Below are 106,687 nucleotides of genomic sequence, written 5' to 3'. Positions count from 1 at the left end.
AAATAAATGGGATAAAAATCATAGTCCCAATGTAGAAGCAAGTAGAACAGTCCGATTTAATTTGGATTTGTTAGCAGTGTACCATGTGGATTAGAGCAACTCGGCTTGGGATCTTATCACATGGCATAGCATGGATCTGCAAATTTTGGATAATGGTGAATAGAAAGCCTAAGTAGGTTAGGTTGATTGACAAGTAGTTAGAAATGAATTTTAAATGGTTTGAAATTCATTAAATGGGATCAAGATGTATGGATGAGTGATAGAATTATGACAAGAAAAGAAAGCCTATCTAGGCTAGGTTTTTAATTATGATGGGATAAGTCAAGATGGGCTTTTATCTTGTTTAGAAAGCCAACCATTTGGATGAAAGGTTTCAGACTTTAGTGGAACATGGAAATAGTGACGTGATGCAGCAGGAGGTTTACCATGCATGAAGAGATAAAAGATTATGATGGTAGGACCGACTATCCTTGGCAGGATGCTAAGAGTTTTAGTCAGATGACAACACTTGCTAGACTTGGAGATAAAATCACAGTATATCAGGTTGCTGCAAATGAACACGTGGCTTCAGTTTGCGTGAGATGGTATGACTAAAGCATGGGCTTTGGCATGCGTAACGTAAATTGCTTTATGAGTTTGAAAACGATTGGATTCTGTAACAGGTATCCAACAAGTGTCAGCCGCCAAAGCCAATATAGCAATACTATAAATAAAAGGCAACGTGCATCATTCAAGGGACTTCCAATTCAACACACAACTGCCCTGCGCAAAACCTCTCAAACATATTGAGATTTTTTTATTTTCTTTTTCCGCCGACACATCTTTAGTTTGGATAAACAGCACCGTGAAGGCAACCGGCAAACATCTTCAGTTTGGATAAACAGCACTGTTGCCGTAGAATCAGCCGTTCCTGAAGCACCTTCAATTTGGATAAACAGCACTGCGTCGAGGCCGACTGGTTATCTATCCAAGTCTTTATCAAGAAGGATTTTCAAATCCTTATTGGCAGAGGTCATCTCATTAGCCTTCTCGGCGAAGTGAGGTGTTACCAGGTTACTACATTCGGCACCCTGAGAGCCAAATTTGATATTGAACTTCGTAGAACTAGCAACCTTGTCTTCAGGCTCGAAAATCCAAAGGCCGAGATTTGTTCCTTCCTCGGTCGCAGTCACAAAATAAAGAAGTCAGCAACGCGCTCAACGCAACATCAACAAATTTTACTCTTCGGCCGAGCTCGGCCGACGAGTTGGCACGCCCCGCATTCAACCGAAGGACGTAGTTAGCTTATTAGTTACTTGGCCTACGCGCCACGTAGGCTTTGTAATTTTTAGGGTCAACACAGTTATATACATCTTCGTCAATACCAAAAATATATTTGTTCAACTGACACATTACAATATAATATATACTAATGTCATTATAATATAATAGTTACATTGATGATGTTTGCTTATGTTTAATCTCTCCCATAAGCACCATTGGATTCTCATTGGTTTTATTCAAAACTTTTGAACATTCTCACAAAATGCAACTTTTGTAATTCTCAAGGTAATGGGTTTGGTGAATATATATATTATTCGGGTCGGATTCGGGGATAGATATGAATCGGGGACCTCTATAACCATATCTGAAACCATAACCGAATAATATTTTTGGTTTTTCCCCATAATCGAATTTTCATTCCTAAATGTATTTCATTCAGCCGGTTATCCACGGTTATCGAGTTTCACGGTTTGAATTGCCATCCCTAATGGAGAGATGCTTTGGGCATATATATAATCCTTCACTGAAATGAATAAGTTTCACATTGAAAAATTATGTTCTAGGAGTGTATTACAATTTCAGGTTTCAACTAGGAACCTTGCGTCATACCATGTGAGTGTATTTCCCTGTATTACAAATGTCCATATGTCACCTTCTGGGTTCAACACCATTTGGTCCATTTTTCCACGTTCTTACTAAATTGTAATGGAATTGCCTTTCTCCATTTTGACCAATTTCAGAATTTTGATGTAAAAAGATCTCGGCTCGGAATCAAACATCGTTGGCATCCTCCACTTTATTGTTCGGCCACTTTTATTTTTGTTTGCTAAAATATATATATATATATATAATGAATAAATTATTTTCTTACCTATTCGGCCTTTCAGGCCGATGCATGAGAAAATAAAGGGGACAACAGGGACCTCAAAACCTGACCTCATACAAAAAATAAAATAAAATAAAATAAAATAAATGAGGCAACTCTCGGCTGTCTAGGCCGAGGCCGAGAAAATCAAAAAGATGCTAACCATAGCGTTGGCAGCCAAAAAAAAATCGATATTGAAGTCTCGGCCAAAAGGTTATCAGGCCAAGCCATTTAATGTTTGCAGCTTGATGGGCATAGTCATGATGCGGGGCACGTCATGATGTTTTGTTAAGCCAAAAGGTGATGTTGAGTTGGCCACTTGGCCATTAATTCAACACTGATTTGATTTGAGATAACAAGCATTTGATGGTAGGATTTGATTAATGACATTCAGTCAAGGAATGGTGTTTAATGGTGAAGTGCTGGCATTTTCCCAAAAACCCACTCGTCATTGTTGTCAGCATCAATTTTTATTTTTTATTTTTTAGTCAAGCGTGCCGAGTCGAGACAACTTTGGTTGAAGGAACGGAATTTTAATGCCGAATGCATTTTTATTCGGTGATGGTTTCTCAGTAGTTCTCAGACTAGTTTTCTCGACTGTCCTATTTTTTCTCGGCCCCATGTGCACCAGATAGTCGGCATTTGTTTGAAATTTCAAGTTAGACAACATCATTTCAAGCCTTGGTTCTGACATCATTGGAAAGATAAGTTTTTTTTAGGCCGAGCTCGGCCAATTCGTCGAGGCTATGAAGTGGATGCACCACGGGGGAGAATTCAGAATAACATTCTGCCGAGTGGATACGAAGGGTTCTTCGACTGCGCTAATTTCCTTAACCATTCGACTTAGAGGCCGAAGCTCAAGGAAACTGGGGGGCAATGTTTGGGCCCAAATTTACACCATCGGCTCGAGCAATCGAGACCGTTGAATAAGCAGATTTTAGACCGTTAGATGATAAGGTGGTTGAAATGATTTTTAGTTATTATTGAGAAGTAATATTTTGATTTTAATCATAATATTATCTCTTAATATTAGCTAGGATAGTTAAAACCTAATTTTTGATATATCCAGTTAGTTGTTTTGGAAAAAATGATCTGATCCGTCTTCAAAGGATTGCGTGGAGACATTCGAATTGGCTCATTATATCAGACTCCAAGTGTATGCAGTCTCTTATGTGGCTAATTATGACCAAAACGTAAGTCCTATTTCTGATATAGAAGTGGGTGGTGCAGTTCAAATTGACTTGGAATTCATGGATGGGATTGGTACACATGATCTTATCTAGGAATTGGTGAAGGAGTCATGCATGCATGTGGTATTCGGCAGAAGATTATGATAATGGATAAAGGTTATGATAATGATGGATAAAGGTTGTTAGTCAAAACAGGATTGCATCAGGTTACAAGATGACAGCAAGTTTGATAAGACGTGGGTCTAGCAACCAACAAAGACTTAGAGTCATAATGCAATTGGGATTGGTTTTCGTGACTTGAGCTTGCAGATCTCTATAAATACCAAGCGGCAGACAACATTCATAAGACCTCCAATTCAACACACAACTGCCATGCGCAAAACCTCTCAAACATCTTGATAATTTTTTTATTTTCTTTTTCCCGCCGACACATCTTCAGTTTGGATAAATAGTACTGTGAAGGCAACCGGCGAACACCTTTAGTTTGGATAAACAGCACTGTTGCCGTAGAATCAGCCAACCGAGGAGCACCTTCAGTTTGGATAAACAGTATTGCGTCGAGGCCGACTGGTTACCTATCCAAGTCTCGGTTGAGAAGGGTTTCCGAATCCTTATTGGCAGAGGTCATCTTATTAGCCTTTTTGGCGAAGTAAGGTGTTACGAGTTACGACATTCGGCACATTAAATGTCGAGTGGTTTTATGATTGGATACTCCCAAGTGAGTTTCAGAGTTCGGCATTTGATGGCTGAACCACATTTACCATCAAGACACATATTACCTTTGAATACTTGTGTCCATATAGTTTGGTGTTGATTCGACATGCTTATACTCTCACGAACATAATCACCGTGACCAAATCTGACGCCGACTATTTGTGAACTTCGCAGAACTAGCAGCCTTGTCTTCAGGCTCGAGAATCCAAATGCCGAGATTTGTTCCTTCCTCGGCTGCAATCGTAAGATAAAGAAGTCAGCAACGCGCTCAACGCAACATCAACAAATTTTACTCCTCAGCCGACGAGTTGGCATGCCCCGCATTCAACCGAATGACGTATTTAACTTATTAGTTACTCGGCCTATGCACCACGTAGGATTTGTAATTTTTAAGGTCAACAATAATATATCATATCTCACTCCTCCATCATCTGTGTCCTATGGCCATGGACAATACCCGTGGTGTGCGGATGTGCCATATGATAACCCACTAGATAAGTACTAAAAACATACCTCAAAATCTTAAGCCAAATCACCGAAACTCAAGGGTTCGAAATCTCATTTCATAAATCGTATATAAAACATATTTGTAAATTCAAGGAGTTTCATATATGCAATTCCAATAATTCATATCCGCTTGTAAAAACGTAATTTCAATAAATCATAATATTTCGCAAAGCAACTTAATATAAATCATGAATTCTATATAAACCATAATTATAGAATCTGGAAAACATAATATAAAACGCATTAAATGCAAGAAATATGAAATGCATGCTAGGCTAATATTTTATAAAAATATATAAGTTATGAAGGGGTCCACTCACTAGTTTTTCCATTGCCGGAAGTCGCTCGAATTATCGAGGATGAAATCATTTCCCGCTAATGCGCCTAAACACAAATAGTGACCTTTTAATAAAACTCTACTAAAACATTATAATTTTGGAAAACGGATGGAGGATTCGGATTCGGCACGTTAAGGAACCTCAGGTTTTTCCTCCACGCACCATTGCGCGTGGCGGTCAACCGCCCCAACTCGCCAGAAAATCCAACAACTCCAAAAATTCCCAAATTTTACAAGAATGAATATCTCGATGAGAGGAACAACTTCCATACATGCGGCCAAGGCCAATTTTACCAGGAAAACCCCCAATTTCACTAGAACTCGTAGGAAACCTTAAAAATTGGGTGTTCTTGATTCGACTCCAAACAAGCTCCGACGCCCCAACCATTTGGGCTTTGTTCCTAGGGTTGAAGAGAGTCTATTAATGGTGGTGGTTGATGGAGTTAGCTTCACGATCATCGAATTTCTGCCGTGGCACCCCCGGAACCAACGAGTTCCATTCTTCACAAAATCAAGGCTAAATCTAGTGAAATTTGATTGGAAATGGAAGATGGGAGATCATGGAATGTTTTCCAGGTGGTGGACAGCGGCAATTTGACCGAAAATCATGACAGAATAGTGCGGAAAGGTCGAGTCGACAAGGAGGAACCGGGTCAGGGGTGATCCGGTGCTCCTCCACTCTCTCTTTTGCATTCCTTTCCTGTTCTCCCTATTGGTCACTCTCTTTTCTCTTCTTTCTGATTGGGTATCCCGCCCCTCCTTTCTCCCCTTTATCACTTCTCCCAACCATCTGTTTCTCCTTTCCTTCAATATGGGCCACACACGTGGCTTTCCAGATTTTGCTCTAGAAATCTGGAGCCTTCTAGAAATTAATCAATTTACTATTTTTTCCCCTTCTTTGTTTGTTAATAACTCCTTCCTTATAACTCCAAATTGCGTTCCGTTTGCACCCACATGTTCGTAATGACGAGTACTATGAGGATACGCCAAGAAAAGGAATCTTACTGACACGACAAGGCAGTCAACAAAAATCAACATATTTGCCTCGAAGGGCATTTTCATAAATTCACAAATCAAAATTCACTATGTTGTCTTATGTAATCAGTGAAACAGATTATTGTCATGAAGAAAGTTAAGGTTCCACTATAAAACCAATTAACAATATCAGGGGTAACCTAACCTCTTATAAGCCCATGCAAGATCTCTCCTCCCATCAATGTGGGACAAATTCTCAACACGCCTCCTCATGTGTGACGAATTTTCAAGTACAAATTTTCAAGCCTAATATGTTGACAACACAATGGGATGATGTGGAGCGCGTGTGGCCACAACACAACAAGGTGACGCGGAGCGCATGTGGCGTTTGGCTTCACGCGTGAGACAATTTGCTTTGATACCATGAAAAAAATTGAGGTTCCATCATAAAACAAATTGGCAATATAAGGAGTAGCCTAACATCTTATAAGCTCATGCAAGGTCCCTCCTCCCATCTATGTGGGACTAAACCTCAACAGTTACTGTATATAGTTGAAATTAAAAAATAATCTTATTAGTTACTATATATGGTTGAAAATTAAACATAATCTCATTATTTTAAAATTCCTTATTTTGAAATGTAAATTGCATTATTTAAGCATAGAGCAGCCACTAACACTGATGTCAAATGAACACATGTTATTGTTATTGACCTAATTGTTATTTAAGTATAAAACGGTCACTAACTCCTCTGTAATCTAAACCAAGTTTTTAAGCCGTCTAGGAAATTAATTGTCTCTGCACTAACTCACACCATTAATGTGAATCTAACAGTATTGTGAGAGAGATTGCATAAAAAAATTTCATCATGCATGTGGCATGTATCATGTGTCAATGTTACTGTTCCGCGCTAAATTTAATCACTTTATAAGCGAAGCTAGAGAGAATCAGAAACACATTATTTCATCCAAACTAGCATCGACCCTAATGAAGATGAAACTTTGCCAAACCTGCATTTCCATTTTCTTCTTCTTGCTTATCGGTCTTCTGACGAGCCAATCCGCCCTAGATTATAAGGCATTCGAGAAGATTCGGGTGCATATCGTCAACGGCTTCCAAAGCGAGACATTGCAAGTTCATTGTAAATCCAAGGAAAATGATTTAGGGGATCGAAATATCCCAGTGAACCAGGAGTTCAGTTGGAAGTTTCACATAAACATTTGGAGAAGTACTCTCTTCTTTTGCGACACACGATGGAGTCGAGGACATAAAAGATTTGATGCCTTTGCTGTTAGATACGCTTTAATGGATTACTGCAACGGGAATTGTGTGTGGAAAGCAAATGAAACCGCGATTTTCTTGCTTGATAATCGCAATCAAACATATATCGAGCTGCATAATTGGGAATGATGGTAACGACGTGAAATATATATATATATATACACACACACGCATACAGTGATCATATTTTAGAAGTGATGATAATCTGAAACCAATTAAAGATTGTTATATATTTTAATCTTTATTCCTCTATAAATCCTCCGTTTCAGAAATTCCAAAGCGTTTTCCCAAATCATTATATAACTTCCATGCATGGTATAATATAATCTTATTCATGAATCCAAATATCAAATTTGAGTTTCATGTCTTATATATGCAGTACTGTCAACGGGGCAAATCAGGGCCGGATTAGGATTTAGGGTTACACAATAATGCTATTTACCTAATTATATTGTTCAGTTTTAGCTAATTAAGAGATCAACACATTTGAAAACTTCTTGAGTTGTAAAGAAACTCGAAGTAAACTTTAGACATAAAAAAATCGGGCAAGAAATTTTGTAATTTCCACGTATTAAGGATTCAGATTACATCATGACCTTTTACACCAGGATTTCTGTATAGAATAACCAATGCTAGAAACACTTGAAGTGGATTAAGCCAATCCTTGCTATGTCCATGTTGGCTAAACTTGCGATGTTTCCATTGCTTAGACCACAAGGATTTGACAGAGGTAGAGATCGACTTCTTGTAGATTAAGGTTGTGTGAGCTGCTCAAACATAATTAATGAATTTGCTTATTTGGAATCTAGTCAATGGGTTACTTGAGTAAAAAACTTATGTCAGATTTTAAGTGGAGAAAATTGAGTTGCAGGGACTAAAGTCATATTTTCAGTTTATTTAATTAGCGTTAATACCTTGCAACATCATTTCCACATGTTTTAGAAACCAAGATTAGTAATTTTGCATACATACGTACGTGCACATATATTATTTTGCTTTACGCATCCATGTGACGTCACGTGCCAATTAAATAAGGATGTGTGCATAAATATTGACACAAATTTTTACTTTATTGATATCATGTGGCGTTATACCCATGTCATTAAGTCACCAAATTTTAACTGCGATATCCCATGTTCACTGTTTTTACATTTGTATACATGATCGAGAAAACTAGGTATATAAAAGGAAATATTTTATCACATAAACATTCATTTCATATTGTCTTTTGTATTCAACGATGCAGATAAATTATGGTTAAACTGAACGTGATCTTATTATTATGTTAATTACATAACCATACAAATTGCCTTCGTAAACAAAGCGCGTGCCTGCTGCTATGAAGCCCAACGAGTACTCCAGCTCGCACACACATTAAAAATATTGATAAAAAATTCTGCCAGGTGAATTCTCTTCACCCGTCCACGGGTGCCTGACAATGGAGTTTTCGTCGACGATGGATAATAACTCGTGGACGAAGAGCGCAGCTAATCGCATGAAGGGAGAAACAGGAGTTGGGACCAAAAAGAATGGAAAAATATGTTGTGAACATTGCTGCCATTGTGGAATGTGATGATGCTATGTCGATCTCTAGCTAGCTGGCTAGCTTGAACTTCGTTACAGTACTGGGAAGTAAGTGCTGTTGTTTCTTGATGGCTTATACTGATATTGATCGTATAGAGGATAGAACAGTGACATAAACAACTTAAGTGTGTTTAAATAGTGACTTATATATCTCTAACCGATTAGGAAAGTGTAAATTCAGATAGTAACTGGGAGAAAAGTATGAAGCTTACCTACCTAAAAAAGGATAACTAAACTCGCAAGGAATACAAAAAGGGAAATATAAACTGGCTTTCTGCCAACTTGGACATTTTTATTTCTGATGTTTTCTTCCTCCCAACCATTGCATGAATTGAACAGCTGCTTTCGTCCCTGTACATGTGCAGTACATAAAGTGAAGTGGTCAGCTCAGCTCTGCTGACTTGTAATCTGAGTTGGCATCTGGTCGAGTACACGTCTTAACTCGATGGTAGGAACGGTGACATTATTTATTTATCATGGATGAAGCTGATATAACTTTTAAATTAAATTCATCCAAAAAATAATAATAATTAAAGTGGTTACTTCAAGAAAATAGATCGATAGTCACTAATATAGTGGTACAAGATGAGCTGATTTAAAGTACTATGTGTTTTGAATCCCACATCGGTCAGAGGGAAATGAGAAAAGCAATTTAAATAGGATTACTCTACTCTAACTACCACCGAGGTATTTTGTGATAAAATCTCATACTTGACGAATTGGACAAGTAGTAATTACTAAGTTGGAGACAATATTGGTGTTATTGGAGTGGACCATTAGTCCATCAACCTGAAAAATTCAACACTATGGGTGCCTAATAATATACAAGTACGGTTATTATTTAGCCAGTTTGACCACATGGTGTGTTGTGAAAGGTGATAGATTTGATCATATTTTGTTTGTTGAAGCTTAAGCTGCGAGGTGTTAATTAAAGGTGTACGTAGTAGTTACTAGTTATAAACACTGATAAGCAATAGCTCTTAATTAATTTTCTTTTCTTCTGCATACAAAATCCTTAATTATTATGTTTAATTAACCGGGGAATTTGAGGCAAGGTGGATTTGAACTAAATTTTTTTTTGACAATATGCATGAGGCGTAATATATGACACAAGTTCATAGTTCTACGCGAAATACATGAAATTTATAAATGAAGAGACTGGGTACATACAAAGAAATTAAAGACACTAATTAAGCTGATTTAACTATAAACATTAATTAATAATATCTTGTACAGCAATACAGAATGTAAATACTTTTAAAATTGCAGCTGCTGGAAGCATGGAACGCTAATAATATTGATCCAAACCGGAGGGAGGAATCTCGCCTGGCCACGGCCACGGGCACTCAAGGAAGGGGTTTTCGTCGAATGTGGATAACGTCTCGTGGGTGAGGAAAGCCGTTAAAAGGAAGGAGAAGCAGGAGTGCAGACCAAAAATAATGGAGAGACAGGCGGTGATCATGGGTGCGATTGCCATAGATAATGATATCTCTGAAGCTTAGAAGCTTAGCTAGCTAGTTAGATCTTCGTTGCTGCAGACTGAGCTGTAATTTTGTACGTTTAGAACGATTTTTGTTTGAGTTTGATCAAATATAAAGATGGATCCCAAAAACAAGTCACACAAGTGTTTTTAAATAGTGAGTATAAAAGTACCCTAATTGACTAGGAAAATATAAGGTACCTTAATCGTTTAGGACAAATTAAAGACTTCCTAAAACGGGTAACTAAAATAAGGTGGTGATTAGGAAATATTTGTTTATTTTAAAGTACTTTCTAGTCTATTTTGAACTAGCCTAGGTATTTGTGGTTCAAGTAATTAAGAATGCTTATCAGTGCACATGAAATGCTCCATTCAAACCTCTCCTTCCCCAATATAACTTGTATTTACCGGAGTTAGAAGGAATGATCAGGTTTTGAGATTTGGTTGCAGAAATGATCAGCTTTAGTAACGACGACATATTAATTATATATTGATAACTCAACAATAACATAACAACCACGTAAGGATGATATAATAATAACATAATAGACATTGATCTTTTCTGCAACAAAATATCAAAAACTAATCTCCCATACTAATTGCCTTGGTATTTATTTGGTTTAATTGGATTAATAGGTACCGTGGGGATATGATAGTTGGAAGATGGCCCCTGTGGTGAAGACTGTTAGGATTTAGACCCAAAATTGAAAATTTCGTCAACTCTTCATTAATTTTTAGCACATGAGGCTCACAAGAGACTAAAAAGATGAAGTTAGCTTCACATGTAATCCCCACGTGCTAACAATTAACGGAAAGTTCTATGTTAGCCTAATATGTGCGGTCACATGCTAATAATTAACAGAGAGTTGATGGAATTTTCATTTTGGGTATAAATCCTAACAAACTTTACCACAAGGCTTAAATCGTTTTTTACCACATGAGCTATCTTCTAACTATCCTATTACCACACGGGGACTAATAATCCAATTGGGCCTATTTATTTAACTAGTCTAGCTTGTTTCTTAACTTGTTTCCCTCCCAATTATTGGATTAATATTACTAACACGAATCTCCCACCCCATTTTTTTTTTTCAAAAAAGCTTGTATTATGCGAATGCAGTTTGTGGGTTAGGCTCAGTTAGTTAGGCCGTCCTCCTGTATCCAAACAGAAACCAAAAATACTTGAAGCATCTTGCATCCTTCCTCTCAGAAACAAGTTCTCAGATTTGAATCATTTAATTTTTCATCATGCCAAAGCAAAGCATGCCCAGCTTTCCATGATTTTTTTTTTTTCAGTTAACATATGTAAAGAATATACACAAAAAGGGACCAAACCAAACTCGAAACCACATCAAGCCAAACATTTTTGTATTGGAATTATTCTGATTCCTGACTTTCACTATGTTTATTAAGAGCATATCCAAGAGAGTCTACAAAACTAAATTTATAGTGCCACGTATGATTTTTTTGTGCTACAACAAAGTTGTAAAATGAGTCTTTAAATTTGAAAAAATGTCCTATACTTTCTAAAAATAAAATACTAAAAGAAGGTCACACGTAGCTCCCACACTATAATCCGTAATGAGATACCTATAAACCATGAATTTGTTTGACTAGAAATTCGCCGCCATCAATAATTAAGATTGGTGTAAAAACCCACATTCCTACCCTAATTGAGTTACAAGCCCCTGCAGCCTTAAAGCGCTTTAAAAATAAAATAAAAAACTTAAAGCGGCTCCAGTGAGGAAAAAAAAAAAAAAAAAAAAACCCTTACTAGTGTTTTGGTATTATCAAAACAATTTAAGTGTTTGTCCAAGAAGCGCTTGCATTTCAAATAAAAAAATTGTTTTTAATAAAAGCGCTTAGAAGGAGAAGTTCTTCTCGTAAAAGAATTTCAAAGGGGTCATCCCCCGTCAGTGGCTTGTTTGCCCAACACGATATGAGTGTACATGAAAGGACCACTTCCAAACGAGCCTAAGCCCTACAACTGCCATGGTCACTTCAAATAACTCTTCGACCAAGAAAACCCAATTCCATATTCTTCTGGGTTAACAAACTTCAACTCCTAATCTCTCAATCCATAGGTTGATCAACAGTTTTATCAGCCTCGCAATTCTCTTGGTCTAAAACTTGATCACCTGCCTACCAGTAACTTTGACATTAAACAAGAAATTTTAACGCGGGACATTGACTTTAACCAAGAAATTTTAATGCAGGCCGTAAGCACAAAATGGCGATACAACGTTCTTGCTTCCCAAGCAATTGATCAATCAACGCGACGTGTAACATACGTTGGATGACCGGCTAAATCTTCCGGATTTGTAGTAGAGTAAACAAGTTTCCAAACCCTCTCCAAGCTCAACAAGGAGTTGGTTGAAAATTGAAATGGTTAGGTTTGGCAAGCGTAGCTATCAGCAATAGATTAGCTGCTTATAAATACAGAGTTTTGAAAACACATTAACTGTAATCAGTTTATCTTGCTGTAATTAGTTCTTAATCTTCATCTCAAAGTTTTCTTTCTCCGTAACTGCAATTTTAACAGAACAAAAAAGAGAAGTGAAAATGCAGATGAAGATTGAGAGAGTCTCTGAAGATCAATGCAAACCATCATCTCCGATTCCAGACAACCTTAAGAGCTACAAACTCTCTTTGCTAGATCAGATAGCTCCCATGTTTTATGTGCCAGTCATTCTTTTCTACTCAGCTCCTGCAAACATTGACGATACCACCATTGTTGATAAGCTGAAGAAATCTTTATCAGAAACCTTGACCAGTTTCTACCCTTTGGCCGGAAGGATTGAGGGCAATGCATCTGTGGATTGTGAAGACGGAGCTGTTGTCTTCACAAGAGCTAGAGCTAACATTTAGCTCTCTGAGATACTAAAAAGTCCGGAAATGGATTTAGTGCAACAACTTCTTCCACTTGATCCCTACAATATTAGAATGGACAAGGCAGTTGCAGCGATGGCCGTTCAATTGAACTTCTTTCACTGCGGTGGCATGGGCATTGGAATCTGCCTTTCCCACAAGATCGCAGATGGTGCAACATTGTCTTCGTTCCTTGATGCTTGGGCTACAAGGTCACGTGGTGTTTTTGAAAACATCACTCCCTCCCTAAATTCAGCCACCATCTTTCCACCTAGGGACAAACAAATCTTCATGCCATCCAATTTGATCAAGAGAGAAAAGTTCGTGACAAAGAGGTTTGTGTTTGATGCATCCAGCTTGGCCAAGCTGAAAGTCAAAGCATCCAAGGGTTTGTGCACGGACAGCCATGCTCCTACTCGTGTGGAAGCTCTGACAGCCCTTATATGCAAGTCTAGCATGAACGCAAAGATTGGTACATTGGGTAGGGGCAGGCCATCAATGGCGATATCCCATGTGGTGAATTTAAGGGAACGAATGGCTCCACCTTTGCCAGAGCATTCTTTTGGTAATATCTGGCGGGTTGCTGTTGCATCCATAATGAAAGATGAAAGCAAACCAGAGTTGCATGACTTCGTGGTTCGATTAAGAAAAGTAATAAGGAAGATCGATGATGATTGTGTGAGGAAACTGCAAGGTGAAGATGGGTTTTCACATGCTTGTGAGCCTCTAAAAGAAACGAGTGAATTGGTCTGCGATGGAGAGGTTGAGTTTTTCAGGTTCAGCAGTTGGATTAGGTTTTCCCTGTACAACACTGATTTCGGATGGGGAAAACCCACCTGGGCATGCATTAGTAATGTGCCCATCAAGAATGTTGTCATACTGTTGAGTAGTAGCTCGGGTGACGGAATAGAAGCATGGGTGACCTTGGACAAAGAAGACATGGTTAAATTTGAACATGATCACGAGCTTCTAGAATTTGCTTCTGTGGCACCAAGCTCTTAAACCTATGTAACTAGGTTTATGTCTTCCAGCCAGTCCTATGGTTCAACTAATTGATGTACATAGTTTACACATTTGTAAATTACCATCATTTGCTCAGGAACATGTAGCCGAAAGTACAAGTCCAGTAAATGCATTTTAATGATGAGTTAGGGCCCAAGAACATTCATCACAACTAAAGCCAATCAGATATATCAATATATTAGAAAAAAGCACACGCAAACAGATTCTTTCTGAGATCCATGGATAGTTATTATACATATACAGAAACGAGACTAAGTAGTTAAGTACTTCAAACCAATTAAATCAACTCCAAGTGAATAAAATTACCTGTATTTTGTAGCTTCTTTCATGTTAACCCTTATCAACTATACCTCTATGTTCACCGTGCTGAATACATAATGCAGCTTCTAACTCCTGTTTTGTTGTTTCGTGCAAATGGTATCTGTGAAAATCCCAGAATCACGAACTTCAATGCTGTGGAACGTTTCTCCAAACGTTAGGGGTGAAAAGAGCTGAAAATAGAGGGAAAAACAGACAAGGCTATGGACAACTATCAATTAGTGTTCAACCTTTCATAGCACACGGGCATGCAATGCTCCCACCCAATGATCCAAAAAAGCAACAAAACAGAAATATGAGAACTTCTAACTTCATAAGTATATCCCTCTACCATTAGCTTGGAGATGTCTGGGTTGGGTCCAAGCAGCTAACAACTGCTTCACTGCTAACAGCGTTAGAAGCAGCAATCTCTTCCAAGTGCTTCCAGGTGGCTGCATGTTTTGCTTTAACCTCCTCCTCTTTTGCTTCATCTTCTTGAAATTTGAGCAAACACTCCTCAAATAGCTCAGGATCAATGTCAGAGTAGATTTTACGGATGTTTAATGTCAACCTCCGTGCCACTTGGTTCCAGTGGTTGCGGCCATTCTTCTCCAAAGCAGGAAAGATAATGGGCAATATGACTTTACGGTTTTGTCTGATCAAGTCCTCGATGTGGTCATTGTTCCACAAGTACAAGGCCCTCTCTGCCACCTGTAAAAGCACACATCAGTCAGCTCAAGGTTCTTGGTCAGGATATACATGGAAAGTGAGCTTTACCTCCCTAAAACGATAACATTGTCAAAAGCAAATATTTCAGAAGAACTTACCTTAAAGTAGAATATGGAAGGAAATACAATGATAATGATCAAAGATATAAACAAGAGTAAAAACAAAACAAATAGCAGAAAATACTTATCAGAATCAATAAAAGGTGACACGCAAAACTTTTGGGAGTGCAATGGGAAGAGAGAGATGGGTTTCTTCAAACAGACCAAATATTTATAAGCACAAAGAAATAATAAATTAAATGAAGACCCAGCTCAATACCTGAAAGTGTGAACTGCTCAAGCAACGAGATATTTGGCGGAAGAGTGGTACCATACATGTTTGAAATTCTGCTGGCTGAGTTGCCTCTAAAGTTTCCTCGAGCTCACTTAGGAACATGACTTCCTTTGAACTATTTGTGATTGGCCAGTACTTTAACAGCCCTCTTATAACAGTATCTGCAAGCTTGCAATCTTTCTCGACAAACTGTGAAATGCAGTAGGACAACTGCTGATGGTACATTTGTAAGCATCTTGGTTTGTGAAGGGGGATCAGAGCCTGAACTAGGAAAAGTTTGTGTTCTTCTTTAAGCGGAAGAGCAAATCCATTGATTATACTGCCCAAAACCTCTAAAAACTCAGCAATCCCATTGTGCTTTTCTGTTTCAAAAATAAATCGGAAAAATATATTGTTGATCGCCTTCCTAATGAATGGGCGATGCACCATAAACTTTCCATAGACACGATGCAGAATTGTTTTTAAGTACTCCCTTTCCCTAGGATCCTCAGAATCAAAGAGATCCAATAATTTGAGAACAAAAGACTGATCAATGTACTTCTTAGCGACCTTTGCATCTGTCTCGGGCGATGCAACAAACCTCAGAAAAAGTTCGTACACAATCTGTAAGTGTGACCATGCAGGGTCCATCAAAGGCTCCTCCTCCTCCACATCAAATCCTTCTAAAACCTTATTCTCACGGGGCTGTGGAGAGAATGACCTGAACAAATTCACAGTCACGACCTTTACAACTTCTTGCACTATGATTTCAGTGAACTTTCCATTTGCAGAAGTAACATAATCTACAAGCTCTAGCAACGTCTGCCGCTTGATGTCTTTTTCTCTCAGATTTTTCGTTGGGTCAGTGAAGTCAAACAGCACACAACATAAGTTCAGCTTCTTCACAAACAAGTTATGCTTCTCAGAGTTTGGTACATCTCTAAACGCTGGAAACGCTTCATAAGAAGTGGTAACAGAATTCAGACTTGAGTTGACAAGTTGAGGGAGCTTACTTCCATGGCCATATCCTAAATTTGAATCAGAATCAAGGCCCGAAAGAGGTACGCTATTTGAATTAATTGGCCTATTCCCTACATCACCGCTTCTTGAACCTATAGAGGAAGCATTCAATGCAGGGGCAGAAGAACCCCCAAATTCACGATTCTCGGCTGACTTAGACGGCTTCCTAGGAAGCTTACCAATTAAATTCTTGATCATGACTTCAAAAACAAAAGACCCCAACCACAAATCGTGTCAAACCCTCAAAGCAGAACTGAACCGAAAATTTGATACCTCAGATAGAAGAATCAAACCAGATACACACTCAATGAGCAACAATCGGCACTATAAGAAATTGAAAACCCAGATAGAGACACCCATTTCCATAGGAAGATTAAACTACTCCCAGGAGCAAATAATCAAAGCAAGCAAGTTCCCATGTTTTCATGTATCATTCTCTTCTAGTGATCTTCAATTTCTCTACATCTCTAACAGTATAGTAGAAACATTTGACACCTTCTAAGGTCAAATTCAGTAACCCACAAGCAGAAACTGATTTAAGCCAAAGTCCAATAACGACTTCCCAAATTAAGAAAAGCTCGTCTTTAATCTACTTCCAGGTAAGGACAGCTTGAAGACTACATATATATAGATATATTTACCAAATCATCAGCTAAACCCAGTTAGCTCTGCAGCTGACACGATCTGGGTGCGATCTGAAACACAGAGATAGCATTCCACAGATATCATTAACAATGAAATAATCCAAGGGAAAGTGATGCCTAAAAGAAAAATCTAAAAGGGTGCGAGCCAAAAAGTAAAAGGTTACCAAACTCGAGTGTAAAAAGATGAAATTTTTATACTTACAGAATCAGCAGGAGTCTAAGCAGTGCAAGAAAGCAAGGAGCTTTTCTTCTATTAAATTTTGGGTCACAGAGAGAGAGAGAGACGAAGAAGAAAAGGTGACCAGGAGAACAGAAAATTCAACAATTTCAGTCCCTATAAAATCCAACCTTTGAGAGAGAGTGTTGAAAGAAGGTAAAAGTTGGGAAAAGAGAAAAGGTCGAGGAACCAAAGCTCTCTAACAAAAACTCTCTGTCTAACTTGGACTTGGAGGGAGGGAGGGAGAGCACTATGGATTGACACATTCAATAGAAATAAGCGTCGACAAATTTTTACAAGTCGTACTTAACAGAAGTAATGAAAAATTATATTTTTTAAGTTAGTAACTTTTTAACACATATATCTTATTATTTATATAATAACATATGACGTACCACTTCGTACACCGGTCAGATTAAAAAATCTATCCACCTCCACATCATTAGAGCGAGAAAAGTGAACATTAATCCCACCACGAGTGACTGAGTGAGAGCAACATGAAGGAAAAGTCAGCCAACTGAACTCACTGCCAACTCATCGAACCAGAATCTCTCCTTTGTGTTTTTTCCTTTTTTCTGGATATTCTTAAATCGTATCCATTCATTATACATTGTGCGGCTAGAAATTATTTTAAATATTTTATTTAAAATTAAATATGAACAGTAACTGACAATAACTGAACGTAAAATATATGATGAACATATTTAAGAATTCCCAAGATTCTCATAAAAATGATCGGGAGAGAATCCCCGTTCCTTTTGTTGGGATGTTTCCTGCTTGTTATTCGACTAACTTTTTTTATTGTTTTTTAAGAGATTCCAAAAAAGACCAATATCTTTAGTGGAGTTTATGATCATTATTACTCAATGTTTTAAAAGACGAAGGCCTTGAGGCATGAGGCTTTGCAATTAAAAGTTTTGAAACTTGACCTAAATTTTTATGTTTCAGATTTCGACAACTTTTAAACAAAAATGACGCCCCCAAATGTCCTGAGACGTGTCCCGACGAAACCTAGATGAGTTTTTCGCCGACTCTCCACAAAACAAAGGCAATTTTTCTCCCAACCAACCTCCAAAGCCACCTAGGCGCACCTTGGGGTGATTTTTTTAAAACATTGTTTTCGCTCAAGTAAGAGTTCTTATTTCACACATTACGATTTAGCGGTGGTTATATTTTTATATTTGATGAGGCAAAAAATTCTTAGAGGTAAAAGCATCTCTCAGCACACTTTGTATTTCGGCTGAGTCTTCGGCCACACAGTCAAGTTATGAGGCCGCCTTGACTGAAGAACTGTCCTGGGAGAATAAGTGAGCCCATCATGTCAAATGGATGAAAAAGTTGACATACACCATACATTGTACTTGTCTTCGGGTGCCAGTCGAGCTCAAGATGCACCGACGTTTAGTTGCACTACAAAGCCAACAAGTTACAAAGACGGAATGAGTGCCACTTTCCTCAAGATAAAAATAATGGTACTTGACCAAATTTGTTATGTTCTTCTCTTCAAGCCTCTGATTTGCTGATTGAATAATCATATTTTGTATCATGTAAAATATTTTAACCAAAAGAAGAGCTAGAAAATTAACTTTTAAACAAAACAATCAATGAGGCAGAATGTTTTCTTGGACTGTGGTTATCTGCCAGAACCATTTCCTAGCTACAACTACAACATACACAATGATCTCTGAAAACAAGCACCCGAACCACGTCACAGTGCTACAAATCCCGTTTTCGATTAACAGAATTTGATGTCATTGTGTTGTCAGCAAGTCTCTTGCTTCGGCTAAAGTGAGGTAGTGCTGGGAGGTGCTTTGCCGAAAACAAGCACAGGTTCGTTGCTCGCAGCTTTCTTTGCAGCAACTTCTTCCAAGCGTTTCCAAGTGGATTCACGCCGTGCTGCAACCTCGCCCTCCTTTGACTCGTCTTCCTGAAACTGGAGTAAGCATTCCTTGAAAAGCTCAGGATCAAGCTCATTGAAAATTTTTCGGACATTTAGGGTCAAGCTATGGACAGCCTGATTCCAGTGATTTTCAGCATTTTTCTCCAATGCAGGTAAGATAATGGGCAGTATAACTTTACGATTCTGTCTGATTAAGTTCTCAATGTGATCGTTGTTCCACAAAAATAAAGCTCGCTCTGCCACCTGACAAAACAAGGATTGCTTGCATCAGATTCAAGAATCAAAAGCTGCAACGAGAATAAGCTATTTTCTCACAACGAAAACATGACATAAAACAGAAGTAGGATTAATTACGCAGATACTAATGTCAAAGTTCTATATAATTGGCTAGTATAAAACTTCCTGAGAAGATACGATCGGGAATTCATTTCACATTTACTCGTCCACTGTGAAGAGAACTCATATGCATAACCTTAAGTTTACTTCAGCTCTATTTCATGCTGAATACTTGGTTAAACATTTTCCCAATTCATGTAGCAGTTCTTTAATTGATGAGTCATAATTTGTTTAATACATAATCATATCCTCAAGCCAACAACCCAAAGAAATGGTTGGGAGTTTGAGTTCAAGATTTATACCATATGGGATTGACAGTGACACTACGTTTTAAGTAAGAGCATCATAATACTAGTTTTAATGTTCTTGACTGACTTGCGGAACAGAAAAACAGAACTCCAAAGAGATTCAAAATGCTCTTCAAACATCTGAGACTCCTCCTTTTAAAGTCTAAAAATCCTATGTAACCAAAATGGAACATCCAACAAACACCCAAATTTTGTTGATGGAAAAACATGAAGCACCAAAATTTCCTGGGACATTATCTAGATCCTCTCAACAGCCAACACTTACAGAAATCAATCAAGCATTGTAGGACGACTTCTTTGACCCATGGGATCTATAAGAAACTACCAAGATTGAGCTTTAACTCTTGTGATATTCTATTTCTTCCTAATTTTGTACAGGCCTAATTAGAATCTCCAATACATGCAAAGCCATCGACTATCAGTCATGAAGTTCGCTGAGCATGGAATATTACTTCATTATTTTATGTTAGCTTATTTCAATCTTTATCTACTGCTCTGAGGTGGACCACCAAAATTGCGTCCTCACCTTAAAACGCCACTTGTTAGACCTGAGAAAGTATTCATGCATTCTCCTCCAAACATGAAATTACTGAAGAGAACTCAACAAATATGAATCTTCTTGACAAAAGTCCTAAAATAAAAATGACAATAAAGCAAAGGGCTAACAAAGTGAAATCCAACTAAAAAAAAATTAAGGGTTTTTCTTTGGCTGACAAAAAGGATACAAGGTTTTTTTTTTTTTGAGAAGAAACGGTAGTGGAAAGGATGCAAGGTTTAGATGGCTTAATTAGTACATTGACGATTAACAAAGAAAAACATAGTAAAAAAATCCCTCAATTAAAAAACAACATGCACGGAAAGGCAAGTACAACTTGATCACCCACAATATGGGAACCTAAGATATAGCTGCAGAACAATTTGGATTAATGAGGTGTCTAAATTTACCAGCCAGAGATGGAGAGAGAAGAAAATTTACACAAGCAAAACACTTAAAATTAAATGTATCACATTTAACATGGACAAGAAAGATAACAATGCAGAGAAGTCTTCCTGCTTGGAACAAAATAAGTGCACAACTTGAGTATCATGCATGTGGCAGACTAAACAAGTTATAAAGAGAAAAGGTGCACTAAACAGCTTATAGGAAAAACTGAAAGCAGAGAAAGAACCCGCTACCTGAAAGTGAGAACTGTTCAAACAATGAGCAATCTGGCGAAAGAGGGGAACCATGCACCGCTGGAATTCAGATGGCTGAGTTGCTTCCAACACTTCTTCCAACTCACTTAGGAACAATACTTCCTTTGAACTATTAGTGATCGGCCAGTACTTCAGTAAACCCCTAATGACAGTATCAGCAAGCTTGCAATCTTTCTCTACAAACTGCGTAATGCAGTAAGATAACTGCTGATGGTACATAGCTAAACATTTTGGCTTATGCAGGGGAATTAGAGCCCGAACAAGGAACAATTTATGCTCTTCTTTCAGTGGTAGAGCAAATCCATTTATAATACTGCCCAAAATTTCTAGGAGTTCAGAAATCCCATTATGCTTCTCAGTCTCAAAGATGAAACGATAAAAGATGTTGTTGATGGCCTTCCTAATGAATGGGCGATGCACCATAAATTTTCCATACACTCGGTGCAGTATTGTTTTCAAATACTCTCTTTCTCTAGGATCTTCAGAGTCAAAAAGATCCAGCAACTTGAGAATGAACGAGTGATCAATATATCTTTTAGCTAATTTTGCATCTGTCTCAGGTGATGCGACAAACCTTAACAATAACTCGTGCACTACTTGCAAATGAGGCCATGCAGGATCCATTGAAGGTTCCTCCTCTTCCAAATCAAAGCCATCTGCAACTTTATTCTCACGAGGCTGTGGGGTAAACGCCCTAAACAAATTTGCAGACACCATTTTTACAAGCTCTTGCATAAGAGCTTCTGAAAATTTACCGTTTGCTTTAGTCACATAATCCACTAGCTCTAATAGTGTCTGCCGCTTGATCTCCTTTTCTTTCAGGTGCTTTGTTGGGTCGGTAAAGTCAAATACAACACAGCACAAACTCACCTTTTTAATAAATAAGCTTTGCTTCTCCGCATTTGGAACATCTCTAAATCCAGGCAATGCTTCATAAGAAGAGAGCACGAAACCATTCGGCTTCAAATTTGCACCCCTCACATTCTTGTTGCTGTAACTTTTCACCGCGTCTGGAACAGAATTTCCGGGTGGGAGAGATGTAGTCAAATTCCCAGACTTACTGGTCCCCAAATCACTGCTTCTTGAGTTGGTGGGAGCATTCGAATACAATGTATCGCGATTCTCAGCATTCTTAGAAGAAGACTTCCGGGGAAGCTTATTAAGTATCTGTCTCAACATAGTTCATACAAACAAACAAAACTCCACCCTCTCAAAGCACACAGATATCTAAGGTTCCAAAAGCTTTCTGCAAAACCACTCCCGGCCGACTGAATCACACAGCTTTCGTGAACAATTATAATCTTAGGCTACCCAGAAGCTTATTCTATGCCTGTATTTCTGAAAACAATGCACTAAAGGGGGCCAAGAACCCCCCTTTTCATCCGAAAACTAAAACCCGACTCGCTTATCTAACACAAAAGATCACACCAAGCCCTTATTTTCCCAATCTCAATCACTTAACAAACAAACTCCCCTTTAGCTTTCTGCCCTTGTTAGGAAAAACAAAAACACCCCACAAAAATTCAAACTTTCTGCTAAAAATCCAAAACCCAGATGCCAAAATCCACTCTAAACTTAAAAAAAATCAGCATAAACTTTCCAGATTCAATTCACGAATCCCAACTCCCTGCCCTGTTCATCCAAATCAAAAGAGGAAAAACACAAAAATCAGAGTGTGCAATCACCACATTATTTCCCAATGCTCAAAAAACAAATTGAATAGTTACAAATTTAAAGGAAAAAAAAGAGCAAAAGCACATGCAAACAGGAAGAATAAACAATTACCCAGATGAGAAGAACGAAGAATTTCAGGGTTGGGTGACAATACTAACGAGTTTACCAAGGGAGGGACTCGGCCTTCGTTATTATCCACCTTCATTCTCGTTGTAGTTTGTTGACTGAAGAAATCAAATAAATAATTGTTGAGGTTTTATTATTACTTTTCCGCTGCTGATTTGATTGACTCAGTTTATATTCACCTTTGCCTCTCTCTCTCTGGCTTTTTCTTCGACTCCTTTCTGGGCTTCTTTAGAAAGTCGAGTCAAAACCAAAATACACGAGCCGCATATTTAATACGCATCCATTCCATACCGTACCGTGTCTTTTTCTTTCTGAAATTAGGATATTGTTTTGGGTCGTTTTATTAAAAGTATCTAGTCTAATAAGTGAAACCAGAAATCAAATCATTTATCGATCTAGTAGTATTTTTTTTCATTTATAAGTAAAAAATTTTAGATTAGGATTTCGTACATATTGAATTCGATATCAAATTAGATTTCCTTTAATGTAAAACTAATCTCTTGCCACACGCGTACGCATGTGGCAATTGATTCTTTTGATTTTTCATTTGAAAAAGCCAAAAACAAAAAAATAAAGTAATATATTTAAAAATAGATAAAGTTAGTTACAGGAGTGATTTTTTTTTTTTTTGTGAATTTCTATTTTATTTGAATATTTAATGGGAGAGAGCAATTTTGAAATTATGAATTTTTCACCATTTTTAACTTTTCCCTTTATATGTATATAGATATATTATTGTACTTAAAAAATTAAAAAAAAAAAAAACAGTGGTAGTTGATTCAATTTTTTTTTTTTTCTTATTCCTTAGTATGGGTTTTAACCTTGTGTTTTTCTTTTTAAACAATCGAGAATGTATAAACTAAGGAAAGATGACAGACTTAGCCTCATAATAAGTTAGTAAGAATGTGATTTAAATTCGTTCTTAATGAGAATCGAACCTTTAAAAGTAAAAAAAAAAAAAATAGTATTAAATCATAGCACTAAGTGGCAATATGTGTTTTAACCTTAGAAACCCTAATCCAAGAAAAGCGATGTTGCTTCCTAATTTCGTTGTGCGGGTCAGAACGAGCCACTCTAGCTGTCCAAAGTCCTACTTTATGACGAACTAGTCTCCCAAACACCATAGAAGTCTTTATAATGGAAAAAGAAAAAAGTACCAAGAAATAATTGTCACATAGTTATACTTCATCCATCTCAAGAGAGAGAAAAAGAGCGGCGGAAAGAATTTTTTCAAACGTGACAAGAATACGAAGCGGTATGACATATGTATAAGTAAAGGAAAGTAATTTTTCAATGTGCCAAAACAAAGACGGTAGTCATATGTTGTTATACAAGTAGAAAATTATTGTTTTTTTCAAATTTTTCTTTACTTGTATAATGACATACAACATTTTTTCCGTGTTCTGACACCCAGGCCCGGGAGTGGTAAGGAAATATTCAATCTTCAACTCAGAGAGCTACACAAAGTCAACCGTCAAGCACGAGGTGTTCTTCTGGATTAGTTAGACATGGCAAGTTGTGATTAAATTCTGATAATGCCCATAATTTTTTCATTTTAAAATACTAAATTATTGATTAATTTGAATGCAATAGCATGCAAATAAGTTTTTAGTTATGAACAGGAAGGGATCGTGGCTTAAGCAACAAGTCTTATATATTAAAGAGAGACGAATAATTACAAGAACGACAGTTGCTGGCTTTTCTGGAGCGACCAAAATTGCAATGCTCTAAACTTAAGCAACCTACAACCGCAAGTCTAGCCCTAACCTCAACAGAAGAACTCGTCGTGACGAAGATTGACGTAAACACAAGAGGTGATTATCATCTTGAGTACAAACGAGATACTGAATAATGTTACCGGAAACCAAAACCGCAAGATGATCTTGCCTTATCGGAGAATAGGGTAGGCAAGTTCCGTCTGCATTCACAATCGGTATTGTGATTTGCTGTCGATGAAAGCTTGAATTGATGGTTCTCTCCCAAGAAAGCCAGTTAACGCATCAATGGGTTCCCTTGATCCTCCTGGGGCCAGCACCTGCAATGACAATAATAACGAAATAAACAGAACGGGATTAGACTACTCCGATCTTAATTAAGAGATTTTGATGGAGATGAACGAGTATGAGGAGAAGAGAATTTTAATCAAAATTGGCAACACTTCTCTCTCTATCGAGCAACTTCTTTACCTTGTTTCTGAACTGCATGCCAACATACTGGTTCAGATAACTCTCATGAAACTTCGAAGCAAATATATCAATCGCAAAAACCTACAAGAAAGGCATCAGCGCTGGTTGTTGGAGAATCACGGATGATAAGGATGAAACTCTAAAAACGTAACCATTGAATTGGGCAATACAACCACAATTGACAATTGTTATTACAAACTTGGGAAACGAAGTAACAAGGATATGTTGCTTGACTATTTTCAATAAGTGACAAACCTCACTCCAAATACGGCTGTAACAAGCAGCTTCGTGACCAATGGCGCTAGATGGAAAACGTGAAGCAGGACTGACATCTTCTAACATTGGCAACCCTAACATGATCTGATGAAAGAGTCAATAATACCCCGAAATGCAACTTCACAAAGAAATTACTGGAAACAACTACATACCCTTGGATGAAGATGCTTGAACAACTCAACCATGTCAACGTTTTCAGTAGAATGTATAATTTGATCAAAAAGACCTGAAAATATAACGACTTTTAAGTTTACATAAAAAATTGAAATATCTGATTCACCAAAAACAAACGATAATTCGACATTTCAGGATTTTTTTGTACAAACATTTTCGAGAGATCCAAATCAACACCAAACCAATAAAAATACAAAAGGTTCTACCAGCAAATGCTTTCCAAGGTCAAAAGCTGTCTAACAATTTTTTTTTCCTAAGAAACAAACACACCCTTAAAAACAATTCTTTGAATAATTAATGAGGTGCAGCTTCTAAAGTTAGAGTACTTACAATAGAGAATTTCTTGCTTCAATTTAAGCGCAGAAAAGGAATATCTCCATCTTTTAATGGATTTGCACATTTCGTCGTTGATAGGCTTTGTTATATCCTACATGTAAATTCAAGGTACATGATACATCACGCAATTTAACTCATTCAATATAGCTGAAAAAACATGAGAGATTCCCTTTGGGAAGGGGAGAGAGCACATTGATTTCCAAAGCATTTACCACTTTAATTTAAAACAAAAATATTAATAAAACGTGTTACCTGATGGAAACCAGATATCAACTTCAAAGTGAAGCTTTCGTAACACCTGAAAATTACACAATTAAGAAGCATTAATTTGGGCCATGCATATTCCTAGAAAAAGGTACAATATGATCCATTAAATACCAGTTTTCCAGCACCAGAGCAGGAACCTCTACAAAATCTGGATCAAAACCCAGCCCGGAAAATCTGGCAAAGGATGCACGATTGCATATATGTTGGACCTGAAGGTTTATAATTCACAGAAGAACCTGTTATTTATGGACTATAAATAATGGAGCCAAACTCAGAAGAATGATGTTCCAGGCTGAATCGATTTCTATTTTCTACAATCAATTAACTATAGCAGGGGTTCTTTTCAATCAATTAAACATCTTTTCGAGATTCGTCATTTCAAACTTAAAGAACTTAAAGTAAGTTCCAGTATGCCATCATTGAGACATCATTCAATAAAGCTAATTTTGTTCTCAAAACATCTAGGAGACCCGATAACTTATTCATATTCTATTTGACTATTAGATCTTCACAAGTATGCAGGTTGCAAGCTAGTGGCAGTTAAGGGACACCACCCAGGCTTAAGTTAGAGTGGATCCTTGGAAGTAGGTGGACTTTACCACCAGGCATTTCTCGTAACAGCAAAGCCTTTGCACTCAAAGTCCCTATTTCAGCAAAGTTCCTACTCGTAGAGCAACATTGTGGAACGCACTGCCAAAGGCCTTAATCTCTGCATCTTAACAAGGCAGAAACTAGGTATTGAGGAACTTCTCTGTCAGTAATGCACTTCATACCATTCACAAGTAGCCATCTTTCCTATGTCATCACACTACATGTGCATTTCCTGACCTATTTAAAGTCCTTTGAAGGCTGTCAAAGACTTATTAACCGCTTATGAGTTAGTAAATATGGGACCAGTAAAGGATGAAGGTGGGTAACAAGGGTGCAGCATTTTGAATTGCAATGATTTATGCTTACCAGAGAAGAGTTTCTATAAACAAATAACATGTAGCAAAGGAGATTGAAAGTTCTGATGATTACTGAGAAATTATGTGAATGATAGAAAACAACATACCACATGGCCAAACTCATGGAAAAGGTTCACAACTTCGGAGAATCTCAGTAATGCAGGTTGACCACTAGCATCCTTTTGGAATTGAGATAAGAGTAACGCCACTGGAATCTACTTACCAACAAAAACCAAGATGTAAGTTAATAGCACAGATCAATGGCTTTTAAAAATTTCAATTAACATGATTCGCTACATTAATATGACAATTAAATATCTGAACTACTAATATTTATAGTCATTTTCACTCAATCACGATGAGAAGCAGTGCATCGCATACAAATGAGAAGAAAATTGGAGCTTTACACACACAAATGTTCTTGTAAGAAAAAAGCCATGATCAAAAGAAGGTTTCAAATCTATCTCAAGGAGACGAGATCACTCACCAAAAGCAATATTTCTTTTACTACAGCTATTAAATATCAATTTCCTTCTGACAACAAAAGCTTATATTACACGGATAATATTTATGATTACAAACTGGAAACACAACCTGACGTGATCCATTCGTTGATGATGCACCATTTTGAAGAGCCACCACACAGGTATGATTATATTTTCTTTCCCTGTTCACAGACAACATAAACCATTTGTTAGCAACTCAAATAAATAAATAGAGAAAGATTTAAAATTTTGAAGGAAGCACTCCTTCAACCTTGTGTACATATCGAGGTAGAAATGACCCAAAAGTTCACCAGAACTTAAGTCATAGACTGAGTAAACGGAAACATCAGAATGCCAAACCTCAGAATCTTTAAGTTCTTCAAATCTTAAACCTACACAAGAAAAATAGAATTTCAACTATCACTATTATCTTTCATGAAAAGAATAAGTTTATGGGATATATTAAAGTATCATGAAGAATTACCAAAAAGGTCTTGCACTATCTTGAAGACCCCAGATAGAACCAAGTTTACTGGAAAGTATTGTTTCAGAGCTCCAATGTCCATGTTAAACTGCTGTGCTTCAGCCTTCTTGACATAATATAGCAGATCCTCAATTCCAAACGGATGGTCTCCTTCCTCTTTTCTCTGATACCACATAAAACACAACACAATCAGCCATGATATAAACCAAACCACTGGGAAATGCAAAAGATATTCTAACCTTCAAATCTTTCAACATGGAAAGCTCCGTGGTAGCCTGGTCGGTCAAACTATTGGATATGTCCTCTAAGAACTCAAAAACCTGAATAGTCACACCCACAAATATGAGCTACAAGAAATAATTGCAAGCAAATGGAGTGAAAGATGGTCCCTATAAAAGAACAAATGGACATAAATGTTGAAGGTTAGTCAGTTAATCTCTTATCCATCAGGCCATAAAATTTTCTACTGTTATCACACTACCTCAAAAATAATCCAACCAAATTGACATAGAACAGAAAAACAGTTGAACCATGAATATCTTAAGAAAAATGTAATGTCATACAAACCTTTGAGGGTGCTTTTGCCATTCTAAGACCAACTGCATAGTCTGCATAACTTGCATAGCCAAGTAACCGAGCAAATTTATGGCGCAGTTGGACCTAAACAAGCAAAATATCAGACACAATTGTCTTCATCATAATTCACAACATAATCATAGTGAGATATGTAAGGAAACAGAAAATCAATGCTACCTAGAAAATTAATGTCAATACAATAAATTTCTTTAAGGAACAAAAAGAATAATGACAGATTTTAGTCACCTAAGCAAAACCTATAGAAAAATGTCTTACCAGGAAAATTGAACTTCCTAAAAAGTATTTAAAAATTGGAGTTAAACTAAAGGCTCGCTGTTTAATTCAATTTTTGTAGATCTACAAGACCAAAATTGATTTAAAGATTGATTATCTAGTTGGAAGTAAAACAATCAGGAGAAGAAAAAAAATCTTTTACCAAATCTTCTAAGATAGAAAGATTGACTTCTCCACCCCTCTTTCCATATGCCACTGCAACTTTCCTCCTTGTTGTTCCAACCTTCACAAATGCTCAAAATGAATTTGTCAATGACATTAATAAAGATTCTGAAATCATTAAACAACACAAGAAACTAAATGTCAATGTTGACAAATTTTTTCTGGTGTTGGAACTTGGTGCAAAGTCCAGAAATACACAATTGCCTTAAATATGAACTCAGCAGATCATACCTGACAAAGTTCAAGTACTGCTGCCACGTGATGACTTTTCAGAGTCACCTTGAATTTACCATCTGCAACTTTGCCTAAACTCTGCACATGGAAATTTTTTATTTTATAAATGAAACATGTTCAGAGATTTATTAAGAGACAATGTACATAGTAACAAGCTTATTTACATTTTACTTAAAATGATTGTTCTGTATTTATGTGAATAAATTATAAAAATAGCTACGCAAAAGATATTTTTCACAAGTTGGCAATAAATGATGAGTCAGTCAAGACTATGGAAAGAGCTTTAACCGTTGATTCTGTCAGGGTAAGTAAACTTGCATACAGTGGCCTCCATGAAGGTAAGTTTGCACAAAAAGAAAAAATTGAGGGAAAAATTACTACACCTTAAGAAACTCTGGTGGTAACCCAGCCAACTCAGCCTCAATGAAGTGAAGGAAAGTACTGTCATCATTTAAATTTTGAATATACCGCAAACTTAGCTCATCGATTTGGACTCTCACGCGTTGCATTTCCTCTGTCTTAGTTAAAGTAAGATTCAACCCATTGCGTTCAAAGTCTCTCATCTGTCACTGATTGGAAAGGAATCAACATCCAGCAAAAGAAAAAGAGAGCCTCAAGCAAAATTATCAGGACAACATATTATTTTAAAGTAAACATAATAGACAGAGAAGGAAAAAAAAAAAACCATAACATAAAATAAAATAAACTCTACAAGACATTCTTACTCCTTACCAAGGCCTGAGTATAGTGCTTTGCTTCAGCATTCACCCACTCCCCTCTTGCAGCAAAAGCTTTGACGACACGGTATACATCTTCACGCTTGCTGTTCAGTTTGCAATATACAGAAAGATGTATTATTTATTTCCGCTAGTCGTTAAAATCTTCTACATAACTTTCTAGTTCGGTTCAATGTTGTTGCACATGAGATATATCAAATATATAACCACACAAAACACATATAAAGTTCAATATACTTTCAGAATTAGGGACCATCATCCATTAATGAATCATACCTGCAAGTCAGAACATGGGCATCTATTCTCCGCTCTGCTTCGGCACTTGCTTTGTGAACATCATCAGAAGTGGAAACCATCTTAGGAAACACACAAGACTGGACTAGTGGAAATTGTTGCGCCTCTAGTTCTGCTAGAGGTGAAATAACATTCATAAATGTAACCTGTACAAAACAGCCGGTATTAAGATTAGCTCATATTCATCAAACAAAAAATGAAACAGTTTAAAAATTAAAACAGTCACTTAAATTCTGTTTGTTCGCTAAAATCAATATTGTTACAAACGATAGTATACCCTGAATCAAATTTGAGAAACGTAGAGCTTTCCAAGCCAGATTAGTTGCATAAATTCAAATGCAAGAGCTGCTGAGCTGGATTTCATACTAAATTTTGTGAATTGCTTTCAACCAACTAACCGTATCTAGTGGAACTGAGCAAACCGGTATTAAAATCAGCTCAAATTCATAAATTAAAAGAAAAATCAACTCAATTACTCACTGAAATGATGGCTTCCGCATGAAAAATATAAATTCATGCAAATTAAACTAATTTCTAAATCGAATTTCAGAAATGCATGACTTAAACGAGCTTTTGAAACCATACTAGCGACATAAATTAAATTCAAATGCGAAAGCTAGTGAGCTAGAATTTCATACTGAACTGCGTGAATTGCTTACAACCTTATCGAGTGGAACCGAAGCAACCGCATCGTGGACCTCTTTCGACTTGGAAATGATTCGGTCCGCCAATTTCAAAATTTCGGACGCCGATATATTAACCCGAACCTTAGAGCCCTGAAGATCTGCAAGAACTCACAAAAGCACAAAGTGAGAGAGAGGGAGAGAGTAAACGAAAAGACTGTTTGGCTGTACGGAAAACGAAAATCGCAGGCAGAATAGCTAAAGCGTGCGAATAAGACTGTTCGGCTGTCAGGAAAGTGAAAAGAAAATCAATGAGTAACGAAGAAGAAGCCTTACCTTTCTTCCTTCTGTTCTTCATGTGAGCGTTGAAGGCGGTGATTCCGAGGTTAGCGGCGAGGGCGAGCAGAGCAGCGGCGCCGCCGAAGGCCAGGAGGCTGCTGCGTTCCCGTTTCTGTCTGGGCATTTTCTCGCCGTTTCCCGGAATTTCCGTCATTTGTTTGTGTTTTTTTCTCTCTCACCGAACGGCAATTGCGAGGGAGGGAAACTATGTGTCATAGACTCATAGGCGGAAAAGAGAGGCAATTGGTTGACCCAATTTTAACAAGCCGGGCGATATAAGTATTTTGAAATTGTTGGAGGGCTATCGTTATCAGATGGCGCAATCTCGGCCCTTGCTTTTCCTTAAATTTGGGGTTATTAAATTGGGGAATGGGTTTGGGCCTTTGAATGACCCGGTTTGGATCCAATTTTATTTTTGCAATTTTTAAAAAACAATTTATCATTTCTATCAGGGAGGTGGAAAACGACTTCGAGACCTCGAATGCAGAAGTGCATGCTCTTGACTAATAGTAATGGAGCTATAACTTCATTTCATTTGTTATCCGCACTTAAAAATACTAGTTTCAAATGTAGAAGAATTATAATCAGTGATTCTAACACTTATATTTTAGTTTTTGAATACGTTTTTTATTATCACTAGACTATAACCACTGAAAAATGTAGATTATTTTTTTATGTTTTTTCTGTAACGTTATGAATTGAAAAATATGTTTTTATTATATTTTTGAGTTATGGTTGAGGTATGGGTGGGTGAATTTTGATTAGGTGTACTCCATAAGCATGAGAGTAGGTAGATAGGTGTAAGTAGTTAATTAAATATATTATTACAAATTGTGGATGATTATGAATTGAAAGTTTAGTAAATGGTGATAAAGGAGTGGGACCCTATGTTAACCTGACAGGATGAGGATCTTTTATGTATGAGCTTTGTGGGAATTTTCGAGATCCTCACGTTCTAACTATTTATCGTACATGTACGGTTAATTTTTGTTAGGTATTATTTGTATTTAAATTTAAATAAAAAAATTCAAATAATTTTTGACCATATAATATACAATGAATGGTTAGAATGTAAGGATTTTAAAATCCCATAATTTGAATTCGGATGGAATCCAACACATGTTGTACACATGCAAAATGTGTGTCATATTATATACCACAATAAAAATAACATCTATAACGAGTCATTATGTTATCCAGACATTAATGTTTAGTCTTTTATCTATCCACAAGTTTTTCATTCAAATTTAGATTTTAATTATCAAGATATTAGATTTCATAATCTAAATAGGCGGATCGACGCCTATGCCACATCTAGATGTAAATATTTGTGTTTTTTTTTTTAAATTAATTTGTTATTCTTGTGATTTTAATTCGTTTAATTACGTAAAGAAGAAAATGTTATCAGTGATTAAAATGATCATCATGCACTAGTTTATAGTTATAAAAATTAACTAAATATGATTATTTCGAATGATAATAATAATGAATTATAATTTTGCAAGGAAAGGATGCTATTTTTCCTTGGATATCGCTACGCACATACCTTTTTTATCTCTCGCACATCTTTATTGATATTCTTCAATTGGTTCAATCAAAATGGAGTGTGTGATAAGTTAAAAAATGTGTGTTGCACAGCCATTTTCCATTTACAAGGAACTCCCTTACACGGGCCCGTCATTTTCGCATACAGTCAGACTAAAAATTGGACCTTGAAGCCCAAAAAACTGGATTTGAATGGCCCATACCCGACCCGTTGGACCCTGAACTGAAAGGAGTGGTCAAGTAGTCCATTCGATGGTACCACTCAGCCGAATCCGATACATTTCTACATTTGGACACTTTTCTCTCGTCTGTTTGGCAAGCGAGAAAATCCAATGCCTCCGAAAGGCAAAGACAAGCAGCGCGCCGCCGCGTCGCCGCAGCAGCCGCCGCCTTCACTTGAAGATCTCTTCAGCTCTCTCAATAAGCACATCGAGGAATCCGAATTCGAAAATGCCGTCAAGGTTGCAGATCAAGGTTATAACCTCCTCCTCGTTAATTCAATATCTCATCTCGTTTTTCCTGAAATTTGGATTCTAATTCCACATTAAGTTGCGTAATTGTGATTTTTCTTTTGGTAACGTATCGCAGTTCTCTCGATTAACCGTGGCGATGAGGACGCACTTCGATGCAAGGTCGTGGCCTTGATCAAGGCCGACGACATTGACGCCGCCCTTTCCACGATTCGATCTTCCAAGAGTCCTCCTGCGGATTTCAGCTTCTTTGAGGTTCGTAACTTCGATTGTTTCTTAGCAATCAGCTGTAAATTTTGGTTATTTTCGCTGCATTATGTTACTTGTTAGTTATTAAGTATTTTCTGTTCAACCATTGGTTATGTATAACTAGTGAAATGGAAGATAGCTGGTGATTTAGAAAAAATTCAATAGCATAGTTACATTGGCACTTCCACCGATATGGTACAAACCCGTGATTGTGGTTGGTACATTGTAAAAATCAATAGCATAATTTCATTGGCATTTCCGCTGATATGGTACAAACCCGTGATTATGGTTGGTACCTTGTAAATTTTCAGGGGTAGGGTTTACGAACGTGTCTGATATTTGTTAGACGAGGTCAATTCACATTTGAATGGAAGAATATCTTAGAAATTCAGAATCTTGATTTTTATATATACATCATATAATTTGTTTATGTATTGATTACTTAGAATGCACCTACGTCTATGGAAAATATAGTAATGTAACTGCACAAAATTTGAAATTACAAATTGCGGGTGGTTAGCGTTGTTGGTTTGAGTGGAATAAGCATAGAATTCCTGTTCAAATACTTACATGTATCCTCCCACAATTGAGAATTAATTAATCTGATTTGAACAATGTACCGAGAGCAAGTCCATCATCATATTTATCTGATTGTTCTAGTTGTATGTTTAGTTGTGCAAAATGCTTTAAAGACACACATAAATATTTCTCATTGATGTTCTTTTCTTTTTTTCGTGTTCCTAAATAGGCATACTGCTTATACAGAAATAACAAGCTAGACGAAGCTCTCGAGTCCTTGAAGAGGCAAGAGAGAGATTCTGTAACCATGATATTAGAATCCCAGATTTTATTTCGCTCAGGAAAGATGGATGCTTGTATTGATATATATCAGAACCTTCCAAAACCCAAGGTCGAATTGTTAGAGATAAATTCTGCAGCTAGTTTGGTTGCAGCTGGAAGGGCATCTGAAGTTAAACGTACACTGGAAGCACTTGGGGTTAAAGCAACTAATAGTTTTATGCTTGCATTCAACACTGCCTGTTCTTTGATTCAATTGCAAAAGTATACAGAGGCAGAGCAGCTCCTTCTGAAAGCCAGAAGGTAAAATGTTACTTTTATTTGTTGAATTTGACAACTCCCAAGCAAGTCATTTTTTAGGCAGTAAATGCTTTTGGTTGTTACTATTTCTCAGTCTTTAATTTGTACTACAACGCTATAAATTTTGTTTGGATTGATTTTAGAGTATCTTTTGAAGAAATTTTGAGACTAAGTATCACGGACTAAAAAGTTTTTGTGTAGATTTGGTTTTCCTCTCATTAATCCCCTGATTAAGTCATATGTATGTTTAAAGTGTCAATTATTTCCTCCCTCAGTAATAATTTCTCATGAATTGTTTTTGTATTTTAGTTTGACGTGTCCCTTTAGTAATGTTCTTAAAACCACCATTCACTTTGCTACTAAAGCGCCTTTCATTGTGTTTATACATTGCACAAATTGAGCTATAGAAACTCTTATCTGAAAGTGAGTATGAACTAATGGAGGTGATTCACTTGGTATCTTAGAATTGGCCAGGAAGAACTCTTCTCTGATAATGTACCTGAAGATGAAATACAAATTGAATTGGCGCCAATAGCTGTCCAGTTGGCCTATGTTCAGCAGGTAATATTGTAATGTTAAGTAGAATTTTCTCTTATCTTTTGCAAAGTTAGGAATCCAATAGCCACTGATGAAAATTAGCTTCTTCCTACAGCTTCTTGGGCAGAAACAAGAGGCCGTCGAAGCTTATACGGACATTATTAAACAAGATATGGCTGATGAAGTATCGCTTGGTGTGGCAGTCAACAACCTCATTGCTTTGAGAGGTCCAAGAGATGTTTCTGATGGCCTGAAGAAACTTGATCGACTAAAAGATAAGGACAAGCAAAACTTCCACCTGACTCCTGGACTAGACAATAAGCTTTCACCAAAACAAAAAGAATCAATATATGTGAACCGGGTTCTTCTACTACTCCATGCAAATAAAATGGATCAGGTCTTTCTCTTTGCTTTTTATGTCTTTTTGAGTACTATGCTGTGAATCTATCACATAAGTAAGCCATTATTGGTGCTCCAGCTCCCCTTTGCTGATCTCAACTCTTTGCTTCAAATTTACAGGCTCGAGAAATCGTTGCTGCACTGCCTGACATGTTTCCTGATAGCGTGATGCCTGTGTTACTTCAAGCCGCAGTTTTTGTAAGAGAGAACAGGGCTGGGAAAGCTGAAGAAATTTTAGGGCAGTTTTCCGAGAAGTTCCCTGACAAATCCAAGGTGGTTCTCTTAGCGAGGGCACAGGTTGCTGCTGCTGCTGGCCACCCTCTTATTGCAGCTGAGTCTCTTGGTAAGATACCTGATATACAGCACACGCCAGCCACTGTTGCTACTCTTGTGTCCCTTAGAGAGCGTGCCGGGGACATTGATGGTGCAGCTGCTGTTCTTGATGCTGCAATCAACTGGTGGTCAAATGCCATGACTGAGGACAATAAGCTTAGCGTTTTAATGCAAGAGGCTGCTTCATTCAAGCTCAGGCATGGCCGAGAAGAGGAGGCTGCCCATCTATACGAGGAGCTTGTGAAAAGCCATGGAAGTGTGGAAGCATTGGTTGGGCTTGTAACTACAGTTGCTCGTGTGGATGTTAAGAAGGCAGAAGCTTATGAGCAGAAGCTGAAACCGTTACCAGGTTTGAAGGGGGTCAATGTGGATAGTCTGGAGAAGACTTCTGGGGCCAAACACAATGAGGGTGTATCTCATGTTAAGATCACGGAGACATATGATGAGGGGAAGACTAAGGCCAAGGCAAAGAGAAAGAGAAAGAGAAAGCCAAAGTATCCTAAAGGGTTTGACCCTGCAAACCCAGGGCCACCGCCAGATCCCGAGAGGTGGCTCCCCAAGAGAGAAAGGTCAAGTTACAGGCCCAAGAGAAAGGATAAAAGAGCCGCTCAGGTAAGAGGCTCCCAGGGTTCTGTAGCTAGAGATAAACATGAAACTGGTGCCGCTTCCAACACTTCAAACACAAAATCAAACCAAGCAGCTACCTCGAAAGGAGCCTCCCAAAATGCAGCTGCAGAGCCATCCAAGCCTTCTTCGTCAAAGTCGCGAAAAAAATCTAGGAACTAGATTTTTTTGACAGGTTGCAGAATTAGACAATTTAATTTGGTGCCCTAGTGACTAGACAGAGATTTTGTAGTTAAATTATCGGCCTTTTTTCTGCCTCTGATTCAAGACGATAAAAAATTATGAATTTCGTAGGAAAATGGGTTCGGAACTTTATTTTTATGTCTTGTGAATTTCAGCTGTGATTTGATGTTTCACTCCATTATTCCAATTTGGTGTATTTTGTTAGGGATTGTGCCCATGTCTATGAGTTCTTACATTACATGCACCCGTCGGTACACCACTGTAACGTCCAAGCGAATAATATAAACCCTTTTTTTTTTTTTTTTAACGTAGCAACTCGTGATAAGTTTGACAGCTTTTGTTCCGTTTCATGCAAGTTTCTTTATCTCAGTCCCCGTGTTACCGGATGCGAATGCTTCATGCGTTGTGAATGCATGCACCAGAAATCTCACGGGCATTTTTTGTGCTCGAGCGGAGAATGGATTTGTTTAGTGGCGTGAAATGTGCAGATGCCTTATAAGTGTGGATTTCCTTGAGAACGTGAATTGTGAGATGCTTTCCAAAAGAGCATCTTTGAGAACTCCCACGTTATCAAGAATTCTTGGCCCTTGAAATTGGTCACCCTCCCGTCTCTCTCCTTAACGCCCAAGAAATAAACTTATTTATTTATACATATATTTCCTATTGTTTTTATTCATTATTTTGTTTTAAGCATCTCTTTTTTATTGGCTAAAAGCCTAAAACCTTCTAGAATGTGTTCATCTAAGTTCTTATTTGTTAAGGTTTATTTGCATTGTTCTGTTAAGTTTATCGACAAAACATCAACCACCATGTCAACATTTTTAAAAATCGAAGTATTAACATATCAGCAATATCAATTATATCATCAACGTTTCAATGATATATCTATATTATATAAAAGTGCAATTAACGCGCTTGAGAAAAAAAATATCAATCTAGACGTTTTTTTTTTCATTACTTCTTCTCCAAGGCTTGGACCATTTCAAAGCCATTAATTTCTTCTTATTTTTCATTTTTATAAACAAAAAAAGTAGTTTGTTATATTTTGGTTAGACCATACAATAGCTGTTCATTACCTCTCCATTTTCAAGCCCCACTTATCAACAACCAACCAATAAACAAGGCAACAAAACAAATAAATCAATCAATTCACCTAAATAACCAAATAAATGAATAAATAAATCAATATTCAAGAAGGGTAAAAATGTAAATTCCCTTGTGAAAGGTGTTAGGACAAAAGAGAAAGGATAAACTTCCCCAAGGGGGTTTTGAACTTTTGACAGAAGAAAAAGAAAAACTTGGGAAAGGGGTAGGGTTCGGATTATCCTAATATATAATGCCGAAAGCCACCGAGGCCCAATTAAATCCACCACGCGTAAAAGTGCGTCCCTGTGTGACACGCCAGCAACTTGGCCGCTTGGACGCAGAACCCAAACAGAAAGACAGAATTCGGATTATCGTCGAATTCTCTTTGTGAGGATTTTGAGAATCCGTTAATTCTGTCCGTTCATTATATATCATACGATTAGAAATTATTTTAAATATTTTTATTTAAAATTAAACACAAATAGTATTTGACAAAAACTGATCATATGATATACGATTCACTGATTCTCAAGATCCTCACCAAAAAGATCCGGAGAGGATCCTGTTGGAAGAAACTCTACCAACGCACACACCCAAACACGGCCTATCTTCCCTCCAACTTACGCTCACCTACCAAAGTACCAAACAGTAAAACCTCTCATCCTCAATGACTTATTTACCCTCCACCTGATGTGCAACGTCAAACGGTCATAAATGGAAACCCAAACCTAAATCCAATTTTTACTAAGACAAAAAGGGTAAAAAAGTGCATTAAGAAAATGGTAATCCTCACTGAGCTCTTGTTTCGTTGATAATATCAGGTAATCTATGTTTTTGTACGAAAATATTCGTTGAGTGTATATTACTTAATTAGATGTCAAAGTGTGTTATGTGACTTATATGTTTATATATTTAAAAAGTATAGTTTTCATTAAATACGAATTTTACTAAGACAAAAAGGAAAAAAAAAATACATTAAGAAAATGGTAATTTTCACTGAGCTTTCGTTTCGTTAAAATATCAAGGGAATTTTGTTTTCATACGGAAATATTCGTTGAGTATATATTGCTTAACTAGATGCCAAAATGTGTTACGTGTGTTATCTTTCCACATTTAAAGGGTTACTTTTCTTAAATAATGTTCTTATTTATTTTCCATTAATTTCTTAAGTTATAGTGTACAATTCGTAATTCAAATTTTTCTTTTTGTCCAATTTCAAAAAATGGAGACCCAATTGGCAAAAAACCTGAAATACAAGGTGTAATTATTAAAAAAAAATAGAGATTAATTAATTTAATTTGGAGGGTGAGAGAGTTGAAAGAGGGCGAGAGATGAGGCGGGGGAGAAGGTGAGAGGCTTCTGGGAATCAGAGCGAAACAAGGATTCCTCCTCCCGCCATATCTTACTGCGAAGAAGCGGTGACTCTTTCCAACTACCGACACGTGTCCTTCTCCCCACCCTCTCTCTCCTAAATTGGACAATTCACCCTCACCCTTCACTTTCTCTCTCTTCCCTTAATATTTTTCTCGCCTCTTTTTTTTTATTATTTCTACACGTTTATTCAATTTTCTCGGCGTTTCTCCTTCTCTCTCTCTCTCCTCTCTGAACTCGATCGACAAGCGCTTGTCCTCTGTTCGGATCGATTCCCCACCTCAGGAAAAGAGCAGAATGTTCTGAAAGCCCTAGAATTTCAATCGAATCGAGCAGAAAGCTGATATCTTTTTCTCCTTCTTCTTCTTCTTCTGCGAGGGTTCGGTACCAGGAGGCGGCTTTGGTTTGTCGATTGCGTTCGTCAGAGCAAAAACTAGGGTACGTGGTAATTGTTTCGATTCGTTTCTGATTTGATTTCAATTGGGTATCCCCCGAATTATCAGTTTCTCCTTCCAATTTATCGAAACTTTGTTTCTTTGATCCGTTCTGTATTGGGTATCTGTTTTTTTGTCGTTTCGTACAAACCCTAGGTTAGTCGAATAAAAAACCCCAAAAAAAGTTAAATTCTTTGATTCTTATCTCTGTAGATAAATAGGTTACGGCGTTGGTTTTTTCGTTTCCATTCCAGCTGATTTTAGGTTATTTGCAAGAGACTCTGTGAAATTTTTGGGCGTCGTTTTAGTTTGCCATCAGAAATTGAGGGTTTTCTTGTTAGATCTTCCTTCCCCTTGTTACATATTTTTCTATTTTTTCCCACACTTACTTGGTTAATCGAAAAAAAAAAAAAAGAGAGAGAAAAAGGGTTCAAAAATCTAGGGTTTGTGTATAGACTTATGTAGAGAGAAATTTGGTCGGGGTGTATATTCAATGGCTTTGAATTTTTCCCATCGACCAATCTTTCCGGGGCATCTGTCTGAGGACAATTTGGTTTCTCCAATGAGGATTGCCAATGGGTACCTTGTGGATGGTATACCTGAGCGGAATGGAGATGGTTTCGGTAGGCCTTGGCATTCAAACCGGGAAGTGGATGATTGCTTTGATTATGGAAGAGATAGATGTGATAGGGGTTGCTCACAGGATCCAGTTTCGAATGACATTCTTGATCTATTGCCTTCGGACCCTTTTGGCATGGATATAAGTACCACGTTTACAGCTATCACGGGCTGGCTTGAGGATTTGGAAGTGGACTATGGTGGTTACAGAAGGGATGAGGTGGGGACAAGTAACGATAACTATGAACTTTTCGCGGGATTGAATTTTATCTGGAATAATGCTATGAGGTTCCAGGCATTCCCTGGGAAAATTGGGGTCGATCACAAGGCTAATGTGGCAAGTGGATTCGGTGGGTGCTCAAAAGAGAAGGGAGTTGGTGATGCGCCGTTACACAGCGATTTTGGATCAGCATGTCCAGTCGCTGACGTTCTGAATTTGGGCAATGGAAGTTGTGGTTTTTCCAATCAGCAAAATGTAGAAGTCCAGCATGACTATGGGATTTGTGCTGGCAGTGATGGAGGAGCTCCTCATGGGGCGATGATGTTTGCCCTTGGTTATCTGGGGGTGCAGGATCTTCTTCATGTAGAAGGTACTTGCAGATCTCTCCATTCTACAGTTCGCGGTGACCCCCTTTTGTGGAGAAATATTCACATAGATCAACCGCTGAATGAGAAGATTACCGATGATGTTCTCTTGAAATTAACCGATCGGGCTCAAGGAAATCTGCAGAGCTTGAGCCTAGTGGAGTGCCCAAGGATCACTGATGATGGTCTGAAGCGTGTGCTTGAAAGTAATCCCAGGCTAACCAAGGTTAGTTTTTGGCTTCTGGATTTTATCTCAACTGTTGCTAGCGTTTTTGCCTTCAATTTTTTTTTTATTATTGTCTCCTTACAAGAAGTATATCTCTGCACCACCATTCACGGTTATTACCTGTTTACCTTAAATTTCTTTGACTTGTGCTCAGAGTTAACTCTAGTGAAGAAAAATTTGATTGTTTTTCATGTTCATTAACTTCATTTAAATGTTCCCTTTATTTGTGCAGTTGAGCGTGCCTGGATGTACTAGACTCAGTATTGAGGGCATCGTGAATAGCTTAAAGTCTTTCAATTCTAAGGGTGCACAAGGTGTGAGGCATTTACGAATTGGTGGACTATATGGTGTGACACAGAAGCATTTTGAAGAATTGAAGTTCTTGTTGCGAACTGACGGTCAGATGCAGCCTAATCCACGCAAGCCACACTTTTATCACAGAGGGAACTTTTACCTGCCCTCTGATGATGATAGCGACATTGATATTGAAATGTGCCCTAGATGCCAGAACCTGAGGCTTGTCTATGATTGCCCTGCCGAGGCTTGTCAAAGGAAAGAACATCCAACTCAGGTATGCAGGGCCTGCACACTTTGCATAGGGAGGTGTATTCAGTGTGGTCGGTGCGTTAATGATTGTGAATATGAGGAAACATTTTGTTTGGAGTTGCTTTGCTCAGATTGTTGGAAGCAGCTACTTGAGTCTCAAGAGACACAGGATGGAATATACGGTCCATCCAAACCTTTTGTTCTCCATGAACGGAATGATACCTTTGGTCGGCATGGCTAGGCTCTGTTGGTCCTGTTGATCTGCTGGTTTCGTATTATGGATGAGTAAATTACAAGGGGTTACTAAGGTATCCAATCAGTTTAAGATTATGGTTCCTTTGTTGCATACCGCTTGGTCAGCTGGCTTTGTTGGGTTTAGTCTATTGGTTGACTTCAGCTTTGGCGGTTTGTATCTCATCTGGGGCTCCGAGCCCACTGCTAGTATGTCGTGATGAATAGAAAAAAAAATGTAAAAAAATAAAAACAAAAGAGATGGAAATTTTATGAGTGAAGGAGATTGTGAACAAAGTTCTGCATCCACTGTCCACGGCGGGGAATTTTGTTCTGGTGATTCCGTTAGTTGGTTCTGCATGAATAAATGTTCTACGGGGAGTATGTTCATTTGCCTTTGAATATTATGTATGAAGTCCGTTAGCATCTGACCACAATGCGAGGTAGCCTACCAGAGCAGTCAACAGCAGGGAACTACTACTTGTAGAGAGCAAAGTGGAAAGGTAACTTATTTGTTGTACCTCATCCATTGTGCTCCGTGAACTCTATGCTGGCGCATGGAAGCGGTCGTCGGTTACTTGTGAAGTGTTTGAAGCGTGAAGAGGAGTTACGTTGTTCATTTTTTCCAGTTGTGCAGCAGTTTATGTTTCGAAGATTGCTGCTGCAGTAGCATGCTCATCTGTGACCTGCTATTTGTGATGAAGCCCTGAGCAGGACTGGATCCTCTACCTGGCTTTATATACTGTACTGATTTTCCTTCATTGTCATATATATTGCCACTCCACAGATTCGTTCTTGTTTAGTCAAAGAATGAAGCTACGATTGTTTCCTTCCACTGGAAACGATGTTGTTCATTAAAGACCGGGCATGTACGTTGTTAATAAGAGACGGGCTTGTCCCTTGTCCATACAAGGCCGTGCTGGTACGTTGTTCTTGCTATGGAGGACGACTTTCGTCCGTCTCAGTTACGATTTATGGCAACTTCACTGTATGTTATCTTTCGTGTGTGCATTGAGCACAAAATTATCAGCTTCTTTTCGGTCGAAGCGAATGTTGTAAAATGTACTTTCGCAATCAAGTTATGGTTTTATGTAAAAGTGAGCAAAGCTATTGCTCTTGCTATGTGTATTCTCTATTCTCCACTTTCCTTGGATATATTATTCTCTTTTTCTTACGATTTTCCCACATGTTCTTTCATCTTTTATATTTTTATCCATTGGCACGTACGTTGATCGTTGAGGCCACAATCCTTTCAATTGTTGATCTTTTGATCATGTTTTGTAACAATGTTGTCCCTGTCGAAGTTGGGACAGAAGTAGACTGCTCTAGTCAATTTGGCTACGGATTTGTGAAGTTGGGACAGAAGTAGACTGCACTAGTCAACTTGGCTACGGATTTGTGAGATGGAGAACTTACCAGCTTCACGAAGATTTGCAAATACTACACAGAAACATAAAAAGGGTAATGCTAAGAAGACTAAATTTGTAAACAAAATTGTGTAAACTAAATTATATGTAAATTGATGATTGGATTATTACCTGAATACTGATAAACATACTCATTCCTATTAGTGAGACATCATGTAGCTAATAAATTTTATCTATAAATTTAGTCTCTCTAGTATTATCCAAAAAAAAAAACATGCTTCTTACTTACAAAGCCGACCCTTCAAAAGTTGGCTTAGCTCCTACTCTTCCTCGAAGTGGAGGCAAGGAAGAAGTGTGTTTTGGTTATGTATGAGCATCTTCAAACGGAAAGTTGTAAATTTCTAAAGATGTGAAGATCACATTTATATTTTATTTTATATTTTCAAGATATGTAAACATGAGTTCTACCTCAACGCAGTGTATGTAAATTTGAGATCTATTTTTTTTTTTGCTATAATTATTGGGGCCTACCTTTGAAGGATGTATATGTACATTTTTTGGCTAAAATGAGTATTTTACATTCCGTTTATTGGAGAGCTTTCCATCCAACCAGAAATGTAAAGTGCTCAAACATTGGCATTTTACATCTCCTATTAGAGATGCTTTAGGTCTAAGAAAAAGATTATTCACGTTTTTTTATGGCTCTTTCATATATATAGAATTACGTCGATGATGTGGATAAAATTAATTTTTTTCACATGATAGCGCGTGATGACTTGAAACATTGTCACCATAACGTTGTCATCTCATGCGCAAGGATGTTTCTCTCGCCATACATGCGTGGTCCAACACAACACGACATTGATCATATATACGCTCACATTTCATGCGTGGGCCTAACTGAAATATTCGCTCAGAAACAAAGAAAGACATCCATTTTTGCTGCACATTTTACTTCTTGTTGGCGACAGAGACGGATCCATGCGTCTGTCACGGACACGACTGCTTACGACAATCAATATTCAAGCGACGAGATGCTCATGTGATGATATCTCAAGCAAATCATGTTGGAAAATTAAAATGCAAGACGATACGTGATTGATTGATATACCTCTATGGTAATATACCGGTTATACGTTACTTCATTTTTATGATGTTCCATTTTAATTTACAAAAAGCAATAACATTGATTGTAAATTAGCTAAGAAAAACGAGAAAATTAATTGATTTTTTTTATTATTAAACCATTTTTTTCAACAGAAAATATGAAGACAAATGGGATTAACTGGTTAGTGACAATATATAATGCTGGAAGAAGCTACATTGTTCAACAGTGTAGTGTTTTATTGCCCATCTTCTTTCTGAGTTTTCTTCTTGAGCTTCTCCACCCACTTGAAGCTCAAAATCGCCTTCCCGAAGCTGCTCTTCGATCCATCCTTGCCCTTCTTCTTATCCTTGTCGGATGATCCCGATGGCGGCGGGTCGGGGTTGTTGTCCCATTGATCAGCCCAGGACAGACCAGAATCCATTGCCCTCTTCTTTTTTTCTTTTCTTTCTCGTGTTCTTCTTTTCCGAGGTTAAAAACTTCTTTTAGCGACAGAGCTTTGGCAATTTGTTGCAAAAGGGTTAGTTTGCTTATTTTAAGCCAGTGCTGTTTTTTCCTTTAATTTAATCGAAAGGAAAATTGTTTGGCCGAAGTTCGTTATGTTTGATGAACAAGTTTAGAAATTTGTCCAACGGTCTTTTGCTTATTATGCAACTCGATATTTCTCAAACCAACTCGATTATCCTTAATTCGGTCACGTTCCTTATTGGACTAAAGTAGTTAGTAATACACTCGTTTTCTTTTGTCGAAATTCACGTGATGCCAAAGATATATAACAAACATTAACAATTGGTTACACGCAAGATTTTGCCATTTCTATCAACTGCTGTTGACCGAGTCTAGCAGTAGGCAACGAGCAGTCAAGTCAAAACTCCAAATTCTAAATCCATGCTAAGCCTTTCAGACAATGCCTGTTTTGGAGAATGGTATTTTTCTCATCTTAGAAAGCCATTTCTTCTCCAATGTCGTCGGTATTTCCATAATCTCGCTGAGATATGCACGATTCCGATGTTCCCGACAGAAATGGAGGAAAGTTCTTGACTGGTGAAGGTATTCATCCAAAATAAAAGAAGCAAATTCAAAACAAATAAACTGTTGTCATTGTTAAAATCTCTAATTCGGTCAAAATTAAAAGTCGATTAAGTACATATTGACGACGTAGCACCCGAAATGTCCATGAGTATGAGCTCGATAATTTCATCCTCGGGTTCTACTAGTATGGTTTTCTGGCTGATCAAGTTGCAGGACAGAGTCAGATATTGGAGACCAAAAGTATCTAATGAACCAGAAATAATCGAACCATATAAATACACCATGAGATGCAATACAATTGACAAATGAAATCGCGAACCGTAGGATTACAATTTAAAGCATCAAAGGTAGGGAAAAAAAAATAAGGATCAATTTCCCTCATCCCTTGACTTAAACCTATCGTCTAGAAAAATTCGACATGACCTGCAATTTCTCTGCACAACAGCTTAGACTCGCTGGCAAGCTTCAGGCTTTTGACAATGGCAAGCCCTGTTTGCTTGTGTGTAGAAGTCGGAATATATTTCTTGGCTTCTTCTTCTTTCCCCAGCAATAGAGCCTCCCTCGCCGGAACCACATTTTCCCACCAGAATTCCCGTAAAATTCCATGCATCAAGTTCCAGTAACTCCGGTCCCTGCACACGCGAAATATTGTGCTTCCATTCGGTGTCCAGCAGTACAGATCAACCCACTCTCTGTCCATTACCTCCATTTGGCCCTGCACCTGAGGCATGTAATAGAAAGGCATGGTTGACCAGGGAAGAGCCTTGTCAGGCTTGCCCTTGTTGTACGGACACTTCACTTCCAGTATCCCACCGCCTTGATAGCAATCAATAAGACCCTCAAGAAGACCGTCAGGGGAGGCACCAATCCAACCATATCGCTCATCTGCATGGGTAGCAAATCCATATGAACCCACTTCGCGACCTGTGATGCTTTTGTACTTTTCAATGGCCACTTCTTCATTGAGCATGCCCCACTCCATGGCTCTCTTAGAAGCTTCCACAATTTGTTTCTCGGATTCAAATACCTTCTCATGCCAGAGCTCTGGCCGGCGGGTCCCCTTCCAAAATCCCAAGGCGGTGCTGAAGGTGCTTGTGGTCAGCTTATCCTTGCGTAGGGCAAACCACTCCTCTGATCGCTGGGGAGCATCAGATGGTGAAAGCCGGGTGGCTAGCACTAGCGATGATGGGGGGCGACGAATGATAAGAGGGGAAATTGGAGAGATCAGTGGTTCGGTGCATGTGGAAAAAGGTCTCAAAATCTCTTTCCTAAACCATATCTTTCTTGAGGATAGCAATCCTACTGCTTTATGGAGAGATCTGCAGAACATGGAGCAATAGGCATTACTTGTTGCTGATCTGACAATGCCATCCATACCTACTTTGTTTCGTTGAAGGGTCCTGCAAAAGCTACACACTGCTTGAAAGTTTAGCTGAAGAAACTTCTTGAATGGATATTTTTATCAACATTTGACACGAAAACATTGCGGCATTGATTTACAAAATCAACACACAAAATTCATCAGAAACAACGCAAAATCGGTTTCTTCGGCACATTTAACATTACACAACCAGGCAGTAAACTTCTCCTTCATAAACAAAAAACTGAAAGCGAAGCATATTCTATTGTTCCTCCTTCACGACAAGCATTGATCCTTCTATCAGAGATGGAACTGAATATTCGATCCTTCCTACTTAATGCATCATTCCAGTCACGGTATTCGAAATGCGAAACATTCGAAAACAAGAAAATCAAAGGACGAATGCTTACTCTAAATACAAGTAATGCTACCGAGGAAAAGAAAGTAGAAAACCCAAAAAGCTCAACTTCCTCCCCCAATCTCCCAATTCGATTTCAGAGACAAACCCACATGATTAGCAGTCCTTAATTCGAACATGAGGGAGATAAAAAAAACATATTGCACCGAAGGTGTTTGATTTAATACCTGAGAGACGGCTCGGACTAAAGGCTCCGACTTTGGGAGCTGCAGAGGAAGCAGGGCGTGGCTTGGGAGTCCGAGAGGTCACTCCTCCATGGAGAAAATACAGAGAAGCTCTGGACCGAGCGGCAGAGACTTGGATGAGCTTCATCTGTTACAAATTTCCGGCAACCATTTTTAGGGTTTTGTTTCCGGCAAAATTTTAGAGAGAGAAGAAGATCTTAGGGCAGGTAGCGGTCTAGATGATAACATTTTTCCAAAATCCAAGACGCCACGTATTTTTACCTCTCTGTTAACGACGTCGTTTTACTAAAAGCGGCTGCAAACGCTGCGATTAAAGTTCGGAACTTTGAGTAGCTCGTTAACCGGAGAGAGAGAGGAGAGAGGAGAGAGCGCTGAACTCTTTCTTCTTTCTTCGCTAATCAAAAGACAAAAGCTTTAAATTCAAGCACTTTCCTCCCCTCTCTGTAGCTTCTCTCTACTTTCTCTCTCTGTCTCTGAGCTGAGAGAACCCCAAAACTCACCGACTGCAAAAAGTAACAAAAATGTGTTAGTTCTGCTGCTGATAAGTACTTCACTTTCTTCTTCTCCTTCTCCCCACTATCTGTCTGAGTCGGAATCGGACCCACAGTCATAACTCTCTCCCCTTTAATTTCCACACCCACGGCATGTACTTGTTGGAGAAGCCTCAACCAATTGATTTCTACAAGGGCAGTCGGGACATGATGATGGAGGTGGTCGTTTCAAACGAGGAACTCTCCCAATCCCAATCTCAAGCTCATCTCCACCCACCGCAGCCGCAGCAGCAGATGCTGATGGGGGACAGCAGTGGGGAGGACCACGAAGTGAGGGCGCCGAAGAAGCGAGCTGAGACTTGGGTGCAAGACGAGACCCGTAGCTTAATAGCCCTCCGCCGTGAGATGGACAGCTTGTTCAACACCTCCAAGTCGAACAAGCACTTGTGGGAGCAGATTTCGGCGAAGATGAGGGAAAAAGGGTTCGATCGGTCGCCGACGATGTGCACCGACAAGTGGAGGAACTTGCTGAAGGAGTTCAAGAAGGCTAAGCACCATGATAGGGGAAGTGGGTCTGCAAAGATGTCGTATTACAAGGAGATTGAGGAGATTTTGAAGCAGAGAAGCAAGAATCCGCACTACAAAAGCCCCACTCTCCCAAAGGTCGATTCTTTCGTGCAATTTTCGGATAAAGGTATCGAGTTTTTCTTTCATTTTTTTCTGAATTTTCAGGTTGCTGTCTGAATATTTATGTTCGAATTCGAAGTGGGGTTGTTAAACTTGAGCTGAAATTTTTAGTGTTTTGAAGAAAATTCTTAAATTAGAGGGGTTGGGATTGGTTGTCTTCCCTTTTATGTATATGTTGGTTTTCTGTAGTTTTTCCATTTGTGCAAGTGCTTCGTGTTTCTCTGAATTTGGTACATTATTAATCTGTTAGAAAATAAATTTAGAGGGTTTCATTTATTGTTTCAATTTAGAAATGTTTCTGTCTATGGAAATGGCTATAATTAGTAATGTGGAGTATGACCGTAGTTAAGTCAACGTCTTCAAACTTTAGATGAATTGAGTAGTTCCTGCAGTAATTGCTCTCTAAGACATAGATATGATAATTCTGCATGCGCATCTGGGTGTGATGGCTAACGATAAATACAAGATATGAAAATCATGATGTGATTTGATGTTATTTATCGGAAACGGACTGTGTGGTAAGTTAGTTTTGAGTATGTTGCACGCCACTTGATTGCGATCTGGAATACTGGGTTGGGTGAGGCTGAGGTTCATGACGCTTAATATGCAGTCTGGATGTATTTTGCAGTTTTGGCTATGAGATTGCACATCTAATAAACCAGTGGAGGGGAATTAACAGATTAGTGTGACCTAGTCAAACTCAAAAGTCATTTTGTTCTTGGTTGAGACTTATGTTGAGAACGGAAACTCACTTCATATGATTGCTTCCCAACAATCTTGTGCTTTATGTAAATGAACAGAAATATGAGGCTAGAAGCAAGAAAGAATGTTTGGGTTTTCTTGTCCTCTAGTTTGGAAATGTACTCTGTTTGCATTTGCTTTATATTATAAAAGATGGATAAGGTATTGGCTTATTGTGGCAACGCATTGAATTTGTCCTTTTTCTTATCACTGTTGATTATAGAGGTGTCGTATGCTGGGTTTCAAAGCATGTTGACGCGCATGAGACGTTGTGTAGTATTTAGTAAAGTATTGAAGGCGCTGCTTCGTACAAAACAAATCTTATATACAAGGAAAATTTTCATGTCTAATTATTTTTCTGTGTCTTGGTTGTTTTTTTCCGACTTCATGGTACTATGGCTTCTGTCCTGAGACATTGTAGGCTGTATAAAACACCATTTCCTGTGACAATATCCACTGACATCAACTTCAGATGTTACATTTTCTATAGTGCGTTCTAAAGACTTTATCAAATAAAGACACGTTGTGAAGTTGCAAGAAATGCATAACTTTTGTAAACGGACAATGGGGGGACTTATCTGTTGAGTTGCGCTGTTTGAAGCGGCCTTGCAATTTGGGGTGGGCTGTGTGACCTTACCTTGTGGGGTGGGGGAAAGTTAGGAATGGGCTGGGCTGGTTCTTATGGGTTTTCATTTTTTTTTTTTTCCTTTTCTTGTCCTAATTTGGGGAGCACTGCAACTCAGGTGATCCTTGCCCATGTTCGTCTCTGTTCCTTATGCATCAAGTGCTGCATGGGGGATTGCACAACTCATTCCTTTTCTTTTCCTTCACTTGGGTAGTGCCTTGTGTTCTTTAGTCTTTTCTTTTGAAAATTCTGCTATTGTATCACCTAGTTGGACTTGGATTTAGGGGTGAAATGTTATAACTAGTTCATACGGGTGAAAATTTTGCAACATAAATGACTTCTTCTTTCCGCACCTTTCCATTGTCTATGTAGTTGAAAATCCATTTGACTGATTTTCTGATCATGTAGGTATTGAAGATGCAAGCATTTCTTTTGCACCTGTTGAAGGTATATTAATTAATTTAATTTAATCTGAGTTTTAGTATTCTGGTGGGTGTTTATATTGTTTCATCACCTAATTACTGGCTAGTCTGATAACTCTTGATCACTCTAAGAAATTATGATTACTTATCTTTTGGGGAATGATCAGTTCGTTAAGGTTATTCAGGTACAACCATCTCAAATAGCTCATCTCATGGCTCTTGTTGGATATTACTAGCATACTAGATGGCATTCAAGATTCAATGACCAGTGACTAAGCTTTTTTCTTCTTTTTTATTGTCAACGCTGATTTCTGTTTGTTCTTTTCGTTTTGGCCAGAAATGATGAGTTCTTCACTTTGTAAGCCAAAATTGGAGCATATTAACTTCTCTGCGTGTTTCATGTCCTATGTTCTGCTTCTATATATCATATTTTTCCCAAGTCATTTTTTCTTTTCAAAGAGACATCTATCCTCTCTTTTTAAGTTCCTTGGTGTGCAGCTAGTGGCAGGCCAACACTCAATCTTGAAAGACGTTTGGATCACGATGGTCACCCTCTTGCCATCACTGCAGCTGATGCAGTTACGCCAGGTGGAGTTCCACCATGGAATTGGAGAGAAACCCCTGGAAATGGTAAGTATATTAATTGAAGTTGTGAAATTTGCTCAACAGGCATCTTGTTATATGTGTTTATGCTCCAAACGTTTTTTTGCGGATGAGTTCATTTATTTCAAATTCTTTTTGTTTCTTTTTTTCTTTTTTGGCAGGTGGGGAGGGTCAAGCATATGGTGGTAGAGTCATATTAGTCACTTGGGGTGATTATACTAGAAGGATTGGTATCGATGGCTCCGCAGATGCCATTAAGGATGCAATTAAGTCTGCTTTTAGGTTGAGAACAAAACGCTCCTTCTGGTTGGAGGATGAAGACCAGATAGTCCGAAGTCTTGACAGGGACATGCCTCTCGGGAATTACACTCTTCATCTTGATGAAGGTATAGGTTACATATCAACCATAATGAATTTAAATGTTACTTAGCCATCGGCTAAATGAAAAAATGGTTGAAAATTATATTGTCGTTTGGTCCCCCACTCTTATAATGAAAACTTGATGCTAAAGTCCTAATTTCAGGGGTGGCCATCAAAGTGTGCCTCTATGACGAGTCGGACCACATACCAGTGCATACAGAGGAGAAGCTATTCTACACGGAAGAAGATTATCGCGAGTTTCTGTCCCGCAGGGGGTGGTCGTGTCTGAGGGAGTTTGATGGGTACAGAAATATTGAAAATATGGATGATCTTCGCCCGGGTGCAATATACCGCGGTATGAGTTGAGGCTACCAGACGTCCCCTTGTAATGTTCCCTTCTCAATGTAGTAGTGGATAGTTTATGGATCCTTTTTTTGTTCAGTGCTGCACATTGTGTATTATGGTAGATCAAAGACGATTTTATCTTTTGGACAGTGGCCTCTGCTGTTTGTAATTATATACGTTTGAAGTTACAAACAAGTTTCTACACATCATTACCTCCTTCCATATTCATTTCATTTATGCCTTATGGTTCTTCTGCTTCTCTTTTTTTATTTTTTTGACAAGTCAAGGTGCCTTTTGCTAATCATTTCATTTTCAGTTAATTCATTTTTTGGTTATTAAACGGCTCCTAAACTTTTAATTTTCTGTTAATCCAATTTTCCGACCGACTAGTATGAGTGGTCTTATTTTTCCTTATTGGTGGTCACTCATGGGTAAATTGTTCAGCAAGACTGTCACATCGACATGTAGTATATTTTATCGTGCACACATCATAACTAGTGTATCAGTAACATCATTTACATGGTGTGACCTTGCTCAAATTTTCCTGACAGCATCTCCAGTTAGGGGTGTATATAGAGATGTGCAACACATAATACATTTCTTGTTGGCCGGAAAACTCTCTCATGAGCAATGTTTTTGAGACAAATCCAAATATACCCTTTTTTTTTAAATAGAGCCCAAATTAATTTACATCTCGATTAAGACAAATCCAAATTTAGTTCACACTAATTCAAAATTTTGGTACCATTTTATTGGGCCCAGCATATGCTGAAAGCTAAAACATTAGTGAGTTGTTTCATGCGATTTAAGTGATCTGTGTGTGCTGCATTTCGAAGAACATGGGAACAACAGAATCTATTTTTATATATGAAAGCTAATACATTCGATGACTTGTCTGGTACGAAATGAATACAACTCAAAACACGCGTTCCACCCACCAACGTACAAATTATACATCCAACGCCCATGTCGAAAACATCAAGACGGAAACACACTTACGGATAGTTCAATAAACAATTTCTCTCATCCTCGTCCCAACCGTTGTAACAAATTGTGAATAAAAGATTCACAATACCAAAAGTCCACGAAACATGGATACTGGTTACCATCCCCCTCCTCCTCTTACTGCTCGTCCCATTCGTCATTCTTGTACGACACTAGAGTGTCAACCTTGTGAATCTGCATGATCCAGCAAACAAATTAACTGTCAGCAACACAAGCATTTCCCCTTTTTTACGGTGAAGAGATTATCTAAATGCATGAAAATAATAAAATGGGAATGCAATTTCTTGAACTTGCCTTGGTGTCAAAGGAGTGCAGTTTCACTATTTCTGGATTTGCAATCAATTTCGGATCACTCTCGATCCAAGTGAATGGGACTGCAACATCTTTATCCGTGTACGCCAACACATCAAACACACCTAAAGCAAGCAATCGAACAAATGAACATGATGAATACCAATACGAATAAGTAAACCATTTGGATAAGTGAGTGTGTTTGTCTTACACCTAAAGCAAGCAATCGAACAAATGAACATGATGAATACCAATACGAATAAGTAAACCATTTGGATAAGTGAGTGTGTTTGTCTTACAGGGTTCATCAAGGCATGGCAAGTAAGTGATGCTCGAAGCAATCTGTCTCATGATCGCTTGAATCTCCCTCATGATTTCCTTGTCACTCTTTTCCCTCGACACGCTTAAATCAAACATAACAAAACAATGAAACATGATTTAGAAATGAATAAAACAAATTGGAGTCTCATGATCGCTTGAATCTCCCTCATGATTTTCTTGTCACTCTTTTCCCTCGACACGCTTAAATCAAACATAACAAAACAATGAAACATGATTTAGAAATGAATAAAACAAATTGGAGTTTCATGCAACACGGGGGACTAAATAACCCAAAATTGAATTGAATTACCCCTTCTCAACGACCTCTCTGTCGGTCTCAATGCTGAAGTTCCACCTCTCCAGAACCTCATTGGTGGCCTTGCTCATTATGACCAGAACAACTCTCTGTAACTTGCCAGATTCCAGCCATTCTTTACAAAATGAATAAGTACATCGTGTCAAACTTTTCGGTATCGACGTAATAAAATAAATTAGACCCAAAAAGGGTAGAAAAGTACCAGAAAGCTGGGCAGTTAGGTTGGCAATAAAGGATTTGAGGCCCTCGTCTTGAGTAAGCAACATTGGCAGTCCATATTTCTTCACCTTCACAAAGCTTTCCTCAGGATACACTCCTCGATTGTACAGAATACTAAAAGAATACCCAAATTCCAACCAACATTAACTTCAATATCTAACAAATACATATCCCAAATGAAGCAAGCACAAAAAAAGATAACACAAACAACAAGATCAAAGACCAATATCCCATGCCCATTACCTGTTTGCAGAATATCCTGAAAGAAAAAACGCAGAAAAAACACAAAATACAGAGATCAGACAAAGATTTCTCGGAAACCGAAAAATACCCAACAAAGAAAATGAGAATCAAATCCAATCGACATAAAACTACCGAAGAACTCGCTGACGATGGCGGCAGAGCCACGCAGAGTGATGATATCTTTGGTCGCTGCTTTTGAAGCCATTACTACGATGCGCTTCCAAACACAGTAAAGATTCTACCCAACTTTCTGTTTGGCAAGAAAGAAAATACTGAACTTTCCAGAGAAAAAAAAGAAGAAGCGGTTTTTGAGTTGTCCGCGATGAGGAGGCTGAAGAAATAGATTTCAGGGCTTTGAGAAAATCGACTAAAAGTAAAGTAGTGCAAATGCAACGGCTAGTTTTTTTTTTTTTTTTTGGCTATTCCGTCCGTCCGGGGCCTAACGGTAACATTTTTAAATTTGCGCCATTTTCTGGTATGAAATTATGGAAGTGGGCCGGCTCTTTAGATTCCAGCGTCAGCGGGCCATGTGTGCTGCCACGTAACGAGGCCGAGAAGGAAACGGGAAAAGGATCCGGGAATCCCGTGATATTTATATTTAATTTAAATTTTATATTTTAAAATGATTTTTGACCACACGATATATGATTAACGGTTATGATCACAGAATTCCCCGGATCCCTAGGAAAAGGATCCAGCGAGGATTCTGTTCCAAGGAAACGTGCAAACTGACTGAAATAGAATACGAAAGATTTTTTCGTGTCCCCGAAACATAGTGCAGATCCATGTCATTATACAATTGAAGAAACACTTGAAACAAAAACTTCTCTCCATCACTTAATACTACAGTTTAGTGGTATCTCTTCACTTGTAAGTGATAGAAGCTTAGCGCACTCGCTCACCTCCTTAATATAGATAATATCATTTGTTCAAAAAATAAAAAAATCTTATCTCTAATTATATAATGACATGTGATATCCGTCATGTGTTCATGGCTCACTGAAAAATCTCATATAGGACATTACTTGTTTGGTCGGACAGGACGAATACGACATCCAATAAGGGAACCCGTGGCTGCGAGGCGGTCCTGAATTTTGTTGGATGTACACAAAGGCCCAAGTGTGTCAGGACCGAACCTGTTAAAACAATTTCCTTCTTCATTTTCTTCATCTCTGTATACATATCATAACTTGTGGAACTCAAATTTCAATAGCAAATGAAAATAATTATTGGTGGTGTTTGTTCTCATCTTCTATGCTGTCTTTACCAGTTGAACCCTTAATCGGGCTAAATTAATAACATGGTGTATGTGATACAATTATAACACGACGTGCGTGATACAGTTATAACACGACCAAACATATCTAACACGACGTACATGATAAAGTTATTGTGTGTATCACAACTAGTACTTGAGGTACAATTATGCATTTTACACTCTGCAACCCATAAAGAAGAAGATGAGACTACAATATTCATGCATACAGCATAACACAAAAAAAGGGTGCAGAGACGTGTGACCCAAGTCAGTGTAGGCCACATTCAAACCCTAGCAAACCTAACTACGATTCTCATACGATATCACATAACCCTACTATATATATACTGTTCTTAGTACTGACCCCTCCATTTTCGATATCTACAGGCAATTGGAAGATCCAATCATGACCTATCATATTATCTCCAATGCATATTGCACTACCTGCCAGCTGCTGAATATTCCAAGTTTTTGTGCGAACATATACATATATATATACGTGTACGTACACATATATATATATATTTGTCAGATAGCAAGACACAGAAAGCTAACTTCTGCAGGAACAAAAATGAAAAATGTGTGTATGGTCATTTGCCCAAGTGGGGTCATAATATATGCAAAGGGTCAAAAAATTTGTGGCCAAACTTAAAAGTGTGGTATACAAACTAAAGGAAAGCATAGGAAGATTCATCATCCGTGCTGGAGCTTTCCAGAAAATGGTACACAGGCGTGAAATGAAAACTCCACAAGGCTGGTTTTGTGGGTAAGTGCGTGCGTGCGTGGTCCTCTCCTCTTCCTCTCCGGCTTTTTTTCCTAGCTATATACATTTCAAAGAAAACTCCATATATCATACGAACCTACTTTTCTTCAGAAAAATGTCGACACCATGTGCTCATTCATTTCCTCATTTCTGCACACTCTCTCTAGATTTCTGGTTTACACTTCAACCTAATTTCGGGGAATTGTGCAAAGACTTGACGTGCAGTCTGTATCTTGATGGAAACTGATGCGCATGCATGGGTTTGTTATCACAGTGTATACTGAAGATGCTAGCTCAGAATATTCGGGTCAGGTTTGAGATATGCACTCAAAATTCAAAAGTCCTTAGATGCTGCTGTTGCGGTTGTGGATATATATACATACATACATATGCATATATATATATCAACATGTATCCTTTCTGGTTGTGTTCTGGTTGTGGACCTTGTGGTTGTGGATATGCACTCAAAATTCAAAAGTCCTTAGTGGCTGCCGTTGTGGTTGTGGATATATATAACATGTTCCTTTCTGGTGTCACGATTTAATTAATTCCTTATAGTCATGTACCACGAAAGGGGCCCAAAAGACGCATGGGGTTGAACCGAAAATATATACAAAAGCAAAATGAGAGATGGCTACAGGGAATAAAATAAAGGAGACAAACACTATATAGTATACTTTATAGAAGGAAAGAGATTCTCTCTTGATCTCTTTCATTAAGGTCACCAAATCAAATAATTTGAGTTTTTGAAATTTCATCAAACGATCTACCTGTTTTGATTTTTTAAAAGTTATAATAATTTTTTGCTGTTGGATGAAATTTCAAAAGCACAAATTAATTGATCAAGTAACCTTGATGAAAAAGGTTCGGAAATGATCTCTTTTCATTTATAGAAATCGAAAAATTGAAAGCTGCAAGAGGCTCACTATTTTATTGCAGAAAGTTCCAAAGCTATGCGACAGGATAATATTTTATGGAGAAATATTACTTTGAGCACTGAGGACTTCATTGGTATCTTTGAAGCATGTACGCTGAAAATATCATAAGGTTAAATTTTTCTGATATTGCATGGTTTTATTAATAATTTTAAGAAATTTTATACTTACTAAATTACAAGAGTAGGTAGGCTGCGAATAATAATAATGTTCATTAGTAGTGGATTATTTTGACTATTTATATGAATAATGTTATTCACACTTTAATTTTTCTCGTATATTTTGATTAATTTTTATCAATTGATATTCTACGATTTATCTGTCTAATGATTGAAAATTAAAAAGAGTATGTGAGAAGTAAAAATGAAGCAGTGCTATCTACACACTATTTTTAAAACTTTGACAGCTATTTTGTTTGAAGCCAAATAAACTTATGATTATTTAGTAAGGTCATCAAGTTTATACTTTCTTTCAAAGACATATTATTGCTCACTACGCTCAAGTAATGATGATACTCACCACTTTATTTTACCGTTGTATTGTTTAAATTTCAAGATCTATTTGGTAGATAGACACAAATCTCAAAATTTAAACTCATTCAATAATAATAAGTAGACTGGGGAACGCTACTATCATTCAAGGGTGTTGAGCAAAAATACACTCGTCTTTTAAAGATGCATGCACGGAATTTAATAACAAGTAATATTAGGGAGATCAAAATTTTAAAACTAAATTTGTAAACTAATTGATGTGATTGTAAATGATTGAATTATTAATTAAATTTTAACTAACATACTTATGTTTTTAATAATGATACATCGTTTGGTCTACAAATTCGGTTTAAAATTTTGATGCCACTGACATTCCTTTTAACAAAATAACAATCTTTTCAAAAATTACCACTATTCATTTGACAACCTCTGCTTACAAGACGAGAGGTAGGGGTTTAGTCTAAACTTTTCCACCACCGACCCATAACCTTTTCAAATTTGCTGCTTTTTATATTTTTTCGTGAGTTTTACAATTTGTACTCATTTTTCATGTGCTTTTCTGTTTGCACAAAACCAATTATAGTCAATTGTGGATGATATTTGGTCTTTGAATTTTATTATATAAGGTAAAATTATATTTAGGAAAGCAAACTTTGTGACTGACAGTTTAACTTATTTTGTCTTTATTCTTTAAATTTGATTGTATGGGATACAGTTGTATTCGAGGTTTCAAGTTATAATATATCTCTTTCTTGATAAAAAAAATATTCAAAGAAAAAATAACATGTGGGATGAACAAAGTAGTGGTTGCTGGCAAAGAAGAAATTTTTACCGTGCCAAGAATACGAATGATACAACAAGTGCTATTATATAAGTGGAATGAAATTTTTTTATTTTTTAACACAAATATCTCATCATTTATACGTATATTAAGTGGTGATTACTTGAATGTGATTGGATGGAAATTGGTAATGACTGAGCAGATATTTGGCACGAGGGCAGCACACATTTACAGTGGTTTGCTTTTACCAGGCACACGTCCAAGTCCCCACCACCACTTGTATGCTGCAGCTAAAGTGAGTGGGTGGTCCGTACCAATAGGGTAGCCACACGCCCTCAGCAAGTTTTCTCTCGCCAAATCATCAGTCCAACACTCTTTTCTTGTCCCCCAATGGCATGAGAAATAGTTGGTAAGGGTGTCCTACCACTTAGTTACTTACGTGCCCTACCACTTCTAATGTACGGTTCCACGTTGCCTTCACCTAATACAATAATGGTCCTGAAGAGATAATTTTATCGAAATTTCTCTTATAACGTCTTACTTTAGGGATAAGTAAAAAACTTAGAATATAAGCAAATTAGGAATTAATAAGAATCAAGTGGTGGTGAAAGTTACCTAGTACGTATTCATTTGAAAGTGTTTTTAAAATGGTTGGATTTGTGAAAATGCTTTTGAAATCAATTCTTGGTAAAATGGCACAAATCCTAGAAAAACACATTATTTCTTCAAGCAAACACTTTAAGTGCTTTTGAAATAAAAAAAATATTTTCTCTAAAAATGCTTTCTATTACTTTAGGGGTGAGTAAAAAAACTTAGACTATGAGCAAATTAGGAATTAATAGGAATCAAGTGGTGGTGAAAGTTACCTAGTAAGTATTCATTTGGAAGTGCTTTTAAAATGATTGGATTTATGAAAACGTTTTTGAAATCAATTCTTGGTAAAATGGCTCAAATCCTAGAAAAACACTTTATTTCTTCATGCAAACACTTTAAGTGCTTTTGAAATCAAAAAACTATTTTCTCTAAAAACGCATTTTGTTATTTTAAAAGTAGTTTCAAACAACTTAATTTTTTTTTCCCCAACTCACTATAGCAATTTTTTTGGTTATGGCCGAACGCATTCACGTGATTTTATTAGTCTACATAACGAGTTGTATCATGAGCAGACGACAAATTTATATTTTAGAATATATGAGAAATAACTTATAACATATGTGGCACCAAATAATGTCGATTAATTGTGCCTACTTTTGGTAGTTATGATGCGTAGAGAATCACACAAAAAGTTTTGTATCCTTATCTACTAATATTTTTGTGTTGATCTTGTAGTTAGGTTTTAATAGTTAAAGTTTTGACTTAGACACACCAAAATCAATGTAACACCAAAATCAATATAACACTAATAATGTTACTTTTTTCACATTTTTTATACCATATTTGTACCACATCTTCAATAAAATAAGGCCCATTAATACATGTGAATCTCATGGGACGTGATTTTTGATGTAATGGGGACATGTTTTTATCTTCCAATTTAATTTTTTAAAATATATTGCAAATATGAGAATAGTGTGCAATTTATATCCTTGAAATGAAGACATGCATGAGCACATTATTTAGTTTCAAGAAATTGAAAGGTTGAAAATTCAGGCCACAGAGCAAGACAGTAAATTGATAAATAATTAAGTACATAGGGATGTTACTAGATTCTGGTCCCAATTCATATTTTAAAATAAATCAATGATTAATATTAACTTGATTGGGACAAAAAGATTCTTGGATAGTGATGTGGATGGTTCATTTTTAGTACTACATGAGTTTTTTTCTTGTTTTTTGTTTTTTTTCCTAATTTTCCTTTTAAAATTGAGTTTGATTAATTTCTATTTCTTTTCATCTTCCATAAACTTTTGAATATATAGCAATATTTTACCACAAGGGTAATAAGTACGGGTATGACATAGATGAAAAATTAAGTACGGGTATGACATACATGAAAAAATAAGTACAGGATAATCTGATAAGAATTTTTTTTCATACTTATTCATTCTCATTTCTAAACCAAGTAATTAATCATGTTGTGAGGGAAGAGTGATTTGAGTTAAGCAACACAATTGGCCACAAATATGGAACTCCACACAAATATACAACGTCCTCAAAATTCATGAGAATTGAAATTGAGACCTCTTACACATACAAAGTGAACCACTAAATCTGTTGCGGTTCTAACTTAAAAATGTCGTCATTTTAATAAATAACACACTCATAAATTTTAGGATCGGAATAACCTCATAATGTACTTTGACTATCGAAACTATTTATATTCTTTTATCCTCATTTAACGATCATCTATAAAAAATCATGGTTCACCAAGTTGTCATACTATTTCCTATAAATAGGAATGCAAAGATTCGAACTTCATGTCCCATACGTTCTTCAGTCCGTGTTCTTTACAGGTGTCCAAAGGCACTGTTCACAGTCTCAGAGAGAGAGAGAGGAGAGAGGAGAGAGAGAGCCACCAGCACAGCAGCACTAGGTGTAAAGCATTCAGCATCTTTTGATCTTTCTCGTCACTAACCTCCCTCCACGTGCGTCCTCTCATACATTCACAGGTTCGCTTCATTAAAAACCCGACTCAGCCCACCATTTTTCTTTGTTTTCCTCTCCATTTTATATAATCCCAAATTTTTTGTTTGCAACTGCGACATTTCATTGGGTTGTTGGGTTTAAGTCTTTTCCTTCTTATCTGAATTGGGTTCCCGTTGTTCTTATCCAATTGGGGCTTTATATGCAGGTCTCGCCGATTAAATTCCCTCTCTGTACGGAGAAACCGCCAGAGTTGTTTAATATTTTTTGAGTTGGGTTTGGTTACAATTTCAAAAAGTTACTGAATTTTAACTGCCATTGATGGATATCTCTCTGGAGATCGTGAATGTAGCGTTTTTCGTAGTGTTATTGACGTGGGTTTTGCTTGATATTACGAGGGGAAGAAGAAATGGTAGCCAAACAGGTTTGAGATATAGAGCAGAAGATAGAGGGTGTAAATTTTCTGATTTGGTCACCTTTTCTGCAAATGCTTTAATCTCAAGTTTTTACCTTGGTTTTGGGATTTATGAGTATTGGGGTGGTAGAATTGTAAGCTGTAAATCCATCTTCTCAGGCATGACTTGGGTTTTAGCCACAGTAATTACAGTTTACTCAATGAATTACAGAACTCACAGTGAAGCAAAAAGGTGGCCTTGGGTCCTCAGTTTCTGGTGGATCTTTTCCTGCATTTTTTACTCACTTTCTGTGTGCTTTTACCTCGTTGCTCACTTCCAATCCTACAATTTCCCACATATTTTCCCAAAGGCTAATTTGGTCGATTTCGCTTCGTTTCCTTTGTCAATGCTGCTTTGTTTTTGTGCTTTTAATTGTGTTCAGAAAAGCAATGACCTTAAACACCCATTGCTTGAGAAGGAAGATGAAATTCCCTCCCGAGAGAGTGATACTTATACCAATGCTGGAATTTGGAGTAAGGTTACATTTCAATGGCTGAACCCGCTTTTCAAACGAGGTCGAATCCAAAAGCTGGAATTGCCTCATATTCCATCTGTTCCTCCCTCCGAAGAAGCAGAATACGCGTCCTGTTTGCTCGATGAATCGCTGAGGAAACAGAAGATGGAGGATTCTTCGTTGCCAAACTCCATAATGCGGGCCGTGCGAATATCATTAGCCGTAAACGGTGTTTTTGCAGGTAAACTCTTTGTTCTTGAATCACTTTTCTTTTCAGTTTCTGTGTTATTCAGTCCTGCAGGCTTTTATGTGTTCTTTTATTAATTTTTATAGGAGTCAATACGGCTGCATCATATATAGGTCCTTTTCTGATTACAAATTTCGTAAATTATTTACTCGAAAAGCAAGACAATTCAAGCATCCAGCATGGACTGATTCTTGCGTTAGTATTTTTCGTTGCTAAGACATTTGAATCATTGAGTCAAAGACAGTGGTATTTTGGTGCTCACGTAATTGGTGTACGAATACGAGCAGCCCTCACTGTGTTGATTTACAAGAAATCTATTTCCATCAAGTATTCCGGTCCAAGCAATGGTAAAATTATTAATTTGATCAATGTGGATGTTGAAAGAATCGGAGACTTCTGCTGGTACATTCATGGCATTTGGTTGCTTCCGCTTCAGGTATTCTTAGCCTTGGCTATCCTTTACAGGAATCTTGGTGCAGCACCCTCTGCTGCTGCACTTCTTTCCACAATTTTGGTCATGGTATGCAACACACCGTTGGCCAATAGGCAAGAAAGGCTTCACTCCAAGATCATGGAAGCCAAGGATTCAAGAATCAAAATAACATCGGAGATTCTGAAGAGCATGAGAGTATTAAAGCTACATTCATGGGAGTCCACATTCTTGAAGAAGCTGCTTCAACTCAGGGAAACAGAGAGGCATTGGCTGAAGAGATACCTTTATACATGCTCAGCAGTGGCCTTTCTCTTCTGGGCTTCACCTACTTTAGTTTCAGTTACCACTTTTGGTGTTTGCATTATGCTCAACACACCGTTAACAGTAGGTACTGTATTGTCCGCTTTAGCTACTTTCAGAATTCTACAAGAGCCTATCTACAACCTGCCAGAGCTCATTTCCATGATTACGCAGACAAAGGTATCGATTGATCGTATCCAAGAATTCATCAAAGAAGATCAAATGAAGCTGATTCCTTGCCATACTTCAAAAACGTCCAATGTCATGATTGTTATTGAGACGGGAGAGTATGAGTGGAAAAGAAGCAATCAAAACTTAAAGAAACCTACAATCAGAATTACAGAGAAAATAAAAATACCGAAGGGATACAAGGTTGCAGTTTGTGGCTGTGTTGGTTCTGGCAAGTCAAGCCTACTATTGAGTATACTTGGTGAGATTCCCAAAATTTCTGGGCCAGGAGCAAAAGTGTATGGAACAAAAGCTTATGTTCCACAAAGTGCTTGGATTCAGACTGGAACGATAAGGGAGAATGTATTATTTGGCAAGGAAATGAATAGGGGTTTTTATGAGGATGTTTTGGAAATTTGTGCTTTGGACCAGGATGTCAAGATGTGGGCAAATAGAGATTTGACTGCAGTGGGGGAGAGAGGGATGAACCTAAGCGGGGGACAAAAGCAAAGAATTCAACTTGCGCGAGCTGTGTATAGCGATTCAGATGTTTATATTTTGGACGATCCTTTCAGTGCTGTTGATGCACATACCGGAACACACCTGTTTAAGGCAAGCCAAATTTCCCATAATTTATTTTTCCTTTGGCTTTCTGATATCGATGAGTTTATGCTTTATGTCGTGAAATGGTTTTAATCAGACGTTGTAATGTTTTGCAGAAATGTCTTTTGCAACACTTGTCTCAGAAGACTGTTATCTATGCTACCAACCAATTAGAATTTTTAGAGGCAGCAGACCTTGTCTTGGTAAGTTTCTGAAATTTTGGCTTTTATACTCAGATAAAACATGATTTATCGAGTCTCTTATCTCTTGCGTTCAATTCAATTGTTGATAGGTAATTAAAGACGGTCAAATTTTTCAGTCTGGAAAATATGAAGATTTAATTGTGGATCCCAACAGTGAACTTGTCAGACAAATGTCTGCACATAAAAAGTCATTTGAACAAGTTAACACATGCCAACAAGATGATTCCTGTAACAGCAGACCTCATCAAGTTAATCTAATAGAGGTTTTAGAAGAAAAGGAGCCTTTTAACAACGGCAACCTTTCAGAAAAAAGTCATGAAGAAGAAGCGGTAACTGGTCGAGTAAAATGGCATGTTTACTCATCATTTGTCACTTCTACTTATAAAGGTGCTCTTGTCCCGGTCATCCTTCTCTGTCAAATCCTCTTCCAGGGACTACAAATGGGCAGCAATTACTGGATTGCTTGGGCAGCGGATAAAGAATCCAGGGTCAGCAAACAACGGTTGATTTGGGTATTTGCTCTGTTGTCTGGTGGGAGTTCCATCTTCATATTGGGAAGGGCAGTTTTTCTGGCAACTATTGCTATTCAGACTTCTCAGCGTCTCTTCCTTGGAATGATTACTTCAGTTTTCCGAGCGCCAATTTCATTTTTCGACTCCACACCTTCTAGTCGAATCCTCAATAGGGTCAGTTTTAAATTTATCTTATGTTTGCAAGTTTAATGGTTCTTACTCATTAAAGTATAAATCAAGTTCTACCACTTAATTCTGATTTCCCTGGCAGTCTTCCACGGATCAAAGCACAGTAGACATGGATATTCCATACAGATTAGCTGGATTAGTATTTGCCCTCATCCAGCTAATAAGCATCATCATCCTTATGTCTCAAGTGGCCTGGCCAGTCTTCATTCTTTTCCTTGTCGTTCTTGCACTCTCTGGCTGGTATCAAGTAAGTAATACTCCGTTTTGAATTTATGTTTTAAATTTTAAACGTTTTGATTATCAGCACCATATTGAACATTGTGCATCACACAATGCATAGAATATTGTGGGGTTATTATTTTATGGAATTTGGAAGTATATGTTTTTTTCCAGCTCATATTCAAGTAACAGGTTATTTTGTTCTCTTTTAATTATTTTGCAGGCTTATTACATTACCACAGCCCGAGAACTCGCCAGGATGGTCGGAATTCGAAAGGCTCCAATTCTCCATCACTTTTCAGAATCAGTAACAGGGGCAGGAACAATTCGGTGTTTCAATCAAGAAGACCGTTTCTTGATAAAAATAATGGCCCTGATTGATGATTATTCCCGTGTAGCCTTTCACAATTATGGCACTATGGAATGGCTATCTGTTCGGACAAACTTTCTGTTCAACCTTGTCTACTTTCTACTACTTATCATCTTGGTGAGCTTGCCTAGGTCTGCCATCGACCCTAGTAAGCACCTCCAATCCCTGATGTTTTATTAAGCATTAGTTAAACTGTTAGTATGTCTTGGAAAGCTTTATCAGGCATTAAAATTCCCACTCTGAACTAATGGACTACTTGCTCTGGTCTCAGGTTTGGCGGGACTGGCAGCTACCTACGGTTTGAACTTAAATGTCCTTCAGGCTTGGGTGATATGGAATATGTGCAATGTAGAAAACAAAATGATATCAGTCGAGCGAATTCTTCAATTCACAGATATACCAAGTGAGGCACCACTAGTGATTGAAGATTGTAGACCTGCGCCTGAATGGCCTATGGCTGGCAGAATTGAACTTGAAAACCTTCATGTGCAATATAATCCAGCTCTCCCAACCATTCTCAGAGGGATCACTTGCACCTTCCCTGAAATGAAGAAAATAGGAATTGTGGGCAGGACAGGGAGTGGAAAATCCACTCTAATCCAAGCTCTCTTCAGAGTAGTAGAACCCTCGGGAGGACGGATTCTTATTGATGGTGTTGATATATCTAAGATAGGTCTGCAGGACTTGAGGTCTAGGTTGGGCATAATTCCACAAGACCCGACATTATTTCAGGGAACCGTGAGGACCAATCTGGATCCCTTGCAACAACATTCTGATCAAGAGTTATGGGAGGTGAGGATCAAAACCTTTTATTTTAGATGGATTATATGGTGGTATTGTTACTTATGCGACTTAATAACTCAGGTTATCAATCATTGTGGACTGGCAGAGATTGTTAGGCAGGACCAAAGGCTTCTTGATGCTCCTGGTATGAAAATCTCGTAATTTACTCAATCATTTAATGGAAGTTGTTCAATTATGTTGTTGTCTCATTTACCGTCTTGTATAGTTCATTTGAAAATGTGGTTTATATTACAGTTGATGAAGATGGAGAAAACTGGAGTGTTGGACAAAGGCAGCTTGTGTGCCTCGCTCGAGTGCTCTTAAAGAAAAAGAAAATTCTTGTGTTGGATGAGGCTACAGCTTCTATCGATACAGCAACAGATATTGTAATCCAGGAGACAATAAGGAAAGAAACGAGTGGATGCACCGTGATCACTGTGGCTCACCGGATTCCTACTATTATTGACAACGACTTGGTTCTAGTTCTTGATGAAGGTAGTGTAAAAATTCTTAAAATAGGGCTTTTTCTTCCAGTAAATATAATAAATATAAAACAACTTCGGAATTTTACGAACAGTGAGAATACTTATGACTGCTATTATAACCTGCTCCCTAGATTTGTCCGAAAAGTGATAGAACATTTCACTTTAGCGTATTATTGAAAAACGTATTATTGCTTAGGTGACATGATCGGAACTGATTGTCTTTTTTAACTGTTTGAATCATACAGGCAAGGTTTTGGAGTATGATTCTCCAGCTCGGTTACTTGAGGATAGTTCTTCGGCATTCTCCAAGTTAGTGGCAGAATTCTTGTGGAGATCTTCCATGAGCAACTACTAAAGCAATCCATGATCATAACGATTTGGTAGATAATGTGCATGAGCCTTAATGATTCCAATCTCTGAAATGATTGGCGGCATAATCCGTCTGCACAGGCCTATGTTTTATCATGCTAATCCATGCAAGGGCACATGCCAGGTTGTATCAGAAGAAAAATGCTTCCTTCGGTTGAGTATAGAAAATATGGATGCCATTGAGGCTCGGGAAGTAGAGGCGCATCTCTGTAACTCCCGAATGATGCAGTTGGTTCAACTTATCGTTCTCACTACCCAAATGTTGAAGTGAATGGATGAAGGATGAGGTTCTGCAACTGAAAGCACAGTACTGATGGTAGTTGAAACTCCGGAAGAACCTGCTGCTGGGACGGCAAAGTTTTGGTTGGAATCCCCAACCCGAGTTGAAGTTCGGTGCCAGCCTAATGAAATATTTGAATTTGACAGTCAATTTATTATTTGAATTTCAAATGTGCAATATTGTATAAGTCTTCCTGTTTGATCAAGAGCTTAGATCTCAATCCTAAAGCAGGAGCAAAAACACTACTAGAATTATGCTTATTGGATACCATTTTTTTCACACCATTTGCGATTGGTGGCCATAGATATAAAGCACTCGACCTTACTATCTTTTGGTGTCTTTAGAGTGGGATGCCGCTGATATCAGTGGCCTTTAAAATTGAGACACCAATGATTGGTGTCTATTAAATAAATTTATTTTTTAAAATTACTTTTCTTCTGCATTTTTATTTTATTATTTATTTTGTAGGCACCGAAGCGGTGCTGGTTATTTGTTTTTTTGGATACCCACTGAAATGAGTGAGAAAAGTCACGAAGTGGAGTCCATATTATAAGAATTTCTTGTGGTTTTAAAGGTGGACGAAACTAAAATGGTTATCCTCTCTTTCCCCTTTCACAAATGTCTCTCCTCTCTCTCCTCCTTCCCCCTTCACTCTCTCTACTTCCCGCATCCTTTCTCTCCCTTTTTCTTACAGGCAACAGACCATCAAAATATACCTCCATAATCCTCTTCCCATCCTCTTTCCGATCCTCAAGTTAGTTTCTACAAATTCGTAGCCAAATTTCTTCAATTTCAGATCTAAGAAGCTTATGATTTTGTTCGGGTTTTGTGTGTTTTTCAGGCATAGGAGTGGCGTACTTGATGGCCAAGAGCGGATTAGCAATGGCGTCGATGAGTGTGATGAGGCCGGAGTTGGTGATGAAGACGATCGTGCCGGTGGTTATGGCGGGATTATTGGGTATTTTCGCATTTTCAAACTCGATTTTACACTGCTTTAATTTTTAGTATTTTTTTGGTCCGTGAACATCACTGAAAATATGTTTCGATATCATATCTCTTGGAAAGGATTTGGCCTTACTCTTGTATTCATTGGCATCTGCTGAAGTTGATGACGTCAAAAGCATAGAGAATAGGTTACCACTAGTTGCTGAAAGCTTAGATTTCAGAGGCCTTTATTTATTCAATTTAATAAACTGTGATGCTTTAATTAGAGATTGTTTTTGCTGAACAATTTTTGTGTGCATGCTATAAAAACTGTATCAATTGGCAGCAGTGGCATTTCGACACATCATCTTTATCTAATGATTGCCCGCCTAAAAGGATGATATACGTTGAAATCATTGCATTGTTTTTTCTTGAATTTATAATGTTGATTTCTTGTTTGAGTTTCAGAATGTGATTGACCTATCAAGAAGAGAAACCGTGGTGCGCCTCATTGGTAAGGAATTTCGGCTTCGTAGAATTAAGACCTACTAAATACAAAGTTATTCATTTTATTCGGTCTCGGTTGTAGTTAGGGCTGGGTTCGGTTTTTTCTTAAAACCGAAACCGAACCGAAATTTCAGTTCGGTTCGGTTCATTTTTTTTTCGGTTTTTCTCGGTTCGGTTTTTTTTCGGTTCGGTTTTTTTCGGTTCGGTTTCGGTTTTTTTCGGTTTTTTTTTTTTTTTTTTCTGTTTTTTTCCTCCAAAATTGAAAAAAAAATGGAAATATGAAAGTTCACATTCAAAGTCACTTCTTCATAGTCATGATGCCATTCTCAAAAGAAAACCCTACAAATATCATCAAACTGAAAATTCCGACAAACACAGTTATGGAAAAAAGTTCTTCAAAGAGAAACTCTTGTTACAAAATCCCATAAACAAGCAATCAAAATCGATAGGAAAATCAAATAACAGAATCTGTGAGCCTTCAAAACCTCAAAAATTTAGGAATTGAATGTCATGAGTACCTGCTGGCAATACAGGCGAGTTAACGATTGTACTTGCAGCAGTCAACATTGGCATCTTGGTGATAAAGATCACCTGAAAAAAACATAAAATTAGGACATAAACATTCATAGCAGCATACGATTTGGAATTTGGCAAATTCAAGAATATAACGCAAATGGGTGCTCGGAAATTGGGATTTCGAATGTACCTGTCCATTGTGAACATCACTCGTGGGCACATACAAGCAAGGCATGGCTCTGTTTCCTCCATACACAAAAACCCCTTTATTCCACACCTTCCCAAAGACTTGCTTCAACATTTTCCCTTTCCACTCACACACAAGACACCTTGATGTAGAGTGGTCCTACTCGTACCTAATCAGCTGAAAACAAAAATCAAACAACAGTAAAGAACGACACTTTGAACACCTCACTTCTCTGAAGCATTTCATCGAATAGGTGACGGGCAAAACAAAAAAGAAATAGAAACGGAAGCGATTCTGCTTCCAAATTCGTTCCCTTTTGTGTGAAGCTAATGGAGCCCTAGAAACTGAGGTCCTTAGGTTCAAAGAAAAACGTAGCTAAATTACGATTTTACCCAATCACAGAGACAAAGACACAGCTGAAAGAGAAGTGGAAACAAAACCCATTACTGGAAATTGCGAAACAATTCATACAAGTATTATTCTTCATCAGAATCTTCAAGTTTTTAGAAACCATGAGCATTTCATCGAACATGTAAGGTGCGAAATACCCAATTTCTAACAAAAATATGAGAGAGAGAGAGAGAGAGAGAGAGAGAGAGACCTGTAGATGGGAGAAAGGAGCCCCCTTCGGCGTGTGGAAAGGAACGGCGTCGTACCGGGAGATTTTCAGCGGGAGAATAATAATCGTACAAACTATGTCCCCGGCGGTGGAAAGGCTCGAAGAAACGGAAGAAAAGAGGGCAGCGGCACACTTCTGGTTTCGTGCCTTTAGTGATAAAACTGATAACAAAATTAAAGCCACCATACATACGCCCAAAAAATAAAAGAAGGGTTTTGTAAATTGACCTGTAATCGGAAGGAGAGGAGGAAGAGTAAGAATCCGAGGAAGACGACGAGGACGAGTCCGAGGAGTACTCAGACAACGATGAGGACGAGGCCACCATGTCTCAGAGAGAGAGGGAGGGAACGAGAGTCTAGAGAGAAGAGGCAGGCCAGGGGAATGAAAAATAAAGAGGAGGAGGGTTAGGGTTACAACAACTTAAAAAATTAAAAATAATCTCACAAATCCTGGAGGCATGAGGGTTCGAACCCATGCCTCCATGCTTGTAAAGTTTCACTGAAACCAACTTGGCAACAGGTTCTGTTTTGTTATGATTGTATGACTAAACTATTTATAAATATTCAAAAAAATTATATATATATCGGTTCGGTTCGGTTTCCGAGCCTCAAAAACCGAAACCGAACTGGTCAGATTCGGTTCGGTTCGGTTTGACAATTTCGGTTCGGTTTTTTTCGGCCTCGGTCCGGTTCGGTTGTCGGTTTTTTTCGGTTTTCGGTTTTTTGAACCCACCCCTAGTTGTAGTTTGGTGTTGTGAACTCTTTTTGTACATTTGCAGGTGGAATGAAGGTGGAAGCTGACAGAGACGAGTCTTCCACATATGCTGTCATGCTTGCTTCAGATGTTCCACAGAGATGTAAGCTCTTGGTCTGTTTTCAATATATTGTTCTTAGTTCATTGTGTTTTATTTTTACCATGTTTTGTAAAAGATTTATTTTTCAATTCAGAAAAAAATTGTGGGACTATCAGGAAGGGAATGTGGTTAAGTGAGCTTCATTGCATGACGAACTTAGGTCCGACGCCTGCAGTGGGAGGATGGAATTCTGAAGAAGGCTTAGCTGTAACTTGTAAGTTATGTAGGATTTGTTGTGAATAGCTGAAATTCAGTAAGTGAAAAGTTAACTATGATCCTTTTTGTGAATTTTACTTGATGTATATACTAGAAATGCCATAGGGAAGGCATAGAACCAATTGGGTGGATTTTGTTAGTTACCAGTTTGCTGTTGGTGGATGTGCATAGGTGCATAGGTACATAGGTGTTATAAAATGTAACGTGATCACCCTTGGGTACTTGGTTGTGTTGGACAACATCGTTGAATGTAATATGCTTTCTTATGTAGCACAAACCTTGTTATTGATAAATCTGTTGGCTATAAAGTGTGGTTGGTAGGAAATGTGAATCCTTTTGCAAATTTAAATTTCATGTGAATTTTATATTAAGAAGCTGAGTTTTAATATAGTCTAGAGCTATTACTAAAATGCATGTAATACAATTCGAACCTACTGGCCATTTGGAATGTTGTAGATTCACACCAACTTTGGTGCCTATACTTTAAAAGCCACTGATCCTAATATAGACACATAGGATTGGTGTGTGTATGAGTATGAAGGGCACCAATGTTAGTCTCAAATCTAGCCACTAAAAAGAGGGACAATGAGATATTTTGAATTTTAGAAATAATTATAAAATATAAAAAAAGTTGTACGATTCACATACTCACCAATTCAATATTGGTAGCCATTGTTACAATACAGTCCTCTACATAGGACATGTTCTCTAGTTTAGTGGCTGCTTGGTGGCCATTGAGGTTTGCCACCAATAAGAGTGTCCACACTTGACAATAGACACTAATGAAAAGGGTGGATTTTAGTCAAATTTCCAGTAGTGAAACTTGGCTCAAGTGACGAACATTGACCAAGAAGGAACTATAAAACCATCCTCTCCAACTCCCCACAACCTCAAAAAGCTTAAAGGAGCATATGGTCCTCTGGTTCTTTTGTACCCCAACAATGTCAATGAGGTTGCGACCGAGGAAAGATCTCAGCAGCTGAAGAAATCACTCTGGAAACCTTAACCCGGTCCAACCTCTTGCCGGAAGAATAAAAGATAACATATTTATTGATTGCAATGACGAGGGTGCTGTTTACCTGGAAGCTCAAGTCAACTCCCTTCTCTCATCATTCCTTAATCAACCCGAATTTGATTTTCCAGAATTGTTCCTTCCAATTGAGATTGGAACCTCTGAAGCAGAAACTGGGCCTCTTCTACTTGTTAAACCAGTTTCTTTGAGTGTGGTCGATTGGCCATAGACGTGTGCTTCGCACACAAGCTTGCTGATGCATCAAAGCTTGGTCTGTCACATCTCTTGGTATTGGTGACACTGTGGTACCGGACTTCAGCAATGCAGCAACCAAGTCCCGCCTAGAGATTTCTCAGTGCTGAGGCCCTCCGTGGAAAGATGAAGGTAGAAAAGTGTGTCACAAAGAGATTTCATTTTATTATTACTTAGGGTGTTCAAAGGTGTCAATGGTGTTACAATCCATGAACGTACGCGAAGCGATTGTACCATCGATAGGAACATCAGTTGGGAACCTTGTGGGGCACTACACTGCAATGGCGGACAAGAGTAGGATAGAGTTATTGGTTTCTCAAATAAGGCGATGATCAAGTTTAATAAAAACCATCCCAAGAGATTGAAAGGGGAATATATGTTCAAAGTCATTTGCGAGTATTACAAAGAGATTATGAGAAGAGATGACATGAACTTCTTCATCTGCACAAGTGTATGCAACTTTGGAATATTTGAGATTGGTTTCGGGTGGGGGGAAAGCCAATTTGTGGGAGCTTCCCAGCTGGTGCCCTCAAGAATTAATGTTGCTACTTTGATGGACACCAGAAAGTGTGATGGGGTAGATGCACGGCTAAGTTTAGTGAGGAAGACATAGCTTTATTGAACGTGACTCGGAACTTCTCGCATTTGCTTCTTTGAATCCAAGCGTATTTGAATCTGTAACAAGGAGCTCCTCTTTAATTTTTGAGGATATCGTTTGTGTTTCTTTTTTGTTTTTCTAAAGGGTAATGCTAGGGAGACTCAATTTGTAGACTAAATTTTGAAACTTAAAGGACATGGAAGTTGATGATTGGTTTATTGCTTAAGCGTTGATAAACGTGCTCATTTCTATTAGTGACACATCATTTAGTTTACAAATTTAGTCTCCCTAGCATTACCCTTTTCTAAAATAATAAAATTGTTCCTGCATGTTTGGTTCATAATTAATATGGTACCATTTCTTGTGCCCTTGCAACTATGTGTTGTGCAGTGTCATTTTACTTGCATACAGTTTCTTTTTACTCCGGCCGAGGTTTTTTTGTTCTTTAAATGCAAGAGTTGAATGGTAATTAAGGGAGAGTTTTCTTTAATTCGATTCATAATCATATTTTAATCTAATCTACCTAAGGAGGGAGTTTCGAATTTGGGGGCGGATGGATAGTAGATTGCTATAACTAACTTGATTACACGCATATTTGCCAATTAAAAGGAGAGTTCGTAGAATTTACATCACATGTTGCAATCTAACAGACCCAATTCACAATCTTTGCATGCATTAACAAACCCCACTTCAAAAGGCTTATTTTGTGAGGTTTTTGTGCTTGTGCTTAATTTTCAGCACCATTCCTTGTCTTTATAAGGAATCAAAGTGGGGTAGGCTGAACAATTCTTCAAATTGGGTTGAAAGTTTAACCTATTTTCACTAAGGGGAGGGACAAAATGACACCACCTATAGAGATTAGTATTATTGCTAGAGAAAACATCAAACCCTCCTCGCCAACTCCCAATCACTTGAAAACCTTCAAGCTTTCAGTTTTGGATCAAATGGTTCCACCCATATACATTCCAATCCTGCTTTTTTATCCCACAAGTGATCATCAGAGAGTCCAGCAGCTAAAGAAATCGCTATCCGAAACTCTAACTCGCTTCTACCCTTTTGCCGGGACAATCAAAGACAACGCCTTTATCGAATGCAACGATGATGGGGCATGCTTCATCGAAGCTCGAGTGAGCTGCCTACTCTCACACATCCTCAACGAACCCGATCATCAAGTACTGAAACAGTTTCTGCCCATTAATTTTGAGTCCTCAGAAGCCGGCAAGGGATGTGTGCTGCTTGTTCAAGCCAACTACTTCAAGGGTGGTGGAATCGCTGTAGGACTATGCCTTTCCCACAAGATAGCTGATGCAGCCACGTTGAGCACATTCATCAGAAGCTGGGCGGCCAGCGCTTCTGGTGCTGATCAGAGAGTGGTGAATCCTTTGTTCGATTCAGTGCCAATGGCCCCACCAAAAGACATCTCAGTGGACCCACCATCTGTTGAGATGAAAGTGTACAAGTCTGTGACAAAGAGGTTTGTATTTCATGGCTCAAAGATTGCTGCCCTAAAAGCCAAGGTTGCTAATAATTTTGTTGAAAACCCTACAAGGGTGGAAGCTTTAGCTGCCCTGATTTGGAAATGTGCAAGGAAGGCCTCAAGGGTTACTTTAGGGTTTTCATCCAGGCCATCAGCATTTTACCAAAACGTGAACATTAGAAACAAAATTGTCCCTCCTGTGCCTAATGGGTCTGTTGGGAACTTTGTGGGGTCCTTCATTGCAAGGTCAGAAGAGGCTGCTGAGACAGATTTGCATGGATTGGTAGCTGAACTGAGGAAAGGGATTGAACAATTTACCAGTAAGGCCAAAAGGGTTCCACTGAGTGAGGACATCTCGGTAATTTCAGAGCCTCAGATGGCGGCTATAGGGTTGTTAAGTAGGGATGACATGGACTTTTATGTATGCACCAGTTGGTGTAGGTTTGAATTGTATGAGGCTGCAGATTTTGGGTGGGGGAAGCCAATGTGGGTGAGCTCCGCAGTTCCCACATGCAATAACATGGTGATTTTGGTGGATGCAGAAGGTGGTGATGGAATAGAGTGTTGGATAAGATTGAACGAAGACGAAATGAAAGTGTTTGAGTGTGATCAAGAGCTTCTCTCGTATGCTGCTTTCAATCCAAGCGTCTGGAAAACTGGTTAACCAAACTCATCATACCTGGGGAAAAAACTTGTTTTTAAGCCTTATTTGTGGGACAATTCACCTTGACAAAAACACAATAGCAGACTGAAGCACCCCTTTATTCTTTTGAATAGTTTATATTTTTCCAATTGCAAGACAATGTTCCTAATCATTTGCTGATGCTTAACCTACTGAGGTAATGCCTCACTTAAAATTCACAAAGTTAAACTCACTAACATTGTTATGGGACATTATTGACTCATCAATGTTTTTACTTGTGTATTTATTAATGTAATAATTTAAGTAAATTAATAATATCATGTAACTATATTACTTTCACACACCAAATATCTCCTGCATTTATGATCCTAGCATCCAATATTTGACGTTTCAAAATCATGATGTGTGCTGGAGGGCCACTGCCTCAATAATCCTACCTACCTCGGCAGAAAGATAAGAACCCTATCAGTATAAATTGCAACAAAGTTAAGGCCACTGCAATTTCAATGTAAGCTCTGCGAATTCAATTAGAATTTGTCTTTGTAAATTAACCGGCTTCACCAAATATGGTTGCTAAGACCACAGTGCAACCCCAAGTTGAAATAATTTCCATGGAAAGCATCCAGCCTTCCATTTCGATTCCACCAGACCAGATCATAACGCCTGCAGTCTCTCATCTCGACCAATTCCAAAGTCCCACTTATTTGCCACTTCTTTACTTCTAAAATTATTTTTTCCACTTATTTGCCATCCGTTTGCCGGTCGGACTGGAGGTTCCGTCTCCGTTTACTGTAGTGACGAGGGAGTCACATTGGTACTGATAACAGAAATGAAGAGTTGCAGAGAATGAACCAAAGTTGCAGAGAAAGCAAGAAGAAGAACAATTCTTAGAGAGAGAAAGAAGAGAGAAGGAAGAGAATTCTTAATTGTATTTTCTAACAACTACTAACAGTACTAACTGCTACTAACAGTTTTCCTATCAGCCTACATCATTAATCATCCCCCTCAATCTCAACTGGGTTTCCCAGCTTGAGATTGAAGCAATGCTTAATAAAAGTAGGACTGTGAAGACCTTTAGTAAGCACATCAGCTGTTTGTTCATCAGTTGGAACATATGCAACATCCAAATCTCCTTGTTGTACTCTTTCGTGAACAAAGTGATAATCTGTGTAAAGATGCTTAATTCTGGAATGGAACACTGCACCAAATTGTTATTTCCGAGCTGATAACAATGGACAATCTTTAAGTTTTGTAGTGTGTCAAATCTGTGGAAAGAAGGGTCACATTGCCCTTGAATGCTATCACAAGAACAATTTCTCATACCAAGGTAATCCACCACCACCTTCCCTCACTGCTTTGTCTGCACAAACCTAGCTCTGATACCATGATAACAGAAATGAAGAGTTGCAGAGAATGAACCAATGTTGCAGAGAAAGCAAGAAAGAAGAACAATTCTTAGAAAGAGAAAGAAGAGAGAAGGAAGAGAATTCTCAATTGTATTTTCTGTATTGTATTTCCATCATTTGTTGCTTACACTCTTAAGCAATCTGTTTTTAACAGAACCAACTACCTAACAACCTTTCTGTTAACCGTTTTAGCAACTACTAACAGTTTTCCTATCAGCCCACATCATTCATCAGGTACAAGCAAGAATCAAATGTAACCTAACCCAAGTTCTTGGTGCTCCTACAGATGAAATTCTGGACCTTTAATTTACCTGTGGATGGTTTAAATTGGAAAACTTTATACTCCATCACTAGCCTCTTACTTGTCCAGATCAGCTTCTTCGACCGTGGAAGCATGGTACTTGGTGTCTGCCTGAATCACAAGCTAGGCGGTAAGTGTTTTTTCCCCAAAGTTTTATTGATTTATCGGGAAAATCTTCGCAATGCCCCCTTAAACTAGAACTATCTTTCAACTCGCTCTTTGGACTTTCAATTGGGTTCGAGCCACCTACTCTAATAGAACGTGCAGCTTTGCCAATTTTCAAATTCTCCGTCATGGTTATGTTTGTTCATTCAAAGGGCATTGCTAATTAATTAGTAGAAAACTGATAGCAATCCTATTGAAGTTGTTGTATGACATTGTGGCCAAAATGAAGGAGGGGAAGAACCAGCCCTCATGATCACTGTTCTAAAAATCTCCACCTACCGCCGCCTAGGCCCTGCCGAGTTGCTAGGCAGCTAGCCACCGTCCCGATTAATGTCTAGGCGTTTGAAATTTAGAAAGGGCTCCTAGACCCACTAAGGCGCCCGCCTAGATCGCCTAGGTAACCCGCCTAGCCCGTCCAGACCCGCCTAAGCACCCTCCTAGGTTGCAACTCACTTAAACAGAAAATAGATAGCTCTCATTTTGCATTATTAATTTTAATAAATTGTAAGGGACTTGTTGAATACTAAAATCAACACATATTATCTTCTTGTATCCCCATGTTTTCATTATGTTCAAATACTTCATAATATATATGTCATTCTATTTTGTAATTTATGATGAAATTATATATATTTTAAGTATAAACACACACCTATTTACACAAAATATAATAGATTTACTTAAATCCGCCTAGTCCGCTTAGGTGCCTAGGTGCTAGGCTCCAGCCCGCCGCCCGACTAACACCTGCCGTCTTTTAGAACTTTGCTCATGATTGAGTGGCTACAACAATTAGGGGAACTGTACACCAAAATAGACATCATCAATGATGAGGTTGTTATAGATGTAGCAGCTGGTGCTGGTTCCCAGTGCATGGGGTGGATTTTGGGTGGGGAAAGCCTGTATGGGTGACCATTCCAAGCCACAACTTAAAGCGTAGTTTTTATTTGATTGATGCCAGAGATGGGAAGGTGTCAAGCATCTGCGAATCTGACGGAGGAGTACAGATTATCTAGATCCCCCAGTGAACTTCTAGGATGAACGGCGTCTAACATTATCTAGATCTCTAGGTCACCTAGTACTTAGGTACATAGAGATCAATTAGCGCAAACTAATGGGAGTTGTAATTGGCGCTCTCAAAGAATCATTCTGCACTCCTCCTTAGTGTTGTTTCTCTACATAATCTCTTCACGTGAGGAGTGCAAATTGACAATTTTCGAGCGTCAATAACAACCCTCAAAAGAATAAAACTATTTGCTTAAATCTCCTATAATTGATCAGGAAACACATGATCAAGCTGCAGAGTATATCTGATCACACCATGACATGATTCAGTAATATCAGTACCATAAACATCTAATCAGGAAATTAACACATGACCAATAATCAACTGCAGAGAAGCTAATTACTCGTTCAAATTAAAGACGTGAAAGTGAATTTTCCTTTACATTACCAACTGGAGATTTAAGCAATGCGATGAACTCTTTGTGAAGTTCAAACTTGGCCATGTCTTCCTCTGTCAAGCTAAAATACGACTCGATACCATCGCCATTTTTGGTGTCCATGAAAACTATCTGATTATTAATATTCATGGCAGCCATGCTCACCCATGCAGGCTTCCCCCAACCAAAATCAGCATCGTAAATAGGAAACCTGCACACACTCGAAAAAGTCAATGTCACCAGCTCACCTTTTGCAAACCTCTCCATTCTTTTCCTCATGAAATCCAAATGCTCTCGATATCCCTCTTGAAATCTCCTCATATAATTATTGTCAATGTTCTCAATTTCCTGTATCACCTGCCTCACCAATCGATGGCTCTCCTCCCCATTGACCAAAGTTGGAGTTGCAGTGGCAGCCCTGTAATAATTCCCAAAAGCATGCTGAGGCAAAGGTGGGTCAAACCTCGACCGCAGATCCATAATATAAACAACCGTGTATAATGTTTGAGCGCGTGATTGATTTGGAATACCGACACAATCTGTTTTTCTCCTTACTGCCAGAAAGATGTTCCATAAAAAAGCTGATAAGGCCTCAACTTTTGAAGGGCGTTTTTGGGTTTTGGAAAACTTCATGCTCTCTTCATATCTCGATCTTAAAGCCTCAATCTTTGAGCCATCGAACACAAACCTCTTTGTTACGATTGCTTTCTTGTTGACATACGAAACCCCTAAATACCCATCCATATTTTTTGGTGGGAAGATTGATGCTGCAGAAAAATCCGGACCCACAATAATATTACTCTTCCCTTGTGCATCACAATTAGCTTGAGCTGCCCATCTGTTCACAAATGTAAAAGATGTTAACCCATCTGCAATCCTATGAGAAACACACAAGCCAATAGCAAATCCTCCACAGTCAAACACATTGAGTTGAACACCAAGGGGTACTTCAGTTACTTCGCCTAGCCTGTAGGGCAACAACTTGTTGAGTTCGGAGACGAAAGGGCTGGCGATCACATGAGAGAGGGGTTGGGATTTGACTTTGGATTCGAAGAACGGCACGCCTTGGTCGCTGCAGTGAACAAAGAGATTGTGTTTCACTCGGCCGGCAAAAGGGTAGTATTGGGATAATATTTTGGAGAGAGACGTCTTGAGGATGTTTGATATCTGAGTGATGGTTTTGGTGCCGGTGGATTCGTAGAAGAAGAGAAAGGGGATATATGCAGGGGGAGCTAATTGATCGAGAAAGGAGAGCTGGTGATGGTGAAGATGATTTGGGGTTGGAGAAGATGGTTTGATCATCTCTACGGACTTGGAGATCACTTCAACTTCAATCTTCATTCTCACGCCCCTCCCTCTCTCTCTCTCCCTCCCTCTCTCTGTGGTATGGCTAAATTCTTGGGGCTTAATTTAATTTATGTGGTTTCAATAATTTAATTTATCTCCTTTAGTTAATTAAGAACAACATTTTCATTTAATTTCTGTAAAAAAATTACAAATTATTATAATTTATTTGATTTAAAATATTTAAAATGAAATAAAAATTAAAAAAAAAAAAAAAAACAAAAAAAATTCTCCTCCAACCATCCGACCTCCTATTTTATCAGGAGTGTTACTATTCTCATCCCTTCTTATTTCTACCCGCACTGTTTATTAAAAAATTTAATTACCATTTACCCTCAGGTAAAATGTCATATTACTTTAGTAAGAAGGAGGCGAAATCGCACTGTAGAAATGAACAGCGATTTGGAGAGAATTTCATTTTATTTACGAAGCTGCCACTGTCTCTGCCGCTGATCTTGATGCCGCATGTTGATGAACGTGGTAAGGCAGGGGTGCGATGGTCGTTTGAGTCTGTAGGGTTTCGAACGAATTGGGTGGGTTAGGGAGACTTTCATTTCCTTTCTTTCTGTGAGTTGCAGAGGAACTCGGTGACACCATGCCGTCAGGAGAGAGAGCGGGAGGGAGAGAGATGGGGATTTGGTGAAAGGAAGGCATGCGGCTTGCAGAGAGGAGGAGGTGAGAGAGAGGGGGAGGGAGGAAGGAAGAGTGAGAGAGATAGGGATTTGGTGAGGGGAAGGCATACGGCTTGCAGTTAGACAGAGTCATAGGGGTGTACGATTCAAGGAGAGAGAGAAGAGATTGAGTGGTTGCATCACTTTCACTACCTGCACTCCTGAGGCCGGCTACCAGAGAGAAGGACACATGAGAGAGAGAGCACACAGAGACAGGAAGGCCTGAGATTGAGGACAAAGGCCATGGTTGCACAGAAGGACTGAGATTTGAAGCCCATGACAGCCTCAGCTGATTGAAAAGGTGAGGAGTTGTTTTCAAATCTTTTATGCTTTAGGATTAGGTTTACAAACTCTATTCATATCATGCAGCTTCAGATTTGAAATTGTGATTTTGTTTAGCAAGAATTCTAGGGTTTGAGACGTTTGTGAGGTTTTCCCATTTTAAATCTCCTTTTGTCGTCAAATTCTCTCTAATTTATTGCTATGTGATGTAACTCTTATTCTGTATATTTTACTGATCAATCGAACATGCAAAGGTAGTGATTGAAGCCTTTTATTGCTGGGAATCTATTAGATCGTTTAGAGGTAAAAAAACCCAGCTTTTTTTTTAATTTAATTTTTCTTCGTTTAAATCTATTAGTTCTACTTAAGGAATGAATTATGATCAGAATTTGTTTCAGGGAATGGGAGAGCAAAATTCGAGAGAGAATGTCGAAATCGGCTAAGATCGAAGATAAAGATGGACGGGTCTGCTCGGCTGCTGATACTGACAACATGTAAATCAGAGCCGCTAAGAATGGCGGCGGAGAAGCTCAGCTCGACCCAGAGTTAGGTTTCTGAAAAATGGGAAAGGTTTCTGTAACATGTTCTTCTTCTTCCTCTTCATCTTCTGGTATGCTTCTTTCCCTCCAACTTTGCAAATATTTTTGTTTAAATGCTAATTGTTTGCTTGGTTTGTTGGGATCTTTTTATATTATTTTGATATATGTTATTGATTTTTCTTTTCTTGCATTTTAGTTTATTATATTGTGAATCAATGAGTAATTTCCATTGGGACTATAAGAAAAAAGAGTAATTTAATTCTCAGTACCCAGATTCTGATTAGTTGCTTCTAATTTGTCATAAAAATTTTAGGTGTTTTGTGTTCGACATATAAAGTGATAAATGTGTGTTGATACCCAAAAAGAAGATGAATTTAAAAGAATAGAATCTCTAGAGGGTTGCTTTAGGACCAACTGATGAAAAGGACCAGAGAAAAGGTTGTCGGATACACTCTTGGTCATGCATCTGTGATGTTGTAAGAGCTCTAAGACTATCGCTGTAACATGGAGAAAGGGAGGTATGGGTATGGTATGGGTAGGGGATGGAAAAGCATTTCATTTTCCATTTGCTTCCTGAAACCTGAGGGATTTCTGCGACTGCAGAGAGAGATGGGGGTGTCTGTTAGGTGCCCTTTAATTGTCACTTTTGTGATTTGTCCACCCTTGATTATTGTGTGATTCATTCTCACGAGCGTTCTATGCACAAGGTTTCATGTTATTCCTTCCCTTTAATTTTGATATTGTTGTGCTTAATTTCTATTTTATTTTATTAGGTGATTAGATTACAATTTACAATCCCCAATTTTTTATTTTTACTTTTTATGCCTCACCGCTATTGCTTTCATTGTGTCGTATAGAATAAAGACTTTTTTGAATGTTATTACCGCTGTGGTTTCTATGTGTTCGATACTGATATTGGTCTTTCCCACATGCGCTCTTTTCACAAGGTTTCATATTTTTCACAGCATCCGCTCACCCTATGGGCACCCGCACCGGTGGGCTTGGCCCTTCTATCTCCTCCAACCGCAGGTGTGTATATATATATATGTCAAATCTACTTATTTGCATATGTGTCTTTGTGTAGGGTTTGTTCCTGATCAGTTTTCCGTCATTTTTAACAATCTATGCAATTATATTGCTTTGGATTAGGATTTCAAATTGAGGTTTTTAATACGTTTGTTTTGGAATTTTTGAGATTGTTGGAAATTTTAGGGTTTGATGATTTTTATTTCAAATATTCAGTTTTAAGAAGCATATTAACAATGCACAAGGAGGAGGCAAGGCAAGTGTCGCCACTGTAAACACTAGGATTCCAGTATTGCTTCTGCGCAACACGACGTTGTACAAAATAGAGCCCATGTACATCCCCAATTACATGGTACAGATTTCTAAGTATCAGTTCCCTTTAGTCTAGAAAATGTATGTGTTTGAAGGAGTTTGGGAATATTAGATAATTGTGTTCTTTTTTAACATCTGAGTTGCCCATTTTGTTTGATTTTCATTTCTTGGCAATGTTTTTCCTTCTACTGATTTAATGTAGGAGGTTCTGACACGCCCGTTGCAAGCATGCTTCCCGGACAGCTGAAGCTTCAGCCTCTCAGAAAAGATCCCGAACTTTTCCAAAGGCTCCGACTTCTCAGAGAAGCTCCCGAACTGTTCCAAAGGTTCCAAAGGCTCTGACTTCTCAAGAACACCACCTCTCTTTCATCAACAAAGCTTGATAATTTGTTTTATTTTTTTTCTGGAAAAATTCCCGATTTTGATTTTTTTCAATTTTTGTTTTGTTTTGTTTTTGTTAATTGCAGCTGCCAGTAACAATTTTCCCAGTACACATGCCCTCGATGCAGCTCACGCTACTGTTCCCTGCACCGCTACAAGGTATGCATGCTGATTTGTCCATATTCTTATTTATTTTCTTTTGTAATATTTAGCAAAATCAAACATTTGATCACCTTCTTTTGATTTTGGGTTTGGTGGGTTTGATGCATACTGATAAATTTATTTGGTTTTGGTTGATCTGAAATTGGTGATTGCATAACATGTTGGAATGTGAATTTTCATTCGTTGTGTAATTCTGAGTCTGTGTTTGGATGCTTTAATATGTTGAATTACCTTAGATACTGGCCTTCCGTGACTCCCTTGATTTATGCATGATGGAACTAATTTACTTTAGAATAGATAGTTTTTCTGGTCTTCTTACTTTTGTTGGAATGTTGTTAATGTAATCTGTTAATTTTGGATATTTGTTTGTCATGGATTCTGTAGAAATAGACTCCAGTTATGTCCTCTGGTTTTCTGATTTTTTTTCTCAATTAGGATTATTTCTTACCAATTTCCTTTGAGATTTGTGCATGTGTGTTTGTTAATGCTCATCGATTGGTGAGGGTTTCAGGGATGGGGGGTCATACCGATAGACATAGAGATAGAGATAGAGATAGAGGGAGACAGAAAGGGAGAGATAGAGGGAGAAGGAGAGGGAGATGGAGAGAGAGGGAGAGGGAGAGGGAGAGGGAGAGGGAGAGAGGGAGACAGACATAAAGATTGAGAGAGAGAGAGAGAGAGATGGAGAGGGAGGAGTGGGGATCTCATCGCCATTGCTGCAGATCCTCGATTTCATGAGTGGGAGAGGGGGGACAGTTAGAGAAAAGCATGGGGGCCGTCGGGATTTGAGGAAGAGGGGTAGGGATTGTTGCTAGGGATTTGGGTTTGTCCCTTTGGACCTTTTCCGACAGCACCACTGCGCTCAAACACTGTCTCACAGTGGAACTCTCTCCCCCCCTTACTCAATCCTCTGCTTCTTCTTTGATTCATGGTTGGTTGATTTATAAAAAACCTTAGAGGATAAATTTGGGGTGGGATCTACGTTTTCTCTGCATTACTTAAATTTTGCATTTGTTTGTTCTGGATTTCAATTAAGAAATGAATAAATTTGGGGGTTTATGGTTTTGTGTTTTGCTGTTTATATGCTGGAATTACAGGACAGGGAGGAAGACAAGGAGTTGGACCCTAGATGTGCTCTCCTTCGTCCATCATGCGTCTGCATGTCCTCATCACAAGATAAGTACCATCTTTATACTTGATTTTCTACTGTTTTGTTTGGTTTTGATTCTCTCTGCCATTCTCACTCCACTCTCTCCGTCTCTCACTCAGTTCGAAGCTCTTCAACTTTTTTGCACAAGCTCTCAAACATCTCAGATCCCTCACTCACTCTTCAACTTTTTCGCACAAGCTCTCAAACATCTCAGATCCCTCACTCACCCTTCGATCTTCAACTTTTTACCATAAATTAATTTAATTTCTATTGCAGCAAATCTGGTCATTTTCTATGTAAGTTTCCCCTCATGGTTCAGTTCTGGCATTCCCCTCAAAACATCATTTGTGTCATTTCCTCTTTTTCTGTGTTCAGCTTACATACCTTACATATATATTGGAGACTATGACGATAAAAGATGTCAGTTGAATGTATATAAAAGCCAAGCTGCTTATCTTATAGACCTCATGCACTCATGTGTCCCTTTGTTCATTCATGATTGTTTTGAATTTATTCAGGTTAAATGCGTTTTATTCATGCAGTTACGTTTAAAACAGTTGATTCCCGCCGCAACACGCTGGCGTATTTTCTATATAGACTAAGATTTGGTAATATATGGGGGTGAGACGAGCTATTTCATTCCGAACTAAGACCTAAGAATCTTCGCAATTCTTATCCTTTAAATTTTGCATTTTTTAAAATATTTATTAATTTTTTGGTGATGCAGATAGATGAACATGTTCAAAGGGAAATCAAGCATCCGAATATCATTCGATCCAAAGAGGTTAGTGATCATAAACTATTTTCATTTTGTAGTTTTTTTAAATATTTATTGACCTCATTCACTCATGTGTCCCTTTGTTCATTCATGATTGTTTTGAATTTATTCAAGTTAAATGTGTTTTATTCATGCAGTTACGTCTAAAACAGTTGATTCCCGCCGCAACATGCGGGCATATTTTCTATATAGACTAAGATTTGGTAATATATGGAGGTGAGACGAGCTATTTCATTCTGAACTAAGACCTAAGAATCTTCGCAATTCTTATCCTTTAAATTTTGCATTTTTAAAAATATTTATTAATTTTTTGGTGATGCAGATAGATGAACATGTTCAAAGGGAAATCAAGCATCCGAATATCATTCGATCCAAAGAGGTTAGTGATCATAAACTATTTTCATTTTATATATTTTTTTTAAATATTTATTTATTTTTGGTGACGCAGATCCAGATGGATGAACATGTTCAAAGGGAAATCATAAACCATAAATCACTGATGAATCCGAATATCATTCGATTCAAAGAGGTCAGTGATCACTATTCAATCCTTTTTTAGGTTTCAAACAATACTATTAAATGGTTTTCAACATTGGATTTAATAAACCTCTAATACAGGTTTAGAGTTTTGGTTTGGCTTTGATGTTTTCCACCATCACAGATTTTCCCTGATTCTTTCTATTTTTATTATACTTATAAATGAAATTGTTCCCTGGATTGCAGTTACTTTTCAGCATCTGACAACACTGATATAGCATTTGATGTACACTTCACTTTTGAAACCCAATCGGAATTATGTTCCGGTCAATATTGAGGATCCAGGTAGCTCGAGGTCTCTCTTTTCTATCTTTCCCCCTCCCTATATCCCTCCCTATATGTAGTTTAATATAATTGAACAGCTCTATTTATTTAAGATTTAGTTGCGTTCATCATAACTGAAATTTGTTGCAAGAAATTGGGGGATGAATTTAGTTTCGGGGGAATGTTATTTATTCTTATACTGCACAGAAAAAAAAGAAGCAATGCATTGGGTGCAAGTGTGTGTTTTTTATCATTTATTTTTGTAGTTTGAAAGTCAATTGTGTTTTTGTTGCCGCATCATATAATTATTCAAAATGCCCTTTTTAGCATTTCAATACCATTTGCATGTCATTGTTAGCACTTTGAATACCTTATCCCCAATTTCAAGATCATGCAAAACAATGTGACATTGCCTCTCTGTTTATCTTAACATTGCCTCTCTGTTTTTGGTATCTTTGTTTTATCTCTGACAGACGAGTGCATGGTTGTCACGTAATCACATTATGTGTTTCTTTATCAAACTGTATACGATTTCTGATTCTTTCACGTATCAGACAATATAACGAACTTGAACCCAAAGAAGACAATAAATGTCAGGCAGCTATGTACAGGTGACATACAAGCATCTGTATTTCATTCGAAAATCAGGTGAAATACAGGTGTTTTTATCTGCAAAAAATTCGGATATGGTGTCCTAATAACTTTCTCATGCTATTCTATCTGATTCTTTAATCAAAGTTTTGTAGTTTTTAGATTTGGTGGATCTTAGTAAATTAGGTAGTAAAAAGTACTCTTTTGCTTTTTCTCAATGTAGTCAAATTTTCTCAAGACGATGGGAGCGGGGAAAAACAATGTCAAACATGTGTCGTATATATAAACGTTTCTTTTGGTTGTGAAGATACACTATGGAGTGTGCATATTTGAATTTTCAGTTCCTCAAGTGTATTCAATCTCCCATTTCATTATAGAGACCTCACGTAGTACTTAGTTGTTCTCCACTAAGATGCATGCTTCAGTACAATCGGATGAAAAAAAAGAAAAAAGAAAAAAAGACCATTGCAATGTTGGTATTTTGTATATCTTATTTATAACTACGTTTTCTATTGCAAATTATTGCCACAACAATTTATATGCGCGAGGTCCATGTGGCTATTATGCATGCATTATTTTCTTCTAAGTGAGGAATGAGGATATGGGAAGTTTTCCTCATTATGCTCCTATGCCCAGTTGGTCGGGTGTATATGACATGCAGTGAGCTCAGGGACACAGATAGGTTAGTTCATCCATGATGCTGGGCCCTATCTTGAATGGTATTTTGGTCACCGCATTTTAGATGCTTAGGTCTGTGATTGAAGTATTATTTGTGTTTTTTTCTCAGAATTCATAATATTTGTAACTATAAAAAAACAACATACTTTTATACCTCTGTTTCTCTTTTCTTTGTTTTCATGAGAAATTAATTGTCATTGGCAGCACTATAAAAAACAATCTTTCTGCATTATTCTCTGCTTCATACATAATTACATGATTTTAGGTTTAACATCTAGCTTTTTAGTTGTAGATTACTTATATGGGTCTTTAACTACAATATCAAATTTCTTACTTTTTTCATGTTTTTACTTTTGACTTACTGATATCTATTTTAGAATGTGGAATTATATCTAATATTTGTTTATTTCCTGACTGTCTTAATCCCTCACTGTCTGTAGATTTTAAATTTTGGTAAGAACCATGAAAATGGCTGAAAAGCATGATGTTGTTTTCGAAATATATATTAGCATCCCCTTCTCACCTAACTGCCAAAATCAGGTGGCTTGACTTGAGGTGTTTTCAGATATTGTAATTGAATGAACAATTAGGTTACACTATAACAAAAATGTGTAAAAAGGGTTGATAACCGCATTTTTAAGAGAGAAAGTACTATTTTGTCTAACCCTTTTGAGTTCCCATATATTTTCATTGTTTCATTTATACGTCTGTTGGAGGATTGGAGGGGATTGGGAGGCAGATGAGTGAGACTTCTGATGGTTACTGTAACAACCCGTCCCGGAATTTACGGAAGAAAATGGGTATTTTTATATTTTTACTAAGTTTGAGAATACCTTCCTTTTTAAAATTGTTTTTGAACCTTATTTGGTGAGCCCAAGAGGCCCACCCCCTGTTTTGTCCCCCCTGCCGTGTCCCTCCTCTCTTCTTTCTTTTTCTTTTTTCTTCTTTTCCCTTCTTTTGTTTTGTTTTGTCTGCACCTTCTCCCTTCCTTAGAAACTCCCCCATTTCTCTCTTCTTCCCCGTGAAACACACACACACACACCTATGCCCACACCTATAACTCTTTTCAAACCCCGTGGTTGTGTTTTGGACATCAAACCATGAAGAAACCACCTCGGAGACTCTTTCCCAATTTTCCGGCGAGCACCGTCCCTTTCGAGGCGATTTCCGGCCAAACCACGGCGAGTTGGCCGGCGTGCGAGGTATCAATCTCTTCGTCTCGTTGAGTACTACAACTTTCCTTTTTGTTTCACCTAATTTCATTGAGTATTGAATAAGTTATACTCATTTGAATCTTACCCAGTTTCCGGCGACCTCAGTGACTTTCGAGGTGTTTTCCAGCCAAACCACGGCGAGTTAGACGTCGTGTGAGGTACCATTCTCTTCGTCTCTTTGAGAGCTACGATTTTCATTTTTGAATCACTTGATTTTGTCGAGTATTAACAAAGTTATGGACGTTCAAAGTTTTTCTGAATTCCGGCCGAATTCCGGCCTTCTTCTCCGGCGTGAAACCCAGCCCAAGAAAACACCCAGGCCTTCAGGCCGTTTCCTTCCCCCACGGGCCTTAGGCCCGTTTGGTCTCTGGCCCAAAACCCTAAACCTTTTCCTTTTTTTATTTTTAGTTTATTTCTTTTAAAAACCCAAAAGGCCTTAGGGCCTTGGTTGCAGCCCAAACCCATTTCCCTTTTTATTTAGGCCTTAGGGCCTGTTAGCCCAAGACCCTGGGCAGCCCAAACCCATTACCCTTTTTAATTAGGCCTTTGGGCCGTATGGTTTCTAACCCAAAATCCAACCCACCTAAAACCTAAACCCAATTACCCTAACCCAAACCCTTAGGCCCAAACCCGGATCCAATACCCAAACCCTAAAGCCTGACCCGTTGACCCGTGACCCGGACCCTGACCCGTTGACCGTGACCCGGTCAACGGTCAGAGTTGACTTTGACCGGTCAACGGTCAACGTTGACTTTGACCTCGGGTTGACTTTTTGGGTTTTTGTGCGGGACCCCTCCTAGGCTAATTTCGACGTCCTGAACCCGTTTCCGATGTCTGTTTTCCCAAATTCAATCGTTTGAGTAGAGTTTGACTAAATATACCATTTATGTGCTTAGGGGCAATTATCGATGGCGTTTCCTTCTTCGCTAGATGACGTGGCTTTCGACGGCGAAGTACTGTGAGTGGACCCCTTCTAAAAATGCATGTTTTAATGGTAGAATTGCATACACAGAAAAACATGACTTTACGATTATGTTTTATGAAACGTTTTGAGATAATATGCTTACTGAGGCTAGTTTGAATTATTACTATTTTTCCTATAACCCATGTTCTTGTAGAATATCTGATGGATGACGATATGATATTTAGAACATGTTTAGAACACCTCTTTATAGTATAGATGATGGATGACTTTATACTATGAAGTTGATTTTCAATATATGTATGTTCACTGGTTTTGTACTTACCTAGTGGTCCTTTCCGCTACGGGACGTAGGAATAGATCCGGTCCGTCCCGGGCGACGGTTTGGTGTTGGCATAGGGCCTGGAGTGTGTTTTCCTCTGACTGTCTGCTCAGAGACGGGGAGCCGGCACGGGGCCTGAAGTGTATTTTCCTCTGACTGTGTGCTCAGAGATGGGGAGCCGGCATGGGGCCTGAAGAGTTATATCAGACATTCACTAGTGTTTATTATTTATGCAAATTATGATTTGAGATATTGCACGACATGCTAGGTTTCGGAAAACCTATGTTTATCATTATATATAAGTGTTTTCATAAAACTTGGGGGTTAGTATGTTGATAAATGTTTTATTATATATATATCAACTTGGTCCACTCATGTTTGTTTTGCGCCCCCTTCAGGACTTAGAATCGAGGCATACAATCCCGACGTCCAGGCACATTCGCATCGGCATCTTCGAGTCCTCTCGGTGTAGGACCCACTCCTTCGTTTCATTCAATTTTATATTATTTTCTTTTAGTGTTCTAGATTAGTGGTGTGCTCTGAACACGGTCCTTATTTGCATGTTCATTATTCTTTTATATTTATAAACCTTATTTATCCTTTATTTTCAGCATTTGTACTTAATAAATGGCTTTCGTCACCCTCGGGTGTCGGCCAGCACGTGCCTATCCTGGTATTCGGGGAATATCGGGGTCGGGGCGTGTCAGTTACACAGAAATAAATGGTCTCTCACATCTTGAACCAGATTACTGTTGGTTTGGCAAGTATGAATGATTCTAGCCTCTTTTTAGAGGAACTATGCTTTCCATTTCAATCAGAATATTCTGTTATTAGAAGCAATTACATAGAGTTTGGCCAACTAGAATGGCTCGACAGAAAAAATGGTCCTAATTGTTCACTCTCTAATGATGTTGGCAAGTAACGTTGATTGTTTGAAACGCTGGCGGTGCTTCTGTTTTCCACAATGTAAGCCCAGGATTATGCGATGGTGCTCAATTTGGATTTGTTGCATAGCTAGAAGGATGATCTTGTAGTAATTGCTGAAGACCGTTATATCCCAAGGTATTGATTCTTTCGAATCCCAGTTAAAAAAAAAGAGTCAGATTTATATATATTTTGCATCATTATAATTAGTCTACTTGGGTTAGCTTAAGATTACAGAGAACAGCCTACTACATGGGGTAATAAATCTTTCTTATAGCATGCATATCCATATATAGCAAGCAAAGTTTCACTTAGTTGGTTCTTAGGCACTAGACCGTCTTTAGCTTCTAATTAGCTGCTCATGAATTCTTGGCATCTTATTTTATTCTTCTTATTGGGGTGTTTTATAGCACCGTAGATTTTTTCAAGGAGCTTCTTCAGTTTGTTGTCAAGGCTGGTTCAATTTTAAGTAATATTTATGGTGTAGATTGGGAAAACAAACTTGAGGTATTAATTTTTCAGAGATGGTTTATGCTTGAAATTAGCCCTGTTTTTATATCTTCCAACATTCTGTTTTCTTGGAGTCAGTGTGTGCTTGAAAACTGCTGAAACAACAATTGAACAGTTATTTTGTTTTTTGTTAACTGCTGAAACATGTGCTAGGTCTACAGGCCATATATTTTGCTACCTTAACTGCAAGGGCAAAATATGTCTGGACTGCATCTTGCTTTTGTTTCTTACGGAAATAGGCATCCTGCATTTTTTTTTTCTTTGAACATTAGTGCTTGAAAACTTAGCTGCTGAAACAAAAACAGAACACTTTTAACGTTTTTTGTTAACTGCTGAAACAGGCGGCTGGCCTGCAGGACATATTTTGCCATCTTAAATTCAGAGGCAATATATGTGTGAACTGCATGTTGCTTCTGTTTCTTGTGGAAATAGAGAATTTTTTGCAATCACATTTTTGTAATCAAGAACGTTCAGCTTCGTCCTGTTAATTGTACAATGTCTTTTCATATCAGTTATGTTGAATGTATACAAAAATCAAGATGCTTATCTTACCGACTCTTTTCACTCATCTATCCTTCTATTCATTCATGATTATGTTTAATTTATTCAGGTTAAGTGTGTTTTATTCATGCAGTTAAGATTTGTGCATTCAAGTCCCGTAGCAACGCGCGGGCGTATTTTCTAGTAAGGACTAAGGGAAAACAAAATCAGATTGTTCGCTTCCACCCATGCTCAACTAGTAATCTTAATTCCCAAACATCTCGTCTGCATTTTGTTCCGTTTAATGTTTAATATATGTTTATTGGATCCTAAATTATTGAATTTATGATTGAATCGTGAGTTGATCTTATTGTATTAGTCGAGCTCATCGTAATACACATCTCAAACGCGCTGAATGCATCAAGCTGTATAAGGATGTCATCAGAGTTTCTTTCTCTACCAATTTCGTTTCTTATTATTTCGGCTTTGATTCTATGATTCGTTGAGCGACTGACTCTTCATTTCTATTATTGCATCCCTTCGTGGTCTGCTATGGGGTTGGTCAGGATGGTAGTAAAAGTGCAGAAGGGTGGTAGCGGTTTGCTTCCTTCTATTTAATAAATTTTCTTTTATTAAATATATTTAAATAATTGAAAAATAGATGGGATAACAGTCTACAAAAGCAATACGAATATTGAATTTTGTGCTTCTCAGCGGTCAGTAATGGCTATGGGAAGGGGGAGGCTGTGCTGGTGAGTGGTGTCCGGGTGGTAATTGGAAGGGTACTTTGGTGATAATAGTGGGTAGGAAGAGGGTAGGGTATTTTTCTTATTTTTTAGGGTACGTGGGATTATAATGTAAATATGACAATAAAATGAGTCTAGTAGCACTCATTATTTTCTTCTCGTGTTTTTATGTCACAGCCTTAATTATTTTTCAGATTGGAAGTTTTATTTTTTATATGTGTTATTTTTCATTGATTTACATTTTTCTGTAAAAAGAAAGAGTAATTATTATTTCTTATGAATCTCTAAAAAAGATTGAATGAAATGTCATTAATTGGCTAATAAAGACAAACATAAGGACTTAATTAGTCAAATCAAAAACACAAAAACTAAATTGGCTATATAGGCTATAACACCGGGACTATTTTAACATTTAAACCAATTCTTAAAGTAAGAATTTTTTTTTTGTCGACTTAAAGTATGAATTGAACGGTTGGAATCTTTTTGCCGACATTTATTTCTTTATGCGATTAATTAAAGTATAGTTGGTTACCAAGCACTAATTATTCAAGGTTTTTATTTTTTTTATTATTTTTTTAAATTTTAATATAACTTGCATTTCTAATAAGTATTGATTCTAAAATCACTGTAATGTAAAAATACTTCAATTTTTTTTAAAAGTATTTTCAAACGAGTCCTTATTTTTTGAGATTAGAGAGTCATCTAGACGAAGACAAGATTCCAAAATCCATAAAGCTTGATCCTCCAATGTCTTTCAGTTCTTTAATGAACCCAGTTTAACTCTGCAATTTTACCAAACAATCTGAAAAGTATGAACAAAAACTTCTGATTTAGGTAGACTATGACAAAAAAATCCATGGTAAAGAAATGTTCAAGAGACTCTTATAGTGAGACTCAGTGACACCTGTGGGATAGATAGATAAACACAATTAATTTGAATTAGAATATCAACAAAAAAATGTGTTGCACTATAGGTAGACTGAAAAAGACAACCTATGATACATGTAGATAAACACAAATAATTTGAAATAGATTATCAATAACATGATATATATTGGTAGATAATACAATTTATCCATGATATGCGTAGAATAAAAAAATATATAGAGGTAGATTAATAAAAGAAATATGATATATAAACACCAACAAAATCCATAGAAAAGTATAAACAAAAAGATGATACTGGGGGAGAAAAACATGAAGAAGAAAGAAAGATTTTTAGAACAGAAAAAAATAGAGAAGCATGAACAAAAAAAGGGAGAAAGCAGACAAGATTGGCTAATTTCTACAAATCAAACCTACAACATAAATTAGAGGTTGGACATCTTTGATCATCTATGCTGGGGAGCAGGAAGGAGGAAAAAAAACACGAGATAGAGAGAAAAAGAGAACGAAGAAATAAGAAACGTTTTGGAGCAGGAAAGAAATTTAGCAGGACAATAAAAATGAGTTGATGTGGATGATGAGTATCGGACCTAACTCAATACTCAAGCAAAATTGATGGGTGAGGACCAAGGAGGTGTAGATGGGGAAGGGGAGGGGGAGGATTTACTGTGTTTGTGTATGTAGGTGACCGGAGAGGGGGAGGATTTACTGTGTTTGTGTATGTAGGTGACACGTGGTCCGGTCTTTCTATCTGATAAATTCTCTTTGTATGAAAAAATTACTCTTCCAGTTTCTTGTGACATTACTCTTAAGTCTTAACTCTTTTATGTGATGCTGTCGTCGCTGAAAGAACATTTTCGACTATGAAATTTTTAAAGGTCGATTAAGAGATTGAATGAAATCAATAGATAAATGATAGAACGGTTATTTTTATATAGAGAGATATTTGATGGTATTGGCAATAAAGTTGTTATGCAACGCCTTTAAAACATAAAAACGCATTTAAAGATATTGTAATATGTTATATGAAAAATATTATAGATGAATATATGAGTGTTTTATTTAGTATTTAGTACGTTCTTGAACTATTTAGTTCGTGACTTTGTTGAGAAGGCCCCATCAATACAGACCTCTAACTTGGTCCTATTTGTATAGCCTTGCATAAAAAAATATGCGGGGGATCCATATCACATCAATATAGAACGATAAGGTGAGACCCTTTAATTGTTTTTCTCCTTCAAATAGAATAATCCAACTTGTTAGGAAAATTTTGTATGTAATATAGTAATTGAGAGTGGCGTGCGGAAAAGAAACTCAATGTTTACTATGTTAAGAACCAATACGCTATGTTCTGGATGAGAATGACATCAATATCTTTATATTTCTATGATTAGTAAGAAAAACCATGACTTTCGAGCTTGTTCATACTTTATATCTCTATGAATAATAAGCAAAACCATGACTTTCGAACTTGTTCTTCATTCTTATATTTCGACTGGTTCTATTCGTATACTAATTGTGATACAAGGATTTAATTGGGAATTATTCTAATTTGGGAAGAAAAATAACGATACCTTGTTGGTTTTGATTATACTTATTAGAAATGGGCAAAAATATTGAAAAACTAAACCAAATCGAATGAAGTAAAAAAGCCAAAAAACCTAGTTGCCTAGAACGTCTAATTATTCATTAAATTGACTGAGTTCAATAGAAAGTACAAATTCATAAGCATAACAAAACACTTACAAAACACAGTTTGAACAACACTCATCCTTACTCAAATTTTGATGAATTTAGATACAAGAAATCTCACAGACACAATTAATTTTACTTCAAATGAGTCTATGTATTCTTTTTCTTTTGGGCAAATCACGAATAGACTCATTTGCAGCCTACAGAATACTTTATGATCGTTCCAACACATTTCATTTTTCTTCTTCTTATTTATTTCCACCGAAGTACTCAACGCATTCTTCACTACACATTTGGAGAAACAAAGGCAAGGAACTCACCATCGCCTTCAATTTTATCCAAGTCTTCTTCCTTCATGTTAATGTAAGCTTCAATCCCACCACCAGACTTAGCGTCGATGAAAACAACCAAATTATTGAAAGTTAGGGCTGGCGAGCCAACCCAAGTAGGGTTTCCCCATCCAAAATCAGCTTCATACAGTGGAAACCTACACAGGCTGGTGAAGCTCATCGTTACCATCTCTCCTTTGAAGACATTATCAGAGCGCTGTTTGATGAAATCCAAATGCTCACTGCCCTTCTGCAATTTTTCAACGTAGTTTTTGTCGATTTTCTTCACTTGGTCTCTCACCTGCGTCACTAGGCCATAGCATTCCTCCCCGGTATCCAAAGACGGGATTGTCATTGCAATTCTGTATAGATTTCCAAATGAGTGTTCCGGCAATGGCGGATCAATCCTCGTACGAAGGTTTACTGCATGGACAATGGCGTAGAACCTTTTTGGTGCAATGTCTGACTTCACCTGAGTGGCAGCCATGAAGCGGTCCCATATGAAAGCAGATAAAGCCTCCACACGAGAAGGCGGCTTTTGGTGATTTTCTAAGCTCTTGCTGTGATCACCAGCACCATATTTTGTTTTGAGAGCCTCTATCTTTGAAGCCTCAAAGACAAACATTCTGGTTACAATGTTCTCCCTTGTGATGCCAACTCTTGGATTAAACCCAGATATGTTCTTTGGTGGGAAGAGTTTGGCTGATACAAATTGTGGGCACACTATATGATCACCTTGTTGTCTAGCAGTGGCTGCCCAAGTTTTGATGAAATTGAAAAACGATAATGCGTCCGCAATCTTATGGGAAATGCACATACCGAGAGCAATGCCACCACACTCAAAGATGTTGAGTTGGACACCGAAAGAAATATCAGCAACTTCATCTACTTGGAATGGAATGAATTTGTTGAGTTCGACAGGAATTGGGTTTTGAATAACATCAGAAAGTTGGCACTTAACTCTAGTTTCCAAGTAGGGTATTCCCTGGTCATTGCAGTCTATGAACAAGTTGCCTTGGGCACGTCCGGCTAGCGGGTAGAATTGAGTCAAGACATTGGATAGGGATTTCTTAAGTTGATTGGATATTTCAACAATATCGAATTTTGTTTCGGGCTCTGATGAGGAATAGAATATGACCAAAGGATTATAGACCGGAGGAGATATCTGGTCGAGAAAGGAAAGCTGGTATGTGCGAAGGTGATCAGGAGTTGGAGAAGATGGTCTGATAATCTCCTTGGAGATTACTACAACTTCAACCTTCATGATATCTTGATAACAAAACAATAATGGTATAAGGAGCTGGAGTTGTGCTTCTATGGTGCTCTTCAACGAGACTTATATAGAGCTAAAAGCAACCGCATGCCAAAGTGGACAGGTAGAAAAGAGAGTATAGTTAAGAAAGCAAAACACGTAATTGGCTCATGGATCTGATTATCTCCATGACAACATCCATTGTTTTGTTTAACTTGAAGATTAATGAATTGCACGAATCACAGCCCGAAAATCGCGGAACATGACATTTTCTTAATTATCGTTAAAAATACTTAAGCCTTTTCTTTTCTTGAACTGAGGATTAGGTTTAAGTTTTCCAATGAGATAATAAGGATAGGATTTTCTGATATGTTGAAGCGTCTCAGTTTAAGCAAACAATATAATACATATATATTTAGTCCAACCTGTTATTTCTTGCAGAAATGCCTATGTGTTTCGTGTGAAGTTAAGGTGCGGCAGAATTCCACATGCTAACAAGTAAGGGCAAGAGATTATGAGAGGATTCTAATGCCTCATTTTCAATTGTTATTTTTCAACTTAAAGTGCTTTCACATTTGTTTTTATTTTTATTTTTTTCTTCAAAAGAAAGAAATTTTATTATATTCGAATAGAAATGTTTACATATGAAGCTAAAGTATTAAATGGTCATTTTGGCTCAATACCATCCCAATTATGAAACCTCTCTTCTCGAGCAACAAAAGAAGCTACTGGATGCGTCGCCTTGTTGCAAACACGAGGAGTGAAGACAAATTCCACTCACTTCAATTGCTGTTTCAAACACTGAACATCAAAGTGGATGCCTTCAATCACAACATCAAGTTGGGTTTCTGTTAAACATATCTACTAGACATTTGGAGTCCGATTCTATCTGAACCACCTCAAAGTCTTTATTAATTTAAGTGTTTTTCATATTCATTTTAAAACAACAATATTAATTAATCAATTGCTATTTTTATGGAATCTCATCCCTTCCTCAATTTAAGGATTCAATTATCTAAATCATTTGTAACTTCATTTTATACAAAAATTGTTTTAACTAATACCTATAGAAGATGACATCATTAGTTTTTTTTTTTCAAGAGTTTAAGTTACAAAAATATCCTTTATAGTAATAATTTTTACACACTTCTATCTCCTTTATCCATGTTGTTCCTTTCTCTCTTTCTCCTTTCAAGAAACATCGGTCCGATTTTTCCTTTTCTCCCATCTCTACTCATCTGCTAGCTACTTCCACGTTTTACACTTTATAATGGTAAAGTATACCGTGTAGTTTTCGCTTTCCATAGATGTCAACCATGGCTCCATCTCTAGATGGCAGCATAGACTTGCTATTTCTAGAATTAAACCAGATCGGAACCCCGCGACTCAATTTGGTATTGAAAGCGTAAAACAATTTGAATCCATACTTGTCGAGAATTTCTCCACCTCCAACTGGTTCTGGTCCCAACCTCCTAAACCTGACTTGAACGCGTTGATCAGGCCTTACCCTTGTCGATACCGGCAAATTTCCAGTTCTGGACCAGTTCTGGAACCTCCGTCCTCGAAGTTTTGGGATTCAGATTCAGGTTCGAAGAAGACCAGTCGGATTTATAACACAGAAAAAACAAATTATTCTTCCACAATCCTAAATCTTCTTACTGAGAGAACCACAAAGATATTCACCAGAGGTCTAGTTTTCCGGTGCTGGAATCTTGACTTACATGGTTGAATCCTGGTGAAGTAGACGACCGTAGAACTACAAGCACAGAGTAGAGATGAAATTCTATTTTAAGGACATTTCGGTACGCAAACCTCGATTTTCAGCTTGACTGTTTAATATTATTTTGTTTTGTTCATACTTTGTTAAATTATTTATTCGCATTTATTATTTATTTGTGTGGATGCAAATTTCTTCCTTCTTGATTTTGGACAAAATTGCACTTACAAAACAAATAACACCTTAAGTCAAGGCCAAAAGCCTCATACGCTCATGATGATTTTTGGAGGGGGGCTTTAACTGAAGAACCTCCGATGCCAAAGTTAGAATTTTGAGAGAAAGTTGTAATACCTTGAAAATTTTAAGATATATGATTATGTGGAATTTTTTTTGAAAGTGAAATGCCCTTATTTGGTTAAGGTAATTTTACGAGGACGTATTTTATCCTCACATATTTTATCGTATTTCTTGACATATCTGGATGGAGGATGATTCCACGAGTGTATAAGCTAAAGCCGTTTGTAAATTCGGATTATAGCGGTATAGTTATAGATATTTGAAGTTGTTTTACTACCTATAGTTTTAATTTAATACTAGGTGGGAGTGAGAACCAATCAAGGGCTTGGATTCGGCCCAATCAATTAAAGGGGTTATGGGACCAATCAGATTATGAGAAGGGAGGCAGGAACCAATTAGGGATAAAAAAAAGGAGGGAAAGGAAAGAAGAAGGAGGGGGAAGAACCGGGTCACCCTTCGACCTGCGCCTTTGACCCGTTTCCTCCATAATTTCCGATGGTTTTCCATCGGAGTTTCCACGAATTGGACCAAGCTACCATTCCCAAACATCATCTAGCCCTTCCCTCTTCCTTTTCCACCCCAGATTTGGAAGAAAATTGTTGTAAATGGGTGAAGAACCGTCGGTGGGTACGATGGGTTCATGTGAGAAATCCCAAAATCCTGAAGCTATTCCCACCAATTACCACTGCCATTAGACTCCCCATAAGGCTTAGAACAAATCCCAAGCCTTGATTGGGGCGGCAGAGCACTGGAGGTGGCGAATCGAGGTCACCCAATTTCTAGGGTTCTGGCGGTTTGTGGCCAAATTCAGGTATTTTGAGGCTGAATTAGACCTCGGCCCTGGTATGAAAAATGTTCCTCTCCTTGATTTGTACATTCCTGCAAAATTTGATAATTTTTTGAAATAGTTGAAATTTTCAAGCGACTAGGGGCGGCCGACCGCCACGCATGGGCGCATGTGCGGCGGCGCGTGGCCAGTGAGCCAACACCACCATTTTATGCATATTTTGATATATTGAAACCATATTTGATATGCATTTGGTATGACTCACTTGTTTGAACCTAGTTAGTGATTGTTAGTCACTTGAATGATTTTCGAAAATGAGTTAGAAATTGAAATTGTGAACTACGAATGGCTTGATCTCTTTGTAAGGTATGTAGGCAGTCTAACGAGAAGGTTAGATGCAGCCATAATAAAATAACTGAGATTTAATCTTTTCTTGGAAATTGTCTAAGAAAAGGAATTTGGTGATCCTCTTCCGAAATAAATTTTGGGCCTATCTTAGTTTTTGCTTCCAAATATAAATTTTTGGGTCATTACAAGTGGTATCAAAGCGAACGATCCTACTTCCTAATTTGTTATATTCTTGAATTCTTATTGATGTGAAATATGATATGCAATGTGAATGCATTATTTCATAAATTTTGTGAACAATATGCTATGTGAATTATGATTTGCATTGATATTGCATTATTCATAATTTCTATGATCATTAATGTGAGATATATATGTGTTATGAATCTCGCACTGGTAAGAGGGGGAATATATATATTCTCATGTTTGATGATGTGAAATATGATTGCAGTGATATTGCAATATTTCATCAGTTTTATGCATCATAAGGCACTTATGTGAATTGCATGTGTATTGTGAATGCATTATCTCAAAATTTGTGTGAATGAAGTGGCTTTCATGTGATATGCATGGTGAATGCATTATTTCACAATTTTGGTGAATGAGTTGGCATTCATGTGTTGTATATATGGTGCGACTCCATTGTGATTATGGAGTTCAGTTGGTGGGAATTATGATTTGCATTGTGATTGCATATTTCATGATTTCTATGAATATGTGAGATACATATATGTATTGTGGATTACTCACGTGTGTTGTGGTGAGTATAGGTTCCTGTGGATTGTAAATGCAGGTTCCCTGGATGATTTTGATGACCTGAGAGTAAAAAGGACTGTGAGCTTTCCTTGGGTTTCGATCCCCTAAACCTTTAGAGGGTTTTATACAGTTGGGCTACTCCTATGGGATAGTCTATGTGGTATGGCTGTTGGAAATAGACATTCCTAGATTAAGAGTTACTAGATGTGAGGGGTACCATGCACTGCCTTGAGTTTTGATCCCTTAAACCTCTGGAGGCCTACACGGTCAGACTTGTACCATATCCTGTGGGGAGGGTACTTGGTTATGAGGTGTAGGATTAAATGGACACTATTGTTACCTTACTTCATGCTGTTGTGGTTAGATTGAAGTGAGGGTAATCGGTCGCAGGATCGATCATCAGATTGGATTATGTTGGCACACGAGTTCTCGGAGTGAATCGTGGTGATGGTTGTGTATAGCCAGTAATGGTAAGTGATTTTACCAGTGTTTGTGGTTTGAAATTCCCATGATTTGGCTGGAATTTCTTATATTTGATTTGCCAATCTAAATGGTTTGGCTTGAAAATTTGATAATTATTTGGCCAATGATGGTTTGGCTATAATTCATGATACTTGTTTTTCTGAGGATAGATATGGCAAAATTTTCTAATGTTTGATATCGTCAGTGATTGTGGCTAGAAATTTTGAGGAAGAATCGTGGTAACGGCTGCGTATAGCCAATGATGGTAAGTGGTTTTACCAATAATTGTGATTGGAAATTTCAATGATTTTGTGTGGAATTTCTAATATTTGATTTGCCAATTCTAAAAGTTTGGCTTGAAATTATGATATTTATTTAGCCACTGATGATTATGACTTGAAGTTTTGATATTTATTTGGCCGATGATGGTTAAGGTTGGGAATTTATGATAATTGTTTTGCCAATGATGAATATGGCAATGATGATAAGTAGTTTACCAATGATCGTGATTATGATGCTAGTATTTATCTAACCAACGGTAGATGTGGTTGATAATCTTAGTATTTATTTAGGCCCCGAGGATTATGGCTTAATGTTTGGTATTATTTTTGCCAATGTGTATGGCTAAAATTTATGATATTTGTTCTACCAATGAGCGTGGTAGGAAACCTGAGTGTAGATGATTATTTCATGGAAGTATTTATTTCTTGAGCTTGAATAAAATCGTAGACTAAGGTTATAATTTTATTCACTATCAAAGGAGTGGTGGGAGTAATCCTAATTCCATTTTGTAAATCGATAGTAGAAATCTCGATGATGAGATTTATTTTAATGGGGTCGAATGTAATACCCTGAAAAATTTTAAATATATGATTATGTGGATTTTTTTTTTTGAAAGTGAAATGCCCTAATTTGGTTAAGGTAATTTTACGAGGACGTATTTTATCCTCGCATATTTTATCGTATTTCTTGACATATTTGGATATAGGACGATTCCACGAGCGCATAGGCGAAAACCGTTTGTGAGTCCGGATTATAATTGTATAGTTACGGACATTTGAAGTTATTTTACTAAACTGAAGTTTTAATTTAATTAAACTCCCACTAGGTGGGAGCGAGAATCAATCAAGGGCTTGGATTCGGCCCAATCAATTAAAGGGGTTATGGGACCAATCAGATTATAAGAAGGGAGGCAGGAACCAATCAGGGGAAAAAAAGGAGGGAAATGAGAGAAGGAGGGGGAAGAACTCGGTCACCCTTTGACCCGTTTCCTCCATAATTTCCGATGGTTTTCCATCCGATTTTCCATGAATTGGACCAAGCTACCATTCCCAACATCATCTAGCCCTTCCCTCTTCCTTTTCCACCTTAGATTTAGAAGAAAATTATTGTAAATGGGTGGAGAACCGTCGGTGGGTGCGACGAGTTCGTGCTAGAAATCCTAAAATCCTGAAGCTATTCCCACCAATTACCACTGCCATTAGACTCTCCTTGAGGCCTTGAACAAAGCTCAAGCTTGGTTGGGGCGGCGGAGCACCGGAGGTGGTGGATCGAGGTCACCCAATTTCTAGGGTTCCGGCGGTTCGTGGCCAAATTTAGGTATTTTCAGGCTGAATTAGACCTAGGCCCATGTATGAAAGATGTTCCTCTCCTTGAGTTGTACATTCTTGCAAAATTTGGTAATTTTTTGAAATAATTGAAATTTCTTGGAGAGTCGAGACGGCCAACCGTCACGCACAGTAACACGTGCGGCAGTGCTTGGCCAGTGAGCCGACACTACCATTTTATGCGTATTTCGATATACTAAAACCATATTTGATATGCATTTGGTATGACTCACTTTTTGAACCTAGTTAGTGATTGTTAGTCACTTGAATGATTTTCGGAAATGAGTTTTAAATTGAAATTGTGAACTACGAATGACTTGATCCCTTTGTAGGGTACATAGGCAGTCTAACGAGAAGGTTAGACGCAACCATAATAAAATAACTGAGATTTAATCTTTTCTTGGAAATTTTCTAAGAAAAGGAATTTGGTGATCATCTTCCGAAATAAATTTTAGGCCTATCTTAGTTTTTGCTTCCAAGTATAAATTTTCGGGTCATTACAAAAATGTTTGAAGAATTTTGAGAATTTAGCAAGAGAATTGTAATTGTGTTTTGGAGAGAATGAGGTAGCATTTATAGGGGTGTGGCTGGCCCTTTTAGGAGGAGGAGGACCGGCCACTTGGTTGGTATTTTGGGTGAGATTCATGATTTGTAGCTAATTAGGAATAATTGAATAATAAATCAATTAATTAGATAATTAATAGAATAATTTCCTAATTGATTAGCTAATTAATATAATAAAAGAGGAATGATTTGAGAGTTACCTTGTGGAGAGGATTTGATGAGGATGGATGAAATAGGTTTTGAATTATTAGATATTTTGGGCACTTTTGACTTGGTTGAGGGATGATTGCCCACTGCTTGCGTGTAGGAATCCAGGTGTGCCTCAAGAGTAATTTTGTCCTTTTCACCCAAAAATCCATGTGTCGCCTTGTGATTATTTTTGGCTCCACAAATGCCCCTACGCCTGTTGGGCTGCTCACAGGAAAGGGCATCATGTGTAGAGATCTCCAGCTTTGATGCAGATTCTCAGGTGGACTTGGAATTAGATTCTTCTAGGACAGGGAAATAAATCACCTCCAAAGCCTATTTAAGTCTACCTTAAGTACCGTCTTCCTTTGATTTCTTTGTCTTCTCCGTGCCGCATTGATGTAAGAAAACTTAATTCTCCTTATCTTCTTTTTTGGGTGGTGCTGCTGCAGAGTAGCTGTTAGGGTAGTGCAGCACATCGGCTGGTAAAGGCCAGAAGTTGGCTTGGTATGGGCCAAGGAGGTGGTATGGCATGGGCCACGGTTTGGGCTGCCTCGTCTGGGCTGCTTGCCAAAAATGAGGAAACTGCTTGAGTTTGATTTCTCAGCTGTTGTAGATGGAGCAGTTGGATGAGTGAACTGTTAAGTGCAAAGTGGTTGCTACTCAATGACCATTCGCTGCCTAGTTGGTCTTCAAGCATTCGATCTTTTGAGCTATGTGGTCTTCTTACACTGGAGAGCTTACCTAGATGGGTGTCAGGGAATTAGTTTACCCTTTCGCACTAGAGAGCAATTGGTTTACCCTTTTGCACTGGAGAGTAATTGGTTTACCCTTTCGCATTGGAAAACAATTGGTTTACCCTCTCGCACTAGAGAGCAATTGGTTTACCCTTTCGCACTAAAGAGCAATTGGTTTACCTTCTCGCACTGAAGATCAATTGTTTTACCCTCTCGTACTAGAGAGCATACTCGTATAGGAGTTTGAGCAGTCGTTGTAGACAGGAATTGAGCCTGGCTGATGAATAACTTCTTGAATCTTCATTAAGAATACAGAAATGGATCAATTGTGCTAGAAGGTAGAAAGTGCGTAACAAACTATATAATCCTCGGTTTGCAAGGTCTTGTTCGTCGAGGTGCTTGAGAGTTCAAACTTATTTGGAAAAGCCCTGGTGGGGTTTAGGGGGTAATGGAGATTTCCCCTGCTTGTGTAGGCTGTGTCGTTGACCTGTCAAGATACTCATCATGCCGGCCCTCATTTATCAGCTTCTCAAGGTACTGCTTCCACTTTGGGTAGCCCTTGGTAGTAAGGCCTGTCCTTGATGGAATGCTCAATATTTTGTATGATTCAACCTGGTAAGATCGCTCTTCATGGGTGGCGATAGTTCGAACCAGGGTTCATTCTTGAGCTTACGGAGAATTTGGCTGATTGGAATTGAGAACTTGGTGAATATTTCAGGTGTTGAGCCTTCTCTGGTCGGGGAACATTTCATACGCTTCTTTTTTTACTCGTTTTTGTTGGACTGCTTGGCCTCGTCCCGTAATGTCTGCTTCTCCGCCAAAGCATACGAAGCTGCCAGGGTCAGTTCTTTTCCCATGATCAATTTTTCGAATAAAGGGTGTTTGGTGGGAAGCCCATTTCTGAATGCTGCCATTGCTATGTCTTCGTTGCAACCAACAATCTTGGCCTTCTCCGCTCTGAACTTCTTGACATAGTCACGAATTGTCCCAAGGGTCTTTTACAATGCTGAAGAGCTGGTCGGATGTCCTTTTGATTGAGCGGTTAGACAAATACTCCTTAGTGAAAACTAAGGAAAGTTCGTTAAAACTCCGAATTGACTGCTGTGGTAGGGTGTGAAACCAGTCTTGCACCTCGCCTTGTAGATCATGGTACTGCGGTAGTGCTTAAGATGTCGATCCGGATCTTCGTTTCCCTTGTACGGAGTAAAGTGAAGCATAGTGAACCGGCGAGGGGGACCTATCTGCTTGATCTCATTCGTGAATGGTGACATGCTTATGTTGGTCATGTCTCGTTGAAATGGATCGTCAGCAGCCTCGTTGCACCGAAAATTATGCAATCGTTTGGTCAGGAGCCTATCAACTTTTTCTTGAGCTTGCCTTTGCTGGGGCAATGGAACTTTCGGTTGCCCATGGTCATGACCTATTGGCCTAGGCCACTCTTCCCTAATGCTTGACTCGTCTATGCCGTGGTTGCGGTGTATATGATACATTTCTGGCAAGCGAGCGGGCTGTTTGTAGGCTGCTAGTTGAACTTCAGTCGGATTGAGTGATTGCTTCTCTTTATCTGCTATTCTGTCTACTCCGATGTGAGTTGGAGAATGCTCCTTGCGAGCCTAGTTGTGAATGAACACTTCGCCTGGAAGGTTGTCCATGTTGGTAGTCAGAGTGTGACCTCAACCGTGAACGTATGCTCGTCCGTAAGCTTGATTGGGAGTGCACTCTCCTCCACACCCTAAGACGAGAGTATACGATATCCTGAGGACCCAAGTGGGAACGTAAGCTGCTAGAACACTCGGATCGTTGCTGGTTGATGGGCTGCTTACTAAGACACTGCTAGAGAGGTTCTTCGTTTGCCTTTGTCCTACTTCGGGACACCTCGTCAGGGGCACGTTGTATCTCGGTGCACCGCAATAGCTGATTCACCAAGGTCGTTTACTGTACAAAGGCCCTCGTCAACTCTATAACTTGTCGAGACAAGCGTTGTTTTCCATTTGGATTGGAAGAGCTTGGATGGAAAATGTCTCCTTAAGTAGCAGAAGTGTAGTGGACTCTGGGTGAGAGATTTGAGTTGGGAAATGTCAAATCCGCGGAGAAATGGGGTGAAAATGCCCCCGGTTCAATCGTCGGCCCATAAATTTGAAGCAGGGATGGTTGAACTAATCTTGGACTGATTTGGGCTGCTTGGAAGGCCACAAGAGCAGGTTGGGCCATGAGAGCAGACTGGATCGCACAAGCAGGCTGTGCCACGAAAATTGGCTAGGCCACGAGAGCAGGCGGACCGTAGAAATAGGCTGGACCGCAGGAGTAGGCTGGGCCACATGAGCATATTGGACCGCGGGAGCAGGTTGGGCCACGGGAGTGGGCTACTCGGCATGTGGCGCATGTGGGTGCCAGGCTAAGGCTTGCGTTGCTAGGGCAGCAGCTTAGGCTTGTTGCTGCAAACTGGTGTAAGCTTAAGCTGGTGGTTGCCTCGCTGCCCTTTGCTCACCGTGGGCTTGCTTCCACAGAGTTGGCTCACTCCCCATTGCCACGGTAGTCCCCGTGGTTGCCACAGTGGTGGTGCTCCTTGGTGGTAAAGTTGCTCATCTTGCCATCGTGTTGAGCCTTGTGGATCGTCGTGGTGGGGTTACGTCTCGTCCTCCATCATTTGATCTGGATCTTTGAACATATGAAGTTTCGTTCATCGAGGTTTCCGAATCCCTTGCCATTGTACTTTTCTTTTACGTTTTACCAAAGAATTTTTAGAAATAAAAATTCTAAGAATGAGAACGTATGAAAAATCTACAAATGAACAAGAAAACGAAAAACCTTAGATGTGAGAGTCTTCTACGAGTGTGTGACTCAACTCTCAATGAAAGCACCAATTTGTGGATGCAAATTTCTTCCTCCTTGATCTTGGACAAAATTGCACCTACAAAACAAATAACACCTTAGGTTAAGGCCAAGAACCTCACGTGCACACGATGAATTTTGGGGGGAGGGGGCTTTGGTTGAAGAACCTTCGATAGGGAAAAGTGTCTGGAAAATTTTGAGAATTTAGCAAGAGAATTGGAAATGAGTCTTAGAGAGAATGAGATAGTATTTATAGGGGTGTGGTTGGCCCTTTTAGGAGGAGGAGGATTGGCCACTTGGTTGGTATTTTAGGTGAGGTTCATGATTTGTAGCTAATTAGGAATAATTGAATAATAAACCAATTAATTAGCTAATTAATAAAATAATTTCCCAACTGATTAGCTAATTAATATAATAAAAGAAGAATGATTTGGGAATTATCTTGTGGAGAGGATTTGATGAGGATGAATGAAAT

At 38.1% G+C, this 106,687-nt stretch overlaps 14 protein-coding genes, 3 long non-coding RNA genes and 1 pseudogene across 29 annotated transcripts; 10 read left to right on the top strand and 8 right to left on the bottom strand.

The window, feature by feature from the left end:
* The first annotated feature begins 11,067 nt into the window (after positions 1-11,067).
* LOC103949891 (stemmadenine O-acetyltransferase) lies at positions 11,068-14,162 on the top strand. Its single transcript, XM_009361030.3, is given in 1 exon segment — positions 11,068-14,162. A coding segment is annotated over 1 exon segment (1,308 nt). The 5' UTR covers positions 11,068-12,758; the 3' UTR covers positions 14,067-14,162.
* A 77-nt stretch (positions 14,163-14,239) lies between these two features.
* LOC125471449 (serine/threonine protein phosphatase 2A 57 kDa regulatory subunit B' theta isoform-like) lies at positions 14,240-17,565 on the bottom strand. Of its 3 annotated transcripts, none has more exons than XR_007253632.1 (4): positions 17,292-17,565; positions 15,432-17,140; positions 14,636-15,095; positions 14,240-14,540 (listed from the first exon to the last, which is right to left on the bottom strand). XR_007253632.1 is itself a non-coding variant. In XM_048571819.1 (3 exons), the coding sequence occupies exons 2-3, from the start codon at positions 16,641-16,643 to the stop codon at positions 14,739-14,741; spliced, it is 1,569 nt and encodes a 522-aa protein (XP_048427776.1). In that variant the 5' UTR covers positions 16,644-17,140; positions 17,292-17,565; the 3' UTR covers positions 14,240-14,738. The 3 variants fall into 3 exon arrangements, 1 of the variants encoding a protein (XP_048427776.1); XR_007253633.1 differs by having other exon boundaries at positions 14,240-14,508; XM_048571819.1 differs by having other exon boundaries at positions 14,240-15,095.
* Positions 17,566-18,880: 1,315 nt separating this feature from the next.
* LOC125471521 (serine/threonine protein phosphatase 2A 57 kDa regulatory subunit B' theta isoform-like) lies at positions 18,881-22,390 on the bottom strand. The gene is made up of 2 exons (XM_048571994.1): positions 21,027-22,390; positions 18,881-19,449 (listed from the first exon to the last, which is right to left on the bottom strand). The coding sequence occupies exons 1-2, from the start codon at positions 22,224-22,226 to the stop codon at positions 19,090-19,092; spliced, it is 1,560 nt and encodes a 519-aa protein (XP_048427951.1). The 5' UTR covers positions 22,227-22,390; the 3' UTR covers positions 18,881-19,089.
* A 2,093-nt stretch (positions 22,391-24,483) lies between these two features.
* On the bottom strand, positions 24,484-31,516 carry LOC125471266 (probable thimet oligopeptidase). 2 transcript variants are annotated; one of them, XM_048571506.1, is made up of 20 exons: positions 31,259-31,514; positions 30,962-31,083; positions 30,282-30,445; positions 30,001-30,091; positions 29,652-29,831; positions 29,266-29,346; positions 29,015-29,095; positions 28,570-28,662; positions 28,242-28,322; positions 28,003-28,165; positions 27,790-27,910; positions 27,628-27,700; positions 27,141-27,248; positions 26,198-26,295; positions 26,072-26,117; positions 25,814-25,910; positions 25,462-25,535; positions 25,289-25,393; positions 25,034-25,114; positions 24,484-24,882 (listed from the first exon to the last, which is right to left on the bottom strand). In XM_048571506.1, exons 1-20 carry the CDS (start codon positions 31,413-31,415, stop codon positions 24,772-24,774), a joined length of 2,127 nt encoding a protein of 708 aa, XP_048427463.1. In that variant the 5' UTR covers positions 31,416-31,514; the 3' UTR covers positions 24,484-24,771. The 2 variants fall into 2 exon arrangements, 1 of the variants encoding a protein (XP_048427463.1); XR_007253551.1 differs by lacking the exon at positions 24,484-24,882 and having other exon boundaries at positions 25,042-25,114; positions 25,289-25,383; positions 31,259-31,516.
* A 1,552-nt stretch (positions 31,517-33,068) lies between these two features.
* LOC125471265 (signal recognition particle subunit SRP72-like) lies at positions 33,069-36,831 on the top strand. The gene is made up of 6 exons (XM_048571505.1): positions 33,069-33,280; positions 33,395-33,531; positions 34,274-34,626; positions 35,088-35,184; positions 35,276-35,557; positions 35,680-36,831. Exons 1-6 carry the CDS (start codon positions 33,139-33,141, stop codon positions 36,676-36,678), a joined length of 2,010 nt encoding a protein of 669 aa, XP_048427462.1. The 5' UTR covers positions 33,069-33,138; the 3' UTR covers positions 36,679-36,831.
* Positions 36,832-39,499: 2,668 nt separating this feature from the next.
* On the top strand, positions 39,500-42,033 carry LOC125471264 (F-box protein SKIP14-like). The gene is made up of 2 exons (XM_048571504.1): positions 39,500-41,019; positions 41,252-42,033. The coding sequence occupies exons 1-2, from the start codon at positions 40,084-40,086 to the stop codon at positions 41,804-41,806; spliced, it is 1,491 nt and encodes a 496-aa protein (XP_048427461.1). The 5' UTR covers positions 39,500-40,083; the 3' UTR covers positions 41,807-42,033.
* A 2,374-nt stretch (positions 42,034-44,407) lies between these two features.
* LOC125471263 lies at positions 44,408-44,803 on the bottom strand. Its single transcript, XM_048571503.1, has one exon. It carries the CDS (start codon positions 44,690-44,692, stop codon positions 44,507-44,509), a length of 186 nt encoding a protein of 61 aa, XP_048427460.1. The 5' UTR covers positions 44,693-44,803; the 3' UTR covers positions 44,408-44,506.
* Positions 44,804-45,548: 745 nt separating this feature from the next.
* On the bottom strand, positions 45,549-47,667 carry LOC125471261. 3 transcript variants are annotated; one of them, XM_048571498.1, is made up of 3 exons: positions 47,525-47,667; positions 47,246-47,390; positions 45,549-46,716 (listed from the first exon to the last, which is right to left on the bottom strand). In XM_048571498.1, exons 2-3 carry the CDS (start codon positions 47,388-47,390, stop codon positions 45,704-45,706), a joined length of 1,158 nt encoding a protein of 385 aa, XP_048427455.1. In that variant the 5' UTR covers positions 47,525-47,667; the 3' UTR covers positions 45,549-45,703. The 3 variants fall into 3 exon arrangements, with proteins under 3 accessions (XP_048427455.1, XP_048427454.1, XP_048427456.1); XM_048571497.1 differs by lacking the exon at positions 47,525-47,667 and having other exon boundaries at positions 47,246-47,418; XM_048571499.1 differs by lacking the exon at positions 47,525-47,667 and having other exon boundaries at positions 45,549-46,709; positions 47,246-47,384.
* LOC125471262 (trihelix transcription factor GT-1-like) lies at positions 47,535-51,746 on the top strand. Of its 3 annotated transcripts, none has more exons than XM_048571501.1 (5): positions 47,535-48,448; positions 50,216-50,254; positions 50,728-50,859; positions 50,994-51,218; positions 51,344-51,746. In XM_048571501.1, exons 1-5 carry the CDS (start codon positions 47,908-47,910, stop codon positions 51,556-51,558), a joined length of 1,152 nt encoding a protein of 383 aa, XP_048427458.1. In that variant the 5' UTR covers positions 47,535-47,907; the 3' UTR covers positions 51,559-51,746. The 3 variants fall into 3 exon arrangements, with proteins under 3 accessions (XP_048427458.1, XP_048427457.1, XP_048427459.1); XM_048571500.1 differs by having other exon boundaries at positions 47,590-48,448; positions 50,713-50,859; positions 51,356-51,746; XM_048571502.1 differs by having other exon boundaries at positions 47,597-48,448; positions 51,356-51,746.
* A 631-nt stretch (positions 51,747-52,377) lies between these two features.
* On the bottom strand, positions 52,378-54,404 carry LOC125471568 (mitotic spindle checkpoint protein MAD2). Its single transcript, XM_048572132.1, has 7 exons — positions 54,065-54,404; positions 53,933-53,948; positions 53,673-53,803; positions 53,465-53,585; positions 53,133-53,236; positions 52,837-52,958; positions 52,378-52,716 (listed from the first exon to the last, which is right to left on the bottom strand). The coding sequence occupies exons 1-7, from the start codon at positions 54,135-54,137 to the stop codon at positions 52,660-52,662; spliced, it is 624 nt and encodes a 207-aa protein (XP_048428089.1). The 5' UTR covers positions 54,138-54,404; the 3' UTR covers positions 52,378-52,659.
* A 6,163-nt stretch (positions 54,405-60,567) lies between these two features.
* On the top strand, positions 60,568-70,422 carry LOC125471428 (putative ABC transporter C family member 15). 5 transcript variants are annotated; one of them, XR_007253619.1, is made up of 15 exons: positions 60,568-60,769; positions 60,952-61,893; positions 61,986-63,412; positions 63,520-63,606; positions 63,696-64,292; positions 64,390-64,554; positions 64,750-65,044; positions 65,168-65,688; positions 65,761-65,824; positions 65,935-66,174; positions 66,410-66,921; positions 67,282-67,387; positions 67,655-67,771; positions 68,206-68,251; positions 70,345-70,422. XR_007253619.1 is itself a non-coding variant. In XM_048571762.1 (11 exons), exons 2-11 carry the CDS (start codon positions 61,065-61,067, stop codon positions 66,517-66,519), a joined length of 4,335 nt encoding a protein of 1,444 aa, XP_048427719.1. In that variant the 5' UTR covers positions 60,568-60,769; positions 60,952-61,064; the 3' UTR covers positions 66,520-67,142. The 5 variants fall into 5 exon arrangements, 2 of the variants coding, with proteins under 2 accessions (XP_048427719.1, XP_048427720.1); XR_007253618.1 differs by having other exon boundaries at positions 67,282-67,405; XR_007253617.1 differs by lacking the exon at positions 67,282-67,387.
* Positions 69,873-72,639, top strand: LOC125471389 (annotated as a pseudogene).
* A 697-nt stretch (positions 72,640-73,336) lies between these two features.
* On the top strand, positions 73,337-74,638 carry LOC125471388 (BAHD acyltransferase At5g47980-like). The gene has a single exon (XM_048571713.1). The coding sequence runs from the start codon at positions 73,337-73,339 to the stop codon at positions 74,636-74,638; it is 1,302 nt and encodes a 433-aa protein (XP_048427670.1).
* A 3,175-nt stretch (positions 74,639-77,813) lies between these two features.
* On the bottom strand, positions 77,814-79,361 carry LOC103949879 (stemmadenine O-acetyltransferase). Its single transcript, XM_048571449.1, has one exon. It carries the CDS (start codon positions 79,267-79,269, stop codon positions 77,905-77,907), a length of 1,365 nt encoding a protein of 454 aa, XP_048427406.1. The 5' UTR covers positions 79,270-79,361; the 3' UTR covers positions 77,814-77,904.
* A 2,279-nt stretch (positions 79,362-81,640) lies between these two features.
* On the top strand, positions 81,641-85,714 carry LOC103946543. Of its 2 annotated transcripts, none has more exons than XR_007253540.1 (10): positions 81,641-81,793; positions 82,007-82,142; positions 82,305-82,428; positions 82,570-82,642; positions 83,743-84,403; positions 84,523-84,579; positions 84,711-84,789; positions 84,896-84,952; positions 85,022-85,102; positions 85,297-85,714. It is a non-coding gene; the product is annotated as an uncharacterized LOC103946543 (long non-coding RNA). The 2 variants fall into 2 exon arrangements; XR_007253541.1 differs by lacking the exon at positions 81,641-81,793 and adding an exon at positions 81,839-81,927.
* Positions 85,715-87,982: 2,268 nt separating this feature from the next.
* On the top strand, positions 87,983-88,942 carry LOC125471239. Its single transcript, XR_007253543.1, has 2 exons — positions 87,983-88,015; positions 88,754-88,942. It is a non-coding gene; the product is annotated as an uncharacterized LOC125471239 (long non-coding RNA).
* An 866-nt stretch (positions 88,943-89,808) lies between these two features.
* On the top strand, positions 89,809-91,493 carry LOC125471238. The gene is made up of 2 exons (XR_007253542.1): positions 89,809-90,532; positions 91,170-91,493. It is a non-coding gene; the product is annotated as an uncharacterized LOC125471238 (long non-coding RNA).
* Positions 91,494-94,311: 2,818 nt separating this feature from the next.
* Positions 94,312-95,996, bottom strand: LOC125471301 (stemmadenine O-acetyltransferase-like). Its single transcript, XM_048571563.1, has one exon. The coding sequence runs from the start codon at positions 95,929-95,931 to the stop codon at positions 94,624-94,626; it is 1,308 nt and encodes a 435-aa protein (XP_048427520.1). The 5' UTR covers positions 95,932-95,996; the 3' UTR covers positions 94,312-94,623.
* Between the last annotated feature and the right edge of the window lie 10,691 nt (positions 95,997-106,687).

Source organism: the organism of the source record quoted next, unplaced genomic scaffold, assembly GCF_019419815.1.
Source record: "Pyrus x bretschneideri cultivar Hongxiangsu unplaced genomic scaffold, Pyrus_bretschneideri_v1 Contig6, whole genome shotgun sequence".
Classification (NCBI taxonomy): domain Eukaryota; kingdom Viridiplantae; phylum Streptophyta; class Magnoliopsida; order Rosales; family Rosaceae; genus Pyrus; species Pyrus x bretschneideri.
The sequence above is the reverse complement of the archived record's forward strand: the minus strand, read 5'-3'. Positions and strand labels throughout refer to the sequence as shown.

Excerpts from the sequence above, each read along its gene's own strand:
- LOC125471449 (XM_048571819.1), bottom strand. The coding sequence starts at position 16,643 with ATGATCAAGAATTTAATTGGTAAGCTTCCTAGGAAGCCGTCTAAGTCA. Across the intron at positions 15,096-15,431 it reads TGAGCAGTTCACACTTTCAG|GTGGCAGAGAGGGCCTTGTA; the intron begins GTATTGAGCTGG and ends GTGCTTTTACAG.
- LOC125471521 (XM_048571994.1), bottom strand. The coding sequence starts at position 22,226 with ATGTTGAGACAGATACTTAATAAGCTTCCCCGGAAGTCTTCTTCTAAG. Across the intron at positions 19,450-21,026 it reads TGAACAGTTCTCACTTTCAG|GTGGCAGAGCGAGCTTTATT; the intron begins GTAGCGGGTTCT and ends TTGTTTTGTCAG.
- LOC125471266 (XM_048571506.1), bottom strand. The coding sequence starts at position 31,415 with ATGACGGAAATTCCGGGAAACGGCGAGAAAATGCCCAGACAGAAACGG. Across the intron at positions 28,663-29,014 it reads TTTCTATCTTAGAAGATTTG|GTCCAACTGCGCCATAAATT; the intron begins GTAAAAGATTTT and ends TTGCTTGTTTAG. Across the intron at positions 24,883-25,033 it reads GCATGCAGTTCAGAAACAAG|GTGCTGGCCCCAGGAGGATC; the intron begins GTAAAGAAGTTG and ends TTGTCATTGCAG.
- LOC125471265 (XM_048571505.1), top strand. The coding sequence starts at position 33,139 with ATGCCTCCGAAAGGCAAAGACAAGCAGCGCGCCGCCGCGTCGCCGCAG. Across the intron at positions 33,532-34,273 it reads CGGATTTCAGCTTCTTTGAG|GCATACTGCTTATACAGAAA; the intron begins GTTCGTAACTTC and ends GTTCCTAAATAG. Across the intron at positions 34,627-35,087 it reads CTCCTTCTGAAAGCCAGAAG|AATTGGCCAGGAAGAACTCT; the intron begins GTAAAATGTTAC and ends TTGGTATCTTAG.
- LOC125471264 (XM_048571504.1), top strand. The coding sequence starts at position 40,084 with ATGGCTTTGAATTTTTCCCATCGACCAATCTTTCCGGGGCATCTGTCT. Across the intron at positions 41,020-41,251 it reads GTAATCCCAGGCTAACCAAG|TTGAGCGTGCCTGGATGTAC; the intron begins GTTAGTTTTTGG and ends TTATTTGTGCAG.
- LOC125471263 (XM_048571503.1), bottom strand. The coding sequence starts at position 44,692 with ATGGATTCTGGTCTGTCCTGGGCTGATCAATGGGACAACAACCCCGAC.
- LOC125471261 (XM_048571498.1), bottom strand. The coding sequence starts at position 47,390 with ATGAAGCTCATCCAAGTCTCTGCCGCTCGGTCCAGAGCTTCTCTGTAT. Across the intron at positions 46,717-47,245 it reads TAGTCCGAGCCGTCTCTCAG|TGTGTAGCTTTTGCAGGACC; the intron begins GTATTAAATCAA and ends ACTTTCAAGCAG.
- LOC125471262 (XM_048571500.1), top strand. The coding sequence starts at position 47,908 with ATGTACTTGTTGGAGAAGCCTCAACCAATTGATTTCTACAAGGGCAGT. Across the intron at positions 48,449-50,215 it reads CGTGCAATTTTCGGATAAAG|GTATTGAAGATGCAAGCATT; the intron begins GTATCGAGTTTT and ends CTGATCATGTAG. Across the intron at positions 50,860-50,993 it reads GAGAGAAACCCCTGGAAATG|GTGGGGAGGGTCAAGCATAT; the intron begins GTAAGTATATTA and ends CTTTTTTGGCAG.
- LOC125471568 (XM_048572132.1), bottom strand. The coding sequence starts at position 54,137 with ATGGCTTCAAAAGCAGCGACCAAAGATATCATCACTCTGCGTGGCTCT. Across the intron at positions 53,586-53,672 it reads CCTAACTGCCCAGCTTTCTG|AATGGCTGGAATCTGGCAAG; the intron begins GTACTTTTCTAC and ends CATTTTGTAAAG. Across the intron at positions 52,717-52,836 it reads TGCACTCCTTTGACACCAAG|ATTCACAAGGTTGACACTCT; the intron begins GCAAGTTCAAGA and ends TGGATCATGCAG.
- LOC125471428 (XM_048571762.1), top strand. The coding sequence starts at position 61,065 with ATGGATATCTCTCTGGAGATCGTGAATGTAGCGTTTTTCGTAGTGTTA. Across the intron at positions 65,689-65,760 it reads CTGATCAAGAGTTATGGGAG|GTTATCAATCATTGTGGACT; the intron begins GTGAGGATCAAA and ends TTAATAACTCAG. Across the intron at positions 66,175-66,409 it reads GGTTCTAGTTCTTGATGAAG|GCAAGGTTTTGGAGTATGAT; the intron begins GTAGTGTAAAAA and ends TGAATCATACAG.
- LOC125471388 (XM_048571713.1), top strand. The coding sequence starts at position 73,337 with ATGACACCACCTATAGAGATTAGTATTATTGCTAGAGAAAACATCAAA.
- LOC103949879 (XM_048571449.1), bottom strand. The coding sequence starts at position 79,269 with ATGAAGATTGAAGTTGAAGTGATCTCCAAGTCCGTAGAGATGATCAAA.
- LOC125471301 (XM_048571563.1), bottom strand. The coding sequence starts at position 95,931 with ATGAAGGTTGAAGTTGTAGTAATCTCCAAGGAGATTATCAGACCATCT.